Genomic DNA, 129,476 nt, shown 5'->3' on the forward strand with positions numbered 1-129,476 from the left:
GATACAACTTCTGTGAAAACTCTGATCAGAGATATCTGCACTCTCATAATAAAAGCTTGATTCTTTTCCCACAGGGCAGACCAGTGTCAGTTCTAAAAAAAAATTTCCTGTCATACATAAATATCACTTGTCACGCCGAGGAGGACTTGGTGGCTGTTTTTTTTGTGGCTGGTGATCGTGTTGTGCCCCATCAGCTGTGCAGCATTTTAATGCCAGAGTGACTGAGTGCCAGGGCCAGATCGTCAGGCTTCATTGCCAGTCAGTACTTCTTCTACTGCCTTCATACATGTGTAAACCTATTACTAATTTCTTTCTGTTGTGTCCCAACCGACCAGCTGCTGCTTCGCTCTACACCGGACCTCTCTCTTTTAGACATCACTGCACTCACTAGTGCTTTCAGGTTCCATCACCAGGCTACACAACCCTTCATCCACAGTCTCCCTCTGTGAAGAATCACATCTCACTCTTCCTGGCCTCTGTCTCCCAAGCTTGCTCCTTCTTTCTCTGGGACTCTGATTACCTAGGTTATGCCTCCCTGCATGCATCAATAAATTACATTCTTTACGGATCTTTTGCCTGGCTCGTTTAGCTCTAGTTCTGCTGGCCTCATGCGGTACTGTAACAACACAAAGTTTTATGCCTTATTTCACATCTCACAAGTGGCCCCTCCAAAATTAATTGCTTTGAAATAGACATTGAGGTTGCAGAGAAAAACTCATTTGAATGTACCTATACCCATTTTCCAGAAAATAGGAGCATGTAGCACATTACAGATCAACATGCAAGAGGAGATATTGTGATACAGTGAAGACAGCAGTGATGTGTCATTCGGAAACGAGTCGGCTCTAAGAGCGAACAGGAAGAACCAAAATTTCAGCCGCCTTCAGCGTTGATGAAAGTCTATACACACAAACACAAGACTACTTTTATGGGCACAGCATTCGGCCAATCACGTACAAGGATTGACGTAAGGGGGCCAGACGCTCCTAGGACAGCGAGTGTAGTGGTACAGGTACACAGACAGGAAGCCAGATTTAAAGGCAAACTATAAATTAAAAAAATATAAAATTACCGAAAACCAAAAAAAGGATGCATTTCAATGACATTGGAGATGGCAAACCTGAGTGCAGACTTTGTAAAATGAAAATATCTGTCAACCTCTACTAAACACTATTATCTAAAGTGTTCTAATGTTAGGACCTAAATATTTGAATGAAACGTTTTTTATGAAAACAAGGAATAAACAAATGCTTAGAAACACATAAACCTATTTTAGCTAAATTTGGCTAAAATACGATGCGCAGAGTGATAATAAATAAGGAGCCTATTCGGCGCCACAAGAGCTGAATCTGTGAAAAGAGCGGGACTCACTAGAAGAAAGTTCAATGGTCACTAGGTTCTTCCTGTGGCAAAGTAGTTTTGAATTCCTTTCTGGGTTAAAGAAAGAAAGTTTACCACACCAGGTTCTAAACTTAAACTGATCATGCAAAATCCACTTTTTAGAAATTTCTTTCTGTTGTGTTCCAATCGACCAGCTGCTGCTCCGCTCTACACCGGACCTCTCTCTTTCAGACATCATCATCATCACTCAGGTAGCTGCAGGTGTTGTAAAAGTGGCCGCAGTTCTCAAAAACTATATACTAAAGACAACAGGATTTGCTTCAGCGAACAAATTATAATCACAAAATGCCACAAGCAATTCAAATCATGTGAAAATCTAACAAATACACACCACATTAGCGTGGCTTATGTCCTGCATCTTCCCTGCCATTGTTGTTTAACAGCGCGACAGTCTCTTGGTAGCGGTCACATGACAAATGAACGAATAAACAAACAATCCGTAAGGATCAGTAGGAACGAATCAGAAACAAACTGGAGAGCTTGAAGCTCACCAAAGAGCCTGAGCGGCCTGGCTGTCACGTGACAAAAGATTGAATCCCTGAGGAAGGACGCTCAGTTAAGTGAGTCGTGAACAAATCATTTATGTTTTCTGTCCTGCTGACTAAGCTTCAGCAGGTGCTGCCATGTAGCGAGAGAAGGTACTGCATGGAAATGAACGAATCGTTCACTGAGAGACTCGTTTCTCCCAAGTCATATAAAAGATTCGTTTTTAAAAGTTCATTTTGAATGAATCGTTCCCGAACGACACATCACCACACTAGCCTGTGTAGACTAGATAGATACCTGTTAGACTTGAGATACAGTGACATACTATATTACTGTCAGGTTTATCAAGAATGATAAAAAAAACTACATTTCTATTAGTTATATTGCAGTAATTGGCTCCTAAAATCGACCTAATTGACTGATAATATTAGATATATCAATCATTACTAAAAACAGTAAAAATATGTAAGGTCAATATATTATTTAAACCAATGCTATGTTTGTTCCCAGGTACATCCTGCAGTGATTACTCTGAATATTAAAACATTTTTTAATAAAATATGTATATGTATACTGTATTTATGAGTAGCAGCACAAGCAAGACAGAGTAAAGCAGCCTCCTCTCCATCTTCAGGTTCAGATTTGGGATCAAATAAATGTGCGTACTCCACTCACGAAAAAACTTAATGCTATTATTGCTCTTTTGAGGTCCATGTTATGTCGTCGTCTTCTTCTTCTGTGGAGAGTTACGGAGGCTTACATACTTAATGTTGCACTATAGCCACCTATCGTATTCTTGTGATGGGTTAAAAAAAGGCATTCACTTTCACATAAAGGTGTGACGAGCAGCTCTACTTGTGACCTGCCCCTAAGAACAGCTTGTTCACTGAGTGTGACTAAAAACCACACATTGACAGGGGCTGTGTGGATGATCTACAAGGTTTTATGGAATGAAAACTTACAGACAACTTATTGAGACATTGAAGTTCAATATTTTTTAAGTAAGTAAGCAAGTATGAAAGAGTGATGAAAGATCACAAAAGTTGGTAAACAATTGGTTTGGCCAATACATCTTGTCAAAGAAATGGAGAAACGAACGCAGAGGAGAATGAAACAGATCTGAGCTTAGGTCCCAGGAAGAGGCTATGAGCAGAAGGAGTCGAGGGAAGTACAAGTTTCAAGGAGAAGGAAGAATAAGGGTCCAGAGGGGCCCAGAAGGAAGTAAAGTAACCTTCAGACTGGAAACTCCAGGCTTGGAGGAAGAGTGGAAACAGATCAAATCAGTTTGTTGATTCTTATTGATGATTTTATAAAAAATAATGTTGATGTTATGTTATTAATTTTACATTTCGGCCCTATTGATGGAGTTGTTTGCCAAGGTAAAAGTAAGGTTAAAGAGTTCAATGAGAGTATTGGATGATATGGCACAAAATGTGTATTTTGGCTGGTTGGGCAGAAGACGTCGTGGCTGGGGTAAACTGTCAGTCTGGATAAAATTGAGGAACAAGGGAGGAACGAAAGAACCATCAATAAGGTCACCTGTCTGTGGGCAGCTGAGCATCTTCACCTGGATGGGATGAAGCATCATGGGGAGAATCACATTCTGAACAGGAGCAAACTGGATGGAAGAAAATTAACAACCAGCTCTCCCGCTAATCAGCCCTCAGGCCCAAACACGCAGCAATAGATTTTAAAAATTAACCACTGTGTTGATCGACATCTGTAATCTTTGATTGGTTTATCACTCGCTGTTTGCTTTTGCTGAATAAAGCACCAACTTTGGAGTTAAAGTAACAGCGTCCTCTCTCATATTATATTGTGGAAAAGGTTTCTTCAAATGAACTGATAGCCACTCCTCGATGATGTAAAAAGTAACAGGTTGTGTGTGACTAAGCCAGGCTGCATAAGGGAAACTCTTGTCATTTTGGTTCAGACCCACAAATCAACACATCCTGTGTGGTAAAAGTATGCTTACCACTGAAAACATTTCCAGCAACCACAATAACTGTGACATATAAGAGGAAGCTGCTATAACTCATTGTGACTCCTTGGTATCTGTAATCATTTGGTCTGTACAGGTGCTTTTTGTCATGATCTGTGTTTTTGTTCTAGTTGTTTCTTGTTGTCACGCCATGTCTTGTTGTCACGCCACATCCTGTTTTATTTTGTTAACTTCCTGTTTACCCAGTCGTCACCCTCCGGTTCCCAGTATCCACACCTGTTACCAATCAGTAATCAGTACCAGTATATAGCCTCACCACTCACAGACCCCAGTTGCCAGATTGTTGTATTCGTATTTCTTCAGTGTATTCGTGTTTCTTGAGAGTTCTGAGTTTCCTTGTTTCCTGAGTTTCCTGAGAGTCTTAGTTTCCCTGAGTTTCCTCGTTCCCGTGTTCCGTGTTCCGTGACCCTCGTGTTTGTTCCTGTATTACCTTGACCGTTTATCCTGCCCGAACCTGGACTAACTAACTGACCGTGAGTTTTGCCTGATCCTTGCCTGTATTTTTGCCGTGACCCTTTTGTGTATGACCTGGACCGTCTGACCCTGCCGTGAGAAATAAACCTCTGTCTGATCATAATCCTGCCTCCGTGCTGTGCATGTGGGTCCGCCGCCTGCCCGAGTCCCTGACAGAACAATCTGGCCAAACTTGGACCCAGCCAGCACTCAGCCTCCGGTCAGGTCAGTGACTGCTTTTTCTTGTTTTTTTTTACGGCGAATATTACTCTCCCGAGGAAGTATGGAGTTCACCTGCGCCGAGCTACCCAGCGACCTACGTGTTTATTTTAAAATCCTCGCGGAGGATTACCGACGGGCTAGTAACCCGGAGGACCAGCGCAGCGCCGTGGAGGTGGCGATATTGACGCTGGAGGACGATGACACCGCGTTAGAACACCCCAGTGTTCATCGCCTCTATGAGCGATTGTGCGCGAAGTCTGACGAGTTAAGCGACGCGCTCTGCACCACGCCAGCGCCGGTCGCACCGCCGATGGTTTCGGTTTCCTCCTCCCCGCCCCGTCGGACCATCGTGCCTGCACCAACCTGCCCAGCTCCATGGTTGTTCCCCTGGGAGGATTTCCTGCTCTCACGCGGTCCCCAGTCTCCAGTCCAGCCGCGCGCTGTTCAGTCTCCAGCCCAGCCGCGCGCTGTTCAGTCTCCAGTCCAGCCGCGCGCTGTTCAGTCTCCAGTCCAGCCGCGCGCTGTTCAGTCTCCAGTCCAGCCGCGCGCTGCCCAGTCCCCAGCTCAGTCGTGTTTTGCCCAGTCTCCAGCTCAGTCGTGTTTTGCCCAGTCTCCAGCTCAGTCGTGTTTAGCCCAGTCTCCATCTCAGTCGTGTTTAGCCCAGTCTCCAGCTCAGTCGTGTTTTGCCCAGTCTCCAGCTCAGTCGTGTTTTGCCCAGTCTCCAGCTCAGTCGTGTTTTGCCCAGTCCCCAGCTCAGCCGTGTGTTGCCCAGTCCCCAGCTCAGCCGTGTGTTGCCCAGTCCCCAGCTCAGCCGTGTGTTGCCCAGTCCCCAGTTCAGCCGTGTGTTGCCCAGTCTCCAGTCCAGCCGAGCCCTGTTCAGTCTCCAGTTCAGTCGAGCCCTGTTCAGTCTCCAGTTCAGTCGAGCCCTGTTCAGTCCCCAGTTCAGTCGAGCCCTGTTCGGTCCCCAGTTCAGTCGAGCCCTGTTCGGTCCCCAGTTCAGTCGAGCCCTGTTCGGTCCCCAGTTCAGTCGAGCCCTGTTCGGTCCCCAGTTCAGTCGAGCCCTGTTCGGTCCCCAGTTCAGTCGAGCCCTGTTCGGTCCCCAGTTCAGTCGAGCCCTGTTCGGTCCCCAGTTCAGTCGAGCCCTGTTCGGTCCCCAGTTCAGTCGAGCCCTGTTCAGGTTCCCGTTCAGTCGAGCCCTGTTCAGGTTCCCGTTCAGTCGAGCCCTGTTCAGGTTCCCGTTCAGTCGAGCCCTGTTCAGGTTCCCGTTCAGTCGAGCCCTGTTCAGGTTTCAGCCCAGTCGAGCCCTGTTCAGGTTTCAGCCCAGTCGAGCCCTGTTCAGGTTTCAGCCCAGTCGAGCCCAGCCCAGGTCTCAGCCCAGTCGAGCCCAGCCCAGGTCTCAGTCCAGTCGAGCCCAGCCCAGGTCTCAGTCCAGTCGAGCCCAGTCCAGGTCTCAGTCCAGTCGAGCCCAGTCCAGGTCTCAGTCCAGTCGAGCCCAGTCCAGGTCTCAGTCCAGTCGAGCCCCGCTCCAGTCGAGCCCAGTCCAGGTTTCAGTCCAGCCCAGTCGAGCCCAGTTCAGGCCCCAGCCCAGTCGAGCCCAGTTCAGGCCCCAGCCCAGTCGAGCCCAGTTCAGGCCCCAGCCCAGTCGAGCCCAGTTCAGGCCTCAGTCCAGTCGAGCCCAGTTCAGGCCCCAGTCCAGTCGGGCTCAGCCCAGTCGGGCTCAGCCCAGTCGAGCTCAGCCCAGTCGAGCTCAGCCCAGTCGAGCTCAGCCCAGTCGAGCTCAGCCCAGTCGAGCTCAGCCCAGTCGAGCCCAGCCCAGTCGAGCCCAGCCCAGTCGAGCCCAGTTCAGGCTCCCGTTCAGTCCGGTCACGCTCAGGTCCAGTCGAGTCACGTCCCAGTCCAGTCCAGTCACGCTCAGTCCTTGTCCCAGTCAGAGGGCACCGTCCGTCTGACATCTGTTAGTTCCACCCAATCAGGCCCGACGTCTACTCCGTTGAGCTTGGCAGCTGTAAGCGGTCATGCCGGCTCCGGAGGAGACGCTGTCCCAGTTCCTGTCGACCCATTAGGGGTCGTTCTTGTTCCCGTCGGCGCTAGTAAGGACGCCGTCCCAGTTCCCGTCGGCCATGTTGCGGCCGTTCCAGTCCCTGTCGGCCATGTTGCGGCCGTTCCAGTCCCTGTCGGCCATGTTGCGGCCGTTCCAGTCCCTGTCGGCCCGTTAGGGGTCGTTCTTGTTCCTGTCGGCCATGTTGAGGCCGTTCCTGTCCCTGTTCCTGTTCCTGTCGACCAAGTAGAGGTCGTTCCTGTTCCTGTCGACCAAGTAGAGGTCGTTCCTGTTCCTGTCGGCCAAGTAGAGGTCGTTCCCGTCCCTGTCGGCCATGTTGAGGTCGTTCCAGTTCCTGTCCCTGTCGGCCATGTTGAGGTCGTTCCAGTTCCTGTCCCTGTCGGCCAAGTTGAGGTCGTTCCCGTTCCTGTCCCTGTCGGCCAAGTTGAGGTCGTTCCAGTTCCTGTCCCTGTCGGCCAAGTTGAGGTCGTTCCTGTCCCTGTCGGCCAAGTTGAGGTTGTTCCAGTTCCTGTCCCTGTCGGCCAAGTTGAGGTCGTTCCAGTTCCTGTCCCTGTCGGCCAAGTTGAGGTCGTTCCAGTTCCTGTCCCTGTCGGCCAAGTTGAGGTCGTTCCAGTTCCTGTCCCTGTCGGCCAAGTTGAGGTCGTTCCAGTTCCTGTCCCTGTCGGCCAAGTTGAGGTCGTTCCAGTTCCTGTCCCTGTCGGCCAAGTTGAGGTCGTTCCAGTTCCTGTCCCTGTCGGCCAAGTTGAGGTCGTTCCAGTTCCTGTCCCTGTCGGCCAAGTTGAGGTCGTTCCAGTTCCTGTCCCTGTCGGCCAAGTTGAGGTCGTTCCAGTTCCTGTCCCTGTCGGCCAAGTTGAGGGCGTTCCCGTCGGCCAAGTTGAGGGCGTTCCTGTCTCTGGTTCCGTTCCCGTCGGCCAAGTTGAGGGCGTTCCTGTCTCTGGTTCCGTTCCCGTCGGCCAAGTAGAGGTCGCCCCAGGCCCCGTTCCTGTCGGCCCTGTAGCGGTCGTTCCAGTCCCCGTTCCTGTCGGCCCGAGAGAGGTCGTTCCAGTCCCTGTCACCCTCGGAGCCGCAGCGCCCGCCGGCCTCCAGGAGGAGGTCGCGCCTGCTGCAGTTCCTGCGCACCTCCAGGAGGAGGTCGCGCCTGCTGCAGTTCCTGCGCACCCCCAGGAGGAGGTCGCGCCAGCCGCAGTTCTTGCGCACCTCCAGGAGGAGGTCGCGCCAGCCGCAGTTCTTGCGCACCTCCAGGAGGAGGCCGCGCCAGCCGCAGCTCCTGCGCACCTCCAGGAGGAGGTCGCGCCAGCCGCAGCTCCTGCGCACCTCCAGGAGGAGGTCGCGCCAGCCGCAGCCCCTGCGCACCTCCAGGAAGAGGTCGCGCCAGCCGCAGCTCCTGCGCACCTCCAGGAGGAGGTCGCGCCAGCCGCAGTTCCTGCGCACCTCCAGGAGGAGGTCGCGCCAGCCGCAGTTCCTGCGCACCTCCAGGAGGAGGTCGCGCCAGCCGCAGTTCTTGCGCACCTCCAGGAGGGGGTCGCGCCAGCCGCAGTTCCTGCGCACCCCCAGGAGGGGGTCGCGCCCGCCGCAGTCCCGGCGGACCTCCAGGAGGGGGTCGCGCCCGCCGCAGTCCCGGCGGACCTCCAGGAGGGGGTCGCGCCAGCCGCAGTCCCGGCGGACCCCCAGGAGGGGGTCGCGCTCGCCGCAGTCCCGGCGGACCTCCAGGAGGGGGCTGCGCCCGCCGCAGTCCCGGCCGCATCTGTATCGGTTCCTGGCGGTCCGGCTCCCGCTGCACCGGCATCGGTTCCTGGCGGCCCGGCTCCGGCCGCACCTGCATCGGTTCCTGGCGGCCCGGCTCCGGCCGCACCTACTCCTGTCTCTCGTCGCGGTGGTCCAAGGAGGACGCCGCTGGTTCCTGTTTCTCGTCACGGTGGTCCAAGGAGGACGCCGCTGGTTCCTGTCTCTCGTCGCGGTGGTCCAAGGAGGACGCCGCTGGTTCCTGTCTCTCGTCGCGGTGGTCCAAGGAGGACGCCGCTGGTTCCTGTCTCTCGTCGCGGTGGTCCAAGGAGGACGCCGCTGGTTCCTGTCTCTCGTCGCGGTGGTCAAGGAGGACGCCGCTGGTTCATGTTTTCTCGTCGCGGTGGTCCCAAGGAGGATGCCGCTGGTTCCTGCCTCGTCCTTGGCTCGGCTGTCAAGGACTGGTGCCTCGCCCTCGGCGCATCCTGTTGCTTGGATGGCGCTGCCTCCTGCGGCGCCGTCCGCCTCGACTCCTCAGCCTCCTGGATCAGCGTCCGCCAGGAGGACACCGCCGTTGGGGGGGATCCCCGTGGACGCTGGCCCAGCCCAAGGGCACTGGGTGTGCCCCTCTGCCTCAGCGGCGGCTAGGCAGGATCTCGCCGCGTCTCCACCCGCCTTAAGAGGGAGCGGCGAGACGTCGTTGTTGTTTTTCCTGGTCGTGGACTTTTGTCGGGTCATGTGGACTCTTGTTTTGGCCCTCCTCCGGTCCTCCCTCCACCCACCCTGCTCGTTTGCCTTGAGGGGTTGGGATTCGGTCCCTCCTCCTGGGACCACCCTCCGCCCGCCCTGGTTTGGGGGGGGGGGCTTCCGTGGGCGCCGTGGAAGGCGCCATGGGGGGGGGGTACTGTCATGATCTGTGTTTTTGTTCTAGTTGTTTCTTGTTGTCACGCCATGTCTTGTTGTCACGCCACATCCTGTTTTATTTTGTTAACTTCCTGTTTACCCAGTCGTCACCCTCCGGTTCCCAGTATCCACACCTGTTACCAATCAGTAATCAGTACCAGTATATAGCCTCACCACTCACAGACCCCAGTTGCCAGATTGTTGTATTCGTATTTCTTCAGTGTATTCGTGTTTCTTGAGAGTTCTGAGTTTCCGTGTTTCCTGAGTTTCCTGAGAGTCTTAGTTTCCCTGAGTTTCCTCGTTCCCGTGTTCCGTGTTCCGTGACCCTCGTGTTTGTTCCTGTATTACCTTGACCGTTTATCCTGCCCGAACCTGGACTAACTAACTGACCGTGAGATTTGCCTGATCCTTGCCTGTATTTTTGCCGTGACCCTTTTGTGTATGACCTGGACCGTCTGACCCTGCCGTGAGAAATAAACCTCTGTCTGATCATAATCCTGCCTCCGTGCTGTGCATGTGGGTCCGCCGCCTGCCCGAGTCCCTGACACTTTTGAGTGTGAAGCAGGTACACATGAGGATTAAAGCAATGAATTAGCTGGATGAATTTCTTCACCTCGGCCTAAGTTAGGAAATCTGTATTACCAAACCACAAACAACTAACAAAATAACCACTTTGATGTGCAAGGCCGCCCTGATCTCTTGTACTGAAGATTACAGGGTAACAGACAATCTACAGTACCATAGCCCCTGGTTGGGAATAAAAACTAGATGAGCGCAACCTACATTAGGAGTGTACAAAAGTCATCCCAAAGCTATGCAATTTCTGGAAAACCTGTATTTTTGCATGCAAAGCTTCTTCTCTTTGTCCAGAATGTGACACAATGAAAATTTTCATGTTCAGACAAGTGACCTTTGTCACTTGTCTGAACATGAAAATGTTCATGTTCTAATACTAAACTTTGTATACAGTTTAGTGTTTATTGCAATATTTCGTTGACAAAATAAAGTTTAAGTAGTAATAGATAGAACATTAAAATTCACAGGAAAACATTCAAATGTTAACTACAGTATGATACAGTTTTTTTGTAAAATCAAATCTTTTAGTTTTCTAAATCTTAGGAATAAGTTTATGAATACAAATGATTCAGAATGCTAAATAATCATGCAGTAGAATTATTATAATATTATAACAGCATCATCATCACATTATAGATTTTAGTATTCAGGCTTTTCCTATGAGGTGTCTCTTTGTATTTTTTTCTGGTTTAAACAATATGATGTAACATTTAGGTGCAAAAATGCACATTAATAAAGCAAAAGCTGAAGCCAAAATTGCAAATGTTTCAGCAGCTACAGTGAACTTCCCTGGAGAGCTGATGTAGGCTGGGAAGAAGGTGATCCACACAGTGCAGAAAATCAGCATACTGAATGTGATGAACTTAGCCTCATTAAAGTTATCAGGCAACTTTCTAGCTAGAAACGCCAGAACTAAACATGTTATTGCCAGCAGTCCTATGTAGCCCAGCACTGCGTAGAAAGCTGCCTCAGAGCCTGGGTTACATTCTAAAACAATATTCTTATTGTTGTATCTGAAAACCATGTCTGGGAAAGGTGGGTTCAGCCTAAGCCACAATACACAGATGATTATCTGGATCACAGTGCAGGAGCAAACGATGATCCTTTGCTGTGAGGGACCAAACTTAGTTGCAGCTTTGTTGCCTGGAAATGTGGCTTTGAAAGCTGTGACAACAACAATAGTTTTTCCCAAGACACTGGAAATACAAAGGGCAAAGGTCACACCAAACGCTGTGTGGCGTAGCATGCATGTCCAGACTGTGGGTCTGCCAATGAAAGTGAGAGGACTGAGAAAACACAGCAAGAGAGAGAACAACAGGAAACAGCTCAGCTCCGAGTTGCTGGCCTTAATCAAAGGAGTTTCTCTGTAGCGGATATATACCATTAGCGTGGCCAGTGACAGAGAGGCTCCTAGCAAAGATACCACTGTGACTGCTATTCCTATGGGTTCCTGGTATGTCAGGAACTCAATGGCTTTAGGAATACACTCATCTTTCCTCTCATTGGACCAGTATTCCTGTGGACAGGGTGAGCACTCTGCTGCACCTGATGAGGAGAAACACAAAGATTGATCTTTGCTTTACATTTTATTTATGTCTGTCATATAGGGCCATTATATGTTGTGTTTAGTAATCAACGCCATACAAGGTTTTCATGCAGGTTTGTGTTACCTGTTGAATTTGTTATAGTTCCATCATCACATGGGATACAGTCAAAACAACAGGTAGGTTTTCCTTTAATTTGAGATTTTCTGGTTCCTACTGGACAAATATTAGAGCACAAGGATGTTGGAACCTGAAAATAAAATCAATAAAGGGTCTTTTAGTTACTGTGAAAGCAAAACAAGATTTTCACTTGTGTTTAGTTTCCTATTACATGATTACCATTTTTCCAGTCATCCATACAATCTTATCCTCCAGGATGCTGAGCTCAAAAGCACTATTAGCAACAGAGGCATAATGACCCACTGTAACATGCTGCACCTTCCCATTAATCAGCTGCCAGTTGATCAGGTCATAATAGGCTGGTGGGTTTCCATTCAGATCAAAGAAGGCATTATCTCCAGACTTATTTAAAAAATTTACTTTTTGTAACTGTTCAGTGACCTGACAAACAAAAAAAATCTCATATTAGACATTCCAAATTGTCCATATTATTAACTGTTATTAAAACAGACGTAACATTTTGGGATAGTGTCAATTTTACTATTTCTAACCTGTTTGGTCTGAATTCCTGATATATTCAGACAAGGTTTCACTGCTTTTTCTCCAACTGATTGGCAGAATAGCAACTGATGTAGAGCATGTGCAATGGCATAAACCGCTTTATACACATTATAGGGGTCTCTGAGCTCTGTTACATCAAAGAATGTATGCTGGGAATCTATTGTCTCCATACCTGTACATATTTTACCCATTTCCTTAATTTCAATTTTCTCCCCGGGTGAAACAGGTCTACAACCAACCATATACTCCCAGAAATCTCTCACAAAAGCTGCATTTGGATCCTTGTAAGGACTAATGCTTGTGAGAATAGGTTTCAGGTTCAAGATAGAAGCCTTCTCACCCACAAACCCGAGGGCTCCAGCAAAAGACTGGTACATTTCCACAGAGGAAGGTCGAGCTGCTGTTATCCAGGCATGTGTAGCAAGCCACTGAATCCCTGTTATGTTTTGTTTTACTATCAGCGTCATCAAAGGGTAAAAGTCGCCCTCAGTAGCAAAACCCAGAATGACTTTGACAGTTGACAGCTTGATCATTTCCACAACGTGCAGAAGTTTATCAATAGTATATGTACGTAGAATTGTTCCAACAAAGGCAATGCAAACCCCAAACATTTTAAGTTCTTCCATAAATGCCTGTACACCACTTTTGCCATATTCATTGTCTGACTGTATGACACCAATCCACTGTGGGATATTTGACTTTGTCACTTAGGCAGGCACATGCTGAGAAGTAACTTATCTGAAAGACAAAATCAATACAAAAACTGTAAGAAGATATAAAATATTATTTTAATTAAATATTCTTTAAATATTCTTTTATATTTTTCGGACTCTTACAATTGGAATCTGAAATGGTCCAAGAGCTCCAGCCACTGCTATAGACTGAGATGATCCTGACTCTGCTATGAGGGCAGAAATAGCTGCAGGACAAGAGGAAGTTAAATTGGGGTCTTCTAAACCACTGGCTAGTGCTAGAGCAGCGAGCGAAGCACTTGTTGGAGAAGCACAAGAGCTAAGGATCCTGTAGCCAAGAGATACATTTGGCAGGAGAACAGGATCTTTGTTAATTTCTTCAATAGCAAACATCATCACATAGGTCCAACGGAAAGACCGAAGGTCAAATCTGAAAGGTTGTTGTTATTGAATTAGATTTATTTTTGCTTACAGAATGTACATAGTTTGTATGTTTGAAAAGTAGGCATAAACATACTCTGCATACTAAAACCTACCCTTCACATTTCATGTCAGGTGGTTTCCTCTCAAATGTTGAAGTTGTGAATATCTCTTTGAGGAAAACTGGAAAAATTCCCCCAATCATTATGTCTCCCTGTTTAAAAAAACCTGGCATGTTAAAACTGCCAAATTGCTTACAGCCACAGACTGTGTTCAGGCAGAAAACAGGCAAACAAAGGAGAAAAACGTGACAGTAAGAAAAGTCTCTCTGCATCTTTAAAGTGATGAGGGCACAGTTGACAGTACATGCTGTCCTTTTTATTCACCTATTTCCCACAGGGCAGAGCAATGAAAGATTAATTGCACTGGTGAATCAGGATTCTTACAGGCAGTCTACACTTATACATTACACCACTTGTGCATCTGAAAAAGAAATACAAAAGGTCAACAACAGACACACTGAACATCAGTAAAAAAAAAGAAATAAATGTGCAGTCATCTTTAAAAATTAAAAACTGGTTCAATTTGAAGAAACTTAAGAGTAGAAAAATTAGGAATTAAATAAAAAAGTTAATTGTAGTGGGAAAAATTGTGCCTTTTGCTCATTCTTATCCAGCACATGTGCTGGATATAACTAACTAACTTGTGCCCTGTCATACATCACGTTTATACATCTGATTTTCTGTTTAACTGACTAATAGTTTATGATATGTGTCTGTCTTTTATGCCCCGGTCTCTGGCTACCTAACTATCTGATTCCTCACCAGACTCAAGGCTGTAAAACCGAATGCATCTTGTCTTCAAAGCTTGGTGTTCCTTCTTTTTGATTACAAGATACCGATGATGCAGAAGTGTGAATGTAAACATTCTTACTCATGGCAAGATAAGGTGCAGGGAGACATTCCACCGGAGCCAGAGAAAGGGGTTAAAAGGCAGAGACAACTTGAGGATTTTTGGCTCTTTGCATCACACCTTCGTGGTGTGTGCACTGATCTCCCCAGCTGGTTATTGGTTTGTTGATGTGCACGATCAACATCCATGTTTTTGATTTGCTTTCCCCATTATTTTTACTTTCCCTTATTTTTACAATAAATCACTCAAAAGACATCTCTCTCACCTGCCACTTTATGGGAAATTTCCACCATATTAATACAACATATTAAATGAAAATAAATAACATTAAAAAATACCGTTAAACAGTAATTGGAAAGACTTGTAGTAAAATTAAAACAAAAAAATGTTTACATGTTGCTGTTTGTGCAATGGATAAATAATGCAAATAATAATAAAATATGCAAAACACATAGACCAATCAGTCAAAGGTCTAGAAAAAGGGCAGGGTTTTAAGTTTTGATTTAACAATGGTTAGCATTTAAGATGATCTGGAAGTTGGTTTCATTCATCACCATAGTAGCTTAAATGATTTATTTGATCTTGACCTGAGGTCCTACAGTACCAGAACACTGCTACTCTATACAAGGATGTAACAGCTATACTGGGCTTCTAGGTTTTGAGAAGATCAAAAATGTATGTAGGCCCTAAATCGTTAATGGCTTTAAAACCAGCGGTAGCATTTTTAAATCTTTTTTATAAGTGACTAGCAGTCATCCTGAAATTTTAAGAACAGAAGCAATATGATCAGTATTCTGGTTGTTGTTGTACAGTAACTCTGACAGCACAATTCTTAAAAAGCTGAATGTGCCCAACACTCTTTTTGAAGGACCAGAAAAGAGATACAGTAGTCAAGATTCAAAAACTGTTGCTTTAGTCTCATCTTTATTCATCTGGATTAATTGTGATTCCAACCAGAAATTAATTTGCTGTAGAAACTCACACAGAGTCTTAGGGACTATAGGCACTTGATGCCCAAGATATATAAATTAGTTAGTGTCATGTTTAGTTTTTCCTTAACATTTCCAGTCATGTGATTTACCAGTTGTTTTTAATTTGTTATTAGTTTAGGTATTTAAGCACCAGTAATCACCCCACTCCTTGCCAGATTGTTTGTTCGTGTTCCATAGTTCAGCCTTCCAGCATTCACTCCAGTAAGTCTTTTTTTGACTCGTGCCTGTCTGTTGTTCTGTGTGATTTATTAAAAAAATGAAGGAAAATAATGTCTGTGTAGCCCAATCAAATTGCATGCACCATCTCATCCCCGCCCCCATGTGTGTGGAGTTGTTTACTGTACATTCTCAGACCTGCATCGCTGGCATCTGACTATCAGAGAGGAAGGAGCGCTAAGTGCAACAAATTCAGTAATAAAATCCTCTATGTTTCTAAAAAGAATAGGTTTGTTTTTATAGGTTTGTCTGGACAGTCTATAGGAAACAAAACCAGACTATAGACTATAGAAAAACAACACTAAGCCTTACAGGAAGCTACTGCTTCCCTGTGGCTTACACTCGGACATGATGCAGGTTTGATCAGAAGAAGTGAACCAGTGGTCATCACACCTAAATCTGACCACAGGCCATGTAAACAACAACACCCTCTGAAAAGAAGCCATAGATGGCGTTACTGCAGACACCACTAAGCTGCTGAAACATTGGATACTATAGGCCACAAACGAGCCTGTCTAAATTACAGTTTGTTCAAACTAAGGTTATTTTTCTGGGTCACTGTAATTACAGCTGATGGCAATTCATTTCACCCAAAAGAGTTGAAGCAATTTGAAACTTGCCTAAACCGTGCACGTGTAAACAGCTGACCCAGCTTCACCCAGCTGCTGCTGATCTTCCACGGTGTCTATGAGCAGTGGCTGCAGCAGAGAAAGCCGTGCTGGCTTCACGTGACATTGCTGGCTACTCTGACATCATCTAGTTGGTTCCTCATACTGTGTCTTTGATCCTTTAGGAATAGAAAACATCACATCTTTCTACAGCCTGATGGCTTAGATGCAACACTATCTTTCTTAACATGCTGAACATTATTATAAAGAGGTGCAATGTGTTTAACCCAGTAACTCTTCTTACAGGCCCTGACGATGGCGAGCCTCTCAAGTGTGTTGACTGCTCCGCCTCTAGAGACCCTGCTTCAGTTGTCAGGTTGGGTATGCAGTCTCCACTCCTCATGGCGTCTTGAAGTCTGGCGCTTTGCTAAAACACAACTCTGCTCAGGCTGCAGAGTTGATCACGGTTGGCTGAAGCTAGTAAACTAGCAGAAGGACAGTCTGTTACCATCTACACGGACTCCACAGATGCTTTTGGTGTCTTACTTCTGTTTTATGTATTTAACATTTCACCTAGATTGTTCAATGGTTGTCTCTGCCTGATATACTTTGGACTACCAAACCCAAGGCCAGGGAGTTGTGTCACTCTGTCTGTTGAGACTTAGTGCTCCTTCCTTTCTGATAGTCAGACGCCAGCAATGCAGTTGTGAGGATTTTAGGCTCGTTGCATCACACCTTCGTGGTGTATGCACTGATCTCACCAGCTGGTTTTTGGTTTGTTGATGTTCACGATCAACATCCATGTTTTGATTTGCTTTCCCCATTATTTTTATGTTCCTTTTTTATAATAAATCACACAAAAGACAACTCTTTCATCTGCCACTTTATGGGACATGTCCACCACAGACTGCAAAGTGTATTTAGATGACAAAGTAGCATATTCTGTTACTTGGACAGATCGTTTGAAGTCGCTTGGTGAAATATTTGATCGTTTGTGTTCTGCTTCCCTCACTTTTAACTTAGTCAAATGGGAGTTTGGAAAAGCCGTAGTTACTTATTTAGGTAAAGAAGTGGGTCAAGGTCAAGTTTTCCCTGTTATGGCCAAGGTCCAAGCAATAATGGATTTTCCATCACCCCAAACCAGACAGAACTCCACTGATTTCTGGGGATGACTGGATAATAGTGGGTTCTGTAAGAACTTCTCTGATGTCATGGCACTGTTAACAAGATTGGCAAGTTCAAAAAACTTTTACCAGTGGTCAGAGATGGCACAATCCTCCTTTGAGGCTGCTGAGCTTTTCTCTGCAGCACCCCGGTACTCACTGCTCCAAACTTCGCTCATCCGTTCAAACTGGAGGTGGACGCAGTGCTGCTCCAGGAGGATGACGTGGGCATAGACCATCCAATTTGCTACTTCTCAAAAAAGTTCAAAAAGCATCAGCTGCATTACAGCACAATAGAGAAAGAGGAGCTTGCTTTGTTACAAGCGTTACAACACCTTGAGGTACAGTATATTTAGGCTTGAATCCAACGATCATCTGTTCCGACCATTACCCCCTAATTTTCTTGACACAGATGCAAAACAGTAATAACCACCTTATGCGCTGGTCCTTGCTACTGCAGGATTTTAACATTGAAATTCGTTTTAAGAAGGGTCTGGAAAATGTTATGGCGGAAGCTCTTTCGTGGTGTTGAGTGAAAATCAAAGTTTTCATGTGGTGACTGTATATGTACAGATTACTTTGCTCATACGATTGTTATTGTTGTTTATGGGAACTGTATTTTTTTCCCTCTTGTCATCACTGTGGTGACCATGGGAACATTGTTAAGGAAGTAAAAGGGGTTTACTGCACTCATGTATATCAAGAATTAGTCAACAGCTCATGTGGGGTTGTAACAGGGTATAGGTACAGGTCTTGTGTCCTTAGTCCTTGAGTGGATACTTTGTACATAATAAAATGTGCCATACGTTTTAGATTCACTCCGTGTCGACATGAGAGTAAACTTTGAGATGGTTTATCACCCTGATGATCTTCAGTTGTTTTCGTTACAAGAAGATTTCCACTACAGGGTGTGTTGGGTGTGAAAATACCACAACAGCATTGATACACACAGAGAGCCAACCAAAGACTTTACTTGGCCAAGGGGAGCTCGCCTGAGATCTTAGCGTTGTAAGGGCTTCACTCAGAGACCAACCAACTCCAACGAACTTCCCCAAAGCACAACATTTTATTAAAGGTTGTACACGCCTTCATCATCACATCATCACATCATTGCTGAACATGCGGAAACACACACATTAGGCATACCAGTACTCCTCCAACCCCTCTTGTGGTTTTGAACACCTACGCCTGAGTAGGGGCACAGAGCAAAAGGCAAATGTGACAAAATTGTTCTTCGTATATGACAATACTTGAAAACCTGTGGTTAGAAGTCTGTGCACCTGTCAATGGGGTTATAAGGCACAGCAAATGCAAACCATAAATGGAAAATGTGAAAAAGGTTAAATGATACATAAAAAGATAAATGAATATAATTGAAATAAATAATAGATGAAAATATATTTTCTCTAACAGGGTGTGTGTAGGGGGCTGACGCCGCTTGCTGGAGGTGGAGGCTTCGAAATTGGTTGGGAGAATGCCAGCCCTCGACTTAAGCAGCGGATGACATGGCTGCCGCCCCTCTCTCGCCTCGCCTGTGAACCCCATCACTCGTTAGTGCACTCTGTGAATTCTGAAAATTGTGAACTAATGCTGTTGTGTGATGTGAACATCGGTTGGTAGCACTCAAGTAGGACGGAGAAGCCCTTTTTGTTGAGGTTACGTTTATATTTTTCTTCTGTTTACTGTATGTTAGGGGCTTAGGGAAGTCGCCCTGTCCTTTGTTTTTCCGAATTTATTTTCAAGCAGGTTAGTAGGGCATGGAAGGATTTGTTTTGTTTGTTATTTTGGGCACTACTCTCTTTCGAAGCAAATAAATGCAACCAACATGTTCTGATTTTGACAGGAGGGAAAGACAGCAACTCTATAGTGTAACACGTTTTCTTCATATTTTTCCCATGATTCGTCTCTTTGTATTTTGCTCTGGCTTAATCAATATAATATAACATTTAGGTGTAAAAATGCAAATTAATAAACCAAATGCTGAAGCCAAAATTGCAAATGTTTCAGCAGCTACAGTGAACTTTCCTAGAGAGCTGATGTAGGCTGGGATGAAGGTGATCCACACAGCGCAGAAAATCAGCATACTGAATGTAATGAACTTAGCCTCATTGAAGTTATCAGGCAACTTTCTAGCTAGAAATGCCAGAACTAAACATGTTATTGCCAGCAGTCCTATGTAGCCCAGCACCGCATAGAAAGCTGCCTCAGAGCCTGGGTTACATTCTAAAACAATCTTCTTATTGTTGTATCTGAAAACCATGTCTGGGAAAGGTGGGTTCAGCCTAAGCCACAATACACAGATGATTATCTGGATCACAGTGCAGGAGCAAACGATGATCCTTTGCTGTGAGGGACCAAACTTAGTTGCAGCTTTGTTGCCTGGAAATGTGGCTTTGAAAGCTGTGACTACAACAATAGTTTTTCCCAAGACACTGGAAATACAAAGGGCAAAGGTCACACCAAATGCTGTGTGGCGTAGCATGCATGTCCAGACTGTGGGTCTGCCAATGAAAGTGAGAGGACAGAGAAAACACAGCAAGAGAGAGAACAACAGGAAACAGCTTAGCTCAGAGTTGCTGGCCTTAATTACAGGAGTTTCTCTGTAGCGAATATAAACCATCAACGTGGCCAGTGACAGAGAGGCTCCTAGCAGAGATACCACTGTGACTGCTATTCCTATGGGCTCCTGGTATGTCAGGAACTCAATGGCTTTAGGAATACACTCATCTTTCCTGTCATTTGACCAGTATTCCTGTGGACAGGGTGAGCACTCTGCTGCACCTGATGAGGAGAAACATTTATGTTGGGAAATTAGAAAAGAAATTAAAACCTGAAACAAGGAAACATAAAAAGACAAAATATCAAACTGTACAGCACAGATAAATGTTTCAGACTACGTCTATGGAATATAAGTCATGCTGTGTTTATGTCTTTGTTTGTGTTTGGTGTAATAACGCATTTAGGTTCATGATTAAGGTCTGTGTTACCTGTTAAATTAGTTATGGTCCCATCATCACATGGGATACAGTCAAAACAACAGGTGGGTCTTCCTTTAATTTGAGCTTTTCTGGTTCCTGTCATACAAACACTGGAGCACAAGGAAGTTGGAACCTGAAAATAAAGTAAAATAAATAAAATAATGTTTTACTTTTGTACTGTCCTTCATTAAAACATAGTTTCGGTATTAGAGAAGGCATATTAATACATCAATCTAACACAAATCCACTAACTACTATGATCAATAAAATACTACAAATATAGAGAAGAACACGTTAATTTCTGTTTGAAATTGAGAAGTTCTGATCTTAAAGTAACATTTATGATATAGAGTTGCTTTATTAGATTGCTAAGGTGTACCTTACTGTATATATATACACCTTAAATGTTTTAGAGTGGTGTGAAAAAAGACAGCTTGAATAATTTGTTTATTGCATATAACAAAAGGTTGTGATAATTACTATTTTTCCTGTCCTCCAAATAATATCTTCTTCCTGGATGAGAAGCTCATAAGCACTGTTGGCAACAGAGGCAAAACGACCCACAGTAACATGCTGCACCTGCCCATTGGTCAGCTGCCAGTTAATCAGGTCATAATAGGCTGGTGGGTTACCATTCTCATCAAAGAAGACATTATCTCCAAACTGATTCATAAAATGTACTCTTCGTAACTGCTCAGTAACCTGAGAAGGAATACAAGTCATGCTAAAAAGTCAGAATTGTTCATACTAATAAATTAACTTCATTAAAGACATAGGTGTTTCAGAGATGGGTGTAATAGAAATATATTATAATAATGTATGTATTTCTCACCTGTTCAGTCTGAATTTCTGATGTGTTCAAACAAGGTTTCACTGGTTTTTCTCCAACTGGTTGGCAGAATAGCAGCTGGTGTAGAGCATGTGCAATGGCATAAACTGCTTTATACACATTATAGGGTTCTATGAGCCCTGTCACATTGAAAAATGTACCATCGAAATTTATTGTCTCGTTGCCTGTACATATTTTATATGTCACATTTAACTCAATGTTCTCCCTATGTAAAACAGGTCTACAACCAACCATAATCTCCCAGAAATCCCCCACAAAAGCACTTGGATCCTTATATGGACTAATGTTTGTGAGAAATGGTTTAAGTCTTGGAATAGCCATCTTCCGACCTACAAACCCTAGAGCTCCACCAAATGCCTGGTACATTTCTGGTGTAGAAGGTCGAGCTGCTGTTATCCAGGCATCACTAGAAAGCCATTGAATCCCTGTTATGTTCTGTTTCACTATCTCTAGCATCAAAGAATAGAAGTCACCCTCAGGAACATAAGCCAGAATGACTTTGACAGTTGACTGTTTGATAATTTCCACAACATTCAAAGTTTTCTCCAAAGAATATGTACGGAGAAACTTAGCAACAAATGCAATACAGACCCCGAACTTTTTAACTTCTTCAGTGAACCCATGTATCCCATTTCGGCCGTAGTCATTGTCTGACTGTATGATTCCGATCCACTGCCAGTCAAAATGCCTCATTAGTGCTGCCAACGCTTTTGCCTGGAAAGAGTCACTGGAGACTGTTCGAAAAAATGTAGGATATTTGACTCTGTCACTGAGACAGGCACATGCAGAGAAGTAACTCACCTAAAGGGCAAATGGACAACAAAACAGCAAAGGAGATGACAACAATCAACTATCAGTACAACACGTAAATGTTCATGTAACAGTTAAGCCATAAAGTATCTTAATCACTTCTTTGTTTTTTTTCTGTCTTACTATTGGCAGTTGAAAAGGTCCAAGGGTTCCGGCCACAGCTATAGACTCAGATGATCCTGACTCTGCTATGAGGGCAGAAATAGCTGGAGGGCAAGGTGAAATTGACCTAACGTCATTTAATCCACTAGCCAGAGCTAGAGCAGCCTGTAAAGCACTTCTAGAAGTTGAACAAGAGCTAAGGATCCTATATCCAAGTGATATGTTTGGCAAGAGAGCAGGATCGTTGTTTACTTCTTCAATTGAAAATATCATCGCTTGCATCCAACGAAATGTCCATTGGTCAAATCTTTTAAAAAAATGTAGCAGTGATTAAAATTTTAAGTAGAAATTGATTTTTTTCTGTTCATGATCATATAGTAGCATATTTGTAGAAGAATAGCAGATACACTTACCCTTCACATACTTCACTGTCAGGTGGCTTTGTCTCATATGTGGAAATGTTGATAACTTCATTGAAGAAAACAGGAAAAATTCCTCCCACCATGATGTCTCCCTCTTTAAATAAACTAGGCATCTTAGCATTGCCAAAGTATTCACATGCAAAAGTTGTGTTTAGGCAAAGAACAGACAAACAGAGGAGAATGACGAAGATCCCTGAACGTCTCCTCTCCATCTTCTGAAAGAGATGAGAATGCAAATCTTATAACAAGTCTGTCTATTGTATGTAGATATGCTCATAAAAGCATGATTTATTTCCCACTGGGCAGAATGATGTCAGACTGTTAAGACTGGCACAACAGGGAATGATCACTGCTCAACAACACACACACATACACTTTATAGTTTAATTGATTCTTCAACTTTGTCATTGTACTGGTCCAAAGTATTAAAAGCACGATAAAAATATAAAATATATGTCACTGTTTTATTATTGCTATAATTTATCTATCAAAACATACATCAACATCAACATCAACACATACGTCACGGGGCGGTTTGATAGTAACTAGTGGACCCACATGCACAGCCTCAGGAGACATAAGGTCAGGGAAAAGAAGGCCTTAATGTACAGATTTGTCAGGTACAGGCACAGGACAAAACAAGTAGGCAAAATGGGCTGAGGTACAAAAGCAGTAGGCAGGCGGTTGGTCACAGATGAATAGTAGGTCAAAACACATTTAGATGCAGGCTACGGTAGCGGTAGGGAAGATCCAAATCCATGTGGTCAGACAGGCAGAACAGCAACGAATAAGCAGGAACACAAACGCTGGAACGGAACAAAGTCAACGATCTGGCGGAGAACAAAAGTAAGTGCTGGAGATTAAATACTGAACTAAAAGACCGGATTGAAAACAGCTGTGTGGTCACGTGACAAATACGTAAAGCAGGAAAAGGCATAACTGAACAGAAACCAGAATACTAGAAAGTAAAACAGGAAATGCAGGCAAAAAACCACAGACTGTGACAGTACCCCCCCTCCCAGGGCGAATCCATAGGCACCCAATAGCCCCCCCACAAAAACGCCATCAGACCCCTAACCGGGTGGGAGCAGGGAGGACAGGAGGGGGGGCACCACAAACAATCCTCAAAAGACCCTGAAACCTGACAAAACCCCACACAAAAATTCAAAACAGAGTCCAAGAGGAGAGTCCATAACAGGGGAAACACAGAAGTCCAGGAAAGGGGAGGTGGGGCAGCAGGACAAGCTGAAACCGAGGACACCGGCATGGAGGCAGGTGTGGCGCAGAGCACGCGTTCTAGTACCTCAAGCCTGACGTCATAGAGACGGCGGACACCGGGACACTCTAGCACGCTGTCTTCGTCCTCCAGTGTGAGCACTGCGACCTCCACGGCACTCAGCTGGGCTCAGCACAGGTAAACTCCATGGCGTAAAAAAACCTCCTTTAAACTAAAACAAAAAATAGAACTTGAGACGTACCTGCGAGCCGGCTGGGTCCAAGTCTGGCTAGATCGTACTGTCACGGCGCGGTGTGCGCAAAGATGGCGGACACAACATGCCCAGCTTCAGGAGACTCTCCGGTTCAGATTGAGGGAGTTTAACGTTCTCATTAGTCATATACAGGCAGAGTTCAAAACCGGGTAAGCAAACGGGCAAAAGAACAAAAACGGCAGGCAGGCAGGCGTTTAGTCAAAACAGGTCCTCATAACATATACTATACAAACACAGGCTTCGGTACCGACAGGGAGAATCCAAGAGACGAATTGTTAGATCAAACAGCGTGGTAACCGGTAATTAGGTAATAGAGTGCTGGAACGGAACAAGTCAAAAACAACGATCTGGCAGGGAACAAAGGTAAGTGCTGGTGGTTAAATACTGAACTAAAGACTGGATTGAAAACAGCTGTGTGGTCACGTGACTAAAACGTAAAGCAGGAAAAGGCATGACTAAACAGAAACCAGAAATACTACAAACATAAAACAAGAAATGCAGGCAAAAAAACCCAGCCTGTGACACCGATAATAGAACCTGGGACAAAGCATTACATAATAGGCACACTAACCACTGTACATTTCAACATTGCCATTTACTCCTTTATTGTCGCATATGCAAGTTGCATAGGGGAGTGTCCAATGCCTTCCCCGATGATCACATATAAATATATAAACGCTTATTTCCCAACTTGGCTGCACTAGTACTACTAAAGACACATCCTAATTAACTTTTATGAATTGTCGAAAGCGAACGAATACGGCTACATTTAGCAAGCATTCAGTTTGTATGACACAAATGAAATGCTGCACATAGGAGCACGCATCACAGCGCGTAAAGCTCAATCTGTCTAAGCATGCAGCTTCTTATTTTCATTTGTAAACTGCCATAACTTGTAAATACTACTATACTAAATACCATGATCGTTTGCCACAGATGGCCAGCGGTTCATAGTCTCGGCGATCCTTGCACTACAGTAAATGACAATGATAATTAAAATTGAAAGACTGCTCCCTCTGAGGATTGATCCTGGGATAAAATGCTTTCAAGTCATAAGTGTTAACCACTACACTACCCAAGACTTGATCAGTTGTGAAGCTATATAAAAAAGTCAACTAGGGCGTTTTATGACCAAAAGTGGAAGTCAATTGCCATCTACAGCCCAAAAGGACGCAACACACACTCTCACACAGTGCAAACCAGGTGGTAACCAAATCACAGTAGGGGCGGACACTTTTAATTGCTACCACTGTAAGATGGCGACTCCCAACTTCTCTGCTAGCTCAGAGTCCATGAGACTAGCATTCACCCCTGAGTCAATCAGAACAGCCTGCTGAATAGAATTAGTACCGGACAAGAACTGACTCATCGGCTCGAGGGAGGTCCCAGGTCAGTGTCCGGCTCAGGGGAAAAATCCACCAGGATCACGGCGAAGGGAGACACCGGTGCTGGGATCTTGATCAGTGGGCTTCGGTCCATCTGTTCCCGAGAAAGATTTGTCAGTTCCTGCTCACTCAGTTCCGCCACGGGCTCCTGACTTCCTGAAGAGCCGCATTTGTCTTCTCCTGGCTTAGAATTCGCTGCTCCTGTGCCTGGAGGGTGGAATGCAGGGACTTGACGCTGGCTGGGTCCATTCTTGGCCAGAATGTTCTGTCAGGGCAGTAATGTGACGGACCTACAGTACATGCACAGCTCAAGACGGCAGGTACTGTAAGTAAAAGGGAGATTTTAATAACTAGACAGATCCGTAATACAGGCAATGGTCAAGGCACAGTACAGGCAAGGTATAAGCAGGAGGACATTAAAAAACAGGCACAAGATTGAGAAGTCACCCAGGCAATCACGCAGTAACAGGGAGTAGCAGGGCTTTAAGTTTTAAGCAGGAGGTGTCAGAAAGGTTATCACAGAAAATGTACCACAGGGATAACTGACTTGTTGCGACCAAACGTTCATAGCGACGCCGCTTTTTGATCCTTCGATGTCGGCTCTTTCTATCATTGTGAAGCAGAATTGACCAAGCGTTGAATTGTTCACCCACTGATAGGGAACGTGAGCTAGGATTAGACTGTCGTGAGACAGGTTAGTTTTACCCTACTGATGATGTGTTGTAGCAATACCAGATCTCTTTATAGCAGAACCACACTTCTCATCTAGTTAAACACCGATAACAATTCAATGGTTTAAAACGGAATCTCCTGGCCCAAGCTTGTAATTGCTTGGTGCAGCAGGACAAATCATGTGAGAACATCAGCTAGATATGAGGAAACAGCGCTTATTCTCAGCCAAAGCGGTAAAAATTACTGGATTCATGGTGGTCTTTATGGTGGGCGGAAATATAACCCTAACAAAATAAGATGTTACAATTGGCATGAAAACTGGTATTTTCGATGTATAATAATAAGTGTGCATCCACCATATGTGCAGCTTTATTAGCAGCATCCTCGCAACATTGCCTAACATGTGGAATGCTTGATCTCCAAGGGGTTGAAGCAGGTTAAAGGCTTGATTGCCATTATGCAGGGCGGACTTGGAACAACCAGTCATAATAAATTCATGTTTCAGGTAGGACTCCTTGTATTGTCTGTTAAATGCAGATTTATTTTTATTTGTAGTCATTGGCTCTTTTTCTGCCTTACTGGCTCTTTTACGCTGCGCAAAGAAACGTTAGTCGTGGGGGGTTTAATTTAGCGGTAATGTGCTACCAACCGGAGCAGCCTGTTTAAAAGGTAGGGGGTGTAAGTCAGACACATGACCGGACAAGCGTCTGAACATGTGTCAAGACCAAGTCGTAGGCGGATTTAGCTAAGAGATTCTAATAACACTGGACAGCAATTTTTCACAAAAGTCATGTTACTGACATAAAATTAGCAATTTGTTATCAGTTTCTATTTGTTCAATACAAATATAACAGTCAAATTGCAATATTAGTTCTAGTTTTTGTCCAGCAATAGTTAGTGAGCATTGTAGTGGACCATTTTCCCTGGTATCTTTGTTCCATTGTTGCTATATCTTGATGAAAACGTGTGTGGTGTTCATCACACAAAAGTCCAGATAGGAATGAAGAAAGTGGATCTTTAGAGACATATTGCATCCAAGTTTCTGATACTGCACAATCATGTCTTCTCCTAGTTCCTTGTAATTTTCTGCTCTGGCATTACCCAGAAAGTGTATAGATACAAGGGGAAAAGCATTCAACGCTTGTTTCACACTCTCTCGAATCTGTGGTCCCACAAAAACTCCCTCTTTAAACTTTGCTTCGCTGAATCCAGGAAATTTTTCCTGCAGGTATTGGAAAGCTGGCGAAGTCTAGTCTAATGCTTTTACAAAGTTCTTCATCAAACCTAGTTTGATGTGAGGTGGTGATAGCAGGATTTTACTGTATGAGCCTTGACCAGAGCTGGGCGCTGGATATTCTTCTGTGCAACTCTAACATTTTGTCCGGGAGTCAATACCTTTTGCAGGTATTGCAATTCTCTTGCTGGGCTATCCCACAAACATAAGAAACACATGTATTTTGCATATCCCTACTACCTTCAAATCACCACAAAGGTGCCAGCTGTACTTGATGTAATCAATGGAATTCAGTAGCTGCTTTAGGTTATCATATGTCTCTTTCATGTGCACAGCATGGGCTACTGGAATAAATGGAAGACAATTTCCATTGTGCAAAAGTACAACCTTAAGACTCAGTTTCGAAGAGTCTATAAATAGTCTCTATTCTTGTGGGTCATGAGTAATTTTTAAGGCATTCATGAGGCCATCAGTATCGGAACAGAATACCACATTACTCTCCTGTCTGAAGAAAGTTGGTGGTGCTTTCGATATGAAGTAATTGTGACATCTTCTTCCAGAAAATTCCATTCTTGGAGTCTTGATCCTAGCAATTCTGCCTTGTTCTTGGATAAGTCCAAATCACGAACCAGGTCACTTAGTTTTTCCTGTGTTATTCTGTGCGGGGTTGATGATGCAACACAGTAAAAATCTGGATCACTGCTTGCTGACTACCTAGGAGAAGAACAGGCTAACCCTTGTCCTCATCAGATGAATCAAGAGAATATTCTCCCGGCGGGAATAGGAAGTCCCTCACCATATGGAACTGGTCTCAATGCAGATGGAATGTTTGGGTAGACTATGCTCGACTTCTTTTGCTTTGTTATTCATAAGATGAGATTGAAGCAACAGTTTTTGAAAACCAAAGTTTTTATTAAGTTATTATTTGGCTCAATTCTCGAGCTATAAAGGTTAAAGTTCAAGTTATAAATCTTGGTGTCAAAATTGACCTGATCTTAATAAACTACAACACAGCCATAATGAAATCAGCATTCTATCATCTCAAGCAAATACCAAGACTTGCAGTAGAGAACTCATGTCCAGACAAGACGTAGACACACTCATTCATCCTTTCTTTATGTTCACTATGGACAAACACAATTACTTTAATTATAGCAGAGGAAAAGAGGGGACCAAACAGTAATACTGGCTTTAACTCGCTTTATTTGCTTAAAACAGAACGTTGACTAAGCTCAAAGGTCCCACAAATTCGGGGACCCTGGGACTTGTAGTTTTTTTTAATGATGTATAAATATCTTTGACATACATCAAACACAGCCCCAGTAATAAACAAAAATACCTATACGCGATAGCGCCACCTAGGTCAGCCGGGGGGGCACTGGCTACGCATTTCTGGCTCTGCCGCTACGAAACTTTATGCAACATGAATACCTACGGCTCAAATGAAAGCTAAGATTCTAACGAAACTAGCCATGTGCGACATGCCATGGTACACAATGCAGATATGTGCCAGAGATCGTCAGTAAGTATCTGAAGGCTTCGAATTTAGTTTCATTTTCGCCTCACATTTTGCAGTATAAAGTCCAAAATAATGGCGAACCAATCCCAGTTTCCGTTTAAACTACTTCCTGGGTCACTAACCAATCAAGCTAAACATTGATGTCCTTCCGTAGAGCCAGGCTAAAGCTTATTACCGTCAGGTAATTTGCTCCAGTAAATTTTGTCGGCGTTTGGCTCGGTCTCATTGGCTGCCAGCTCTGTCAATCACGCGTTGGCTGGTACAGCGTGATTGGTTAGACTCTAACGCGTCTAAAGAGACCTCATTGGCTGGAATCCGAGCCTCTTCTGGTGTGTGACGTTCCTAGGCAACGGCGCTCAACCAACTCCTCCAACCTGGTCTCTATGTCTACCTTATATTAGGTAAGGTATTTAAGTTTTTTTGTAGATTAAATGCAGTAATTTAATTGCAAAAACAATTAGATATGTACTGATAAAACACATTTTCTTCAAACTAATCATTTTTATAGGTATAAAAATGGAAAATATTATGGGTTTTACCTCTTAGAAAATTACATGACTTGTCTACTAAAGACCTTTGTCATTTGTTTCTGCTTAGTGTTATAATATTTTTTTCTTTGTTGAGATTATGTTAATACATTGTCATGACATTCCCTTTGGTTAACACAGGACATCTGCCTTTTTTAGTTAACACAGCACTCATACTTTTAGTTAACACAGGACTGCAAATCAAGACTTTGACTTTACTTGACTTAAAAATCTAAGTTGATGTCATCAGTAATTTTTTAGAAAACTGAAAACCATTTGTGGTCTTAGTTTTATATATTTTATACAATATCCCGTGTTACTGTAGTCCAGACGTTATCACAGGTTGAAAACAGTACAATTGGTTTGTGGCAGCCCAGCCACACAGCACCAGTCCGTTTGAAAGGAGCGAGTTGTCTTCTATCCCATAGTTTGAAGCAAACCTCTAAGCTCCGGGGTTGGTTTTCCATCAGTTATGAGCTTTTGTTTGGCCTAAAGTCCAGTTTTGAAAATGTTGAGACACCTTATATAATTCTCTTCCATCTTGAGAGTTGGAAAATAAGCTAACTGAGTTCGTTTGCTAACTCACTGGAGCAGCGCCAACGTCACTAGTGTAAAGAGGTGCCTGACAAAAAAAAAAAAGTAGCAGCCAAGCACCTGTCTGCTTTCTGCTTTCGTATAGGCTATTTCCTGTCTTGCCTCATTTCAAGTTTTCTTTGCCCGTTTTTGCGCGATCAAGGAAGTAATTATGTTAAACACACATCAATAAATGCATTAATGAGCTTGTAGAAAGTGACGGTAAAGAACAAATCTGCATTTTGTTGGTGCCAAGCTCTGAAACAGGAAGCAATCGCTCCACGTGTTAACCCATGGTTGGGTTGGGAGCTGGAGCCCTGGGCTGAGGCTCGGCTCATTGATGCCTCTTCTCGCGTTTCTGCCCTTATTAGGGTCATAAATGGGCATATTCAGTAATTTTACTTGTGGAATTGTTAAGAAATGTTGAAAAATGTAGAGGAAATACATTTATAGCACAGATCAGTGGACAGATATTGATTCCTATTTTATGTTATTATGTATTCATATTATGGTATTTTGTCAGGCGAGGTTAGGCCCTGCCTCCCCTGCCTACCCTGACCGCATGTCACGGGTTTCAGGCAACATTAGCTTAAACTGTTTTGCACAAAGTCTTAAGTATTTTAAATGCTCTGCCTTCCCGACTGGTCCTCATGTAATACACTGCTGATGTCAGCTTACTTGAGTGACTGCGTGACAGTAGTATTACATTGCATCAGAAAATGAAGCAATCAGCTCTGGATGATGTAAGCATGGTGGCATTATGCAATGCAATGCAATATTACGTCATTCTAGGCTCACACTGTATTTAGAATGTTGTTGCCATCCTACTGGATAAATTTAGATGTTGAAACTGTACAATATGAAATACTTTCAAAACGAGAGCCAATTATTTTTTTTTATGGTTATATTCGTGTTCAGCACACCAAAACACTACACAGTCAGTAATAATTTATAATAATTTCCTTGATGATCAGTGTAATTTTCCAAAATACCATCATTTAGAATCACACATTAAAATAAAATGGAAATAATGTAAGGTTTCGTTCACGGGCCGGTACCAATTGACCCAGAGACCGGTACTGGTTAGTGGCCCGGGGTTGGGGATCACTGAGTTAGACTACTTCAATAAAATAATTATTAATGCTAGTCAGTCATTTCAGTCATAATCAGTTTCGTTGGCGACTTTCTAATGAATCAAAAATCATAATTTTGTTCGGGGCTCTAACTTAAAAAGAAGTTACAAAAATTAAAAATAAAAGATAGAGAAAATTGATGCATCTTAAGGATAAGAAAGAGGAAGTTAAGTAGGTCAGAGAGAGATGGAATTACACTAGAAAAGAGTTTGTCACTTCAGGGGCATCACTGAACTAGAGAGGAGGGGTGTGTGTGCAGGACCTTGAGAAAGAAGTTCGCCCTTCTCTTTATTCAAAGTGATCCTAAAATTTGGACTGAACTATATTATAATACTATTATATATTCCCTCTTTTCATCAAGCTCAAAGTTCCACCACACCATGACACAATAACATTTTACAATAAATATATCATTCAAATCAATGTGAAGGATAATTTAAAGTCACAACCAATTGAAGCATATTGTCTACTGAATACAACAGTGTCAGTTTCACAAAACCTGAAGGTTCTGGTGTGGCCAGTTCAGAACTTCGGGTCTGAATGAGAGTTTTTTCCTTTTTATTAGTAAGCATGCATTCCACGTTTCACGACTGTTATCTGTGGTGCTTGGTGTAGCCTGAGGAGGGGGTTTTGAAAGAATTATGGAGACAGTCTTGGAGTCTGATTACTGATAACAAAGAGGGGGGTTCTATTAAGATTTGAACGAGTGTCAAAGTAAATATATCCATGGCTTTTTGATGTTGCACTTAGAGTTATGGAACCATATGTTTGGTGTTGTTTTAAGCAACAGGCCTGTTGTAGGATAAAAGCATCCCTGTTCATCCTCATTTGGGGAGTGTCTCACAAGAAAACAATGTTTTAGTAGAAGAGTTAACATCACCTTCTGTCCAGTATGTTGACTGTGATTTGTGGACCTCTGGATGCTACATTACTAATTACTACTACATTACTACTAATAAAAAAATAAACTAGTACTTTAGAACTTTCCCATAATGTGTCTTTTGGTGTTTTTCTTTGGTTTGATAAAAATAATGTGGCATTTAGGTACAAAGATGCAAATTAATAAGCCAAATGCTGAAGTCAAAATTGCAAATGTTTCAGCAGCTACAGTGAACTTTCCTGGAGAGCTGATGTAGGCTGGGATGAAGGTGATCCACACTGCGCAGAATATCAGCATACTAAATGTTATGAACTTAGCCTCATTAAAGTTATTAGGCAACTTTCTAGCTAGAAATGCCAGAACTAAACATGTTATTGCCAGCAGTCCTATGTAGCCCAGCACTGCGTAGAAAGCTGCCTCAGAGCCTGGGTTACATTCTAAAACAATATTCTTATTGTTGTATCTGAAAACCATGTCTGGGAAAGGTGGGTTCAGCCTAAGCCACAATACACAGATGATTATCTGGATCACAGTGCAGGAGCAAACGATGATCCTTTGCTGTGAGGGACCAAACTTAGTTGCAGCTTTGTTGCCTGGAAATGTGGCTTTGAAAGCTGTGACAACAACAATAGTTTTTCCCAAGACACTGGAAATACAAAGGGCAAAGGTCACACCAAATGCTGTGTGGCGTAGCATGCATGTCCAGACTGTGGGTCTGCCAATGAAAGTGAGAGGACTTAGAAAACACAGCAAGAGAGAGAACAACAGGAAACAGCTCAGCTCAGAGTTGCTGGCCTTAATCACAGGGGTTTCTCTGTAGCGGATATAAACCATCAACGTGGCCAGTGACAGAGAGGCTCCTAGCAGTGATACCACTGTGACTGCTATTCCTATGGGTTCCCGGTATGTCAGGAACTCAATGGTTTTAGGAATACACTCATCCTTCCTGTCATTTGACCAGTATTCCCTTGGACAGGGGGAGCACTCTGCTGCACCTGATGCGGAGAAACACAAAGATTAAGTTTTACTTCATGTTTATCAATGTCTGTTAAATCTATCCACTATATGTTTAGTTTAGTACTGAACGTCAAACAAGGTTTTAATGCAGCTTTATGTTACCTGTTGAATTAGTTATAGTTCCATCATCACATGGGACACAGTCAAAACAACAGGAGGGGTTTCCTTTAATTTGAGCTTTTCTGGTTCCTATTGGACAAACATTAGAGCACGAGGATGTTGGAACCTGAAAATAAAATTAATAAAAATATTTCATTTAAGAGTATAACAAGTTTTACTCGAGATGGCAACTTTTATTTACTTTTTATTTTTATTTATTTATACATTTATTTATTTATTTAACTCTTTAATATAATAAAAAGTTGTATAGTTACCACGTTTCCTGTCCTCCACGCTATGTCCTCCTCGTCAACCTCTAACTTATAAACACCATTAACAAAAGAAGAATAATGACCCACTGTAACATGCTGCACCTTTCCGTTAATCAGCTGCCAGTTAATTAGGTCATAATAAGGTGGAGGGTTTCCATTTTTATCAAAGAAGATGCTATCTCCAAACTGATTTGTGAAATTCAACATTTGCAACTGTTCAGTGACCTGACAAAAGAATATAGGTCATGTTAGATATTCCTAATTGCTTATACTAAGTAACTACTTAAAATAAACAGGTGTTTCATATACTGTAAAGGAGATAGATTATACTAATCTATTTTCTCACCTGTTTAGTCTGAAGCTCTGATAAATTCAAACAAGGCTTCACAGTTTTTATTCCAACTGGTTGGCAGAATAGCAGCTGATGTAGAGCATGTGCAATTGCATAAACTGCTTTATGCACATTATAAGGGTCTCTGAGCTCTGTTACATCAAAGAACATATCCTGAAAATTTATTGTCTCATTACCTTTGCATAATTTACCTATTGACTCAATATCAATTTGCTCCCCAGGTAAAACAGGTCTACATCCAACCATAATCTCCCAGAAATCTCTCACAAAAGCTGCATTTGGATCCTTGTAAGGACTTATGCTTGTAAGAATGGGTTTCAGGTTCAACATAGCAGCCTTTTGACCCACAAACCCAAGGGTTCCAGCAAAAGACTGGTACATTTCCACAGATGAAGGTCGAGCTGCTGTTACCCAGGAATGTGTAGCAAGCCACTGAATCCCTGTTATGTTTTGTTTCACTATCTCTCTCATCAAAGGGAAGAAGTCACCTTCAGCAGCAAAACCCAAAATGACTTTGACAGTAGACTGTTTGATCATTTCTACAACGTGCAGAAGTTTATCAATGGTATATGTACGTAGAATTGTTCCAACAAAGGCAATGCAGACCCCAAATGTTTTAACTTCTTCAGTAAATGCTTGTAACCCATTTCGGCCAAAGTCATTGTCTGATTGTATGGCTCCAATCCATTGCCAACCAAAATGATTGACCAATGCTGCCAAAGCTTTTGCCTGGAAATAATCACTGGGCATTGTCCGAAAAAAGGTAGGATATTTTATTCTGTCACTGAGGCAGGCACATCCTGAGATATAACTTATCTGAAAGACAAAATCAATACAAGACGTGCAAGAAACCAATCAGTTAAGATATAAATAGTTTTTTCTCAGATATTTTTCTGAATCTTACAATTGGCAGCTGAAAAGGCCCAAGAGTTGCAGCCACAGCTATAGACTGGGATGATCCTGCCTCTGCTATGAGAGCAGAGATAGCTGGAGAACATGGGGAAGTTGAGGTGATCTCCTTTAGTTCACTTGCCAGAGTTAGAGCAGCAAGCAAAGCACTTGTAGGAGATGCACATGAGCTAAGAATCCTGTAGCCAAGAGATATATTTGGCAGGAGAACAGGGTCTCTGTTAATTTCTTCAATAGCAAGCATCATCACATGGGTCCAACGGAAAGATCGAAGGTCAAATCTGAAAGGTTGTTGTTATTGAAATACATTTAAATATAAATAGCCACTTATGTACATGTAAACTTGTATGTTTGAAACGTAGATCCTAACATTTTGTACATGTTAAAACTTACCCTTCACATTTCATGTCAGGTGGCTTCTTTTCAAATGTTGAAGTTGTGAATATCTCCTTGAGGAAAACTGGAAAAATTCCCCCAATCATTATGTCTCCCTGTTTAAAACAGCCTGGCATGTTAAATCTGCCAAATTGCTCACAGCCACAGACTGTGTTCAAGCAGAAAACAGGCAAACACTGGAGAAAAACATAACAGTAAGAAAAATCCCTCTGCATGTTTAAAGTGATGGGAACACAGATTGAGGGCAAAATGCTGTTCCTATAAATGATTCACTCATTTCCCAAAGGGCAGAGCGATGAAAGATTAATTCTACTAGTGCACCTAGAGCAGGGGTTGGCAACCCAAAACACCCAAAGAGCCATTTTGAATTTTTTCATGCAAAAAAACAAACACCAGGAGCCGCACGGGAGGACATTACGCTGAACTTCTGAACATACCCCCACTCCCAGGGATGATTGCGCTTTCAGTGGTGTGATGGTTGGGGCCAGTGAGTATAATGTTATTTTGCCGCAGTGACAGCGGGATCGAATCCTATTAATATTTTGCTAATTTCACAATATTGGGAACATTCAACAGTTACAGTAGGTTTAAACCTGGAAAAGACTCAAACAACAGGATGCAGGGGTGTAACATTTTATATTTTATTAAGATCGTAGCAATTAACAGCAGACTTCTTCGGTCCTCATTCTCTTTCAGCTACTTCCGTAACTAGAATACAAGCAATGATCAACTCGCTGTTCCTGCTTCAAACAACTGCCCTAACTAAGAGCATCCAGTGCACATTCATAAGTCGGTCATCAGTCAATCTGGAAACGCGTTCATCTTTAACCCTGGGAGTGGTGAGGACACATTAGGCATGTAAACTGGGGTGGAGCGCGACAGCAGCAGCTACTGCGATGTGATTTTGAGCAAATAAATTTTTATTTTAAATAAATTTCAGTTTATTTTTCCAAGGCACGTGGAGCCGCAGTATAAGGATGAAAGAGCTGTATGTGTTTCCAGAGCCGCGGGTTGCCAATCCCTGACCTAGAGGGATCATGTACAGCTGAAAGAGCAGTGGGCCAAAAATCTAACCATGTGTCTTGGCTATTTGCACAGATTTATGGCCAGGAATGAAAAACGCATATTGCAAGTCCTCGTTTTCTGGTGTGATTCAAACAAATTTATGACCATCTCTGATCATCTGAAACTTTTTTTAAATCTGTGAACAAAACTTCTCTGAGATCAAGCAACATCAGAGTGATATCTTCAGATCCTCAGTGTTATCATTGTCATTCAACCTGTTCATAGGAGCACTTTCTGTGAAGATCTCATAAGAATCACAAATTGACTAGTTTGCTATTTGCACTCGCTTGTTTGGCTTACGGCATACTGTTTGTCAATGTGCTTCTTTACTAGACACATAGAGTATTTTGTAAAAATATTAAATTCTTAGTGTTCAGCATTATGTCAAGAGAGAGCCTTTTCTTTGCAGGGAAAAAATGCAAATCAGAGGCTAAACCTGCAACCCTTTTGCATTCACAATGGTGATGTCATGACCATCTACCTAATACTTTATGTGTGAGACAGATGGGACCATGAGGTTGAGCACATACAGTTGAAACCAGAAGTTTACATACACTACATAAAACACACGTTTTTTTCCTCACTGTCAGACATGAAATAAAAGTAAACTTTCCCTGTTTTAGGTCAATTACAATTATTTCTATTTGCTAAATGTCAGAATAATGAGACAAGTTTTTTTTTTAATTAATTTTATCAAAGTCAAAAGTTTACATACATACATTTCATTAGTATGGTGGTACTACTGCCTTTAAACTGCAGTACTTAAGTCAAACGTCTTGGATATCCTTCCACAAGCCCACAAGAGTTGGTAGGAATTTTGGCCCATTCCTCCTGACAGAACTGGTGTAACTGAGTCAAGTTTGTAGGTCGCCAAAACATTGACTTTGTTATCGTTAAGACACTTTGTAACCAGTTTGGCAGTATGCTTCGGGTCATTATCCATTTGGAAGATCCATTTGCGCCCAAGCTTCAACTTTCTGGCCGATGTCTTCAGATGTTGCTTCAATATTTCCACATATTGTTCTTTCCTCATGATGCCATCTTTTTTGTAAAGTGCACCAGTCCTCCAGCAGCAAAACAACCCCACAACATGTTGCTACCACCCCCATGTTTCACAGTTCAAATGGTGTTCTGAGGCCTGCAGGCTTCCACCCTTTTCCTCCATACATAATGATGGTCATTTTGGCCGAACAGTTTGATTTTAGTTTCGTCAGACCACAACACATCTCCAAAAATTTAAGTCTTTACCCTTGTGTGCATTCGCAAACTGTAATCTGGTTTTCTGTTTCTTTTGGAGTAATAGCTTCTTCCTGGCAGAGTAGCCCTTCAGCCTATGTCTGTACAGTACTCGTTTCACTGTTGATAATGACACATTCTTACCATCTTCAGCCAGCATCTTCACAACATATTTTGCCTTCGTCTATGGGTTGTTCTGGACATATCGGACCAAAGTACGTTCATGTCTGTAACTCAGAACCCATCTCCTTCCTGAGCGATACGATGGCTGGACGTTCCAATGATGTTTATACTTGCGTACAATTGTCTGAACAGATTAACGTAGCACCTTCAGGCATCTGGAAATTGCACCGAAGGATGAACCAGACTTGTGCAAATCCACAATTATCTTTCTAATATCTTGACTGATTTCATTTGACTTTCCCAAACAAGCAATTGTTTGACTTGAAAACTTTTGACTTTAATAAAAGTAATAAAGAATTGTCTAAAAAAAAACTAGTCTCATTATTCTGACATTTAGCAAATAGAAATAACTTTGTTGTAGTTGACCTAAAACAGGGAAAGTTTATTTTTATCTCACGTCTGACAGTGAGGAAAAAAAGCAGTGTTTTTATGTATCGTATGTAAACTTCTGTTTTCAACTGTAGTTATGTATGAGTATGGGGTGCCAAATGTAAAAGTAGAACCTATAACTAGTTTTCTCACATTTAACTAAATGACACAACATGTTTTCTCACATTTAGTTAAATGTGCAAAAGTCTAAATGTAAATGTTAAATATAAATGTAAATGTTAAATATAAATGTAAATGTTAAATGTTAAATCTAAATGTTAAATGTTAAATATAAATGTTAAATGTTAAATGTAAATGTTAAATGTTAAATGTTAAATCTAAATGTTAAATGTTAAATGTAAATGTTAAATGTAAATGTTAAATGTTAAATGTTAAATCTAAATGTTAAATGTTAAATGTAAATGTTAAATGTTAAATGTAAATGTTAAATGTAAATGTTAAATGTTGGCCGAGCGTAAAACTGAATATTCATGAATGGGCAAGACTCCATCCCTACCCTCAAACAGCGCTGGTCTCAGATCAGAGACGCGAACTCAAACACGTCAAACAGTACGCATAGCTCCGCCCACATCTGACTCTGGATCGGTGCACGAAAATACTGGAGAGAAGCCTGAAGTCGAAGCCATCATGGCCGCCAGCTCCGACTCCCTCCCGTTGGGGGAGATTGAACGGGCTGTAACGGCAGGTGTGCGGGCTGAGGCTCCGCTTCAAACTGCCGTTCTGTCGTAAACACCATTAATGAGTAGTCAAGTAGGTTTAAAAAGAATATTTCTGTGGCGCCGGTGGAGAATTAGTTGGCTAACTATACTAGCTAGCCGAAGTTACGTCCAGGCTAAAAACAAAAGTTTCCAGATCAGATGTGGGCGGGGTTTGCGCGCACTGTTTGAGGTGATTGAGTTTGCGTCTCTGATCTGAGACCAGCGCTGTTTGAGGGTAGGGATGGAGTCTACTTGCCCATTCATGAATATTCAGTTTTACGCTCGGCCAACATTTAACATTTACATTTAACATTTAACATTTACATTTAACATTTAACATTTAACATTTACATTTAACATTTACATTTAACATTTAGCATTTAACATTTACATTTAACATTTAACATTTACATTTAACATTTACATTTAACATTTACATTTAACATTTACATTTAACATTTAACATTTGCATTTAACATTTAACATTTACATTTAACATTTACATTTAACATTTAACATTTACATTTAGACTTTTGCACATTTAACTAAATGTGAGAAAACATGTTGTGTCATTTAGTTAAATGTGAGAAAACTAGTTATAGGTGCTCCTTTTACATTTGGCACCCCATATATGAGGTGTGTTTTTGTTTCTGGAGGTAAAGGTGGTGGAAACGAGACTTGTGCTCACATACAGAAGTTAGAAACTCAGGAAAACAAATGAGATGACAGAACAATAAATGACAAACATCTGAAAGCTGATTTTATCACAGCATGAAATCAATATAATCTTTGCTACTTTTTACTCTCTCTGCTTAGCTGCCGGTGCCTTCCATTTGTTTCTGGTATGAGGAATGAAGAAAATTGTAAACTCTCTTTCTGCTTTCTGATCAGGCTGTTGTGCTCCACTCTGGAATGCCTATGTTTATTCCGTGGTTATTAACTCTTCACTGAACTTCTATGATCAGCAGGTGAAAACAAAAGAAAAGGAAAATTTAGACCTGGGTTTCTTACCATAAAAAATGCAATACATTTTAGCAACCATTCAGCCCTTTGAATATTTAGGTAAGGGGGACAATGAATTTCTAGGAAACGAGGCATCACTGAAGTTCTTCTGCATCTCATCCAAAACTGGGTCAGTGTTCTAGAGTGAAATATTTTCGCACCTCAGTGTAAGTTTAGATGAGGTTTCCCTGAACCTTCTCTCAAGTTTATAATAGTTTGTTCTCAGCATATAGAGGATTAACTTATTCTTATTAATATTAGTAAGCTATATTAGTAAGATCTCCTCTACTCAGTCGTAATTTTCTAATTAGTTTTACCTTTAATTAATTGTAATTATAAGAACCTACAATTAATAACATGTTTATGTTCTGATTTTTCCCATGACTTGTCTCTTGGTATTTTTCTCTGGTTTGATCAATATAATGTAACATTTAGGTGCAAATATGCAAATTAATAAGCCAAGTGCTGAAGCCAAAATTGCAAATGTTTCAGCAGCTACAGTGAACTTCCCTGGAGAGCTGATGTAGACTGGAATGAAGGTGATCCAGACAGCGCAGAATATAAGCATACTAAATGTGATGAACTTAGCCTCATTAAAGTTATCAGGCAACTTTCTAGCTAGAAATGCCAGAACTAAACATGTTATTGCCAGGAGTCCTATGTAGCCCAGCACCGCATAGAAAGCTGCCTCGGAGCCTGGGTTACATTCTAAAACAATCTTCTTATTGCTGTATCTAAAAACCATGTCTGGGAAAGGTGGGTTCAGTCTAAGCCACAATACACAGATGATTATCTGGATCACAGTGCAGGAGCAAACGATGATCCTTTGCTGTGAGGGACCAAACTTTGTTGCTGCGTTGTTGCCTGGAAATGTGGCTTTGAAAGCTGTGACAACAACAATAGTTTTTCCCAAGACACTGGAAATACAAAGGGCAAAGGTCACGCCAAACGCTGTGTGGCGTAGCATGCATGTCCAGACCGTAGGTCTGCCAATGAAAGTGAGAGGACTGAGAAAACACAGCAAGAGAGAGAACAACAGGAAACAGCTCAGCTCAGAGTTGCTGGCCTTAATCACAGGAGTTTCTCTGTAGCGGATATAAACCATCAATGTGGCCAGTGACAAACCAGATCCTACTAGAGAAACCACTGTGACTGCTATTCCTATGGGCTCCTGGTATGTCAGGAACTCAGTGGTTTTAGGAATACACGTATCCTTTCTGTCATTAGACCAGTATTCCTGTGGACAGGGGGAGCACTCTGCTGCACCTGATGCGGAGAAACACAAAGATTGAGTTTTACTTCATGTTTATCAATGTCTGTTAAATCTGTCCACTATATGTTTAGTTTAGTACTGAACGTCAAACAAGGTTTTAATGCAGCTTTATGTTACCTGTTGAATTAGTTATTGTTCCATCATCACATGGGACACAGTCAAAACAACAGGTGGGTCTTCCTTTAATTTGAGCTTTTCTAGTTCCTGTTGGACAAACACTGGAGCACAAGGATGTTGGAACCTGAAAATAAAATCAAAAGTACAATGTTTTACTTTTGTAATGCCCTTTATTAAAACACAAGGACTATTTAAACATTAACCCAAATCCACCAACTACTATGATCAATCAAATAGTACAAATATAGAGCAATTGTCACCTTAATTTCTGTTTGAAACTGATCTTAAAGTTACATTTATGATATAGAGTTGCTTTATAATATTGTTCTGGTGTACCTTACTGTATATGTACCCTAAATGTAATAAAAAAAGATCTTGAATGATAAAGTTGTGATAATTACTATTTTTCCTGTCCTCCAAACAATATCTTCTTTGTGGATGAGAAGCTCATAAGCACTGTTGGCAACAGAGGCAAAACGACCCACAGTAACATGCTGCACCTGCCCATTGGTCAGCTGCCAGTTAATCAGGTCATAATAGGCTGGTGGGTTACCATTCTCATCAAAGAAGACATTATCTCCAAACTGATTCATAAAATGTACTCTTCGTAACTGTTCCGTAACCTGAGAAGGAATACAAATCATGCTACTGTAAACAGTCATAATTGTTCAAATTAATAAAGTGTTAGGATCTTTCATGTAAATGAGATTTATTATACTAGTGTGTATTTATTTCTCACCTGATTAATCTGAATTTCTGATATAGTCAAACAAGGTTTTACTGGTTTTTCTCCAACTGGTTGGCAGAATAGCAGCTGGTGTAGAGCATGTGCAATGGCATAAACTGCTTTATACACATTATAGGGTTCTCTGAGCTCAGTCACATTGAAAAATGTACCCTCAAAATTTACTGACTCGTTACCTGTACATATTTTATATGTCACATTTAACTCAATGTTCTCCCCAGGTAAAACAGGTCTACAACCAACCATAATCTCCCAGAAATCCCTCACAAAAGCACTTGGATCCTTATATGGACTAATGTTTGTGAGAAATGGTTTTAGTGTTGGAATAGCCATCTTCCGACCTACAAACCCTAGAGCTCCACCAAATGCCTGGTACATTTCTGGTGTAGAAGGTCGAGCTGCTGTTATCCAGGCATCACTCGAAAGCCACTGAATCCCTGTTATGTTCTGCTTCACTATCTCCGTCATCAAATAATAGAAGTCACCCTCAGGAACATAAGCCAGAATGACTTTGACAGTTGACTGTTTGATAATTTCCACAACATTCAAAGTTTTCTCCAAAGAATATGTACGGAGAAACTTAGCAACAAATGCAATACAGACCCCGAACTTTTTAACTTCTTCAGTGAACCCATGTATCCCATTCTGGCCGTAGTCATTGTCTGACTGTATGATTCCGATCCACTGCCAGTCAAAATGCCTCATTAGTGCTGCCAAAGCTTTTGCCTGGAAAGAGTCACTGGAGACTGTTCGAAAAAAGGTAGGATATTTGACTCTGTCACTGAGACAGGCACATGCAGAGAAGTAACTCACCTAAAGGGCAAATGGACAACAAAACAACACAGGAGATGACAACAATCAACTATCAGTACAATACATAAATGTTCATATAACAGTTAAGCCATAAAGTATCTTAATCACTTCTTTTTTTTTCTGTCTTACTATGGGCAGTTGAAAAGGTCCAAGAGTTCCAGCCACAGCTATAGACTGAGATGATCCTGACTCTGCTATCAGGGCAGAAACAGCTGGAGGACAATGTGAAATGGAGCTGAGGTCTTCTAATCCACTAGCCAGGGCTAGAGCAGCCTGTAAAGCACTTCTAGAAGTTGAACAAGAGCTAAGGATCCTATATCCAAGTGATATGTTTGGCAAGAGAGCAGGATTGTTGTTTACTTCTTCAATTGAAAATATCATCACTTGCATCCATCGAAATGATCGTAGGTCAAATCTTAACAAAAAAGGTTGCAGTGATTGAAATTATAAGCAAAATGGATTTTCTGCTGTTCAGGACCATATAGTAGTATATTTGTAGAAGAATAGCAGATACACAGAAGACACTTACCCTTCACATACTACACTGTCAGGTGGCTTTGTCTCATATGTGGAAATGTTGATAACTTCTTTAAAATAAACAGGAAAAATTCCTCCCAACATGATGTCTCCCTCTTTAAATAAACTAGGCATCTTAGTATTGCCAAAGTAGTCACAGGTGAAAGCTGTCTTCAGGCAGAGAACAGATAAACAAAAGAGAATAACGAAGATCCCTGAACGTCTTCCCTGCATTGTCTTAAAGACACAAGAATGAAAACCTTATAACAAGTCTGTATGTCACTAGGCACGTACTACAGTAGGTATGCAGATATGCTCTCTTCATTAAAAGCACATAAAAGCACTGGTGCGCGTGCGCACACACACACACACACACACACACACACACACACACACACACACACACACACACACACTTCGGTGTTTTGAGAGGTTGATAACAAAGGTTCTTTTCTCTTGCTCAAATTCATCACACTCTTAGTTATTAACGCTCACTTACATGTTCATTTTCAGTTATTCATTTCCATCTACATACATATGTTCAGATAGATGCTGAGGATGATACTAGAGCAAGCAAGCAAATAAAACTATTTTAAAATCAATTTGTGAATAAACCAGAAGTGATGTCAAGGTCGGAGTAATCTAGTCTAGTTGATTTGTCCCAGGTCAACCTGAAATTTTGGGCCATCACTAGGTCCAAACAACATGAGCTCAGTTTTTTTTCACCATGGTACTTTTTGCTGTGCAGAGTCAAGCCTGATGTATCTAACATTTCTTGTTCAGTCATTTTTTTATTGTTTCATTTGCATGATTTGCAGGAACTGATGCATTCTAAAAACGTGCTTTATCAGCAGCTCCGCAGTCTCCTTAGCCGAGGGTAGCTTAACCAGATAAACTACGTGAACTATCTTAGAAAATTGGTCCACAATTGTTAAAATGACAGTCATGCCCCTGGATTCGGGCAGGCCGGTCACAAAGTCAGGTGCCACATGAGACCAGGGGCATGAAGGTACATGCATGCCCGCACGTACCTGTTTACATCAACTTGGACTGACAGCCACCAGTATCACTGCATAACCATGGCGAGCGTCTGTGACACGCCTGGGTGGTACGCCAGCCACGAGGCATGCCCCCACTTCAGCACCTGCCGTCTCAGGCACCCGGGCACGTACAGGCACTGGTCCGGCACCCCTGCCAGCACCAGCTGCGTGTGGCGGAACGTCCTCACCCGTATCTCCAAGTCCCACCGTACTTCTCCCACCACCAGCCGTGGGAGGGTGGTGTTTTCCCCCTGATCTTCATTCATCCTCGAACTGCCAAGACAGAGCATCGGGCTTGACGTTCTGTACCCCTGGTCTGTAAGATAACGAAAAATTAAAACGGGTAAAAAACAGTGCCCTACGCTACTTGCGGGCATTCAGCCTGCATTCAGTCTTTACGTATTCTAGATTTCGGTGATCTGTCCACACGATAAAAGGCTGTTGACCCCCCTCCAGCCAATGTAGCACTCTTACAGCGCCAGCTTGGTGGCTAGCAGCTACCGGTTTGCCACGTCATAATTCTGCTCCGCTGCTGAGAACCGCTTGGAGAAGAAGACGCACGGGTGCACCTTCCAGTCATCAGCCTGCTGCTGGGACAGGACAGCACCCGCTCCTGAACTCGGCGCATCCACCTCCAAAACAAACGGTTGGTTGTAGACCTGTTTTACCTGGGGAGAACATTGAGTTAAATGTGACATATGAAATATGTACAGGTAACGAGACAGTAAATTTTGAGGCAGTCACAGGATGGGGACCGACATGAACAGCTTCCCAAGCCGGTTGAATGCAGACCTGTAGTCGATACATGGTCTCAATCCGCCGTCCTTAGACACTTAGACTCAGATTATTACAGTTTTACAGTCACGTGATCGCAGAAATGCACAGTGATAAGATCGTGTTGAGGCCTGTGGTGGCTTGCATGCTTAATGTTGTACTATTGCCACCTATCGTAACCTAACTTAATGGGTCTTAAAAAGTTCTTTAAAAAAGGTTATGAATTTCTGCAAACGTGTGCGATTCGCAACTTGGCTTGCAACTCTAGAACTGCCCTTGTGGTTCTGTGGTGTTGGGGTGGAGGTGGAATGAAGAATAAATCAGAGCACTGGGAACGCAGAAACGGAGAAAACTGACTGGACAACACTAGCCGCTGTGAACGTGATGTTACCAGGGTAGCAACTGGTCAAGATTGACAACTTGACAATCTGGCAACTTGCCTGTAGTCACTGCACGTATAAATGTAATTCCACCTGATGATCTGATCAGAAGACCGTGTGCAATTTGAGTATATGACAGGTTCCGGACCAATCCTAGAAACAGAACACACTACACACCCACACATATAAACACACAGACCCACTGGGAAGCAGTCCATGAGATAAACACAACTTTTACGTTTACGTTGCTTAAAACAACACTTCCATATTCACCCCATAGTCTATTTTGTCTATGTCAATGTAAGCAAAAATGTAATTATCCTCGTTAACGCAAGACTTCATGACGATAATGTGTGTTAACACAGTTTTTTTTTATTATAAATATTTCCAAAGTCTGTTTGTCACTGGCTGTGAATACTCATTCAGACAAACAATGGGTCACAGGAGGAGCAGGCTGTTTATCAGTACTGGTCTGACATATGCTTCTCAACCAATCAGAGCCTTTGGGTGCGAGCCTAAGGCAGCTGCAGCAGTCCCTGCACTGGAGCGGAATAGAACTGGCGGATAAATTGAAAAAGGTAAAGGCGTCTTACAGAATCAGAATCAGAAAAGCTTTATTGCCAGGTCCTGTAGAGAGAACTTTACAGAGCTAGGAATTTGTCTTGGCAGGTGGTGCATCACAACATACATACAAACATGACATAACAAACATGACCTGCACATGAAGGATAGATTAAAGTAATTTGTAGCCACGGCAAAGCTGATCCTGATTAAGTTAAATCATCATAGTACTTCGAGTCTGAAGTATCACCTAAATGCAATGCATACCATACAGTAGATGCCAACAAATCACCCACCTAAACAAACAGTGAAAGGAGTCTTCGGCATACTAAATTGAATGTAACAGGAAGGAGAAGTATAAACAAAAGTAACAAATGCCATAGCTAAGTTGTTAGCTACAAACTGCAGGCCGATTAGAGTTGGAAGATGTTGTCTGAGGAACGTTAGAATCTGAAATAAGAATCTGAAATTAGAATCGTAACAAATGACGGCACTTGTGAGCCTCCCTCATGACGCACCATCGCAGAAAAATTACGAGTTGCATATATATAATTCATTCATTTTTGAATGCTTCTCATTTTTATGCGTTAATCGCAGTTAATTGCAGAAAACTCAAGCAGATAACACGATTAAGGATTTTAACTGCTGCCCAGCACTAGTAATTATCAGTTAGGGTACTGCTAATATAAGTGTGTATATGTGTGTGTGTGTGTGTGTGTGTGTGTGTGTGTGTGTGTGTGTGTGTGTGTATGTGTGTGTGTGTGATGAGACCACCCGCGTGGGGTGAGAAGGGAGTTTATATATATATATATATATATATATATATATATATATATATATATATATATATATATATATATATATATATATATATATATATCCCCGGTTCGAATCCCCGTTAGGGCGAATAGGCATCCAGTGTGGGTCCTTGGGCAAGACCCTTCAAACTACCGCCTACCTCATATCATGAGAGACAATGAACCACATGAGATACCGGCTCAGACGTCGCCCGGTCTAACAAGGTCTGCGTCAGGTGTTGGGGAACCAGAGCACCTTGGCGAGAAGTGGGCTACTGGAACAAGAAAGAAATGGCTGAGATGCGAGAACAAGGCTCTGTTGGAATGCTACTACTCAAGTAACCCTAGTCAGAGGGGTTACATGCAAAGAATGTGCGGTGAATGGGAACGGAGAAACCCACATTCAAGGCTGACGGCGAAGCAACTAGTAGCTCAGTGTTCCAACATCCACAAACGGCAACTGCTATCACAACTTGAGATTGACGAGATACAACACAAATGCTACGGCAAGGGGGAGCCAGGACGCCAGGTCAGAGGGGAGGTTTCACCATCTCCCCAACCAGAAATTGGGTATGAAGCCCCAATAAGCACAGATACGCTGAGCGAGGCAGCAACTGACCTGAAAGATAAGATCATGGCGAGATTGAACAGGCAACCCCGAACCCCACTACAACGGCTAAGTGAAGTACCATCAGAAAGTCTCATGGAAGATGTGAATGCAGCATTGAGAGCGATCCCTACCACAACAATCACAGAAACCAATGAGCTGGTATACGCTTCAGCATCAGTGATCCTAGAGGTGCTTGGCTATAAGAGCAACCATGGGAGCCATGAGAAACAATACCCACCATGGAAACGACGGTTGGAGGCAAAAATCAAGGCAGCTCGGAGGGAAGTGAGCCAAATGACAGAGGCCCAGAGAGGTGCAATGAAAAGACCAAGGCCTAAGAGGTACAGCCAGATGACCATACCTGAAGCACTCGAAACTGCCAAGCAAAGGCTACAAGCCTTGGCCAGCCGCCTAAAGAGATACACCAGAGACAACGAAGCCAGACGAATAAACCGGCTGTTCGCAACACAACCTGCGAAAGTGTACTCTCAATGGCAGGGTAATAACAACAGAGCAGACCCACCAAGGCTGGAAACTGAACAGTACTGGAAAGGGATATGGGAGAGGGAGGCATCACACAACAGCAATGCACAGTGGCTGGTGGATCTGAGGGAAGACCACAGCAACCTCCCTGAACAGAATCCAGTGACTATCACAGTGGCAGACATCCAACAAAGAGTCTCAGGTATGAAAAACTGGACAGCACCTGGCCCTGACATGATCCACGCCTACTGGCTAAAGAAGCTCACTGCAATCCATGAGCGCCTGGCAGCACAAATGAACCAGCTGCTAAGGGATGGGACTCACCCTGAATGGCTGACCGAAGGGCGAACGATCCTGATAATGAAGGATCCCTCAAAGGGTACAGTCCCATCCAACTACCGGCCAATAACCTGTCTCTCCACAACATGGAAGCTCATGTCAGGCATCATCGCAGCTAAGATAAGTGGGCACATGAGTCAATACATGAGCGAAGCACAGAAGGGCATTGGTAAGGATACCAGAGGAGCCAAACACCAACTCCTGGTAGACAGAACAGTCGCCCAAGACTGCCGAATGCGACACACCAACCTGTGCACAGCCTGGATCGACTACAAGAAAGCCTATGACTCAATGCCACACACATGGATCACTGAATGCTTGGAGCTGTACAACATCAACAGAACTCTAAGGGCCTTCATTGCAAACTCGATGAGGTTGTGGAGAACCACCCTTGAAGCCAATGGGAAGCCACTTGCCCAAGTATCCATCAAATGTGGCATATACCAAGGAGATGCACTGTCCCCACTGCTGTTCTGCATAGGTCTGAACCCCCTCAGCCAAATAATAAACAAGACTGGCTATGGATACCGACTCCGGAACGGGGCCACCATAAGTCACCTCCTCTACATGGATGACATCAAGCTGTACGCCAAGAGTGAGCGAGACATCGACTCGCTGATCCACACCACCAGGATCTACAGCTCAGACATCGGGATGTCATTCGGACTCGAGAAATGTGGGAGGATGGTGACAAAGAGAGGCAAGGTAATCCACACAGAAGGGGTCTCACTCCCAGAAGGAACAATAGCAGACATTGAGGACAATTACAAGTACCTTGGAATACCACAGGCAAACGGCAACCTTGAACAGGCAACAAGGAATGCGGCAACAGCCAAATACCTCCAACGAGTAAGGCAAGTCCTAAGAAGCCAGCTCAATGGCAAGAACAAATCCCGGGCAATAAACAGCTACGCCCTGCCAGTGATCAGATACCCTGCGGGAATAATAAGGTGGCCAAAGGAAGAGATACAGACCACAGATGTTAAGACACGAAAGCTCCTCACCATGCATGGAGGGTTCCACCCCAAATCCAGCACCCTGAGACTGTACGCTAGCCGCAAGGAAGGAGGCCGAGGACTAGTGAGCGTGAGAGCCACTATCCAGGATGAAACATCCAAGATCCATAAGTACATCAAGGATAAGGCCCCGACAGATGACGTGCTGAGTGAATGTCTCAGGCAGTGGAGAACAGAGGATGAGATGCTGGAAGAGGGACCATCATGGGAGGACAAGCCCTTGCACGGAATGTACCACCGGAACATAACTGAAGTGGCTGATCTCAACAAATCCTACCAATGGCTTGAAAGGGCTGGGCTGAAGGACAGCACAGAGGCACTCATCCTGGCTGCACAGGAGCAGGCCCTGAGCACCAGAGCCATAGAAGCCCAGATCTACCACACCAGACAAGACCCAAGGTGTAGACTGTGCAAAGAGGCCCCAGAGACGGTCCAGCACATAACTGCAGGGTGTAAGATGCTGGCAGGCAAAGCATACATGGAACGCCATAACCAAGTGGCTGGCATAGTATACAGGAACATCTGCGCAGAGTATGGACTGCAAACCCCAAGGTCAAAGTGGGAAACACCTCCCAAGGTGGTAGAGAACGAGCGAGCCAAGATCCTGTGGGACTTCCAGATCCAGACTGACAGAATGGTAATGGCGAACCAACCAGACATTGTGGTGGTGGATAAAGAGCAGAGGAAAGCCGTAGTGGTGGATGTGGCAATACCAAGCGATGGCAACATCAGGAAAAAGGAACATGAGAAACTAGAGAAATACCAAGGGCTCAGAGAAGAACTGGAGAAGGCTTGGAAGGTGAAGGCCACAGTGGTGCCTGTGGTGATCGGAGCACTAGGGGCTGTGACCCCCAAACTGGAGGAGTGGCTACGACAGATCCCTGGAAAAACATCCGAAATCTCAGTCCAGAAAAGTGCAGTCCTAGGAACAGCAAGGATACTGCGCAGAACCCTCAAGCTCCCTGGCCTCTGGTAGAGGACCCGAGCTTGGAAAGTGGATGAGACCACCCGCGGAGGGTGAGAATAGAGTGTATATAAATAATTACTGTACACTACAAAAGTAATTAATTAAGTAATGTCATAATTTTTTTACCAAAACCTTTCCCATAATGTGTCTCTTAGTATTTTTCTCTGGTTTAATGAAAATAATGTGGCATTTTGGTAAAAATATGCAGATTAATAAGCCAAATGCTGAAGCCAAAATTGCAAATGTTTCAGCAGCTACAGTGAACTTTCCTGGAGAGCTGATGTAGGCTGGGATGAAGGTGATCCACACAGCGCAGAAAATCAGCATACTGAACGTAATGAACTTAGCCTCATTAAAGTTATTAGGCAACTTTCTAGCTAGAAATGCCAGAACTAAACATGTTATTGCCAGCAGTCCTATGTAGCCCAGCACTGCGTAGAAAGCTGCCTCAGAGCCTGGGTTACATTCCAAAACAATCTTCTTATTGCTGTATCTTAAAACCATGTCTGGGAAAGGTGGGTTCAGCCTAAGCCACAATACACAGATGATTATCTGGATCACAGTGCAGGAGCAAACGATGATCCTTTGCTGTGAGGGACCAAACTTAGTTGCAGCTTTGTTGCCTGGAAATGTGGCTTTGAAAGCTGTGACAACAACAATAGTTTTTCCCAAGACACTGGAAATACAAAGGGCAAAGGTCACACCAAATGCTGTGTGACGTAGCATGCATGTCCAGACCGTAGGTCTGCCAATGAAAGTGAGAGGACAGAGAAAACACAGCAAGAGAGAGAACAACAGGAAACAGCTCAGCTCAGAGTTGCTGGCCTTAATCACAGGGGTTTCTCTGTAGCGGATATAAACCATCAACGTGGCCAGTGACAGAGAGGCTCCTAGCAGAGATACCACTGTGACTGCTATTCCTATGGGCTCCTGGTATGTCAGGAACTCAATGGTTTTAGGAATACACTCATCCTTCCTCTTATTAGACCAGTATTCCTGTGGACAGGGTGAGCACTCTGCTGCACCTGATGAAGAGAGACACACATTGCCATTAAGAATCTAGAAGAATTAAAATGAATTTATATTTAAATATCTATTCGTCTTGTCTGTCTCAATATAATGTAATGATTTAAAATAAATTGCAACAATGTATGTTGTGAATTTTCTTTGTCTTTTGTATACAGGGTTGTGATACCTCTTGATTTTGCTACAGTTCCATCAGCACATGGGATGCATTCAAAGCAGCAGTTGGGTTTTCCCTTAATTTGAGATATTCTGGTACCTACTGGACAAATGTCAGAACAAATGGACTTTGGAACCTGAAAAATAAAAATAAAACCAAATGAGCAATTTTCTAAAACAAAGCTTTACTAAAACAATTTCAAGGTATGGAAAGAAAATATGATTACAGTTTTTCCTGTCCTCCACAAAATGTCTTCATCTTGGATCCTAAGCTCATAACCACCATCAGCAACAGGGGCATAATGACCCACTGTAACACGTTGAACCCTTGTGTTAATCAGCTGCCAGTTAATCAGGTCATAATACGCTGGTGGGTCACCATTCTCATCAAAGAAGACATTATCTCCAAACTGATTTTTGAAATTCACCTTTTGTAACTGTTCAGTAACCTAAGAGAAGATAATATTCCATGTTATATATTCCTTAATGTTGATACAAACTAAATATTTTCTATAATATATTTCTTTTTGTACAACTTTGGAATTCTCACCTGTTTAGGCTGAAGTTCTGATATATTTAAACAAAGCTTTACTGCTTTTTCTGCAGCTGGTTTGCAGAATAGCAGCTGATGTAGAGCATGAGCAATCACATAAACTGCTTTATACACATTATATGGGTCTCTGAGTTCTGTTACATTAAAGAACGTATGCTGGGAATCTGTTGTCTCATTGCCTGAGCATATTTTGTACGTCACATTCAACTCAATGTTCTCCCCAGGTAAAACAGGTCTACAACCAACCATAATCTCCCAGAAATCTCTTACAAAAGCTTTACTTGGATCCTTATAGGGACTAATGCTTGTGAGAAATGGTTTTAAATTTGGAATAGCTGTCTTCTTACCCAAAAATGCCAGGGCTCCATCTAAAGCATGGTAAATTTTGAGTGTGGAGGGTTCAGGTGGTGTAACCCAGTCATCAGTAGAAAGCCACTGAATTCCTGTTATGTTGTGTTTCACTAGCTCTTTCATCAAAGGATAAAAGTCACCTTCAGTTGCAAATGCCAGAATGACTTTGACAGTTGACTGTTTGATCATTTCCACAACATTTAGAATTTTATCCAGAGAGTATGTACGTAGGATTGTTCCAACAAATGCAATACAGACCCCAAACTTTTTAACTTCTTCAGTAAAAGCCAGGATCCCGTTCCGACCATAGTCATTATCTGACTGTATGGCTCCAATCCACTGCCAGCCAAAATGACTGACCAATGCTGCTAAAGCTTTAGCTTCAAAGTAGTCACTTGGGAGAGTTCGAAAAAAAGTTGGATATTTGACTTTGTCACTAAGACAGGCACAGGATGAGAAGTAGCTTACCTATAAAAAATGACACAACATTTTTTTAAATACAACTGAAAAGCATGACAATTCACAAAAGGTTTACACATCACTTACATAATCTCTAATAATCTCTAATAAACATACTCTTTATAATTTATTCTATCTGTCTTTCTCTTACTACTGGCAGTTTAAATGGTCCAAGAGCTCCAGCCACAGCTATAGACTGAGATGATCCTGACTCTGCTATGAGGGCAGAAATAGCTGGTGGACAAGGGTAGGTTGAGTTGATTTCTTCTAATCCACTAGCCAAAGCTAGAGCAGCATGTAAAGCACTTGTAGGAGATGAACAAGAGCTAAGGATCCTGTAGCCAAGCGATATGTTTGGTAAGAGAGTAGGATCCTTGTTAATTTCATCAATAGCAAAAATCATCACATTGGTCCAAAGGAAAGACCGAAGGTCGAGTCTAAAAGAGGGTGATTGAAATAAGTTGTATATTTCATGTTGTTCATATCCATATAACAAGAAGCTCATAATTAAGTACAGTAAAGGAATGAGATGCACAGAGGTAAATCTTACCCTTCACATCCTACCCCAGGTGGCTTCTTCTCAAACGTGGAAGTGGTCACTATCTCTCTGATAAAAAGAGGGAAAATTCCTCCGATCATTATGTCTCCCTGTTTAAAAAAACTTGGCATATCAAAGTTGCCACACCATTTGGAGTGACAGACTGTACTTGAGTAGAGAAGAGACAACCACAGAAGGATAACAAAGCTCCCAGAATTCTTCATGTGCATTTGTAAATGAGATAAAGCTCTCACAATAGCTTTACTCTTTGTAGAGGTAGAGTAGACTGGATGTTATCTTCATAAAAGGTAAATTTATTTCCCACAGGCAGGCAAAAGTAGGACTAGTTAGACTGACACAACAGATGAAGATAATTGCAATGTGCTATTAATACACACGCGTGATCTCACTTATCTGCAAGTCTCTCTGTGGAAATTAAAATGTGTTGCACCTAATGGCACACTGCAGATCATGCACTTATAACCTGAATTAGTTATCATTACTTAAAATTTGCGTGAAAACACCATTGCCTCAACATGTTGAGTTTTTTCAACGTGTTATTATTTTGTGTCTGGTAAGCAAAATCAGTAGGCATCTTACCAGCTGAATTTACTTCATACTTTTCTTGTGTCTGTTCACCTGTTATCTGTTATTACTACTTTCAATTATTTCTTAATATAGTTTTGTGTAGTTTTGTTTCTGTAATGTAATATGAAGTCAGCCAACAAAAAAATCATTTTAATAATTCAAAATATTAATGTATTTATTGTTCATATAATGTAAGCAAACACTTTAAACTGCTGTTCCTATTAGACGTTATTGTAACATGTTAGTAAACAGGCAATTAATAATACAGTCGTAACAATTAAAAGTCTCAGCTTCTACTTCATGTCACAGGCAGCACAATGAAAGACCCAAAAGCACAGCACACACAGGTCTCAGTTTGTGGAGTTTAAGTGCTACTGCTGTACCATGCTACGTTATGGTGTAGCTGGATTCGAGGTGGGTACGTTCCAGTAATGCTGCCGTTGTGATTCTGTGTGATTGTTTATCAGACCACAATAAACATGTTTGCCTTATATGAGCATGTTTAATTTATCACATTTAAACAGATTAATGTAATGCAGTTGGTCGAGAGGCCTAGATTTCAATGCAGGATCGCAATGCTTCCTACTGACCCGTCAACAAGGAGACAGATGCCCATTGTTTTTCTTCACTAGGATCATACGAACACCAGAACCGTTATTTTACCCATGAGCCTTAATGGCTCTGGGCGAGCTAAAGCTCCTGGGCTGCTATAGTGCCCCCACCCAGGAGGTTGTGTGTCCCCACAATTCTTACAACAATCAATTCTAAACTGTGATTACTGATTAACACAGTAAAGAACCAAATGCAGTCACTATGTCACAACATAGTTCTTAAGTTGTGGTGGCAGTCTTTGGGCCCAGGTCGGCTTTCCTTGTGCTAGGCTCATGATTACTGTAAGTTCACCATTGTCCCTGTGTCCCCGAGGATGAGGGAGGACCTGTCTCCTTCACTTCATGCAGCAGGGCCCAGCAGGTAAGGAGTCTGTTTGTATGTAGCACCACCCTCCAACCATAAGTCACTGAAATGTGGCTGGCGCGTTGCATAGTCCAAAAGGGTATAATTGTAAATTTGTCCCTGTTCTATGGTAAAAGCAGTCTTAGTTCGGTCCTTTCTCACCAGTTCGACCTGCCAGTAGCCGCGCCGCAAGTCCATGAAGCTGCAGTAATCCACTGTGACCCAGCGACATAGTCCAAAGCATCATCAGGGGAGTCTTTTCCTGTGTCTACCAATGCACTGCAGGGATAGCCACCGATGCTGCACTCCACAAAAAAATCCTTGTGAACAGGGTTATCCTGGCTGGGTTGTCTGTTGATGGCTTTTGCGTCCTCCACTCCACCAACCACCAACACCAATGCGTGATCGAGTGATACCCGCTCCAAGCGGGGAACTAACTGCTCTCACAGAGCTTAAGACTATGCTCACTACAAAGCAAGGAACTACTGGCACTATGGCCCACGTGCACATGCACACAGCTGCAACCTTGTCACGCTACTAAATCGCTGGGTTTGCTTAAAGTTAACCATTTATGACTGTACTGTATATCCTGTAAAAAAAATGAGGAGAAACATGTTATCTTATTCGATTCATGTGAACTGATGCCTAATGAAGGATGATCAGGTTTAGAACTTTTGTCATTTGAGAAAAAATTATGAGCTTTTTTTGTCTAGTTTATGTCTAGTCTCAAATCTGCCAGCTCCACACACAATTCTCCTGCCTTATACAAGAACCATCTAATTCTGACTCACCACATCCATCTACTTCTGACTCGCTTACTGCAGTTTATTAATGACAGTGGCAAAAATTTTAAACATATATTCAAATCTTTACATCAAACTTGTGCTACATACTGTAGGTTTATATTTGAATTATTGTTTGGTCACAGATGTGAAAAACTAAATCTTAAATTAGAAGAAACGACTAGTTATACATTATGTAAGTACAGTACTAAGATTATCATTAATTATCATTTAAGAAAAATGTATTATATTTCTATCTGTTCAGATTTTTCCAATGACATGTCTCTTTGTGTTTTTTACTGGTTGAATCAATATAATGTAACATTTAGGTGCAAAAATGCAAATTAACAAACCAAACGCTGAAGCCAAAATTGCAAATGTTTCAGCAGCTACAGTGAACTTTCCTGGAGAGCTGATGTAGACTGGAATGAAGGTGATCCAGACAGCGCAGAATATAAGCATACTAAATGTGATGCACTTTGCCTCATTAAAGTTATTAGGCAACTTTCTAGCTAGAAACGCCAAAATTAAACATGTTATTGCCAGGAGTCCTATGTAGCCCAGCACTGCGTAGAAAGCTGCCTCAGACCCTGGGTTACATTCTAAAACAATCTTTGTATTGCTGTATCTGAAAACCATGTCGGGGAAAGGTGGGTTCAGTCTAAGCCACAATACACAGATGATTATCTGGATCACAGTGCAGAAGCAAACGATGATCCTTTGCTGTGAGGGACCAAACCTGGTTGCAGCATTGTTGCCTGGAAATGTGGCTTTGAAAGCTGTGACAACAACAATAGTTTTTCCCAAGACACTGGAAATACAAAGGGCAAAGGTCACACCAAACGCTGTGTGACGTAGCATGCATGTCCAGACCGTAGGTCTGCCAATGAAAGTGAGAGGACAGAGAAAACACAGCAAGAGAGAGAACAACAAATAACAGCTCAGCTCAGAGTTGCTGGCCTTAATCACAGGAGTTTCTCTGTAGCGGATATAGACCATCAACGTGGCCAGTGACAGAGAGGCTCCTAGCAGAGATACCACTGTGACTGCTATTCCTATGGGCTCCTGGTATGTCAGGAACTCAATGGTTTTAGGAATACACTCATCCTTCCTCTTATTAGACCAGTATTCCTGTGGACAGGGGGAGCACTCTGCTGCACCTGATGAAGAGAAACACAAAATTGTCGTTAAGAATCTGGAAGAATTTAAATGAAACACAAAGATTGAGTTTTACTTCTTGTTTATGAATGTCTGTTAAATCTGTCCACTATATGTTGTGTTTAGTCCTCTCATTGGACCAGTATTCCTTTGGACAAGGTTAGCACTCTGCTGCACCTGATAAGGAAAAATTATACAATTCTAAACTTCTAAATCTAGAAGTTACATGTGCAGAAAATGCAAATGCATTGTTAAGACAACACAGGAATAACTATGGTTGAAGAAACTTCAAAATTGTAAAGCAGCTTTAGCAAGAGCGCTTCTGGTTTATGTTGCACCAAATATGTGCAAGACCTAAGCGTGATATTAAATAGTAATACATACTATGTTACCTGTTAAATTGGCAGTAGTTCCATCAGCACATGGCATACAGTCAAAACAACAGGTGGGCTTTCCCTTTATTTGAGCTTTCCTGGTTCCTACTGGACAAACGTCGGAGCAAAATGATGTTGGAACCTGAAAGAAAAAAAAAACAACAGCTGCAATCACAGTCACCAGAAAAAAAGTTTACCAGGTGAAAAGAGACTTTGGTGGTACCACTTTGCCTCTGCTCCATAAAATCTCTTCCTCTTGGATAGTCAGCTCATAAGCACCATTCACATCAGAGGAAAAATTTCCCAGTGTAACATGGTGCACTTCCCCATTGATTAGCTGCCAGTTAATCAGGTCATAATAAGCTGGTGGGTTACCACTCTCATCAAAAAAGACATTATCTCCAAACTGATTCCTGAAATTGACCCGCTGCAAGTGATCAGTGACCTGAGAAAGAATTACTTTTTAAAAAAAAAACACTTTCTATACAGGCACAGTTATAGAAAACATGTATTCTGATTCAATGTGGGTTTCATTTGCAGTGACTCACCTGTTTAGACTGAATTTCTGATATGTTCAAGCATGGACTAACTGTCTTTTGTCCAGCTGACTGGCAAAATACCAGCTGGTGTAGAGCATGTGCAACAGAATAAATAGCTTTATACACATTATAGCCCACTCTTAGGTCTGTTACATTAAAAAACATGTGCTGTGAGTTTATTATTGTGTCATTGTCTGCACATATTTTATTTGTGTTTCCAGTTTCTATGTGCTTCCCGGGTAAAACAGGTGTACAGCCCACCACAGTCTCCCAAAAATCCTTTAGAAATGCTGAACTTGGATTCTTATATGGATTAATGCTCATAAGAAATGATTGTAGATTTGGAATAGTCATTCTCTTGGCCACAAATCCAAGAGTTCCCCCAAATGTTTGGAACATTTCTGGTGTGGAAGGTCGAGGTGCTGTTATCCATGCCTCACTTGCAATCCACTGAATCCCTGATATGTTTTGCTTCACTATCTCCTTCATCAGAGGGTAAAAGTCACCCTCAGGAACAAACGCCAGAATGACTTTAACAGTTGAATGTTTGATCATTTCCGTGACATCCAGAATTTTTTTCATCGTGTACGTACGTAATATTGTACCAATGAATGCAATGCAAACCCCAAACTTTTTAACTTCTTCACTGAATGCTTGGACTCCACCCCGACCATAGTCATTGTCTGACTGTATGACTCCAATCCACTGCCAGCCAAATTTTTTAACCAGTGCAGCCAAAGCTTTCGCCTGGAAAAAGTCACTTGGGATTGTACGAAAATAGGTCGGATATTTGATTCTGTCACTGAGGCAGGCACAGGATGAAAAATAACTTATCTATTGAAAAGAAAAGCAGTCTCACAAAATACTCTACAGGAATTAACCAAAAACACTATTGTGACTAGAACATTCATTAATACTCTAAAACATGACTTTTCAAATTCAATTTCTTACTACTGGCAGTTGAAATGGTCCAAGAGCTCCAGCCACAGCTATAGACTGGGATGACTCTGCCTCTGCTATGAGGGCAGAAATAGCTGGAGGACAAGGGGAAGTTGAGTTGAGGTCCTCTAGTCCACTGGCCAGAGTCAGAGAAGCACGTAAAGCACTAATAGGAGTTGCACAAGAGCTAAGGATCCTGTAACCAAGGGATACGTTTGGAAGGAGAACAGGGTCTTTGTTGATTTCCTCAATAAAGAATATCATTTCCTGGCTCCATCTAAAAGCTCTCCAGTCAAATCTAAAATGAAGAACAGTGAATGATTCAAGCACTTTAAAGGTCACTCACTATAAGACATCAAAACAAAAGTAATATCAGTAAAACCCAGATGATCATGTATATTTTAAACATACAGTAACATTCTGCGATTGTGTAAAAGGAGAGGATCGTGAAGGAAAAGTCAGAGGTATTAGATCTTACCCTGCACATTCCATGTCAGGTGGCTTCTTCTCAAATGCAAAGGTGCTGTTTACTTCTCTGTTGTAAATCGGGAATATCCCTCCAATCATTATGTCTCCATGCTTTAACACACTTGAAATATTAAATGAGCTAAGCAATTCACAGCCGCAAACTGTGTTCAAGCATAGAACTGACAGACATAAGAGACTATTGTAATGTTCCGAAGGTTTGCTCCTCATTTTCTAAAAGAGACAAGGACACAGCTCTTATACAGCTCTGCCAGTGGAGGTAGATGTGTCCTTTCCCTAAAAGGATTATTTATTTCCCACAGGGCGACACAATGTTAGTCTGGTAAGTTTACTCAACTGGGAAAAGTGACAGCTGCAGTGTATCCAAAGGGTATGTGTAATATATTAGTGCAAATTAAATAATTTAAGCCCTTGAGATGTTGCACAACAGTAAAAGAATCAGCACATATACACATATATACATGAATGACGATAACAAATGCATCATTATGTACAAATATGCTCCTATTGAAATGTTGGGGTTCTGGGGAAATAATAAGCTGTTGTTAACACCCAATGTCTTGCTTTATACTTTATAATGATTCAACTATAAATGACCTAGAACAACAGAGAAAGCTAGTTGGGCCATTACACCAGTGTTACTGGGCAGTGGCGGTTTTAGGCATGGTTGTATGGGGCAGCTGCCTGGGATGCCATCTTCTGGGGGGTGCCACTCCAAGCCTTCAGAAAAAAACATGCATGTATATGCGTCCAGGGGGAGAAGGGTGCAAAATCATGATCTTGCCTAGACCACCAAAATCATAGTCGTGATTGCGCACCAGAGGGGCGGGGGTGCCCATAGTCCCAGTCACGCACAGAGGGCATAAAGGGCGCAAAATCATGATCTCGCCCAGGGCACCAAATTGGCCAGGACCACCGCTGTTACTAGGGTTTTTTCACATGCCATATGCTTCGATTGTGACTGTGGTGCCACTGTCGATAGGAGACAGTGTGTATATGCCCCATATATTTGGCCTGTGCTAAAATCGGTATAGAAAATATAAAAAGCTTTGTGATTGGTTGCTTTGAAACTGTACAGTGCAGTTACATATACAGTTGCATATTCATCCTACACACTTACATTACATAACATTACAGTAAAGAAAACTTTTCTTTAAACATAGAATTCCATGTAAGCTTGCTTTTTACACATACTATGACTAAGAAAGTATACTTCTTAAATTTTTACACATGACATATTTTTTGGTATTTTTCTCTGGTTTGATCAATATAATGTAACATTTAGGTGTAAAAATGCAAATTAATAAGCCAAATGCTGAAGCCAAAATTGCAAATGTTTCAGCAGCTACAGTGAACTTTCCTGGAGAGCTGATGTAGGCTGGGATGAAGGCGATCCACACAGCACAGAAAATCAGCATACTGAACGTGATGAACTTAGCCTCATTAAAGTTATCAGGCAACTTTCTAGCAAGAAATGCCAGAACTGAACATGTTATTGCCAGGAGTCCTATGTAGCCCAGCACTGCGTAGAAAGCTGCCTCAGAGCCTAGGTTACATTCTAAAATAATCTTCTTATTGCTGTATCTAAAAACCATGTCTGGGAAAGGTGGGTTCAGTCTAAGCCACAATACGCAGGTGATTATCTGGATCACAGTGCAGGAGCAAACGATGATCCTTTGCTGTGAGGGACCAAACTTAGTCGCAGCTTTGTTGCCTGGACATGTGGCTTTAAAAGCTGCGACGACAACAAATGTTTTTCCCAAGACACTGGAAATACAAAGGGCAAAGGTCACACCAAACGCTGTGTGGCGTAGCATGCATGTCCAGACTGTTGGTCTGCCAATAAAAGTGAGAGGACAGAGAAAACACAGCAAGAGAGAGAACAAGAGGAAACAGCTCAGCTCAGAGTTGCTGGCCTTAATCACAGGAGTTTCTCTGTAGCGGATATAAACCATCAATGTGGCCACTGACAGAGAAGCTCCAAGCAGAGATACCACTGTGACTGCTATTCCTATGGGCTCCTGGTATGTCAGGAACTCAATGGTTTTAGGAATACACTTATCCTTCCTCTCATTGGACCAGTATTCCTGTGGACAGGGTGAGCACTCTGCTGCACCTGATGAGGATAAACAGAAAGAGGGAGTGTTGCTTTATAGATATTCAGAATGACACAAAGAGAAAAATAAGTAAAAGAATAAAAATATACATATACACATATAAATATATCTTCTCAATCTTCTTGTGCTCCTTCTTCCTGATGTTCTACAGTTCTCTTGTTTGTCCACAACTACTACAGTATGTCAGGTTTGTTTGTTGTAATGCTATAGAATATACTATATGTTGTGTTCAGTACTGAACGTCAAACTCGGTTTTAATGCAGGTTTGTGTTACCTGTTGAATTAGTTATGGTTCCTTCAACACACGCGACACAGTCAAAACAACAGGTTGGTTTTCCTTTAATTTGAGCTTTTCTGGTTCCTACTGGACAAAAATTTGAACAAAAGGATGTTGGAACCTGAAAAAAAATGTAAGTTTAAAAATAATTCAGTGCGATCAAAGCTTTTATTATATAAATTAAACTTAGTCTATAACTTTGAAGACCAGGTCTTCATAATCACATACCATTTTCCCATTCCACCAGGCAATCTCATCCACCTGGATGCTAAGCTTATAAACACCATTAGCAACAGAGGCATAATGACCTACTGTGACATGCTGCACCTTCCCGTTATTGAGCTGCCAGTTAATCAGGTCATAATAAGCTGGGGGGTTACCATTTTCATCAAAGAAGACGTCATCTCCAAACTGATTTGTGAAATGTACCTTTTGTAGCTGCTCAGCAACCTAAGAAAGTTAAGCATTTCATCTGTCAATATTTTCAAAATAGTTCAAAATATCTTCAAAGACATATACTGCACTGTAGATTTTACTTCTACTATTTCTTACGTGTTTAGTCTGGATTTCTGATATATTCAAACAAGGTTTCACTGGTTTTTCTCCAACTGGTTGGCAGAATAGCAGCTGGTGTAGAGCATGTGCAATGGCATAAACTGCTTTATACACATTATAGGTTTCTCTGAGTTCTGTTACATCAAAGAACATATGTTGGAAATTCATTGTTTCATTGCCTGAACATATTTTACTTGTCGTGTCAGGATCAATTTTCTCTCCAGGTAAAACAGGAATACAACCAACCATAAACTCCCAGAACTCCCTCACGAAAGGTGCATTTGGATCCCTATAAGGACTAATGCTTGTGAGAAAAGGTTTTAGGTTTGAAATAGTCATCTTCTGCACAACAAATCCAAGAGTTCCACCAAATGTTTGGAACATTTCTGGTGTTGAAGGTCGAGGTGCTGTTATCCAGGCCTCACTTGCAATCCACTGAATTCCTGTTATGTTGTGTTTCACTATCTCTGTCATCAAAGGATAAAAGTCACCTTCAGGAACAAAAGCCAGAATGACTTTTACAGTTGACTGTTTGATCATTTCCACGACATCCAGACTTTTTTCCAGTGAGTATGTACGGAGAATTCTGCCTACAAATGCTATACAGACACCAAACCTTTTAACTTCTTCAGTAAATGCTTGTACTCCACTTTGGCCATAGTCATTATCTGACTGTATGACCCCAATCCACTGCCAGTCAAAATGTTTAATTAGGGCTGCCAAAGCTTTTGCCTGGAAGTAGTCGCTCGGTATGGTCCGAAAAAAGGTAGGATATTTAACTCTGTTACTGAGGCAGGCACATGTTGAGAAGTAACTAACCTAGAAATAGAGCCAAAGCAAATTAGAAAAGCACATTTATAAAACATTACAAAGTCATGCTACTACTCAGTTTTTGTTTCTCTTACTACTGGCAAGTGAAATGGCCCAAGAGCTCCAGCCACAGCTATAGACTGAGATGATCCTGACTCTGCTATGAGGGCAGAAACAGCTGGAGGACAGGGGGTGGTTGAGTTAATCTCCTCTAGTCTACTGGCCAGCGTGAGAGCAGCACGTAAAGTGTTTGTAGGTGATGCACATGAGTTAAAGATCCGGTATCCAAGAGATGTGTTTGGCAGGAGAACAGGGTCTCTGTTGATTCCTTCCACTGAAAATATCATCATCTGGGTCCATTGAAAAACTCGCAGGTCAAATCTGCAACATTTTTTAAAGACATTATAAGAGCCCGAGAGTATTTAACAATAAATGTAAAAGGCTGATAACGTAGCACTTACCCTTCACATTTCACTGTAGGTGGCTCCCTGTCAAACGTGGACAGCCGTAACACCTCTCTGATAAAAACTGGGAAAATCCCGCCAATCATCACGTCTCCTTCTTTGACCAAATTTGGCATGTTAAATCGGCGCAACTGCTCACAGCTCCAAACCATGTTTAGGTACAGAACAGGCAAACATAGCAGAGAAGTGTGGCTATGCATTCTTTAAAGCAGGTGAGTACACAGCTCTTCACACAGCTCCTATAGCAACCATATCAAATGTAGTTTGTTGTAGGTTGTTGCTCTCCATAAAAGCTTGATTTATTTCCCACAGGGGACAAGATTAGTAGAGTGAGAGGTGCTGCTATATGATGGACACACTTCCCAGTATATACTCAACATGCTCATACACACACAATGTCCCCTCAGAGGCTTTAATGTGTAGTACTGTGTGTAATGCATTGTACTTGTACTTGTACTTGTACTCCTTACAACCAGTATAAAGAAGTTGAAACATGAGAATTTAATGAAAATGTACCCTAAAAAAGAGAAGATAAATTTTAATATGTATACTGAAGGATGGTTTAAAACATACTGTACATATTTATGGAAAATTTAATACAACAGGCAGAAATGGGATCAAGCTCAGGAGGCAATGGTATGAAAATGAAAATGGCAAATGGTCCTGCACTTGTACAGTGCTTTGCATCCTAGTGGCTTTTACACTGCACTCACATTCACCAATTCAGACACGAAGGGCAACTTGGAGTTCAGTGTCTTGCCTAGGATACTTTGGCACATGACTCAGGGATTCCAGGAATCAAATCACCAAATTTATGGTTGGTAGCCAACAGCTCTTCCTCAGCCACTATTGCCCTAAAAGCTGCTTTGCAGGTTCACATTTACTGAAGTTTGGCATATTTGTTGTTACAAAATGGTGAGGAAAGAAAGTAAGGCCACTGTATCAGTGGCCTTATTGTGTGAAGACCCAGCTGTGGACCACTTGATCCTCCTCATACACTATAAGACTAAGAGAGAAATTATGAGGTTTTATATTTGCTCCAGCCAAACTGCAGGAAACCTGCTGCACAAAATCTAAAATCTCTATTGAGCTTTGTCTATTGAGCATTAAAATCTGTAGTTAAGACAATGTACATGTGTAGAAAGATTCAGGCCTCACTGTTAGCAACATGACAATCAGTTTGTATCAGATTAATTTGTGTATATATAATTTTTTTTAAATATTTTTTTATTATATTTAAAATAAAATATGATATTTTATATATTTTACATTTCAACATTTTCATTATCAGATGTTTTTCAATTACAAATATTTATATAATTTAAGGAAACACACAGGAGACAAACCCTTTTAACAAACTGTATTTGAGCCATATTAAAAAGTGTCAAATGCGTAAAGTAGGATAGCACAAGAAAGCTGATTCATGCTAAGTCTAAGTGTCTTCCAATTTATTAAAATGATACAAAGAAAAGGAACATTGAAAATAGAAAATATAAAAAGCTTTGTGATTGGTTGCTTTGAAACTGTACAGTGCAGTTACATATACAGTTGCATATTCATCCTACACACTTACATTACATAACATTACATTAAAGAAAACTTTTCTTTAAACATAGAATTCCATGTAAGCTTGCTTTTTACACATACTATGACTAAGAAAGTATACTTCTTAAATTTTTACACATGACATATTTTTTGGTATTTTTCTCTGGTTTGATCAATATAATGTAACATTTAGGTGTAAAAATGCAAATTAATAAGCCAAATGCTGAAGCCAAAATTGCAAATGTTTCAGCAGCTACAGTGAACTTTCCTGGAGAGCTGATGTAGGCTGGGATGAAGGCGATCCACACAGCACAGAAAATCAGCATACTGAACGTGATGAACTTAGCCTCATTAAAGTTATCAGGCAACTTTCTAGCAAGAAATGCCAGAACTGAACATGCTATTGCCAGGAGTCCTATGTAGCCCAGCACTGCGTAGAAAGCTGCCTCAGAGCCTAGGTTACATTCTAAAACAATCTTCTTATTGCTGTATCTAAAAACCATGTCTGGGAAAGGTGGGTTCAGTCTAAGCCACAATACGCAGGTGATTATCTGTATCACAGTGCAGGAGCAAACGATGATCCTTTGCTGTGAGGGACCAAACTTAGTTGCAGCTTTGTTGCCGGGACATGTGGCTTTGAAAGCTGTGACAACAACAATAGTTTTTCCCAAGACACTGGAAATACAAAGGACAAAGGTCACACCAAACGCTGTGTGGCGTAGCATGCATGTCCAGACTGTTGGTCTGCCAATGAAAGTGAGAGGACAGAGAAAACACAGCAAGAGAGAGAACAAGAGGAAACAGCTCAGCTCAGAGTTGCTGGCCTTAATCACAGGAGTTTCTCTGTAGCGGATATAAACCATCAACGTGGCCAGTGACAGAGAGGCTCCTAGCAGAGATACCACTGTGACTGCTATTCCTATGGGCTCCTGGTATGTCAGGAACTCAATGGTTTTAGGAATACACTTATCCTTCCTCTCATTGGACCAGTATTCCTGTGGACAGGGTGAGCACTCTGCTGCACCTGATGAGGATAAACAGAAAGAGGGAGTGTTGCTTTATAGATATTCAGAATGACACAAAGAGAAAAATAAGTAAAAGAATAAAAATATACATATACACATATAAATATATCTTCTCAATCTTCTTGTGCTCCTTCTTCCTGGTGTTCTACAGTTCTCTTGTTTGTCCACAACTACTACAGTATGTCGGGTTTGTTTGTTGTAATGCTATAGAATATACTATACTGTATGTTGTGTTCAGTACTGAACGTCAAACTCGGTTTTAATGCAGGTTTGTGTTACCTGTTGAATTAGTTTTGGTTCCTTCAACACACGCGACACAGTCAAAACAACAGGTTGGTTTTCCTTTAATTTGAGCTTTTCTGGTTCCTACTGGACAAAAATTTGAACAAAAGGATGTTGGAACCTGAAAAAAAATGTAAGTTTAAAAATAATTCAGTGCGATCAAAGCTTTTATTATATAAATTAAACTGCAGGAAACCTGCTGCACAAAATCTAAAATCTCTATTGAGCTTTGTCTATTGAGCATTAAAATATGTAGTTAAGACAATGTACATGTGTAGAAAGATTCAGGCCTCACTGTTAGCAACATGACAATCAGTTTGTATCAGATTAATTTGTGTATATATAATTTTTTTTAAATAATTTTTTATTATATTTAAAATAAAATATGATATTTTATATATTTTACATTTCAACATTTTCATTATCAGATGTTTTTCAATTACAAATATTTATATAATTTAAGGAAACACACAGGAGACAAACACTTTTAACAAACTGTATTTGAGCCATATTAAAAAGTGTCAAATGCGTAAAGTAGGATAGCACAAGAAAGCTGATTCATGCTAAGTCTAAGTGTCTTCCAATTTATTAAAATGATACAAAGAAAAGGAACATTGAGTAAAAGCACCAACATTGTGTTTTTAATATGATGATGAATATTTAAACCCTGTTGATTCTAATAATGAGAACATACTTTATCGGTAGCCTTGTATTCTGGAGACAAGTTACCAGGTGCACATGTAAGAAAAGACTCAAAAAATTCAACTTGGTAACAATGGATTGCAACAAACAAGGAAAGAAAACAACCATACAGTACAAAGTGACCAGTAGCTCTATTTGCCTCAAGGCAACCCAACATTTTAATAAGGATCCCATACTGCTTTCACCCAGGATGTCTTCATGACAGTCTTTGCTATTCTTGTTTGGGAACGATGGTCTGAATGTCAACCAAAAAAGCAACACAGTCACAGGCAGGGCTCTAAATTTCTGCTGTGTGAGACAGAACCTGCAGGCAAGTAGCATGTGCACAGCTCTCCTCAGAGCGCATGAAAAGCAGATGACGACAACTATATGGGTCCACTCAGGGGACAGATGGACAGTCAGTGACGGAGAGCTTTGAAATGCCATTGCAAACAGAATCACTATGGTGACATTCCTGCCACGAGCACTGACTCTGTCTGGTAACATTTTAAGTCTCGTCATATAAATTCCAAGAAGCAACACAGCTACCAGGAAAAGTCTTCTAACCCATCTGCTGTTGAGTGTGACCCACAGGGGCCCTGCGCTGCCTGCGTGTGCAATATATTTGATTCTATCTGAGGAAAAAGGGATTGACATTAGACATGAATTAAACAATTGCAGTGATCAATTAATCAAAACATCACATGGTTGATATTTAAAAATATAACTGCCTACCTTGTGGTAAAAATATGTATTTTTGGCAATAAGTCACAACGAAATTTGACAGCATCTAAGAACAGGATATAAAAATTATTTATTATGCAAACAGCAAATGCATGACAGAAATTGATATATTATATTTCATAGCAAATAATATAAGTGGACATGCAAACCTGTGGGCAGCAGATCCTGACATGACCCTTCCTTAAACCATCTGAGGACATCAGGCCTACTTGGATCTCAGACAGTATGCAGACTTTTAGGACTGCAGCTTCAAACTGTCTGCGGAAACATATTGGCACGACTGTGACCTTAAAGGAGCAGCAGCCAGTTGTTTCCCAGCTTTTCACTTTAACACGGGTTATGCTGCAGAAGCAGTGACATTCAGAAACAATGCTGCGATTTAAAGGCTTGCTGTGACTGTCAGTCTGTCTGAAAGAAACCTGAACACACATTAAAAACACAGATCATTCATACAGTACATTTCATGTTGGAAATGTCGTAAACATTAGGCTTTCGCTGTGTCGTGGTAATATTCACCTTTACCCTGTGAAGGACACAACCAGCCTTTGACACAGAACACGCCAACGACTGCTGAATGTTACATTTGCACACATGCTCACTTTGCTTCAGTCTGTCCTTCTGTATTTGCAACAGGTTCATACAACTGTGAAAGAGCAAGCAAATCAAAGTCACAGCTAGAAAGACCAAAAAGTCCTTAGTGATTTTGCCCTGAGTGGAATCCCTTTCCACAGCAACACTGGTGTTGGAGAAAGTGCTGAATATGATCACATTATCTAGCAAGTCATCTCACATCTACAGCCCTTAACTGTCACACTGAGCCTTAAAGCTTTTTTACCACTATAAATGGAAGCCACTAGATCCAACAATGCAGTGACAACAGCATAATAATGAAATTTGTGTCTTTAACTATAGTAAAAAAATGAAGTTCTAACTGAGTCACAAGAGCTTCTTTAGAGATTATCTAATTGCCTTTTGAGGGGTTTCTCAATATGGTGTTTAGGTTGGTTGGTTTCCTGCATCATTCAATTACACATTAATTGGGATTCAGTCAGTAGGAAAACACACTGAGGCATCCACCTCCTCAATAAAAACAAGCAATATACAACTGGAAAAAACACAGTAAAATGCTATAATTTACTCACCTCACACATGTTTGTGTCACATTTGTTTTACCTTGAATAACAGCATTTATGTATGATGCTCTTGAGCTGGAAACCTTTGTCTCTTCATCAGTGCCATACTGACTGTGATCAGCACAGTGGTCCAGGCTGAGCCATGTACCAGAGGACACCATCCAGGAGAACAGTGCCAGGAAGACCACTGTGACTGCTTTCATCTCAGAGTCTCACCTTTGGCACAGCCACGTTTCCAGAAATGATGCGCTTTTATAGTTTCCTCTTTGCTACCAAGACATAGGAGGCAACTTGGTGAACCATTCTCAGAGGTGCACTACTGCTGGCTTGGGAGGTACATTTCAGTGATGTCACGTGTATTACAACAATAACACGGCATGCTCAGTGTAAGGCCTTCATGTGTATACAGCTCTTTCTATAAAAAGTCTGAACACAAAATAAATAAATGATATTGATGATAGAAATGTGTTTTTTCTTTGTATCCCCCATTCTTATTTTTCTAACAATATACTGTAATATTTTATTCATGAATTACTTATAAAATAATAAAAATATAAAAATATTGAATGAACAATAAAAAGTTCGAGCCAAATGAGAAATGATCTCTATAAGGAGGAGGAGATTGGTAAGAAATAATGTACTGATCTTTGTCACAATTTATGTCAGTTCCGGTTTTATGTTGAAAGGACTTCCTGTTTCGCCTCAGCTGTTTTCTGTCATACCGGTTCACCACGCACACCTGTCAGTAATCAGTAATCACACCCAGTATTTAAGCACCACCTCAGCCAACAGTCAGACGACAGATTGTTGAATCCTTGCACCACTATCCAGCGTTCTAGTCTTGTTATTTTGTGTTGTTGATCTTGCCTGTTCTTGACCGCCGATTCCTGCCTCACCCTCCTCTGTACCTTCGTCTGGATTGTGGCGTTTGCCTGACCGTCGGACCAGTGAGTTTGTCTAGCCCTTATCTGTACCGCTGCCGAGTCTATCCGTGTACCGAACCACTGCCTGCCTCCTGGACCCGATCTTGCCTGTTTCTCATTGTACCTCATGCTGAGACATCCTGTGTATGACCCGGACTGCTTGACGACGTTGTACAATAAAAACCCTGCTTAATTCACCAAGCCCGAGAGTGTGCTGTGCATTTGGGTCCTCAGCCGTGTGTTCGTGACATTCTTCAAGATTATGATACTATGATCAAGATGATGTGTGAAGTAGTCTTTATTTTATGCTGATGACTGTCACATTTACGTACCACTCAATTAAAAAGATGGTTTCTCTGTCAGGACATTGCTGAAATGCTTGACAAACATTAAGGCCTGGATGGCTCTAAACTTTTCATATTTTAATGATTCAAAGACTGAGGTGTTGATGCTGGGACCAAACGTATCTAGTGGCGCTGTTGCTGTAGACTTAGGACCACTGGCTGGATTTATTAAATCTGGTAAAAATGGTAGTAAAGTAAAGTAACAGAGTTAATCAAACCTGTAGTGTTGCTGATTTCTCCTTCACAAGGCAAACACTCATAACAACAAACTAGCTTTCTTTTTTGCTGGGCTTTGTGTTTTTTTTAGTAGACAGCTCTCTGTCACAATTCTAAGTTGTTACTGCAGCCATTTTCTGTTTTATTTTCTCTCCATTTCCAGTTTTGCCCTGTCCCGTTTAGTTCTTGTTTGATGTTCTAGTCATGTGATTTCACCAGCTATGTGCAATTAGTCATTTACGTTGCTACTTATACTCCAGTATTCACCTCCATGCTTTGCCAGATTGTTGCGCATACTCACCCCTTTCCATTGCTGTGTTCTTGTTCCTGCGACCGACCTAGATTGTGTACCAGTTTTTGACCACCAGCCTTGTGCTTGTTGTACTGTAGCCTTGACAGTTGTTTTTTTTTTTTTTTTTACCAGAGCTTGGTCTGACCGCCATCAGCCTGTGTTTATCTGTGCCTTGACCTTTGTCTGTACCACTTGGATTCTGTGATTAAAAAAACTTTTACAGTACTTAACTCTTGGTCTTGGAGCCGTGCATGCCTGACCGGCGGCTTAGCGTTAAATGCAGCATCAATATGTGGCTGAGATGAGGATGAAATACAGTGTACTTTAATTGAATCATTGGCAATACATTCAAAAACATAAAAATAATAAATTTACCAATACATTTGGAATTGAGCTCTTATTCTCGGGGCTTATGGAATATTATGCAGAACAGCATTGTGACTGACACAGAGATGTAAGCACAAAGAGGACATCACACTGACACGTACTGTGTGACGGCTGCCTCCCCACACTATCTTTATGCCATTCATTGTAAACTAACATATGTTGGTGTAGATTCTCAGTCATCCAGGTGGAATAGTCGAAAGTTGAGTCATGTCAACTGGATTCCGTCTTTTTAGTAGAAGCATTTCACCAACAATCCAGGAGACTTCTTCAACCTAACGGAAGTTGGCTAAAGGCCACACATTTACAGTATCTTTCAGTAAGAATTTCCTAAGGACGTTATGAGAACAAAAGTGCATCCTCTATAGTTAAAGAGTTGTTGGGTTTGTCCTTTCCTTTGGACTTGTGAAGTGGTCTTCACTTGTGGAGTGGTCTGTTTTTTGGGATAGATGAAAGGGCAGCATGATAAATGGGAGACATACTGTAATGCTCCCTTACCTCTTTCTCAAACCACTTGTCTTTTCTGTTTAGAATATGAACTTCATTATCTTCAAAAATTCAGATGAAGATACATTGCTGAAACTGGGCCTGATGTGTTGTTCCAGCTGTGTTGGGTCATCCTTCAGTGTAGAGGCTGTTTGGCTTCATCGATGTGCAGCTCTGAGCACTCTTCACTGCACTGGACTGCATAAACTATGTTGCATGTCTTGTGTTTAGATGTCTGATCCTTTGGGTGAACAAGTTTCTGTCTGAGTGTATTAGTGGGTTTCAAATAAATCAGTATACAGTAGTTCCCAAAAATCTTTTTCAGCTTTTCTGGAACACCGCTGATATACCTCCACTGCCCTAGGTCTCACGCTGTTCTGTAGTCCTTTATCTGGACTGTACTGATGCTTTCTTGAAGGCCCATCTAGGGTAGCAACAGGTCTTAAGGGCTGTCTTTAGATGCCTGTCTTCCTTTCTCTTCACTTCAATAGGAGTGGGGATGTTCTCTGCGATGTGATTCATGGTCCGGATGACTCCGATTTTGTGTTGTAGTGGGTAATGAGAGTCAAGCAACAGATTTTGATCTGTGTGGGTGGGTGGGTGATAACTGGCTAAAGGTTAAAGGACTTCTTCAATTACCTACGGCTGTTGTTTTTGTTTTGTTCTTTGGTGAACCTGATGATGTTGTCTATTGTATTGATGTGGTTGGTGAAAGCTTGCCCCGCTTTTATTTTGAGTGTAAAATATCTGAAGCAGTGTGCTGGGGCCATTCCTGGAAAGGAGTTGATGGCCTCTTTCTCCACTTCTTCCAAGCACAGGTTAGCAACAGTGGTTGACACTGGAGAGCCCATAGCACAACCATGCCACTGTCTGTAAAAGTCACCTCTGTAGCTGAAATATGTGGTGTTAAGCCACAATTTCAGCAGTGAACATATTTGGTCTGAGTTGAGTTTGCTTCTGGTGCGGAGAGAGCTGTCCTCCCCCAGTCTCCTCCTAATGGCTGTTAGGGCATCACTGATGGAGATGCTGGTGAAGAGTGATGTTACATCAAACGATACCATGATTTCATCCATATCCATTCACATTTCCCTGACCTGACTTTGGTTGTAAAGTCCTTAGCATTTTGCATGTGATGGTCTGTGTGTCCTACCAACGTTGCCAGGATAGTGAAGACTTTTTTAATGTTACAGTATATGTGACAGAGTTTATGCTGCCGAGTATGAGAGTGGCTCCTTCCTTGTGAATCTTAAGAAGTGAATAAATGCTGGGAGTGGCCTCCCCAGGATACAGACGATGGTATGTTACCCTGTAGATGGCCCATGTAAACAGTGCAAAAGCTGAAGACACCACCTAAAGTTAAGTCTCCAGCCTTGGTCATTTCAGACGGCTGCATCCTCTCCAGCAGCCAAAACACGGGCTTAACCATCCTGATCAGAAGAACCAGGTCAATCAGCTTCAGCAGCAGCATTGCTCTACTCTACTGGTCGCCCCCACAACTCTTTTTATGACCTGCTCTGAACACAAGCACATTGAAATAATTAACTGAGAACATCGACACCATCTCATATTTGACACTGAGCAGCTTTACTTTAGATTGTAACACAGTTATTAGGGAGATCTGTTGACATGATGCCACTTATTTTTCATCAATCCATCTATCCATCCATTTTCAACCGCTTTATCCGGAGCCGGGTCACGGGGGCAGCAGTCTTAGCAAAGAACTCTAGACTTCACTCTCTCTGGACGCTTCCTCTAGCTCTTCCGGTGGGAACCCAAGGGTTCCCAGGCCAGTCGAGAGACATAGTCCCTCCAGCGTGTCCTGGGTCATGAAACTCTCTAGCCCCCCCCACCCCACGTTAAGGCGGCGGTTTAAGGGTCAAGAATCACCAACTAAGAGTTTCAAAACATGCTAATGAATAAATATATATTTGACATGCTGTACATCAGGAAGCTAAACAGAAATGTACAGAATGGGAATCATGCAGAACATCATGCAGGCCTGCAGACACATAACATGAATGAACAGAACACACTGTGCTTTGATGCATCTGTGAGGCTCTGACTTGTACTATGATGTGTTTTTTTTTAATCCTAAATAATGACAGAGGTCTAGCTCAAATATTTAAACAAGAGCAACAACGGCATGTATTATATAAACTAGTTATGTAAAAAGAATCTTTAGGATTAAGTAACAACTGAAATTATTATTACAATTATAGTAATAAAAATATCATGATCCTAATATTTAGTGTTTTTTTCTATTTTATTATATTAGGTCAACATTTTTTAGTACACATTTAAAATTTCTGATGCAACAGGTGGCAGAGACACAGTAGAGGTTTAGAGAAAACCAACAACAGGAAAAGAAGGCCAGATCAAAACAACCCCTAATTAATTTATTGTAACACATGTTGTGACAAACATATTAATTAGTTTATCCCATATTGTTTTTCCACTTTATGGAATATGCCACCTGATGTTCCTGTTGTTGTGTGAAAGGAAATAGCAACATGTCGCAATGTTTAATCTCTCCTGTACTCATCTGTTTTAGGGCCTTTCGGCAGATTTCCCACCAGAGCCAAGCCACAGGGTAATTAAATCAACAGCCAACATCTGTGACTTATTTACCTTATTGTGTTTTTCCTTCTGTTGTTTATATATTCATTATGCCCCTTTTATTGCGTCATTGTATGTTTTGAACTTGGGCATGACAGCAAATATTTTTTAATAAGCATCGAGGGAATTCTGTATCACTGTTGTGCATGTAGAAACCACACAGGAGGTTTCTCAACAAAACTTCTTCATAAACAATTTGTTTTTTCTAAGTTACATATGATCATTTAGTGATTTGATGTAAGATGATGCTGATGCTTTACTTCTACTACATTTTACAGTATGTGAATTTAAACCATATTTACATGATCTACCTTTAGGGCATAATTAATCCAGTTTTCTTTTAAACTTTTAAATTAAGATCACCCTTTACTTGCACATATGAAATATTCACAATTGTGATGAAGCACATGACTGCACTCATTTTTTAACTTTTATTCTGTAAACCACAGGTACATGTCCTGTTCTGCATGAGCGTGTGTTCTCTTCCTCTACCGCTAAACAAACAATTAGGACCTTACAGCCAGATCTTTTTTTCTTTGGTTTTAACTTGGATTAAAGAAAACGTGCAGTGATGTATTTGTACAACAAGTACAAAAGCTTGAGCCATTCTGGATTAAATAAACTGTACATTTATTATACACCACTGAAATGCATAATCCATGTAACATCTTTTCATCTGAATAACATAGCATATTTGACTGTGCTTTTATTATGTGTTGTGAAGAACAACCAAAGCATTTTAAAGGGAATAAATATTTATTAACTCTACCAGTATGAGACCAGATTAGACATAGACACAAGGATAACACAACAATATTAAAATCTTACATTAAAATCATCTTACAGATGATTTTCCCATAATGTGTTTCTTACTGTTGTACTGAGGCCTAATCAAAATAATAAAACATTTTGGTAAAAAAAGGCAAATAAGTAGCCCATAGCTGGATGCCTGAATAGCAAATATCTCCACAGCCACAGTGAACTTCCCAGGAGAGCTGACATAAGCTGGAATAAAAGTGATCCACACTGCACAAAATATGAACATGCTAAAGGTGATAAACTTGGCCTCATTAAAGTTATCAGGTAGTTTCCGAGCCAGAAAAGCAAGAAAAAAACAGAACAGAGCTAGAAAACCTATATAGCCAAGTACAGCCCAGAATCCTACAGCTGATCCCAGAGCACACTCAAAAATAATCTTCTCTTTATAATGGTTCATATTTTTATATGGAAAAGGTGGGTTGATTGTCAGCCATAGGACACATATTACAACCTGTATAAGAGTGAAGAGCAAAATACCGAGTCTCTGCTGTGTTGGTCCAAACCATTTCATCGCATTACTGCCTGGAAGTGAAGCTCTGAAGGCCATTAACACCACCAAAGTTTTCCCAAGAACACAGGACATACAGAGGACAAAGGTAATGCCGAATGCTGTGTGTCTCAGCATGCAGGACCACTCAGAGGGTCGTCCCATGAATGTCAGAGAACACAGGAAGCACAGAGTCAAGGAGAAGAGCAGCAGGAAGCTCAGCTCAGAGTTGTTGGCTCGTACTAGTGGCGTTTCTCTGTGTTGGTGAAAGATTGCTGTTATTGTTACAGTTAGAGAAACTCCTAAAAATGAAAATAAGACTAACAGCATTGCAAGGATTTCATCAAATGCTAAGAACTCCATTAGTTTTGGGATGCAGGCGTCTCTTCGACTGTTGGACTAGTACTCTGATGGACATTTCATGCAGTGGACTGAATCTGAGGAGGAAAAGAGTAAATGAGATGAGATAGTTTAAGATAGACATAGTTTTTGTTGTTTTTCTCTTTCTGGGCCTAAATAAAATCTAAGTATTGTAGATTTAGTCTGTGTCTTTACTGGTTAAATTGCTGATCTCCCCTGCTGGACATGGCATACAGTCATAACAGCAGATGGGCCTTCCTCTCTGAAGGACCTTACTAGTTCCAGGCAGACAGCTCTTGCTGCACACTGACTCAGGCACCTTGTTCACAAAAAAGGACAATTTAACACAGCTAACATTTGAGTATTTAAATCACAAAAAGGTTTTCAGTAAATTATCCTCTGCTTTACCTTGTTTAGCTCATTACCCCAAACAATAGGGATGTTATTCATGATGAACTGATTAGTGTCAGGAAGAGAAGCATCATAAATCCCCACTGTTACACCTTCCATGCCTCCTTTACGTGTTGTTTGTAAATTAACAAGATCATATCTTGCTGGTGAATCTCCATTGCTGTCAAAATATACTCTCTCTCCTTCCTTATGAGTAAAATTCACTGTGTTGAGATATTGCAGAACCTAATAGCAATATAATATACTGAGAATAAACAAGAGAGTCCAGTCATTATGATTGTATGGTGCGTAACCTGTGCTTTCCCACCTGCCAGGGTTCAATGTTTTTAGTGTCAGGACAGTTGCCATTATAGGAAGGGTCATCCCCCTCTTTGCAGGTGAGCAGGTTGTTAAGTGCATGGGCCACTGCGTATACAGCCTTGTACACATTGCTGATGAATCTCAGCTCAGACACATCTGTAAAGTAGGACTGATCACCCTGCAGGCTCTCAGAGCCACTGCACAACTTCCACTGTGTGTCAGCTGTTTTATTCAGTGAGCAGTCAAACGTGTGTTCCCAGAAATCTCTCACAAACTGGCTGTTAGGAAACTGTGACGGGTGGAGCTGCCTCAAGTGATCCTCCAGCCCTGGGATCACAGTGTTAGTCACAACAAAGCCCAGGGAGCCCACTAGAATGCTGTGCCCCTCACTCTCAGCCAGCGAAGGATCCGTGATCCAGGCATCACTGCCAACCCACTGCAGATCGCTAACATTTTGTCTGAACAACTCTGTTGCCAGCAACGTAATTTCTCTGTGAGACATAAAAGCCATAATCACTTTGGAACTCGATTGCCTAATGATTCTTACTATTCTCTGAAGGCTGTCAGGCGGATCTGTTGATACAAATAATTCTGAATACTCAATGCACACTCCAAGCTCTCGTGCTGCTTGAATAAATGCTGTTATGCCACTGAGACCATATTCATTATCTGAGGCTATAGCGCCGATCCAGGTCCATCCAAAGTACATAACCAGCTTTGCAAGGGCTCTGCTCTGATAGTAGTCACTGGGAATAGTTCTGAAGAAAGTTGGGTACTCATTTCTGTTGCTTAGACAGGCACAGGTGGCAAAATGGCTGATCTGCAATGAAATATAAATACAACTAATGATGGCAAATCAGTATTTACTATATTTATTTAGTCTTGATTTTGTGAAAAAGCATCTTAATAAATGGGAGAAATAAAAACAGACACATACCTCTTAACAACGTATTAAATTAACCTTCATAGAAATTTGCTTTGACTCACCACAGGTATATGAAACCTTGCAAGAACCTGCTCTATTGCAATAGTTGGTCCTGATCCTGAATGTCCCAAGACAGCTTGCACTGACTCAATTTCTGAGCAGCTGCTGCCGCTGATTTCTCCCTTCAGCCCACTCAGCAGTGCCAGTGCAGCTCTCAGTATGTCCATGGTTCCACAGTTGTCATAAATCTTGTAGCCAAGTTTGACACCAGGCAGCATGTCAGGATTTCTGTTAATCTCATTTATAGCAAAGATCATTGTCTGAGCAAATTTAAATTCTCTCAAATTTAGGCTGGAGGTATAGAAGACAGACCTGGTAATATCTTTAAATGTTGCATAATTGCAGCAGCACACAGAGACACATACTAAATTAAAATCCATAAAGCTGATATTACATACTTGTAGCATTTTCGTACTTCTGGTATTTTCTGAAACATGTTCATTACATATTCCTGCCCTGTGCGGAATGAAAATATGCCTCCAATAACTAGATCGCCGTCCTTGGCTAGTTCAGGTGGTTGAGCAAAGGCTCGCAGGCGACACAGAGAATCTCCATTTCCCATTGGTATAACCAAGAGAAACCAGATCAATAAAGACATTTTGCTGCTTCGTGCCAGCTCAGTTTGTTCTAGACATCATGACTTTATATCTTTTCAGCCGCAGGTGAGCAGTCATCATGTTTTAACCCAAGTCCCAGGACACCAGAGGAAACCAAACATCACACATGTTTACATTTGGAAGATTTAGATTTTATTACAAGAAACAATCTTCGTCTTTAATGTCATTATTTGGGTTTTACATTTAAATATTTTTTATATTTGAGTGCGCTCTAGCATGAGTGTGTATTACATTGTAAACTATTACAGCATTACATGTTATATGTTATGTGACACAGAGGAACATATAATAGAAAAATCATTTATTAGATTTATAATTATGAGATTATTAGATTTGACTTTTTAACCACACATTTTAACATCTTAACACCTGAGTTATAAACATCCATTAAGTGTGTGGGATATATTATGTAATATGATTGTTGTATGTTTGTCAAATATTTGACCTTAAAGTGCATCATTCTTAGACAACAGACGCTATTACCTGTGAGAATTTTCTGTTTTCAGTTACAGTGGTGCTTTTGCTTTGTTCACAGTTCATGCCTATGGTCGGTGACATATTACAAGTAATGACTTCGGCTTCTCTCTGTTTGTGCTGTTTAAAGGGAGCGCGAAATACACAAAAAGCACATTGTGTTTAAGGCCAAAATGGCCACCTTATGTGTACGTCCCAAAATGCTCAAAGTCTTTTACAAACGCCACATCCAGGCAAATGGAAGCAACGTCGTGGCTTGCCAAGTTTAAAAGAGCTTCTGTCACGCTCTTCTCTCGCTTACTGCCGTACCACCCTGAGCACGCGCCGATCTCGTCTAATCTCGGAAGCTAAGCAGGGTCGGGCCTGGTTAGTACTTAGATGGGAGACCGCCTGGGAATCCCAGATGCTGTAAGCTTTTACATTTATCCTCAACCCTGCCAGAGGGCGCTGTTTGCTCAGGTCCACTTTGTACTGCACAGTGTTATACGACAAATGTTTTCTCTTCCTTATTCTATGCAGTTATGATATGATTTATGACGTATGGTCTAAAATTAATGTCTTATGTTTTGTCTTTCTTCCGTTTTATGTACTTGACATTTCACCTAGATTGTTCAGTTATTTCTAAACCGTTTGAGTGCATCGATTTTAGACAACAGACGCTATTACCTGTGAGAATTTTCTGTTTTCAGTTACAGTGGTGCTTTTGCTTTGTTCACAGTTCATGCCTATGGTCGGTGACATATTACAAGTAATGAGTTTGGCTTCTCTCTGTTTGTGCTGTTTAAAGGGAGCGCAAAATACACTAAAAGGACATTGTGTTTAAAGGAGTCATATCATGCTTTTCATTCTAAAAAATATTAGACTTTAATGTCTCAGTAAGGTCTCTGTAAATTTTCATCCCATAAAACCCTTCAGATCGTCCACACTGCCCCTGTCAATGTGTGGTTTTCACTCTCCATCAGCAAACGCTGTGTTTTCTGGGCGTTTCGCAAGCGAAGCTGCTCACCACACCTCTGTGCGGAAGCGCATACCTTTTTTGTTGTTGTTTTTTTTTTAAATTGGCTCCATTGATACGAGCCACCGCACGGTTAGGATACAATAGGTGGCAGTAGTGCGACATTGAGAATGCAATCCACCGCAATCCTCCACAGAAGAAGAAGACCCACTACAGAACTGCACGACATTAGTCAGCTGGTTCGTAGCGTAGTAGAACCATACGTCTACGATCCCGAATCTGACCCTGAAGCTGAAGAGGAGGCTGTTGAAGTCAACACATTTCGGCTGATGCAAGATGTGTCTCATTGGTAATGTCGCATTTACTTCAATTTAATTGATTTATGTAATTTGCAAAGTGACTAGCGGTTGCTAATGCTAAATGGCGTGTGCAGCTTGAATATTCACAACACGACTTACCTGGTAAACTCTCGTTAATAGATAACACTACTTTAGCTTACATTATACAAATAAATAAGTTTGAGAGCATAGCTGAAATAATATAAATACATTTTACATTTACACATTTCACTGTTTTTGTCTTACTTGTGCTGCTGCTCTGACAATTTTATTTAAAAAATGTGCATTAATATTTAGAGCAATCACTGCATGACCTACCTGGGAACAAAAAGCATTGGTTCAAATTATATATTGACCTAACGTATTTTTACTGCTTTTAATTATGTTTTTTGTCATTCTTGATAAATCTGACAGTAATATGTCTCTGTATCTAAAGTTGTTACAGGTATCTAATCTACAGAGGCTAGTGAGCTGGTGCTGAGGATTCCTGGGGTGAAGAATCTGAGTTGCCATCTCTTCATGCTTGGGTTGTAGATGAAGGCAGTTTCCTGATGGATAAAACACTAAAACACTCATAGTATGATTGATGTAGACCACCTGTAGAATAACTCCTTTACCGTTTGAGTAAAAATGTGTTTTTTGTGAGTGCAACACTCATTAAGAATTTTTTTAACTTTATTTATATATAATTTATATGCGTTTTATTTATGGCCGCTTCAACTTTATAGCTTACCATATTAGAAAGAGAAAAACATGTAATTTCAATACTATGATTTCCTAAATGAGTGTTTTCCCTTCAGAAACAGAGTTCAGTGAAATACATAATAGTTAAAGCCAACTTTATTGTAAACCAAAAAAATACACCACTACTCCAAAGCTAGAACAAACTGTTACCTTCACACTCCAATGTGCAATGTATAGGTTACTGAGTTAATTAAGAAGTCTGGGGGTTTGAGGACGAAGGAGAAGCTTTTGCAGGGCCTTGCAGACGAAATGCATGAAAGTAGGGTAAACAGGGAGATGTGGTGATGCTTGTTCTGATCACTATTTGGAAGACTGAGCGGAAGCAGTCCTCTACCAGATGGAAGCTGTGGCTGTCCTCACCATCACCTCATCGAAACAAAAAGGTACTGCAATCAGAATTGTAGATTAGTGAAATGTTAATTATTATGTAGGTCAAAACCTTCTCTAATGTAAGAACACACAATACCAGACAAAAAATTAAACCAAACAAGAGGACAGGCCTGTCTGTGCTAAAACAACAGATAAACAGTTGTTACAATTCAAATATAAAATCTAAACAGTATATACCAATAAAAATCTTCTATTACCTATCTTACTGTTGGTACATACAAACTTACATACCTTCACTCCTGAGCTGGGCAGCAGATGTCTGTGTACCAACAGTCTGCAGTGATTTCTCTGTTTGACAGCCTCCTTGCATGTGGGCAACTGGGATTTGCCCTCCTACAGTATAGAAAAGACTGTTACATTTACTATAAATTGTATTGGTCCTACAAATATAATGGCTATGGTACAAGCTATCGGTAACTGACCAGATAAGCAGCAGGTATTGTAGAGATGTGACTAATTAGCAACTAAGCTTGAAACACAACACAGTAATCATTCCAACTAATCATGTTAGAATTTGATAGAACAATGACATAACCCCAAATCACAAGTTGATTTAGGCTCTGACACAGGACGGGGTAATAAACATAACCGCGTTCATCTGCAGGTTCTTTTTGTAGCGATTGACCAGCTGTAGCTCTAAAGTGCAAAGGCCTAAAGACATGCTAACGGCTAACGCAACACACAAACAGGAGCGGCAGCACGTCAACAGGACAAAAGCTCGATCCACCGCTTCCTGCCTGTCGCCGATCGAAGGCCCATTGCTATTTGCTGTTCCCCACACAGGTGTGTGATTGCACCAACTCAGAGTAGCACATTTGAAAGGGACAAAGGCTCAGTTGAATCACTGTAGCCGTTAGCGACGCTAGCGATTAGCTTGTCTCACACGTGGGTTACTGCATTTTAAACAGACCCAACTAACATATTTAGATATCACAAGTATCAAGCACAAACTTACTACAGCGAGCTAGATCCACCGCTTCCTGTCTGTCGCCGCTGGAAGGGCGATAACGATCAGCTGTTCCCCACAGGTGTATGTGATTACAGAAAAAGGACAGACGCTAGACCCACCGCTCCCTGCCCGTAGCCGCTGAATGCTGATAGCCATTAGCTTTTCTCCACACAGGTGTGTGGCTGCAGGATAGCATAGCTAGCTAGTAACTTGCCCCACACATAGGTTACTACATTTAAACGGACAAATCCAGCATTGTACGCACCCTCGTTTGAAATGCACATACGTATAAATGCTGAGGCAGTGTTTCTGGCACCGGTCCGTTAAAAATAAAAGTGACCCACAAATCCTCACTTGTTGATGCGTTAGTAAAGTGAATAGACTTTGGTGTTGTTAGAACACCTAAGAACCGAACTATTTCTATGGGAGGACTTGGGCGCTGCCGTGCTCTCTGTTCACGGTGAGTGAGAGGGGGGAAATGGCGGAAGTCCAGTTTTGGTTCGGGATCATTGTGGGGGTGGTGGTTCAGGATTTGCAAGGAGAACTTTCAACCAGTGTGACGACAACTGTGACACGGCCTCAGAGTAGGTCGTGGCTGTTTTCATTGGATGAGAAAATTTACGTTTTCAAAATGTGAAAAAAGCAGGAAATGCATTTCTACCGTGCTCAGTGTGTGTATATGTGACCCATAGAGTCATAGGGACGCTCCAAAATGTCTAAAAAGTGGATTTTGCATGATATGGGCCCTTTAACGCCAAAATGGTCACCTTCTGTGTACGTCCCAAAATGCTCAAAGTCCTTTACAAACGCCATATCAAGGCAAATGGATGCAACGGCGTGGCTTGCCAAGTTTAAAAGAGCTTCTGTCACGCTCTTCTCTCGCTTACTGCCGTACCACCCTGAGCACGCGCCGATCTCGTCTAATCTCGGAAGCTAAGCAGGGTCGGGCCTGGTTAGTACTTAGATGGGAGACCGCCTGGGAATCCCGGATGCTGTAAGCTTTTACATTTATCCTCAACCCTGCCAGAGGGCGCTGTTTGCTCAGGTCCACTTTGTACTGCACAGTGTTATACGACAAATGTTTTCTCTTCCTTATTCTATGCAGTTATTATATGATTTATGACGTATGGTCTGAAATTAATGTCTTATGTTTTGTCTTACTTCTGTTTTATGTATTTGACATTTCACCTAGATTGTTCAATTATTTGTTATTCCTATAATTGAATCATTCTTGGACAGCAGACGCTATTACCTGTGAGATTTTTTTGTTTTCAGTTACAGTGGTGCTTTTGCTTTGTTCACAGTTCATGCCTATGGTCGGTGATACTTTACAAGTAATGATTTCGGCTTCTCTCTGTTTGTGCTGTTTAAAGGGAGCACGAAATACACAAAAAGCACATTGTGTTTAAGGCCAAAATGGCCACCTTCTGTGTACGTCCCAAAATGCTCAAAGTCCTTTACAAACGCCACATCCAGGCAAATGGATGCAACGGCGTGGCTTGCCAAGTTTAAAAGAGCTCCTTTCACGCTCTGCTCTCGCTTACGGCCATACCACCCTCAGCACGCCGGATCTAGTACTTTACAAACGCCACATCCAGGCAAAGGAATGCAACGACGTGGCTTCCAAGTTTAAAAGAGCTTCTGAGAGCCATACCACCCTAAACACGCCCAATCTCGTCTAATCTTGGAAGCTAAGCAGGGTCGGGCCTGGTTAGTACTTAGATGGGAGACTGCCTGGGAATCCCAGGTGCTGTAAGATTTTACATGTCTCCTCAATCCTGCCAGAGGGTGCGGTTGCTCAGGTCCACATTGTACTGCACAGTGTTATGGGAAAAATGTTTTCTCTTCCTTATTCTATGCAGTTATGATATGATTTATGACCTATGGTCTAAAATTAATGTCTTATGTTTTGTCTTTATTCTGTTTTATGTACCTGTCACGCTCTTCTCTCGCTTACGGCCATACCACCCTCTGGTTAGTATTTAGATGGGAGACCGCCTGGGAATCCCAGGTGCTGTAAGATTTTACATGTCTCCTCAACCCTGCCAGAGGGTGCTGTTTGCTCAGGTCCACATTGTACTGCACAGTGTTATGGGGAAAATGTTTTCTCTTCCTTATTCTATGCAGTTATGATATGATTTATGACGTATGTTCTGAAATAATGTCTTATGTTTTGTCTTTCTTCTGTTTTATGTATTTGACATTTCACCTAGATTGTTCAATTATTTCTTTCTATTTCTATTTTTCATGCTCCACATTACTAAAGAATTGGACCTTGATGTCTCAGTAAGCTGTCTGTAACTTTTCATACCAAAAAGCGCTGTAGATCGCCCACGCGGCCCGTCTGAAAATGTGTGTTTTAAAGCTCTCGTCCACAACGCTCTATTTTCGTAGTGTGTCGAAAGCTAAACTGATCGCCACACCCGTTTGAGGAAGCGCATATCCTTGGGAATCAAACGTCATGGTCACTGGATGCATTGTAACAGTGACACTGGCTGACTCGTCCTCGTAGTGGAGTTCAACCATACGTTTGATCCAAAATCTGACTCTGAAGTCGAATGGGAGGCTGTTGAAGTGGTTACACTTCGACTGGCGCAAGGTACGTCTAACTGGCAGATTCACGTTTAATTTAATTTGATTTATATAATACGCAACTTGATTAGCTGCTAACGCTAATACTAATGGTTGCAAATTAGCAGCCTGAATTAATACAAAAGAATATTCATAACACAACTACAGCCTATTCGGGAGCATAGCTTGATAAACTAATATAAACTCATTTTTACATGGTATTTTTTATTTCTCGTTCTGCTGCTGTGTGAAAATATTTTTTCTATAATGGAATCTTCAGCTGCAGCTTATATTTTGCCATATTTGTCTGTAATTTAGTGCCAATGTAGGAACAGTGAATTCCTACAGAGGCATGGTGTGACAGCAACTAATGCTTTCAAGATATTGCATGTGTTTATAACTTTTATTAATAAATTAAAATTTCGATAAATCTTACCTCAAGATGCCTGACTGGAGCCAGTATGATTGAATGTGTATTCATTACAGAACACATTTAATATACAGTATATCAGACAATTACAGATGCATGGAATAAATCAGTATCTCAGAAATTTATAAAAAACTTTAGAACATTTTACTATTTACAGATTAAGAAACAATATTTCCTGAATCTACTTTTATGCATAGTAGGAAATGGAAAACATGACTGGAAGCTATTTGTGTCATATTCCATGTTCCTGCTGCATTGCTTTATCCATACACCTCACACCTTTTTCAGCTAAAATTCTAAACGATATGTTACACTTCTGCTGCTGTCATACTTGCAATGGACACTAGCGTGTACATAAAACTAATAGATGTAATCAGCTACCGACACTTATCTATACATGTGGGGGGTAATATACTGTATGAGGTCATCTTCTATTATTTTTTTTAAAGTAACAATATTCTATTTCTTTACTTCATACTGTAAGATAGAAACTCTGCCTCCTTCTTTCCAGATGTGTCTCTTCTGTTATTTGACCAAAAATCAGGTGGACATTAGAATGGAATCTAAAACAACCTGAATGAAATATGTGGCACTTTACAGTATGACTAAATTTAAAACAGCAGTGTTAAGTTAAATTGGCATGATTTCATATAAGTTTAAATTTTGGAAAGTTCTAAATTTTTTCTGATAGATTCACTCGTGATTAATTATCACTACACCTGTGATGTTGTTTATTTATCCCTCTCAACATTTTATACAGTACGTGTTCCTGGGGAACATTTCTCACTGCAAACTGACACAGGAATCTGGAACATAAAAATGAGAGGCTTTGAAAAACTGCCGATATAAGTACAATTTTGAGAAACATTTTGATTTATTTAATGCAATCAACAGTTTACCTGTGTTGAGTTCTGTGTCCAGAATAAAGTCAGCAGTTTGCCGGTAAAGATGCATCATAGAAACCAACTATGACAAAGTCCACAACAACACCATTTTCTATTGGCTGCCAGTTTATAATTTCATACTTCTCCTTCGCCTCCATCCTCATTGAAGTAAACTTCTTCTCCTTTCTTTTGTCTTGAAATGTATCCTTTTAAGGTGCTGTAAAAATTTAAAACACCAATTATACCTATTTTTATTTAAACACTCTTGATGTATGTTGGCTAAACAGCATTATACCATTGTAACAGCATTTTTTTCAGTATTTTGTGATCTAATGTAAACTCTATTTACTGTAAACTTTATTTTAGGGTTTACAGATTTACTCACCACGAATAGATGCAACCTTATGGTTCCATTACACATTTTATTACAACCGAGTGTTGCATGTGCATGGGCCACAGCATACACTACATACTGTATAGACATATAGACATTGTTTAATACGGGCATAAGTGACATATCAGTCTAACTGTGTTGTAAACCACTCACATCTTCATTTCCAGTACATTGTTTCTGACTCTCTGCTGAGGAATTTGTCTGTTTAAAAGTACAACTGAATAATGTCTCCCAAAACCTTGTGAACATTTCATTACCTAAGGAATTGCTAGCTTGTGGCTTAATGTTTAATATAAACTCTTCCATTACTCTAGCATGTGCTTTGGGCATGGACAGACCATCCAAAATATGATGTTTATCCATTTCTGAAATTTATGAATCCAGCTCTCACTGCCAACCCATTGATAACCACTCGTGTTGTGGTAAAACAACACATGAAGGAATGTTAACAAGATTAGAAGAGTAGATTTGTTGTAAAGTATAAAATAAAATTGTGGATGAGGTTAATGAAAAGGTGGCAATGTTAACATATGGTTTGAAATATGAATGACCTGAATGACCCCAGGAGCTATGTTGTTGGGGGCTAAATGACCCTGGTAGGGTCTCCCAAGGCAAACAGTTCCTGGGTAATGGACCAGACTAAGAGTGGTTCACAAACCCCCTATGAACAGAATAAAATCAAGGACTGAGACGTTGCCGGGTATGGTCGGGGCCCCACCCTAGAGGGGTTGGGGCTTGCATGTGAGCACCTGGTGACCGGGCCTATTCTTTACAAGCTCCTCGGTGGCAGGGCAGCGGGGGTGGATGAGATCCAGTCTACATGTGTTTTGTGGACTTGGAGAAGGCATTAGACCGCATCCCTCGTAGCATCCTGTGGGGCTGCTCTGGGAGTATGGAGTCCAAGGTTCTTGTTCTTGGGCTGTTCGGTCTCTGTACAACCGGAGAATGAGCTTGGTTCGCATTGTAAGTAAGACAGACCTGTTCACAGTGCATATTGGACTTCGGAAAGGCTGCCTTTTCTCACCGGTTCTTCCAAGTCTGGGGCCATGGTTCTCAACCGGAAAAAAGTGGTTTGCTCCTTTCAGGTTGGAGGAAAGCTCCTGCCCCAGGTGGATGAGTTCAAGTAACTTGGGGTCTTTTTCATGAGTGAGGGAAGGAAGGAGCATGAGATTCACAGACGGATGGGTGCGGCGGCTGCAGTAATGCGGTCGTTGTACAGATTTGTCGTGGTAAAGAGAGAGATGAGCCGAAAGGCAAAGCTCTCAATTTACCGGTCAATCTACGTTCCTACCTTCACCTATGGTGATGAGCTTTGGGTCATGACCGAAAAGGCAAGATCACGGTGGCGATCTCCCAAAGTTCCTCATACTTAGCCACATACACATACATTTAGGGCCAGGGGTGGGCTCTTTCAGTGAGCCAGTGGGCGAGGCCACAAGTGGCCTCAGCCCCAGGCCCCAGTGGAGAGATCACCACCCAGTTTTAACTGCAAAAAGACATTTAGGGTGACGGGGGGCACTGTCCAGGGGACACACCGTCAGCCAGCGGTCGTGCTCCTGGAGGTGTCACCCACCTTCAGTGCACTTTAGTTCCACACACTTGCGTCCAAGCTGGGTTGCAGGGTTCTGGGGAGTTGGGCGGGGCTCGGGAGGAGCTGCGGTCCCTGCCTGGGGCCTCATGGACGGCAGGCCGGAGACCTACCCTCCCCACGAATGTGATCAAGCGAATGGTGTGGGTGCGAGAACGTATCTGAGAGTACATTGGTTCAAGTATGATTGACTAGTTTGTTGTGAGCGAGTTTATGGTGTATGTGTGTTGATGTGATGATGTGTGTTGTAAGTATGCGTCTGTGTTTGTGTGAGTTTGTATGCGTGTGGTGCGGTTGGAGTGTGGGGGGTCCGGTTTTCCGCCCGGGGTACGTTGATTGTCTGCCTGGGTGGTCTCTTTTCTGCTGACCCCCACCAATTGCTGGCCTTGTGCTGCAGGCCCGGTGTGGTGCCAGGGGATGAGGTCGGGCCGATGGGGTAGGCCCCGCTCTGCTCGTGTAGGGGTGGTGGACTGGGGGTGGGCCCCACTCTGGGCGTGGGGGCATCTCTTGGCGGGCTCCCTACGGACCGTGGGTCCTCGGGCTCCACTCTTTCAGGCCGACCCTCCCGCCGGGGGGAGTGTTTGCCCCTGGTTCTCATGGGGCGGACAGCGTTGACCCACGGTGGCCCACTCTGACCTTGGGTGCTGTCTCTGTGGCTGCTGCAGCTCTGCCTGGGGGGCTCTGCCTGGGGGGCTCTGTGTGGGCGGCTTGGGTCGCAACACCTGCCCTCCTGGAACCGAAGGTTTGTGGGCTCCTTGGCTGTTAGGATTCTTCCCTCTGCTTGTTGGATGGGCGTAGTGGCCGAGCCCCTCACATCACCCTGACTTCCACAAGTGGCATTGTTCATGCACCAAAGTCTGCCTCACCCTTTAGGTGAATAATGTTAAGCTACAGCCTTACTAACCTTGTAGTGGGACACTCAAAACCTAAACAGGCTTTCCAAATCTAACTGTAAGTATTACTGATATTTATCACTACCAGTATCAATAATGTATGAATACGGAAATTGTGGTGTTGTATGTAATGACTTTTATTAAGTAGTATGGGATATGTATAACAATGCATATGTGTATGTATATGATATGTATATGTTTGTATGAGTATGTGCACATACCTTAACACTATTATTGGTATTAGTATTAATCTCCAAGGTAAACCACAGTACAACAGTTGCTTAGTTATGAATGTGTTAGCCTAAGGTACATCCCTGCTTATTTATTTTGCACCGATTGTTTACCAAACAGATTTGCTTGGTTTCAGGAGCTGGTTGCACCGCTACCCCCCCCACCCACGCCCACACCCTAAAGCAAAAACTTAACCTGTCCACCAACACAGCAACATCACACATATTTGGGATTAGCTAAATAAACCATTAAATAAACCATAAATCAAGAAGAGTATATATATTTTATATACCGCTCTTGTTAAGGCAAAGCTGCCCATCACAATATGGCATTTAGCGTAAGATATGCTGCTTCTTAAACTGCTGGACAGAACAAAAAAAAACGGTGATGCAATTCCATTTACAGCAGCCGTAGATCTGTTGAACTCCATGACATGACATTAGAACTCAGCAGACCCATTCATTATTGCTATAAAGCATTTATTCCTATGTTTACTCCGGGTCAGCTCGAAACTGCAGGAGTGAGGAGGTAGTTTAAATCAGTGGTGCCACTGCTTACATCACAACTTGCTGTGGTGGATATAGTTTTTCATGCTCATATAATAGATTTCACCCTAGCCTTTCTGCCTTTTACTTAATTGTGTTGCGAGTCAGCTTTGTCTCACTTTGTATTAATGCCTTCTTGGCTGATTCTTTGCATTTTCATTTCCTGTAGTGTCCTGTTATTAGTTTGATTAGCATCACCTGTTTAGTGAGTATTTAAGTTTCTAGTTTGAGTTCAGTCTTTGTCGGTTTGTTATTGGTGTTACATGGATGTCGATGTTAGCAGTCACTTCTGTCTTGTGGTTCAGTCCTGTCCTGTCCCCGGTCAAGGTTTGTCTAGTCTCTATTTTGTCCTTGTGTTTGTTGCATGTTTCTTTGTGGAGTGATTACTTAGTTCTCCTGCATGGCAGTGATTTTCACTTGGCTATCACTGTTCCTGTGGTTTATGTTTGTGTTTTGTTGTCCCATTAAAGTTATACTAGTGTTACATTGTACGTGTGTGTGGGTAGGTTTGCGTCCTCCCTTCAGTCCAGTTTGTAGGCCATTGTAGCCTGTTTTCCCGCTCATAGTGAGCGTGTTTTAGAGTCCAGTTTGAGTCCAGTTTGTCCTGTGCATTTGTTTTAAATGAATGGGGGAGCTTTGCCCCATGGTTACATATTCATACCTGTATTTAAATACCTACTGCACACCTAGACTGCAGCAGCAAACTGACTGTTGAAAGCTTTAGAGATTCTTGCCTGATTCTTTGCCGCAGCGGAAAAACCTCGATTGGATTCTTCTCAGTCAAACAATCCTGTAACATGGACTACACGCACGGACAGTCTCCGGCAGACTCACACCTCCATCTGAGAAGAACAGTTCAACTAACATGAAGTCTGGTGAGTAAGAATATGCAGTGTTTTTCCACTGTCCACTAGTGTAGCCTATTTGTTAGCTTACTAAGATTAGCATTAATGTACTACAACTACTTTCGGTTTGGAAATATTGTAAGACGTAGAAAACATTTAACTGAATATGACCTGCCAGTCACACGTTATTAAACGTGTCTTTGCTTCATAGGATGTATGTTAGAGGAAAATGTTTTAACTACATATAGCCATGTAAGCTTATTGACCAACAACATCACCAGAAGCTTCTACTACTACAGTTCCTTCCTGATTTGTTCATATGGATTGTTCATCATTCACAGCTGAGGCTCTGTGGCGAGCACTAAGTACTACAGTTGTTTTGGGACTTGTTCTTATGGATCATTCACTCGTTCACGTGTCACGTGACAGCCAAGCCGCGCAGGCTCTGTAGAGCAGCACACTCCAGTTCGTTCCTGATTCATTCCAACAGGTCTTTACGGATCACTCGTTCGTTTACCATGTGACCGCTACCAAGCGCTGTTAAACAACAATGGCGTGTGATTATAATTTATCCGCTGAGGCAAATCATGTTGTCTTCAGTATATAGTGTTTGAGAATCGCGACCATTATTACAACACCCACAGCACCACCTGCTGTAAATGAACGACTAACTCAAAGTGGTATGTTCACTTTACTGATCGAGACCTAAAGATCGGAGTCAGTTGAAAGAACGGAACTTCCCATCTCTAATGCTGTCATAATACTGCATGACAAATTTGTTGCGCCTGCTTTTTCCCGATCACTGAGGGCGCACCAGGCTGACAGCGCAGGACCACCGACGAGTGCGGTGAAAATATCCACTGCTGTCGTGTCTGTCATTGGCGCCAACTCCACAAACTCTTCGGTGACGGTCAATGTGTCATCAACTCCGCGGTTGTGCTACATTTGTAATCTCTGTGCTTTCATCAGTTGCTAATGAAAACGCAACAAATGACTTTACTTTTTGCTTCAACTAGCTGTCTGAATTCACTGAAACATTAGAAATCTGGTCTGCAACTGTGTTTCTTGTCAGGCTTATATCTACAAAAGCCTGGTGCATTTCAGGACACACAATCTCCGCTGCCTTTATCATGCATGGTTTTACCAATTCACCCTCACTAAATGGTTTTGAAGCCACTGCAATTTCATTAGCAATGAGGTTGCTAGCTTTCACTGCACCATTACTGATGTCTCAGCTGAGAGTAAACACAGACCCGCCAACAGTTCATTCACTTTTTAGCTTATCTTATCTCTCAGCTGTAAGTTCTCATACAGTATTTGTCGACATAAAGACTCACATAGTGGCGACAATGGTTATATTCTTTCAGTACTGCAACATATGAACTTTCCCATTCACTTCCGTGAATAACGACAATGACGATTTTTCTTGGAACACTCTGCGTCCACTTTTCTTTGAGACGTATTGGGGCAAAGGGGGTGTTCAGGCACATAATTTTAAAAGTAGAAGCCGTAAGCAGTATTGCGGACCAATTGCTTGCTGCTAATTGCTCTGTCCCGTTATAAACAGTTGTGCCTTGCAATTGTGTTAAACAAGCAAGTTTAACACAATTGCTACTGCGCCATCCAGTGGACGTAATTGGAACAGCAGTTTCTTTTTTTGAAAAATTACAGCTTATGTTTACAGTTGTACATTTGACAGCCCTGGTCTAGAGGTTTGGAACAGAGTACGCAAATTACGGCTTAGTAAAAAACATGAGATGGAAGAAAAATGAGAACATGGAGTGTATGTTATTGTTAAGCATGCTGGTGATCTCTCCTACACTCTAACGCCACTCTAACTCTAACTGACACTGGGGATGGTCCCTCCGCTATGGCTCAGGAAGATCAAGGCCAGGAAAGCAGCTGGACCAGACGGCATCAGCTCCAGACTCCTAAAGTCCTGTGCAGGCGAACTGTGTGCAGTTATGGAGCATGTCTTCAACCTGAGCCTCAAGCTGAGGGTGGTACCACAGCACTGGAAGAACTCCTTCGTGGTACCAGTGCCCAAGACACCGCACGCCAAAGACCCCAGCAGCTTCAGACCAGTGGCTCTGACATCACACCTGATGAAGACACTGGAGAGACTGGTCCTGGGTCACCTCCGCTCTGCGGTGGGAACCTACCTGGACCCGTTGCAGTTCGCCTACCGACACGGCATAGGAGTAGACGAGGCCGTCATCTTCCTCCTACATCGAGCTCTTTCCCACCTAGAGAAGCCCGGCAGCACTGTGAGGATAATGTTCTTTGACTTCTCCAGTGCCTTCAACACCATCCAGCCGGTGCTTCTGAAACACAAAGTGGAGGAGGCTGGTGTTGACCTTTATCTGACGGAGTGGATTATGGACTATCTCACAAACAGACCTCAGTTTGTGAGAGCCAGGGACTGTGTGTCTGCCACTCTGACCTGCAGTGTGGGGGCCCCACAGGGGACTGTACTGGCCCCCTTCCTCTTCGCCCTCTACATGTCAGACTTCAGACACAACACGGACAGCTGTGTTCTGCAGAAGTTCTCTGATTACTCTGCGATCGTCGGACTGATCATCGATGATGATGATGCAGAGTACAGAGGACTCACTCAGAACTTTGTGGACTGGTGCCAGCGGAATCACCTCCTGATCAATGCAGGGAAAACGAAGGAGATGGTGCTGGATTTCCGCAGACAGCAGCCTGCTGTCATACCACCGATGCACATCCAGGGAAGGGACATTGAGAGAGTGGACTCTTACGAGTACCTGGGTGTGCATCTGAACAATAAACTGGACTGGACTCATAACACGGATGCACTGTACATCAGGAAAACAGGAAAAGACTGGACAGGATCATCAAGAAGTCCAGCTCTGTCCTGGGCTGCACTCTGGACACGGTGCAGGAGGTGGGTGAGAGAAGGGTCCTGGCTAAACTGACATCCATCATGGACCAGGTCTCTCACCCACTGGAGGACTCACTGTCTGCTCTGGAGAGCAGCTTCAGTAGCAGACTGATCCACCCTCGCTGTGTGAAGGAGAGATATCGTAGATCCTTCCTACCTGCTGCTGTCAGACTGTATAATCAGAACTGTTGACCACGTCCCACTACAGTCACTCACCCACTGCATCAGTGGTTTATATAGCAACCTGCTCTGCACAATATTTGTGTAAATCTGTGAACAATCATGTATATTGTTACCGGTACAAATCTTATACCCATTACTGTGCAATAACCCTGCAATGACCTCATACTCACTCTAACTGTACTGTACTGCTTTGTACTGTGCCAACACATACTGTTCTGTACCTGTATTCTCGCTCATCTTTACTGCTGTTGTGAGACGTAATTTCCCCACTGAGGGACTATTAAAGGTTTTCTTATTATTCCTATTATTCTTATTATGGGGTTGCCGAATGTAAAAGGAGCACCTATAACTAGTTTTCTCACATTTAACTAAATGGCACAACATGTTTTCTCACATTTAGTTAAGTGTGCAAAAGTCTAAATGTAAATGTTAAATGATCGCCCAGCGTAAGACTGCATATTCATGAATGTGCAAGTAGACTCCACCCCTACCCTCAAACATTGCTGGTCTCAGATCAGACACCTCAAACAGTGCGCGCAAACCCCGCCCACATCTGACCTGGAAACTTTTGTTTTTAGCGAGGACGTAACTTCAGCTAGCTAATAAACTTAGCTAATTAATTCTCCACTGGCGCCACAAAAATATTCTATTGAAACCTACTTAACTCCCCATTAATGGTGTTTACGACAGAATAGCAGTTTGAACCGGAGCCTCAGCCCACACACCTGCCATTACAGCCCGTTCAATCTCGGCTAACGGAGAGTCCAGAGTCAGATGTAGGCTATGCGTACTGTTTGAGGTGTTTGAGTCCGCGTCACTGATCTAGGATAATAGGGGGTGGAGTCTACTAAAATATTCAGTTCGATCATTTAAAATTTAACATTTAACATTTTACATTTTGCCATTTGGACTCTGCAATTCTCCAGCAACATTTCAGAGGCTAATGGAGCAGTGCCTTAGTGGTGACCTTGTGGAGTTCCAGGTTGTTTTACCTAGATCAGTGATTCTCAACTGATGGGTCAGGACCCACAAGTGGGTCGAAAAAGGTGTTTTCAGTGTGTTGCCGGCCTTTGCCAGATTTTTTTTAAGGTGTGTTGCCTCACTCCTCAGCTGTAGGTGGCAATTATGGCCTGTAAAGGTAATTGGCACCCGCCGTTCGATCGCGTAGAACAAATTGCTATTACGCTTCAAACAATTCACCTTCTTAACTACCTAACGTGTCCTCACTGCTGCTTGTTTTGGGGTGCACTCCTTGCCATTGTACAAGCGAAACAGGTCCTCACTGCAGTATTCCTGTTCCTTGCCACGCTGCTCCATTTGTTTTCTCTTCTTATGTACTTTGTGCATTCTTCTTGAAGTGCTTTTCCCTGCACTCCCTACCTCTAATAGTACATGGCGCAAATGTGACTCCCTAAAAACTGCTGCTTAGTGGTGCTCTGAATTTTACCATTATGTAGTGTCACAGATTCAGTGAGTATTCTCAGTTACTAACGTGAAAACGCCATCTGAGTATGTTAAAAATTATTACTGTACATTTAGAAAAATGTTGCTGAACCCTTCTTATTACGTCAGCCTTACAATTACATGCATTTTTAAAGTTTCCTCGATTTGAGTTGTTGCTTGTCATTAAAGGGTGATGGTGGTCTAGATTAAATCATAACCTACTCACCTGATTTTTTCGACCATCTGTACTTCGACCGGACTACTCACTGCCATTCATTGTTTACACTAATGCCAGTAATCAGGGGCTTGGGCCAAAGACAAACCTTAAGGGGCGGGTTTTAAGCTATGATAGCCGTAGCTTACACCCAGCAGAGAAAAATGATACAAACTACAGCTCCTTCAAACTAGAACTTCTGGCACTGTAACCAAGGATTATTTTATGGGTGCCAAGGTAATTGTATACACAGATAATAACCCTGTTGCATATCTGCAGACAGCTAGTCTGGGCGCAGTGGAACAATGCTGAGTGGAGTACCGACCAGATAAAAGCAATGACAATGTCCCTGTGATTCCATGTTCTATCTAGGCAGGCTGTTATTTTGGACAGGTGGAGTGATGCGAGTCCAGAGGTGAGCACAGCAGCTGGACATCAGTGCCAGAAGAAGCAGAGCAAGACCCAGAGCAGCAAACTGTGATTCCAGGTTGTGCTCCAAGTTGCAGAGAAGTTTGGAAACCCATGCTGGTGTAGAGAGGACGATGATGTGGATCAGGTGCAGTTTCTGCTGGCTAGAGAAGGAGGTACATCAGTGGCAGCAGGAATGTGTCTCTTGTGGCCTGCAGAGGGAGAGGATTGAACCGAGGGCCTCCTTACATCCCACTACAGCGTCCTACCCATTTGAAGTGGTAGGATTAGACTTTTTGTCGTTAGGACGACCTACGGGTATGTGTCAGATTATCTTAGTGGCAATTGACTTATAAGGTTTGCATGAGCAATTCCCCCGAGTGACAATACAGCAGAAACCCCTGTAAAGGCCCTATGGTCGCAGGTAGTACAGCCCTGGCTGGCCAACCCGGTTTTACTCGGATCAAGGCTTGAATCTTGAGTCTTTTCTTATGAAGCAGTTATGTGACAACTAAGGTATCTTTAAGAGTCTCATGACACCCTATCACCCTTCCTCTGCTACGTATCCTAAAGGAAGCCCAACAAAGTCACTGGCCAGACCACTTGCTTGCATTAGTCCACACATTCAATAACATACGCACGGCACCCTCTTTTCTGATTTTTGGGTGGGCAAGAACAGATGTTGCATAGAAAATTTGGTGTTGTGTATCTGCCCACCTCCTGATCAGATTACATACATCTGTGAAACAATTATTGCCCTAATGGGGAGCAGTAAGTTTAAAGCCCGGACAGCAACAGGGAACAGAGAAAGCACACCAACAGACGGAGCGCATGGCAGCAGAGAGAACACAGAGACAGATGTTGACAGTAAAGGGGAGGAACAGAGGCCTGAGAGGCAGTGAGACAAACAAATGTGAAGAGAGAAGCGATGCCATGTAACATTGCAAAGAACCCAGAGCACAATGCTTGAAATTGTCCACAAGGCAGGCAGTGTTCTCTGCCTGCAAACTTGTGAGTAGTGCAGGCGGAATTGGTGCTCTGGCGTCCGAAGTCTGGGCTGGGAACCGGCGATGTCCAGGATATTACGGACCCTGACTCTTAGTATTTAAATTGTAACCTTTTAACTTCAGTCGTGGTTTGGCTGCTAGGTTTTAACTTTACTGTGGCACATTAAATTGTGAGTCAAAAATCATGTAAGCCTCTGTGTTATTTCCTTAGGTTATGTGCACATCTCTCTTTTTCTTCTACTAGTAATCAAGTCAATTCCACTCACCTGTTCCTTCAACTCTTCTATACCTATATACAGTACAGTACTCATTGTGATGGCAGCATGGCCTGCCACGCAGCTCATGTAAACCTCTTGTATGATTAAATGTTTATAGGATATTTTCAGTAATCAGACTTTGTTAATTTAAAACATTTCTTTACATACTTGACAGATCATTACTTCTATTTGTAGCATGCAAATGTTTTTTTTGTACTGTTACACTTATAATTAATTGTTTCTATTAAATCTTTAGTTATCGTTTTAGGGCTTATGGTGGTGGGTCTCTGGGCCCGTTAAAAGGGTGTGCCCAAAAAAAATCCATCATATTTTACAGGAAGTGGTTTATTGGCATTAAACTACTACCCATGTCACCTAAGGGAAGAGTTAGGTTTTGATTCTGTTTGTTTTGTTCAGTTTGTATTTAGGATTTAGGCAAGCAAGAAGGGTGTGGGTTCGATTTCCAGGGTGGCTTGGGTCCCTCTCTGAGTTTACATGTTCTCCCTGTGTTCGTGTGGGTTCTCTCCAGGTTCTCCGGCTTCCTTCTACAGTGCAAAGACATGTGATTAGGTTGATTGGCTACTTTCAATTGCCTGTAGGTGTGAGTGTGTGTGTGTGTATGTGTGTGTGATTGTTTGTCTCTGTGTGGTCCTGCAATAAGCTGGCGACCTGTTCAGGGTATACCCTGCCTCCCGCCCTTAGCCTGCTGGGATAGACTCCAGCCCCCCCCATTATTATTTTTGAAAAAATCCACTTGTGTTCCTCCTGCCTTGCTGCTCGGTCCCTCACACTCTTACTTGTTTATTTGGCCCCTTGCTAGGGCTTAGAATTTTTGGTTAGCCATGACAGGCATAAGCCATTTAAGTCAGTAGCCATTTGAGACATGCATTGAGCTTAACGTCTTGAATCTTGCTCTTCTCTCGCTCTCTATCCCCTTTCAATAATACCATACCTGTCTGTCCTGCCACTCTGTCAGCTCCCCATGGTCGTGACAGAATCTATAGAACCTAGACTATACTAAAAGTATCTTCTTGACATCTAGTCTTCTAACACAGTGAGGCTGTCTTCGATAGCATACCAGTTCAACATTATTTAGGCACTGAACACTCTCTGAGTGGGATGGTGATGCCTCTTAAATATTTTGTCAAAAGCAGAACAGAAGACACATATCAAATGTTTAATTTCAAAAGACAGAATGCAGTGACACTACACTGATAATCAATATATGCATATGTATATGCGTTATTTATACACTTTTAGGTACTCATTGGTGCCACCTTTCCTATTACATTATTTTTTGTGTTTTTCTCTGGTTTCAGTAGGATAATGTAACATTTTGGAAAAAATATACATATCAACAACCCATAACTAGAAGCCAGAATAGCAAATATCTCCACAGCAACACTGAACTTTCCAGGAGAGCTGACATAAGCTGGAATAAAAGTGAGCCACACTGCACAGAATATCAACATACTAAAGGTGATGAACTTGGCCTCATTAAAGTTATCAGGCAGTTTTCGAGTCAGAAAAGCAAGAACAAAACAGAAGAGAGACAGAAAACCTATGTAGCCAAGTACAGCCCAGAACCCTACAGCTGAGCCCAGAGCACATTCTAAGATGATTCTGTCTTTGACTACCTTCAAGTTCTTAAATGGAAAAGGAGGAGAAGTCATTAACCACAGGACACATATTACAACCTGTATGAGAGTGAAGATCAGAACACTGAGTCTCTGCTGTGTTGGTCCAAACCACTTCATCACATTACTGCCTGGAAGTGAAGTTCTGAAGGCCATTAGCACCACCACAGTTTTCCCCAGAACACAAGACATACAGAGGACAAAGGTGATGCCGAATGCTGTGTGTCTCAGCATGCAGGACCACTCAGAGGGTCGACCCATGAAGGTCAGAGAACACAGGAAGCACAGAGTCAAGGAGAAGAGCAGCAGGAAGCTCAGCTCAGAGTTGTTGGCCCTGACAATAGGAGTTTTCCTGTATGTGAAGAAAATGAAGGCCACAATAGCAGTCATGCATGTTCCACATAAAGATGCTGCAGTGAGCAGTGCTCCCATCATTTCTTCATAGGATAGAAACTCTGCCTCCTTCTTTACACATTCATCAAAAAGGACAGACGCTAGACCCACCGCTCCCTGCCCGTAGCCGCTGAATGCTGATAGCCATTAGCTTTTCTCCACACAGGTGTGTGGCTGCAGGATAGCATAGCTAGCTAGTAACTTGCCCCACACATAGGTTACTACATTTAAACGGACAAATCCAGCATTGTACGCACCCTCGTTTGAAATGCACATACGTATAAATGCTGAGGCAGTGTTTCTGGCACCGGTCCGTTAAAAATAAAAGTGACCCACAAATCCTCACTTGTTGATGCGTTAGTAAAGTGAATAGACTTTGGTGTTGTTAGAACACCTAAGAACCGAACTATTTCTATGGGAGGACTTGGGCGCTGCCGTGCTCTCTGTTCACGGTGAGTGAGAGGGGGGAAATGGCGGAAGTCCAGTTTTGGTTCGGGATCATTGTGGGGGTGGTGGTTCAGGATTTGCAAGGAGAACTTTCAACCAGTGTGACGACAACTGTGACACGGCCTCAGAGTAGGTCGTGGCTGTTTTCATTGGATGAGAAAATTTACGTTTTCAAAATGTGAAAAAAGCAGGAAATGCATTTCTACCGTGCTCAGTGTGTGTATATGTGACCCATAGAGTCATAGGGACGCTCCAAAATGTCTAAAAAGTGGATTTTGCATGATATGGGCCCTTTAACGCCAAAATGGTCACCTTCTGTGTACGTCCCAAAATGCTCAAAGTCCTTTACAAACGCCATATCAAGGCAAATGGATGCAACGGCGTGGCTTGCCAAGTTTAAAAGAGCTTCTGTCACGCTCTTCTCTCGCTTACTGCCGTACCACCCTGAGCACGCGCCGATCTCGTCTAATCTCGGAAGCTAAGCAGGGTCGGGCCTGGTTAGTACTTAGATGGGAGACCGCCTGGGAATCCCGGATGCTGTAAGCTTTTACATTTATCCTCAACCCTGCCAGAGGGCGCTGTTTGCTCAGGTCCACTTTGTACTGCACAGTGTTATACGACAAATGTTTTCTCTTCCTTATTCTATGCAGTTATTATATGATTTATGACGTATGGTCTGAAATTAATGTCTTATGTTTTGTCTTACTTCTGTTTTATGTATTTGACATTTCACCTAGATTGTTCAATTATTTGTTATTCCTATAATTGAATCATTCTTGGACAGCAGACGCTATTACCTGTGAGATTTTTTTGTTTTCAGTTACAGTGGTGCTTTTGCTTTGTTCACAGTTCATGCCTATGGTCGGTGATACTTTACAAGTAATGATTTCGGCTTCTCTCTGTTTGTGCTGTTTAAAGGGAGCACGAAATACACAAAAAGCACATTGTGTTTAAGGCCAAAATGGCCACCTTCTGTGTACGTCCCAAAATGCTCAAAGTCCTTTACAAACGCCACATCCAGGCAAATGGATGCAACGGCGTGGCTTGCCAAGTTTAAAAGAGCTCCTTTCACGCTCTGCTCTCGCTTACGGCCATACCACCCTCAGCACGCCGGATCTAGTACTTTACAAACGCCACATCCAGGCAAAGGAATGCAACGACGTGGCTTCCAAGTTTAAAAGAGCTTCTGAGAGCCATACCACCCTAAACACGCCCAATCTCGTCTAATCTTGGAAGCTAAGCAGGGTCGGGCCTGGTTAGTACTTAGATGGGAGACTGCCTGGGAATCCCAGGTGCTGTAAGATTTTACATGTCTCCTCAATCCTGCCAGAGGGTGCGGTTGCTCAGGTCCACATTGTACTGCACAGTGTTATGGGAAAAATGTTTTCTCTTCCTTATTCTATGCAGTTATGATATGATTTATGACCTATGGTCTAAAATTAATGTCTTATGTTTTGTCTTTATTCTGTTTTATGTACCTGTCACGCTCTTCTCTCGCTTACGGCCATACCACCCTCTGGTTAGTATTTAGATGGGAGACCGCCTGGGAATCCCAGGTGCTGTAAGATTTTACATGTCTCCTCAACCCTGCCAGAGGGTGCTGTTTGCTCAGGTCCACATTGTACTGCACAGTGTTATGGGGAAAATGTTTTCTCTTCCTTATTCTATGCAGTTATGATATGATTTATGACGTATGTTCTGAAATAATGTCTTATGTTTTGTCTTTCTTCTGTTTTATGTATTTGACATTTCACCTAGATTGTTCAATTATTTCTTTCTATTTCTATTTTTCATGCTCCACATTACTAAAGAATTGGACCTTGATGTCTCAGTAAGCTGTCTGTAACTTTTCATACCAAAAAGCGCTGTAGATCGCCCACGCGGCCCGTCTGAAAATGTGTGTTTTAAAGCTCTCGTCCACAACGCTCTATTTTCGTAGTGTGTCGAAAGCTAAACTGATCGCCACACCCGTTTGAGGAAGCGCATATCCTTGGGAATCAAACGTCATGGTCACTGGATGCATTGTAACAGTGACACTGGCTGACTCGTCCTCGTAGTGGAGTTCAACCATACGTTTGATCCAAAATCTGACTCTGAAGTCGAATGGGAGGCTGTTGAAGTGGTTACACTTCGACTGGCGCAAGGTACGTCTAACTGGCAGATTCACGTTTAATTTAATTTGATTTATATAATACGCAACTTGATTAGCTGCTAACGCTAATACTAATGGTTGCAAATTAGCAGCCTGAATTAATACAAAAGAATATTCATAACACAACTACAGCCTATTCGGGAGCATAGCTTGATAAACTAATATAAACTCATTTTTACATGGTATTTTTTATTTCTCGTTCTGCTGCTGTGTGAAAATATTTTTTCTATAATGGAATCTTCAGCTGCAGCTTATATTTTGCCATATTTGTCTGTAATTTAGTGCCAATGTAGGAACAGTGAATTCCTACAGAGGCATGGTGTGACAGCAACTAATGCTTTCAAGATATTGCATGTGTTTATAACTTTTATTAATAAATTAAAATTTCGATAAATCTTACCTCAAGATGCCTGACTGGAGCCAGTATGATTGAATGTGTATTCATTACAGAACACATTTAATATACAGTATATCAGACAATTACAGATGCATGGAATAAATCAGTATCTCAGAAATTTATAAAAAACTTTAGAACATTTTACTATTTACAGATTAAGAAACAATATTTCCTGAATCTACTTTTATGCATAGTAGGAAATGGAAAACATGACTGGAAGCTATTTGTGTCATATTCCATGTTCCTGCTGCATTGCTTTATCCATACACCTCACACCTTTTTCAGCTAAAATTCTAAACGATATGTTACACTTCTGCTGCTGTCATACTTGCAATGGACACTAGCGTGTACATAAAACTAATAGATGTAATCAGCTACCGACACTTATCTATACATGTGGGGGGTAATATACTGTATGAGGTCATCTTCTATTATTTTTTTTAAAGTAACAATATTCTATTTCTTTACTTCATACTGTAAGATAGAAACTCTGCCTCCTTCTTTCCAGATGTGTCTCTTCTGTTATTTGACCAAAAATCAGGTGGACATTAGAATGGAATCTAAAACAACCTGAATGAAATATGTGGCACTTTACAGTATGACTAAATTTAAAACAGCAGTGTTAAGTTAAATTGGCATGATTTCATATAAGTTTAAATTTTGGAAAGTTCTAAATTTTTTCTGATAGATTCACTCGTGATTAATTATCACTACACCTGTGATGTTGTAGTGATGGCCTCAGCCCCAGGCCCCAGTGGAGAGATCACCACCCAGTTTTAACTGCAAAAAGACATTTAGGGTGACGGGGGGCACTGTCCAGGGGACACACCGTCAGCCAGCGGTCGTGCTCCTGGAGGTGTCACCCACCTTCAGTGCACTTTAGTTCCACACACTTGCGTCCAAGCTGGGTTGCAGGGTTCTGGGGAGTTGGGCGGGGCTCGGGAGGAGCTGCGGTCCCTGCCTGGGGCCTCATGGACGGCAGGCCGGAGACCTACCCTCCCCACGAATGTGATCAAGCGAATGGTGTGGGTGCGAGAACGTATCTGAGAGTACATTGGTTCAAGTATGATTGACTAGTTTGTTGTGAGCGAGTTTATGGTGTATGTGTGTTGATGTGATGATGTGTGTTGTAAGTATGCGTCTGTGTTTGTGTGAGTTTGTATGCGTGTGGTGCGGTTGGAGTGTGGGGGGTCCGGTTTTCCGCCCGGGGTACGTTGATTGTCTGCCTGGGTGGTCTCTTTTCTGCTGACCCCCACCAATTGCTGGCCTTGTGCTGCAGGCCCGGTGTGGTGCCAGGGGATGAGGTCGGGCCGATGGGGTAGGCCCCGCTCTGCTCGTGTAGGGGTGGTGGACTGGGGGTGGGCCCCACTCTGGGCGTGGGGGCATCTCTTGGCGGGCTCCCTACGGACCGTGGGTCCTCGGGCTCCACTCTTTCAGGCCGACCCTCCCGCCGGGGGGAGTGTTTGCCCCTGGTTCTCATGGGGCGGACAGCGTTGACCCACGGTGGCCCACTCTGACCTTGGGTGCTGTCTCTGTGGCTGCTGCAGCTCTGCCTGGGGGGCTCTGCCTGGGGGGCTCTGTGTGGGCGGCTTGGGTCGCAACACCTGCCCTCCTGGAACCGAAGGTTTGTGGGCTCCTTGGCTGTTAGGATTCTTCCCTCTGCTTGTTGGATGGGCGTAGTGGCCGAGCCCCTCACATCACCCTGACTTCCACAAGTGGCATTGTTCATGCACCAAAGTCTGCCTCACCCTTTAGGTGAATAATGTTAAGCTACAGCCTTACTAACCTTGTAGTGGGACACTCAAAACCTAAACAGGCTTTCCAAATCTAACTGTAAGTATTACTGATATTTATCACTACCAGTATCAATAATGTATGAATACGGAAATTGTGGTGTTGTATGTAATGACTTTTATTAAGTAGTATGGGATATGTATAACAATGCATATGTGTATGTATATGATATGTATATGTTTGTATGAGTATGTGCACATACCTTAACACTATTATTGGTATTAGTATTAATCTCCAAGGTAAACCACAGTACAACAGTTGCTTAGTTATGAATGTGTTAGCCTAAGGTACATCCCTGCTTATTTATTTTGCACCGATTGTTTACCAAACAGATTTGCTTGGTTTCAGGAGCTGGTTGCACCGCTACCCCCCCCACCCACGCCCACACCCTAAAGCAAAAACTTAACCTGTCCACCAACACAGCAACATCACACATATTTGGGATTAGCTAAATAAACCATTAAATAAACCATAAATCAAGAAGAGTATATATATTTTATATACCGCTCTTGTTAAGGCAAAGCTGCCCATCACAATATGGCATTTAGCGTAAGATATGCTGCTTCTTAAACTGCTGGACAGAACAAAAAAAAACGGTGATGCAATTCCATTTACAGCAGCCGTAGATCTGTTGAACTCCATGACATGACATTAGAACTCAGCAGACCCATTCATTATTGCTATAAAGCATTTATTCCTATGTTTACTCCGGGTCAGCTCGAAACTGCAGGAGTGAGGAGGTAGTTTAAATCAGTGGTGCCACTGCTTACATCACAACTTGCTGTGGTGGATATAGTTTTTCATGCTCATATAATAGATTTCACCCTAGCCTTTCTGCCTTTTACTTAATTGTGTTGCGAGTCAGCTTTGTCTCACTTTGTATTAATGCCTTCTTGGCTGATTCTTTGCATTTTCATTTCCTGTAGTGTCCTGTTATTAGTTTGATTAGCATCACCTGTTTAGTGAGTATTTAAGTTTCTAGTTTGAGTTCAGTCTTTGTCGGTTTGTTATTGGTGTTACATGGATGTCGATGTTAGCAGTCACTTCTGTCTTGTGGTTCAGTCCTGTCCTGTCCCCGGTCAAGGTTTGTCTAGTCTCTATTTTGTCCTTGTGTTTGTTGCATGTTTCTTTGTGGAGTGATTACTTAGTTCTCCTGCATGGCAGTGATTTTCACTTGGCTATCACTGTTCCTGTGGTTTATGTTTGTGTTTTGTTGTCCCATTAAAGTTATACTAGTGTTACATTGTACGTGTGTGTGGGTAGGTTTGCGTCCTCCCTTCAGTCCAGTTTGTAGGCCATTGTAGCCTGTTTTCCCGCTCATAGTGAGCGTGTTTTAGAGTCCAGTTTGAGTCCAGTTTGTCCTGTGCATTTGTTTTAAATGAATGGGGGAGCTTTGCCCCATGGTTACATATTCATACCTGTATTTAAATACCTACTGCACACCTAGACTGCAGCAGCAAACTGACTGTTGAAAGCTTTAGAGATTCTTGCCTGATTCTTTGCCGCAGCGGAAAAACCTCGATTGGATTCTTCTCAGTCAAACAATCCTGTAACATGGACTACACGCACGGACAGTCTCCGGCAGACTCACACCTCCATCTGAGAAGAACAGTTCAACTAACATGAAGTCTGGTGAGTAAGAATATGCAGTGTTTTTCCACTGTCCACTAGTGTAGCCTATTTGTTAGCTTACTAAGATTAGCATTAATGTACTACAACTACTTTCGGTTTGGAAATATTGTAAGACGTAGAAAACATTTAACTGAATATGACCTGCCAGTCACACGTTATTAAACGTGTCTTTGCTTCATAGGATGTATGTTAGAGGAAAATGTTTTAACTACATATAGCCATGTAAGCTTATTGACCAACAACATCACCAGAAGCTTCTACTACTACAGTTCCTTCCTGATTTGTTCATATGGATTGTTCATCATTCACAGCTGAGGCTCTGTGGCGAGCACTAAGTACTACAGTTGTTTTGGGACTTGTTCTTATGGATCATTCACTCGTTCACGTGTCACGTGACAGCCAAGCCGCGCAGGCTCTGTAGAGCAGCACACTCCAGTTCGTTCCTGATTCATTCCAACAGGTCTTTACGGATCACTCGTTCGTTTACCATGTGACCGCTACCAAGCGCTGTTAAACAACAATGGCGTGTGATTATAATTTATCCGCTGAGGCAAATCATGTTGTCTTCAGTATATAGTGTTTGAGAATCGCGACCATTATTACAACACCCACAGCACCACCTGCTGTAAATGAACGACTAACTCAAAGTGGTATGTTCACTTTACTGATCGAGACCTAAAGATCGGAGTCAGTTGAAAGAACGGAACTTCCCATCTCTAATGCTGTCATAATACTGCATGACAAATTTGTTGCGCCTGCTTTTTCCCGATCACTGAGGGCGCACCAGGCTGACAGCGCAGGACCACCGACGAGTGCGGTGAAAATATCCACTGCTGTCGTGTCTGTCATTGGCGCCAACTCCACAAACTCTTCGGTGACGGTCAATGTGTCATCAACTCCGCGGTTGTGCTACATTTGTAATCTCTGTGCTTTCATCAGTTGCTAATGAAAACGCAACAAATGACTTTACTTTTTGCTTCAACTAGCTGTCTGAATTCACTGAAACATTAGAAATCTGGTCTGCAACTGTGTTTCTTGTCAGGCTTATATCTACAAAAGCCTGGTGCATTTCAGGACACACAATCTCCGCTGCCTTTATCATGCATGGTTTTACCAATTCACCCTCACTAAATGGTTTTGAAGCCACTGCAATTTCATTAGCAATGAGGTTGCTAGCTTTCACTGCACCATTACTGATGTCTCAGCTGAGAGTAAACACAGACCCGCCAACAGTTCATTCACTTTTTAGCTTATCTTATCTCTCAGCTGTAAGTTCTCATACAGTATTTGTCGACATAAAGACTCACATAGTGGCGACAATGGTTATATTCTTTCAGTACTGCAACATATGAACTTTCCCATTCACTTCCGTGAATAACGACAATGACGATTTTTCTTGGAACACTCTGCGTCCACTTTTCTTTGAGACGTATTGGGGCAAAGGGGGTGTTCAGGCACATAATTTTAAAAGTAGAAGCCGTAAGCAGTATTGCGGACCAATTGCTTGCTGCTAATTGCTCTGTCCCGTTATAAACAGTTGTGCCTTGCAATTGTGTTAAACAAGCAAGTTTAACACAATTGCTACTGCGCCATCCAGTGGACGTAATTGGAACAGCAGTTTCTTTTTTTGAAAAATTACAGCTTATGTTTACAGTTGTACATTTGACAGCCCTGGTCTAGAGGTTTGGAACAGAGTACGCAAATTACGGCTTAGTAAAAAACATGAGATGGAAGAAAAATGAGAACATGGAGTGTATGTTATTGTTAAGCATGCTGGTGATCTCTCCTACACTCTAACGCCACTCTAACTCTAACTGACACTGGGGATGGTCCCTCCGCTATGGCTCAGGAAGATCAAGGCCAGGAAAGCAGCTGGACCAGACGGCATCAGCTCCAGACTCCTAAAGTCCTGTGCAGGCGAACTGTGTGCAGTTATGGAGCATGTCTTCAACCTGAGCCTCAAGCTGAGGGTGGTACCACAGCACTGGAAGAACTCCTTCGTGGTACCAGTGCCCAAGACACCGCACGCCAAAGACCCCAGCAGCTTCAGACCAGTGGCTCTGACATCACACCTGATGAAGACACTGGAGAGACTGGTCCTGGGTCACCTCCGCTCTGCGGTGGGAACCTACCTGGACCCGTTGCAGTTCGCCTACCGACACGGCATAGGAGTAGACGAGGCCGTCATCTTCCTCCTACATCGAGCTCTTTCCCACCTAGAGAAGCCCGGCAGCACTGTGAGGATAATGTTCTTTGACTTCTCCAGTGCCTTCAACACCATCCAGCCGGTGCTTCTGAAACACAAAGTGGAGGAGGCTGGTGTTGACCTTTATCTGACGGAGTGGATTATGGACTATCTCACAAACAGACCTCAGTTTGTGAGAGCCAGGGACTGTGTGTCTGCCACTCTGACCTGCAGTGTGGGGGCCCCACAGGGGACTGTACTGGCCCCCTTCCTCTTCGCCCTCTACATGTCAGACTTCAGACACAACACGGACAGCTGTGTTCTGCAGAAGTTCTCTGATTACTCTGCGATCGTCGGACTGATCATCGATGATGATGATGCAGAGTACAGAGGACTCACTCAGAACTTTGTGGACTGGTGCCAGCGGAATCACCTCCTGATCAATGCAGGGAAAACGAAGGAGATGGTGCTGGATTTCCGCAGACAGCAGCCTGCTGTCATACCACCGATGCACATCCAGGGAAGGGACATTGAGAGAGTGGACTCTTACGAGTACCTGGGTGTGCATCTGAACAATAAACTGGACTGGACTCATAACACGGATGCACTGTACATCAGGAAAACAGGAAAAGACTGGACAGGATCATCAAGAAGTCCAGCTCTGTCCTGGGCTGCACTCTGGACACGGTGCAGGAGGTGGGTGAGAGAAGGGTCCTGGCTAAACTGACATCCATCATGGACCAGGTCTCTCACCCACTGGAGGACTCACTGTCTGCTCTGGAGAGCAGCTTCAGTAGCAGACTGATCCACCCTCGCTGTGTGAAGGAGAGATATCGTAGATCCTTCCTACCTGCTGCTGTCAGACTGTATAATCAGAACTGTTGACCACGTCCCACTACAGTCACTCACCCACTGCATCAGTGGTTTATATAGCAACCTGCTCTGCACAATATTTGTGTAAATCTGTGAACAATCATGTATATTGTTACCGGTACAAATCTTATACCCATTACTGTGCAATAACCCTGCAATGACCTCATACTCACTCTAACTGTACTGTACTGCTTTGTACTGTGCCAACACATACTGTTCTGTACCTGTATTCTCGCTCATCTTTACTGCTGTTGTGAGACGTAATTTCCCCACTGAGGGACTATTAAAGGTTTTCTTATTATTCCTATTATTCTTATTATGGGGTTGCCGAATGTAAAAGGAGCACCTATAACTAGTTTTCTCACATTTAACTAAATGGCACAACATGTTTTCTCACATTTAGTTAAGTGTGCAAAAGTCTAAATGTAAATGTTAAATGATCGCCCAGCGTAAGACTGCATATTCATGAATGTGCAAGTAGACTCCACCCCTACCCTCAAACATTGCTGGTCTCAGATCAGACACCTCAAACAGTGCGCGCAAACCCCGCCCACATCTGACCTGGAAACTTTTGTTTTTAGCGAGGACGTAACTTCAGCTAGCTAATAAACTTAGCTAATTAATTCTCCACTGGCGCCACAAAAATATTCTATTGAAACCTACTTAACTCCCCATTAATGGTGTTTACGACAGAATAGCAGTTTGAACCGGAGCCTCAGCCCACACACCTGCCATTACAGCCCGTTCAATCTCGGCTAACGGAGAGTCCAGAGTCAGATGTAGGCTATGCGTACTGTTTGAGGTGTTTGAGTCCGCGTCACTGATCTAGGATAATAGGGGGTGGAGTCTACTAAAATATTCAGTTCGATCATTTAAAATTTAACATTTAACATTTTACATTTTGCCATTTGGACTCTGCAATTCTCCAGCAACATTTCAGAGGCTAATGGAGCAGTGCCTTAGTGGTGACCTTGTGGAGTTCCAGGTTGTTTTACCTAGATCAGTGATTCTCAACTGATGGGTCAGGACCCACAAGTGGGTCGAAAAAGGTGTTTTCAGTGTGTTGCCGGCCTTTGCCAGATTTTTTTTAAGGTGTGTTGCCTCACTCCTCAGCTGTAGGTGGCAATTATGGCCTGTAAAGGTAATTGGCACCCGCCGTTCGATCGCGTAGAACAAATTGCTATTACGCTTCAAACAATTCACCTTCTTAACTACCTAACGTGTCCTCACTGCTGCTTGTTTTGGGGTGCACTCCTTGCCATTGTACAAGCGAAACAGGTCCTCACTGCAGTATTCCTGTTCCTTGCCACGCTGCTCCATTTGTTTTCTCTTCTTATGTACTTTGTGCATTCTTCTTGAAGTGCTTTTCCCTGCACTCCCTACCTCTAATAGTACATGGCGCAAATGTGACTCCCTAAAAACTGCTGCTTAGTGGTGCTCTGAATTTTACCATTATGTAGTGTCACAGATTCAGTGAGTATTCTCAGTTACTAACGTGAAAACGCCATCTGAGTATGTTAAAAATTATTACTGTACATTTAGAAAAATGTTGCTGAACCCTTCTTATTACGTCAGCCTTACAATTACATGCATTTTTAAAGTTTCCTCGATTTGAGTTGTTGCTTGTCATTAAAGGGTGATGGTGGTCTAGATTAAATCATAACCTACTCACCTGATTTTTTCGACCATCTGTACTTCGACCGGACTACTCACTGCCATTCATTGTTTACACTAATGCCAGTAATCAGGGGCTTGGGCCAAAGACAAACCTTAAGGGGCGGGTTTTAAGCTATGATAGCCGTAGCTTACACCCAGCAGAGAAAAATGATACAAACTACAGCTCCTTCAAACTAGAACTTCTGGCACTGTAACCAAGGATTATTTTATGGGTGCCAAGGTAATTGTATACACAGATAATAACCCTGTTGCATATCTGCAGACAGCTAGTCTGGGCGCAGTGGAACAATGCTGAGTGGAGTACCGACCAGATAAAAGCAATGACAATGTCCCTGTGATTCCATGTTCTATCTAGGCAGGCTGTTATTTTGGACAGGTGGAGTGATGCGAGTCCAGAGGTGAGCACAGCAGCTGGACATCAGTGCCAGAAGAAGCAGAGCAAGACCCAGAGCAGCAAACTGTGATTCCAGGTTGTGCTCCAAGTTGCAGAGAAGTTTGGAAACCCATGCTGGTGTAGAGAGGACGATGATGTGGATCAGGTGCAGTTTCTGCTGGCTAGAGAAGGAGGTACATCAGTGGCAGCAGGAATGTGTCTCTTGTGGCCTGCAGAGGGAGAGGATTGAACCGAGGGCCTCCTTACATCCCACTACAGCGTCCTACCCATTTGAAGTGGTAGGATTAGACTTTTTGTCGTTAGGACGACCTACGGGTATGTGTCAGATTATCTTAGTGGCAATTGACTTATAAGGTTTGCATGAGCAATTCCCCCGAGTGACAATACAGCAGAAACCCCTGTAAAGGCCCTATGGTCGCAGGTAGTACAGCCCTGGCTGGCCAACCCGGTTTTACTCGGATCAAGGCTTGAATCTTGAGTCTTTTCTTATGAAGCAGTTATGTGACAACTAAGGTATCTTTAAGAGTCTCATGACACCCTATCACCCTTCCTCTGCTACGTATCCTAAAGGAAGCCCAACAAAGTCACTGGCCAGACCACTTGCTTGCATTAGTCCACACATTCAATAACATACGCACGGCACCCTCTTTTCTGATTTTTGGGTGGGCAAGAACAGATGTTGCATAGAAAATTTGGTGTTGTGTATCTGCCCACCTCCTGATCAGATTACATACATCTGTGAAACAATTATTGCCCTAATGGGGAGCAGTAAGTTTAAAGCCCGGACAGCAACAGGGAACAGAGAAAGCACACCAACAGACGGAGCGCATGGCAGCAGAGAGAACACAGAGACAGATGTTGACAGTAAAGGGGAGGAACAGAGGCCTGAGAGGCAGTGAGACAAACAAATGTGAAGAGAGAAGCGATGCCATGTAACATTGCAAAGAACCCAGAGCACAATGCTTGAAATTGTCCACAAGGCAGGCAGTGTTCTCTGCCTGCAAACTTGTGAGTAGTGCAGGCGGAATTGGTGCTCTGGCGTCCGAAGTCTGGGCTGGGAACCGGCGATGTCCAGGATATTACGGACCCTGACTCTTAGTATTTAAATTGTAACCTTTTAACTTCAGTCGTGGTTTGGCTGCTAGGTTTTAACTTTACTGTGGCACATTAAATTGTGAGTCAAAAATCATGTAAGCCTCTGTGTTATTTCCTTAGGTTATGTGCACATCTCTCTTTTTCTTCTACTAGTAATCAAGTCAATTCCACTCACCTGTTCCTTCAACTCTTCTATACCTATATACAGTACAGTACTCATTGTGATGGCAGCATGGCCTGCCACGCAGCTCATGTAAACCTCTTGTATGATTAAATGTTTATAGGATATTTTCAGTAATCAGACTTTGTTAATTTAAAACATTTCTTTACATACTTGACAGATCATTACTTCTATTTGTAGCATGCAAATGTTTTTTTTGTACTGTTACACTTATAATTAATTGTTTCTATTAAATCTTTAGTTATCGTTTTAGGGCTTATGGTGGTGGGTCTCTGGGCCCGTTAAAAGGGTGTGCCCAAAAAAAATCCATCATATTTTACAGGAAGTGGTTTATTGGCATTAAACTACTACCCATGTCACCTAAGGGAAGAGTTAGGTTTTGATTCTGTTTGTTTTGTTCAGTTTGTATTTAGGATTTAGGCAAGCAAGAAGGGTGTGGGTTCGATTTCCAGGGTGGCTTGGGTCCCTCTCTGAGTTTACATGTTCTCCCTGTGTTCGTGTGGGTTCTCTCCAGGTTCTCCGGCTTCCTTCTACAGTGCAAAGACATGTGATTAGGTTGATTGGCTACTTTCAATTGCCTGTAGGTGTGAGTGTGTGTGTGTGTATGTGTGTGTGATTGTTTGTCTCTGTGTGGTCCTGCAATAAGCTGGCGACCTGTTCAGGGTATACCCTGCCTCCCGCCCTTAGCCTGCTGGGATAGACTCCAGCCCCCCCCATTATTATTTTTGAAAAAATCCACTTGTGTTCCTCCTGCCTTGCTGCTCGGTCCCTCACACTCTTACTTGTTTATTTGGCCCCTTGCTAGGGCTTAGAATTTTTGGTTAGCCATGACAGGCATAAGCCATTTAAGTCAGTAGCCATTTGAGACATGCATTGAGCTTAACGTCTTGAATCTTGCTCTTCTCTCGCTCTCTATCCCCTTTCAATAATACCATACCTGTCTGTCCTGCCACTCTGTCAGCTCCCCATGGTCGTGACAGAATCTATAGAACCTAGACTATACTAAAAGTATCTTCTTGACATCTAGTCTTCTAACACAGTGAGGCTGTCTTCGATAGCATACCAGTTCAACATTATTTAGGCACTGAACACTCTCTGAGTGGGATGGTGATGCCTCTTAAATATTTTGTCAAAAGCAGAACAGAAGACACATATCAAATGTTTAATTTCAAAAGACAGAATGCAGTGACACTACACTGATAATCAATATATGCATATGTATATGCGTTATTTATACACTTTTAGGTACTCATTGGTGCCACCTTTCCTATTACATTATTTTTTGTGTTTTTCTCTGGTTTCAGTAGGATAATGTAACATTTTGGAAAAAATATACATATCAACAACCCATAACTAGAAGCCAGAATAGCAAATATCTCCACAGCAACACTGAACTTTCCAGGAGAGCTGACATAAGCTGGAATAAAAGTGAGCCACACTGCACAGAATATCAACATACTAAAGGTGATGAACTTGGCCTCATTAAAGTTATCAGGCAGTTTTCGAGTCAGAAAAGCAAGAACAAAACAGAAGAGAGACAGAAAACCTATGTAGCCAAGTACAGCCCAGAACCCTACAGCTGAGCCCAGAGCACATTCTAAGATGATTCTGTCTTTGACTACCTTCAAGTTCTTAAATGGAAAAGGAGGAGAAGTCATTAACCACAGGACACATATTACAACCTGTATGAGAGTGAAGATCAGAACACTGAGTCTCTGCTGTGTTGGTCCAAACCACTTCATCACATTACTGCCTGGAAGTGAAGTTCTGAAGGCCATTAGCACCACCACAGTTTTCCCCAGAACACAAGACATACAGAGGACAAAGGTGATGCCGAATGCTGTGTGTCTCAGCATGCAGGACCACTCAGAGGGTCGACCCATGAAGGTCAGAGAACACAGGAAGCACAGAGTCAAGGAGAAGAGCAGCAGGAAGCTCAGCTCAGAGTTGTTGGCCCTGACAATAGGAGTTTTCCTGTATGTGAAGAAAATGAAGGCCACAATAGCAGTCATGCATGTTCCACATAAAGATGCTGCAGTGAGCAGTGCTCCCATCATTTCTTCATAGGATAGAAACTCTGCCTCCTTCTTTACACATTCATCTCTTCTGTCATTTGACCAGAATTCAGGTGGACATTGAACACAAGTGACAGAGTCTGAAAAGGAAAATTACATCTTTACTCAGTTATGACATTAATTGCTTGTTTAAGTGAGACAATGAGTGTGCAAAGCACCATAAATCTGTTCTGGGCATAATACAATCTTCAGATTATCAAAACAGCTTGGATGGAAATCTATTTTCTAAATGTGTAAGTGAAGCACAAAATCATGTTTTCAATAAACCTGTGGTGTTGCTTATTTCTCCCTCTGCACATCTTATACAGTCATAGCAGCAGACAGGCTTTCTTTTCTGGAGAACCTTACAAGTTCCTGGGGAACATTTGTCACTGCATATTGACACAGGAATCTGAAGAAACAACATGGATGAGAGAAATTTGTTGAAAAACTGCTGATGTCAATATGCCTTTATATATTCAACACAGTCAAATGACAGTTTACCTGTGTTGAGTTCTGGGTCCAGATTAAAGTCTTATTTTGCAGACTCAGCTGTTTGTCTGCAGGTAAAGATGCATCATAGAGACCAACTGTGACAAAGTCAACAACACCATTTTCTGTTGGCTGCCAGTTTATAATTTCATACTTTGCAGGTGGATCTCCATCCTCATTGAAGTAAACTTCATGTCCTTCCTTTGTTATTAAATTAATCTTTCTGATGTGCTGTAAAACCTAACACAGTTTGAATTCATTAAAATGGTATTCATTTGGATGATTGATAACTTTTTTAATTTCATATTATGTTCCACAGTGTATTAAAATGTTTTCTCACCCTGAATGGGTCTAGATGCACATTGTAGATACATGTATCATTACAATGAAGTATTTCATGAAGTGCATGGGCCACAGCATACACTCCTTTATAGACATTGTTGAATATGGGCATAAGTGACATATCAGTAAAGCCGTGTTTCACTCCAGTTAAATCTTCATGTCCAGTACACTGTTTCAAATTTACTGCTGATGAATTTGACTCTTTAAAAGTACAACTGAATAACGTTTCCCAGAATTCTGTGAAAATGTCATTGCTTGAATAATGAATTGGCTTAATGTCTAATATAAACTCTTTCATTCCTCTAACGTGTGCTTTGGGTATGGACAGACCTATGGCACCATCCAAAATATGATGTTTATCCACTTCTGCAGTTTTTGAATCAACCATCCAGCTTTCACTGCCAACCCACTGATACCCAGTCATGTTCTGAAAGGACAGCTCACGTGTTAGCAACTCCATATCCATGTGGGAGACAAACGCAACAATAACCTTAGAGGTGGAATCCTTAAGAAGGTTTATTATCATTTGTATCTTACTTGGTGGATCTGTCCTGAAAAAAGTTAAAGAATACTCCACACAGATTCCCAGTTGCTGTGCTGTTTTTGTGAATGTATTCATGCCATCATTGCCGTAATCATTGTTGCTCCTAATAGCTCCAACCCAAGTCCAACCAAAGTGTTTGACCAGCTGGGCCAGAGCTCTGCTCTGATAGTAGTCGCTGGGTATTGTTCTGAGGAAGGATGGGTACTTGGATTTATCACTGAGACAAGCACAGGTGGCAAAAGGGCTGATCTATGATACAAAAAGACATCACCTTACTAGATAACAATACAATGTATGCAACTATTAATGTCAGTTTACAAATTAGATCCTAAATTTACTAACTTTACAAACCTGTGGGATATGAAAGGGTCCTATTACAGTAGCTATAACCAAGCTAGGAGAGGATGACGTCTCTCCAATTATTGCCTGCACTTGTGCAGGTTTAGTACATGGATCCTTTGAGGATGCAGACACAGCTTTATTACCATTAGACAAGGCCAATGCAGCCTTCACACTTTTAGTGATGGAGCCACAAGTATTATACATTTCATAACCCAGAGAGATTCCAGGTAGTAGCTCTGTGCTGTTATTGATCTCATCAATAGTAAAACACATGGCCTTGGCAAACTGGAAACCTCTGAAATTCAAACTAGATGCAGACAATAGAAAAAGATAAAATATTACAACTATTTGATTTCATTAATAAATCTAATGTGACATTTTATACTAAGAAAATTAAATAGTATTGTAATTTAAATTATTTTAATTAATTAACTATGTATTATTTTTTTATTTCCTATAAAAATTCATAGAACATAAATAAACATAACACACTGTACAGTACTTTACCTGGTACATTCCAATGGCAGTGGTTTGTGTGTGTAGGTTTCTTCTCTGTCTTTCCAGCTGCTGTGAAAAGAAAAGATTCCTCCAATTATTATGTCGCCCTCCCTAGATAGCTGGGGTTTTTCAGCATCTCCTCTCTGTCTGCAAACCAGCTCCTCTGCCTGAGAGAATGATATCACCAACAATAGCTGTACTGCCCAGCCTCTTTCTGGCCACCTTTCTGTTGATGTCATACTGTCTAAGAGCAATAAAATGCCAGTTAAAATCTTATGTATCATATGCCAAGCATATGTGTGGTAATATTAATGCAGAAAAAAAACACCCCCCTGAAAACCACCCCTCTGTGATAATGGAGGTTGTACTCAAATGACAGTTGCAATGGAAAAATGCAATGGAATGGCTAGTAGTAGCGGAGCATGTCTGATAAGGAAGAAATCTGGCCCCACAGCTCCTGTTGCTCAGGTCGTGGGTTCAGTCCACTTAGAGAGGAGTTGCGTCAAGATCATTCAGTGTAAGAACCTGCCAAATCAACCATTGCCTATAGGGCAAATAGGTATGTCATTATGGGACCACATTACATCCTGCAACACTTTGACCACCTGGGGGCATACACTACAGTACTGTATATCAGGATAAGGGTTATATAAATCCAATCTGGTAGTAGTAGCACTTGCCCTGAAACATGCCAGGTATCATGTTACAATGAAGGGACTCTCAGATTCCTCTATATTTTCTATGCAGAAGAAATCTCATTTATTCCTCTACTTCAGTCCACCAGGGCAGCTGAAGTTTTTACACTGGACACAATTAGGGGCCGGGATGTAGGAGCTATTTGTTTTCTTTAATAATTGTTGCATATAAATATACAGTATGTTTGGTTTATTGCTATAATTTAGGTTAGCTTTTACTGTTGATTTGCTTATTAGATAAATCCATCCATCTTCTACCGCTTAATCCCGTATGTGGGGTCGCTGGAGCCTATCCCAGCTGGCTATGGGCAAGAGGCAGGGTACACCACCTGTAAATCTCACAGGATTCCACCTCTGCTTATCATTCCAAAAGGACAGGCTGTCACATTTATCACTGCCTCTCCCGAAACTGGGACCACCAGCCATAAAATGTGGAATGTGCTCGTTAAGAGAACAAGAGAACTAATTTGTTCTGGTTCAGATGCACCAGAACTTTCAACTGTCATGAAACTGATGCCATTGTATTCTGTGTACAAAATGCTATTATTTGATATTAGATTGGTTTCTGTGTGATCAATGCCTAATCTACAGATTTGCCAGGAAATTTCTCAAGAACAACAAAGGGACTTCAACTTATCACCATGCTTTGCTTTGTGTGAATGTATAAAACTGAAATAAAGATACTCACCTTCATTTGTTTTAATCTGTGCACCATACATACAGTATATGTTATGTAGCAATCCACGTCTGGACTGAGGTAACCTGACCTACATGTAAACTTAACTCCCTCATTGAAGAGCCTCTACGTCCTTTCCAGTCCCCAGAGATAAGGGACCCTGAATCTTTCTCCACAACAGGAGACTGGCTTCTATCACAACAGGCACCAATTGGCGCCAACATCTCAAATGTCTATATCAAAGAACCATGAGTCCACTTTTTTGATCTACCTGTAAATCTCACAGGATTCCACCTCTGCTTATCATTCCAAAAGGACAGGCTGTCACATTTATCACTGAGAAGCTGCCTCTCCCAGAACTGGGACCACCAGCCATAAAATTTGGAACGTGCTCATCAAGAGAACAAGAGACTTCATTTGGACACAAGTTCTGGTTCAGATGCACCAGAACTTTTAACTTCCATGAAACAGATGCCATTGTATTCTGTGTACTGTGTGATGTTTAATGGCTGATCTACAGATTTTCCAGGAAATTCCTAAGGTTACAAAGGGACTCCAATGTATCACCATGCTTTCCTTTGTGTGAAGGCACCAAATTGAAATAGAGATTCTCACCTTCTTTACTTCTTTTAACCTGTGCAACATACACATAGACTATGTACACCGGCAACAATTAGGTATCCTCATTATTGCATTACATTTGTAAAGTGTTACAATTGTTCAATTAGTAATGTCCAGATTAGGTCATTTATAATTTGATTTTGCTTGCATTTATTATTTGTGTATGTTTTAGCGTTTACTGGGTGTTACATAAGACAAGACCAGTCATCATGAATAACATTTCATTTGTTACAGCGTTGTAAGGGACCACGTATAAGACCTTAATATTCTATGGATTTAATATTGCTGTTTAACCATTCTGACTTCTCTGCTTATTTGAGTGTCAAAGTGATCATTACATGTTTATTGTGTTATGGTGTGATGGAACTTTGAGCTTGATGAAAAGAGGAAAGCTTAGTTATCCCAGATTTAGGAGCAATCTAAATCCAATAGTTTGATACTTGATCTGAAGAGGTGGAACTCCTCACCACTGATTTACTTCACTTCATCACTGATATTTAAACCAGTGACACCCTAGTGGAATCGGATTTCCCTCTACCTTCAAACTTCTTTCACCTTCTCTTTTGCGTCGCATTACTTTTCTTTAATTTTCCTTTGTTTTTAAATTTTGTAAACCTAAGTTAAACTTAGGTTTAAAAAAAAAACACAACAAATTTTGTAACGTTAGAAAGTCATCAAGAAACTCCGCAAAACTAAAACTATTACAAACAGACCTTAATCGACTCGCTATTTTTGATCGAACAAATTAAATTAGATTCCAGCCTGTTTCCTTTTTGGGCTAGTTTAAGTAGCGCTGACGCTTTGAAACACCTGGGAAAGTTCAGCCTGGCTGACTGTTACTTTGCTGACCCCGAGCTGTCATCATCACCGCTGGCGACGATTCCTGGCCCAGAGGCCGTGGCACCTGGATCAGAGAGGGCACGCCTTGCTCAACCAAGCCGGTAACGGGAGACACTGCACAGCGGCCTACGGCTCCAGACTACAGTAAGGCAAGACAAACATCTCTAATCCTCTGAGAAGTCTGGTGTTTCTCAAAGCGCTAAAATTTAACATTCCAAATTGATTAGTTATCCTTAGATTCGTACAAGTTAGAAACCAATACTCTTTATGCTTGATCAAAGCCATCAAAAACTCAGGTCTTGACCATTCTTTGTGTTCACTCATTGATTCATTCACTGTGCATCATCTCATTCTGATTGTTCTCTCATTTTCTGTTCTGTTTATTTGAGTATTTCCATATATTCATGTTATTCATATATCCAGTAGTGTTAGATTAATAAAACGTTCTGGTTTTGTGTGCATTGTTCTTCAGATTTAAGCAGGTCACTGAACCGCGACAGGAATTCACGACAGATTTGGTTTCATCACAAGAAAGTTGTTATTGTTGTTCATAACTGATAACTCATTGAATTGGCATCTGGCGTTGACTAGATTGATACAAGCGTGGTTTCAGCTTTAAAACAAACCTGGTGCCCCAACTTTGAGGTATATTAATGTTTCTGCATTAATATCAAACTATTAATAATTTTAATCCGCTATAGTTATGTGTCATGATCTAGGTTTTTGTTTCTTGTTATTTTCTTTGTTAGTTTCTTATTCTGACTCTCTGTTTTCACTTAGCTGTCATGTTTTGGTTCCAGTTTCCTGTTTTATTTTGTAGTACGTCCGGTTTATGTTGTCTCGAATTAATCATCACTCACCTGGGTACTTAACCACCACCAGTCACCTCAGTAATTTGCCAGATCGTTGTATGCAAGTCGTCACGTTCCAGCAGTTCTCAGTTCAGCTTACCTTGTTCTCAATCCAGTTCCTTACCCCTGACCGCCGATTCCAGCCTAACCCCGAATGGTATTGTAGCCTCGTTTACTCTGTTGCTGAACCCTGCCTGTTACTGGACCTGATTACGCCTGCTCTTCTAATACGGAAATCTGAGCCTCATTGTGTTGACCCTTGCCTGTTACTGGATCTGATTACGCCTGCTCCGTCTGTACCTTAATCCTGTGCCTTATTGTGTATGACCTGGACTGTCTTTGACGAGTATTGTATTAAACCTTGGTTTTACCATCTACCTGTTGTCTTCGCGCTGTGCATGTGGGTCCGATCTCTGCCTAAGCCTGACAAAACAATCTGGCCACACTCAAACCCGGCCAGCACCTAGCCTGTAGTAAGGTCAGTGATCTCTCCCCCCCTTTTCCTTTTGTGTGTATTCGGTTGCTAACCACTAACCACTCCCTGGGAGAATGGAGTTTTCATGCCCGAGTTTACCGGAGGATACTCGTGGGGACCTCGAAAGGTTAGCTAAAAAGTATGTAGAAGCGCCCAGTCTTGATGCCCGTCTCCACCAAACTGGCCATAGATAAACAAAACAAACAACAAACAACAAAAAAATTTTGGTGGCGTGCGTAACCCGGAGTGCAGGCGTTCTTTGACAGACTCCGGCTAATGCGGAGGGACTTGGCACGCGCCCTGCGCGCATCGTTGGTCCGCGTCTCCAACGCTGCTTCTGGCACCGTTTCGGCGGTTCAAGCTCCTGTTCCTGTCGCCGCACCAGCGATTCAAACACCCGTTCCTGACGTCGCTCCGGCGGTTCAAGTTCCCGTTCCTGTCGCCGCTTCGGCGGTTTAAGTTCCTGTTCCTGTCACCGCTCCGGCAGTCCAAGCTCTCGTTCCTGTCGCCGTTTCGGTGGTTAAAGCTCTCATTCCTGTCGCCGTTTCGTCGGCTCCAGCCCAAGCTTCAGACGCCGCCGTCTCTATTCACCACTCTGACCCAGTTCCGGAAACCCAGCCCGCCCAGCTCCCAGCCCCTCAACCGACAGTCAGTCGCAGGCGCTCCGGACGACGTCGGCGGGGGCACGGGTCCAAGGTCCAGGGGCCAGAGACCTCAGTTGCTGTGTCCGAACGGCTCTCTTTCCCGGCAGAGGAACTCTCTGGTTACCCGGCGGACTGTCTCACGTCAATAGCAGGCATCCCGGACAGCGTCGTCCAGCGCATCCCCCTCCACTGTACTCCTCCAGTTTTATTCCTTTTTGCTCACCTCATGAACACCGCTGATTCGACAGCTGACCAGGGTTACAAGGGAAGACCTGTTCGTGGAAGCAGCCGCTCTCATCCTGAGGGAACCTGCACTGCGAGAGGCCCTGGAACTCCCAGGGTTGCAGCCAGCAGCCACATCAGTTCCTGCGCCATCCAGGTTCCAGTTCAGCCACGTTCCGCTCGGGTTCCAGATCAGCCATGTCACGCTCGGGTTCCAGATTAGCCATGTCACGCTCGGGTTCCAGTCCAGTCAAGTCACGCTCAGGTTACAGTCCAGTCAAGTCACGCTCAGGCTCCAGTCCAGTCAGGCCACACCCAGGCTCCAGCCCAGTCATGTCGCGCTCAGGCTCCAGCCCAGTCATGTCGCGCTCAGGCTCCAGCCCAGTCATGTCACGCTCAGGCTCCAGCCCAGTCATGTCGCGCTCAGGCTCCTGTCCATTCATGTCATGTGCAGGCATCAGGCCAGCCTTGTCATGCTCAAGCTCCAGTCTTTTCCCAGCCAGGTGGCACAACACGTTGGTCAAGCTCAATTCTTGCCCGGTCAGGCCCGGCTTCTACTCCGTTGAGCTCGGCAACCGCATGCAGCTCCTGTCGGCCTCCAGGAGGAGGTCGTCCCAGCTGCAGCTCCTGTCGGCCTCCAGGAGGAGCTCGTCCCAGTCACAGCTCCTGTCGGCCTCCAGGAGGAGGTCGTCTCAGCTTTGGTTCCTGTCAGCCTCCAGGAGGAGGTCGTCCCAGCTGCAGTTCCTGTTGGCCTCGGAGAGGTCGTTCCAGTTCCTGTCGGCCCCCAGGCGTAGGTCATTCCAGCTCCTGTTGGACCCTAGTTCCCGTTGGCTCCAGTAAGGACGCCATTCCTGTTCCCGTTGGCCTCCAGGCGGTTGTTGTTCCAGCTCCTGTCGGCATCCAGGCGGAGGTCATCCCAGTCGCAGCTCCTGTCGGCCTCCAGGAGGAGGTCGTCCCAGTCGCGGCTGCTGTCGGCCCCCAGGCGGAGGTCGTTCCAGCTCCTGTCGGCCCCCAGGCGGAGTTCGTTCCAGCTCCTGTCGGCCTCCAGGCGGAGGTCAATCCAGCTCCTGTCGGACTCCAGGCGGAGGTCAGTCCAGCTCCCGTTGGCCTCCAGGCCGAGGTCATTCCAGCGGCTGTCGGCCTCGGAGAGGTCATTCCAGCGCCTGTCGGCCTCGGAGAGGTCATTCCAGCGCCTGTCGGCCTCGGAGAAGTCGTTCCAATGCCTGTCAGCCTCGGAGAGGTCATTCCAGCTCCCGTCCTCCTCCAGGAGGAGGCTGACAGGGACTGATGGCTCCTGGTGGTCCGGCACCGGCCACGTCTCCATTGGCTCCTGGTGGTCTGGCACCGGCCACTTCTGCATCGACTCCTGGTGGTCCGGCGTCGGTCAAGTTCGCCTCGGCTCCTGGTGGTGCAGCGTCGGTCGTTGTTGTCAATTGCCGAAGCTGCTGATGTCTTTACACAGTTCCCAGGCAAGCCGAGAGACATAATCCCTCCTCTCCCCGTGTTGGGTTCTCTTAGGTTGACATTAGGTTGATTGGCTTCTCCCCGTGTGTGAATGGTTGTTTGTCTCTGTGTTGCCCTGCAATGGGCTGGCGACCTGTCTAGGGTGTACTTTGCCTCTCGCCCATAGCCAGCGATATGGGATTAAGCAGACCAGGACCGATGATTATTTTCGAGGGGATTATGGATAGACAGTTTTTCTGACAGTCCACAAACGCACAGTGAGGCCATTTATATAATATATAGCCTTAATTATAAGATATTTTGGAACACATTTGGTGAACTCAAGAGAGATAAAGAGTGATATTGAAAAAAATTCTGCACCTCAGCTAACATTAAATGTCTGTTCGGACACTGAAAAAAGAAACTAAAACCAAAACTAAAAAAAAGCAGGACTCAGTAGGATGTAGGCTACTCTTTAATAAGATGTGAGGAGAGCAGACCTGAACAGCTGTTTGGCTACTGAAGTAGCAATAAGTTTCATCTCATCATATAAACTGCGCCATACGTAGTTTGGCCCCATTAAATAGTAAGTCCGTCTAACAAACGTGTGAGAATTGTTAATGTTGTTCTGTTTCTTGTTAATGCCGTTGTGTTTCCTCTTAATGTCATTGTATTTCTTCTTAATGCCATTGTGTTTCTTCTTAGTGTCATTGGGTTTCCAACTAATGTCGTTGTGTTTTTTGTTATTGTTTGTGATTTGCACTTCAGTGCCACCGTACATTTAAAATAAATAAATCTATTATATAAAGAGGAAAACCTGAATGCAAATCATTGACTGTTTCATACAAGAGTAGTGTTATGATATTCTGTAAAAACTGAGATGAACACAATGTTTCTGCTCCCATGATTTTTGATGTCAAGACATTTGTGATGACTCTCTTCCCATCATATTCGGTTTTGTGTTCTTCTCGGGTTTTAATAAAATAATGTAACATTTTGGAATAAAAATACATATCAACAGTCCAAAGCTAGAGGACAGAATAGCAAATATCTCCACAGCAACACTGAACTTTCCAGGAGAGCTGACATAAGATGGAATAAAAGTAAGCCACACTGCACAGAATATCAACATGCTGAAGGTGATGAACTTGGCCTCATTAAAGTTATCAGGCAGTTTCCGAGCCAGAAAAGCAAGAACAAAACAGAACAGAGCCAGAAAACCTATATAGCCAAGGACGGCACAGAATCCTACAGCTGAGCCCAAAGCACATTCTAAGATGATTCTATCTTTGACTACCTTTGAATTCTTAAATGGAAAAGGAGGAGAAATTTTTAACCACAGGACACATATTACAACCTGTATGAGAGTGAAGACCAAAACACTGAGTCTCTGCTGTGTTGGTCCAAACCATTTCATCACATTACTGCCTGGAAGTGAAGCTCTGAAGGCCATTAACACCACCACAGTTTTGCCCAGAACACAGGACATACAGAGGACAAAGGTGATGCCGAATGCCGTGTGTCTCAGCATGCAGGACCACTCAGAGGGTCGACCCATGAAGGTCAGAGAACACAGGAAGCACAGAGTCAAGGAGAAGAGCAGCAGGAAGCTCAGTTCAGAGTTGTTGGCCCTGACAATAGGAGTTTTCCTGTATGTGAAGAAAATGAAGGCTACAACAGCAGTCATGCATGTTCCACATAAAGATGCTGCGGTGAGCAGTGCTCCCATCATTTCTTCATAGGATAGAAACTCTGCCTCCTTCTTTACACACATATCTCTATTGTCATTTGACCAGGATTCAGGTGGACATTGAACACAGGTGACTGAGTCTGAAAAGGAGAAATACATTTTCTCAGTTATGACATTACTTGCTTGTTTAAGTGAGCCACTGAGTGTGCAAAGCACCATAAATCTATTCTGGGCACAATACAATCTTTAGTTTATCAAGATAGCCTGCAGGGAAATCTATTGTTAAGATACATAAGTGAAGCACAAAGTCATGTTCTCAATAAACCTGTGGTGTTGCTTATTTCTCCATCTGCACATCTTATACAGTCATAGCAGCAGACAGGCTTTCCTTTCTGGAGAACCTTATGAGTTCCTGGGGAACATTTCTCACTGCAAACTGACACAGGAAGCTGCAGGAACAACATGAACATGAAAGAAATGTATTGAAAAACTGCTGATGTCGGTACACAAATATATTCAAACATGTCAAAGGACAGTTTACTTGTGTCGAGTTCTGTCTCCAGATTAAAGTCTTATTTTGCAGACTCAGCTGTTTGTCTGCAGGTAAAGATGCATCATAGAGACCAACTGTGACAAAGTCCACAACACCATTTTCTTTTGGCTGCCAGTTTATAATTTCATACTTTGCTGGTGGGTCTCCATCTTCATTGAAGTAAACTTCATCTCCTTCCTTTGTCATGAAATTAATCTTTCTTATCTGCTGTAAAATCTAACACAATATAAATTCATTAAGTTTTAAATAAGACTTTACTCAATTCCAAATTATATTCCACACTGTTTTGCAACTTTTGAAATATTGCCTCACCCTCAATGGATCCAGCTGCACATTATACACATTACACGTGTCATTGCAGTCAAAAATCTTATGTAGTGCATGGGCCACAGTATACACTCCTTTATACACATTGTTGAATATGGGCATAAGTGACATATCAGTGTAACTGTGTTGCAAGCCACTCAGATTCTCATGACCAGTGCATTGTTTCTCATTCTCTGCTGATGAAGCTGACTGTTTGAACTTACAGCTAAGTAATGTCTCCCAGAACTCTGTGAATATTTCATTACCTGAAGAATTAAGTGGCTTAATGTCTAATATAAATTCTCTCATTCCTTTAACATGTGCTTTGGGGATAGACAGACCTATGGCACCATCCAGAATATGATGTTTATCCATTTCTGCAGTTTTGGAATCAACCATCCAGCTTTCGCTGCCAACCCACTGATACCCAGTCATGTTCTGGCTGGACAGCACATGTGATAGAACATCCATATCCAAGTCAGAGACAAAAGCAACAATGACTTTGGAGGTAGAAGCCTTGAGAATGTTTATTATCATGTGTATTTTATTTGGTGGGTCTGTCCTGAAGAAAGCTACAGAATACTCCAGACAGATGCCCAGCCGCTGAGCTGCTTCTGTGAATGTAGACATGCCCTTATTGCCATAATCATTATTGCTTCTAATAGCTCCAACCCAGGTCCAACCAAAGTGTTTGACCAGCTGGGCCAGAGCTCTGCTCTGATAGTAGTCACTGGGTATTGTTCTGAGGAAGGATGGGTACTTGGATTTATCACTAAGGCAGGCACAGGTGGCATAGGGACTGATCTGAGGATAAAACATAAAATTACTTCCCAAGAAAAACATCACTAGGATGACAAGTATGATTATAATTTGACTAACTTTACAAACCTGTGAAATGTGAAATGGTCCAACTACAGCAGCTATGGCCAAGCAAAGAGTGGACGACGTCTCTCCTATTATTGCCTGCACCTGTGCAGGTTTATTACATAGAGCCTCTGAAGCAGACACAGCTTCATTGCCATTTGTCAAGGCCAGAGCAGCTTTCACACTTCTAGCAATGGAGCCACAGGTGTCATACATTTTATAACCCAGAGAGATCCCAGGTAGTAGCTCTGTGCTGTTATTGATCTCCTCTATGGCAAAAACCATAGCCTGAGCAAACTGGAAACCTCTGAAATTCAAACTAGATACAGTTTAAATATTTTCTAAATAGAAATAAAGTTAAAGTCAAGTTCTTTCCTTTTTTAAATTTCTTCTTAGATGTGTGTCAGTCTATTAAATAATAATACAATATATTCAAATTAAAATATTTTACCTGATACATTCTACTGGCAGTGGTTTGTCTGTGTAGGTTTCCACTCTGTCTTTCCAGCTGCTGTAAAAAGGCCAGATTCCTCCAATAATTATGTCACCATCTTTAGATAGCTGGGGTTTTTCAGCATCTCCTCTCTGTCTGCACACCAGCTCCTCTGCATGAGAAAGTGATTTCAACAACAATAACTGTATAAGTGCCCAGCCTCCTTTTGGCCACCTTTGTTTTGATGTCATACTATTTGATAGAAATAAACTGCCAGTTGGAATCATATGTATATGTCAATCAGAAACTTGTGTTGATATTTATACAGAAAATTATAAATCAAACACTATGCTCCTCCTTAACCACCACTCGACAGTGTTGACAGATGGGAAATGCAAAACTATCTAATATATAAAATGATTTGAATGTATTTTCACCCAAACTACTGTATGAACTAAAGCAATTGGGCATTTTAAAACAAAGCTATTCAATGTGCATGAATAAGTAGGAATCTAAGCTAAAGACTTCACATTTTGTGTGTGTTTGTTTCCATTGGTGTGGTCTTTTAACAATGTACTGTCTTAAACAAAAACAACAGCAGCAGAAGAAGTCCTTAGCCTTATTCCCAGCAACAGATTGAAACCTGAAACTAAGGATTTAACTCCCAAACAGGTTGATAAAGTTGCAGACCCTAGCAGCGTTCTGTGGTTTGCTTACCTGTCTCTGTAGTCACTCTTTTCTTTTCGTTTCTTTTGATTCTGAACTCAAGTTTTCTTATTTTCCTTACCGCTACTAATTGGCAGAGAAAAGCTAACCACGTAGTTGTAGTGGAGGCCTGACAAGGAAGAGACAGATTGAAATAAAATATTAAATAGTAGAACAAGAAATCCAACATCACTGGACTAAATAACTACAGGCCTGTGCCTCTAATACTTTTGGTTATTAAGAAGGTGTTGAAATTCCTGGAGTTGGCTCATCTGAAAAAGGCCTCAGGACACCTGCTGGACCCCCTGCAGTTTCCCTATGGCAAATATGTCTGTGGATAATGCGGTGAACATGGGACTGTATCACATACAGTACTGCAACACCTGCATCTGAGGAATAATTGAATAATAAAAAAAGCAGATTGAAATACATGAGGATAAAGGATCATGTTCCTGTTTTATTTTGTAAGGACTTCCTTTTCTGGTCACATCACAGTAGTTTCAGTGTTACTTCCGGTTCTCATTACTCACACCTGCCTGTCATCAGTAATCACTCACCTGTATTTAAGCTCCAGTACTCACCCAAGCCAATTGCCAGATTGTTGCGCGCACTCACCACTATCCTGCGTTGCTTACTTTGTTTGACTCCTGATCCTGATCTCGTTTCAAATCGCCGTTCTTGAATCCGCCTGACCCTCGTCTGTCCTGTAACCGTGTATGCCTGTTAATTATCCTGCTTGTTTTTGAACCCGAGTCTGCCTTGCCCTGAATTGTACCGTAGCCGAGCCTGCCTGTTATTGAACCTTGCTTATTTTTGGCCTGAGACTGCCTTGCCCTGAACTGTACTGCAACCGAGCTTACCTGTTACTGAATCCTGTCTGTTTTTGGATCTGAGATTGCCTGAACCCACTCCATACCGACGTATGTCATACTGTGTATGACCCTGCCTGAACTGACCTTGTTTGCGCCAAAATAAAACCCTTTATATCACATCCTACGTCTGCTTGGAGCTGTGCATGTGGGTCCGTCATCTCCGTGTTTCTGACAGAACAATCTGGCCAGAAATGGACCCAGCCGGCATCGAGAACCTCCGCGCTGCACTCCTAGCTCAGGGACAGCGACTCAGCGAGCAGGGAGAAAAGACTAATGAATCAATCCAGAGACTGACTGAATGTGTGCTCCGCCAGGAGAACGTGGTAGCAGGACTGGTGGAGGCAGTCAACCGTCTCTCTGAGAACCTCCGGTGAGGAGGCACCGATCCAGGTTCCGGCGCCCGCAGCAGTGAGTGTTCCCGCCGCGGTTCCCTCGCCCCCCATTGTCGTCTAGTGTTCACTCCGTTCAGCAGTCGGTGCTCATTGACTCCAGGCGATGCTCCAGGCCCAAGTACGATACAAAAAGGCAGCAAATCGCAGACGGTCTCCTGGGTCCACATATGAGATCGGAGACCAAGTGTGGGTGTCAACCAGGGACCTGCGTCTTCAGGGTCCGTCAAGTAAGTTGGCTACAAGATTCATTGGGCCATATACCATAGCCTGTATCATTAACCCAGATCCATGAGAATTCACCCCAAGTTTCGCAGCAGCCGGCTCAAACCCTTCCGTTCTTGCCCCCTGGTTCCACCGACTCGGCCTCCTCGACTGCAGGCGTTGGGGGTTCCAGTACTTGGTGGACTGGGAGGGCTACGGGATGGATGAGAGGTCCTGGGAACCTCCTGGGTATGGTCAACACCTAGATTGCATTGCGCTTTCCAAGAATGCCCCGGCTGTCTTTTCTGGTTTGTCCTTGGCATCTTGAAGTGAGTGTGGATGGTGAGTGAAGTGAGGATTATGGGCCATACCTGGGCCATGCATGGGAACTGATTCTGGCATATGTAATTTGAGCCGGTGCCGGTTGAGTTCAGTTTGACTTGGTGACAATCATGTTTTTTGTCCTAAGTGGAATAGACCCTGTTTCATGCTGTGACCCTTTTGGAGATGACTTTTGATTTTTTATATAGATCCGTAATTCTGCTTTGTGGACATAGTGATGATAATAAAACTTATTCTTACTGTAATAATTACAGTAGTTTATTTAACATTTAACATAACAAGAATGTCAGAGCTTCAGTTTCACTTCCTGTTTTAGTTTAGTAGTTTCCGGTTTGTCACATCACTCTGCTTACGCTAACTTTACTTCCGTTTTTTATTCACGCACCTGTACCCAATTCATCATTACTCCCCAGGATCTCCCCAGATTTAAGCACCACCTGTCACAGTTGACATTCGCTAGATCGTTGATTCTCTGTTCTCACGTTCCAGCATTCTCTAAACTTGGCTTGTTCTGTTATTGACCCCGTTCCGTACCTCTGACCATCGTTCTCGCCTGATCCTGACCGGCATTGTAAGTCTTCAGTCCGTTGCTGAACCCTGCTTGTTTTTGGACCTGTCTAAGCCTGCCGATTTGAGTTCTGAGATCTGCCTTTTTAGCCTTTTCCTATACTGACCCTCGCCTGTTACCGGACCTGAGTAAGCTTATCCCTTGTGTGCTGTGAGACTGTATCTATCTGTGTATGACCCGGACCGTTTGTGACCTGGATTGTGGAATTAAAGATCATTCTAATCACACCCTTTGCCTACCGTCTCATCGCTGTGCATGTGGGTCCGATCTTTGCCAAAACCTGACAAAGAACATGCAAAGAAATAAACTGGAGCTCATAACTGGATAACTGGGATTCTAATCCTCTCTGGCTTGGGGATTTCAACCTGCATAGTAAATTATGGGGAGATAGAGAAGATTCAAATGGCTGGAGGTTGGATGCTAAAGTAATGGAAGACGTAATGGATTAAATGGTGCTCGTATTTTTAAAAGATGGATCAAGAGTTAATTTGGTAAACGGAACAGAATCAGCAATAGATGTAACCTGAAGAATGTAGTTGGGAAGTGTTAAGGGGAAGCACCATGGGTAGTGACCATTATCCAATAGAATTCTTAATGGGGTCAGAGAAGGAAGTAGAGCAGGAAAAGAGGGAAGGGAAATGGAATTTTAGAAAGGCAGATTCGGAAAAAAATTTAATATGTGAGGAAAAAAATTGAGCTGATGAAGGGAAAGCAGGGAGTTAAACAAGGAGATAAGTTGAATATTAATAGAAGCTGCACAAGCATCACTTCATCACAAAGGAAAAGGTTCTAGGGGAGGATTACTGCCATGGTGGACACAAGAATGCACAGCAGCTATTAAGGACAGAAA

At 42.5% G+C, this 129,476-nt stretch overlaps 11 protein-coding genes, 1 long non-coding RNA gene and 7 pseudogenes across 12 annotated transcripts; 5 read left to right on the forward strand and 14 right to left on the reverse strand.

Annotated features, from left to right (window-relative positions):
- Positions 1–10,470: 10,470 nt before the first annotated feature.
- On the reverse strand, positions 10,471–13,977 carry LOC114868145 (vomeronasal type-2 receptor 1-like; annotated as a pseudogene).
- Positions 13,978–18,052: 4,075 nt separating this feature from the next.
- Positions 18,053–24,344, reverse strand: LOC114868222 (extracellular calcium-sensing receptor-like). The gene is made up of 8 exons (XM_055514274.1): positions 23,693–24,344; positions 23,518–23,613; positions 22,206–22,429; positions 21,814–22,099; positions 21,112–21,681; positions 20,610–20,732; positions 20,040–20,163; positions 18,053–19,827 (listed from the first exon to the last, which is right to left on the reverse strand). The coding sequence occupies exons 3-8, from the start codon at positions 22,424–22,426 to the stop codon at positions 18,935–18,937; spliced, it is 2,217 nt and encodes a 738-aa protein (XP_055370249.1). The 5' UTR covers positions 22,427–22,429; positions 23,518–23,613; positions 23,693–24,344; the 3' UTR covers positions 18,053–18,934.
- A 7,325-nt stretch (positions 24,345–31,669) lies between these two features.
- Positions 31,670–34,117, reverse strand: LOC114868196 (extracellular calcium-sensing receptor-like). The gene is made up of 4 exons (XM_055514133.1): positions 33,362–34,117; positions 33,022–33,240; positions 32,777–32,870; positions 31,670–32,622 (listed from the first exon to the last, which is right to left on the reverse strand). The coding sequence occupies exons 1-4, from the start codon at positions 34,115–34,117 to the stop codon at positions 31,724–31,726; spliced, it is 1,968 nt and encodes a 655-aa protein (XP_055370108.1). The 3' UTR covers positions 31,670–31,723.
- Positions 34,118–38,877: 4,760 nt separating this feature from the next.
- On the reverse strand, positions 38,878–44,016 carry LOC114868530 (extracellular calcium-sensing receptor-like). The gene is made up of 7 exons (XM_055514134.1): positions 43,789–44,016; positions 42,724–42,881; positions 42,324–42,480; positions 41,625–42,194; positions 41,137–41,259; positions 40,637–40,760; positions 38,878–40,506 (listed from the first exon to the last, which is right to left on the reverse strand). Exons 1-7 carry the CDS (start codon positions 44,014–44,016, stop codon positions 39,608–39,610), a joined length of 2,259 nt encoding a protein of 752 aa, XP_055370109.1. The 3' UTR covers positions 38,878–39,607.
- Positions 44,017–44,247: 231 nt separating this feature from the next.
- LOC114868198 (extracellular calcium-sensing receptor-like) lies at positions 44,248–52,861 on the reverse strand. Its single transcript, XM_055514135.1, has 7 exons — positions 52,773–52,861; positions 52,374–52,659; positions 51,410–52,231; positions 51,087–51,308; positions 50,873–50,996; positions 49,804–50,702; positions 44,248–44,418 (listed from the first exon to the last, which is right to left on the reverse strand). Exons 1-7 carry the CDS (start codon positions 52,859–52,861, stop codon positions 44,248–44,250), a joined length of 2,613 nt encoding a protein of 870 aa, XP_055370110.1.
- A 777-nt stretch (positions 52,862–53,638) lies between these two features.
- LOC114868531 (vomeronasal type-2 receptor 1-like) lies at positions 53,639–58,708 on the reverse strand. Its single transcript, XM_029172207.2, has 6 exons — positions 58,573–58,708; positions 58,110–58,392; positions 57,417–57,989; positions 56,939–57,061; positions 56,635–56,758; positions 53,639–56,238 (listed from the first exon to the last, which is right to left on the reverse strand). Exons 1-6 carry the CDS (start codon positions 58,659–58,661, stop codon positions 55,346–55,348), a joined length of 2,085 nt encoding a protein of 694 aa, XP_029028040.1. The 5' UTR covers positions 58,662–58,708; the 3' UTR covers positions 53,639–55,345.
- A 1,071-nt stretch (positions 58,709–59,779) lies between these two features.
- Positions 59,780–62,955, reverse strand: LOC114868199 (extracellular calcium-sensing receptor-like). Its single transcript, XM_029171641.1, has 6 exons — positions 62,801–62,955; positions 62,435–62,720; positions 61,527–62,348; positions 61,203–61,424; positions 60,972–61,095; positions 59,780–60,696 (listed from the first exon to the last, which is right to left on the reverse strand). The coding sequence occupies exons 1-6, from the start codon at positions 62,953–62,955 to the stop codon at positions 59,780–59,782; spliced, it is 2,526 nt and encodes an 841-aa protein (XP_029027474.1).
- Positions 62,956–65,045: 2,090 nt separating this feature from the next.
- On the reverse strand, positions 65,046–72,326 carry LOC114868200 (uncharacterized; annotated as a pseudogene).
- A 1,927-nt stretch (positions 72,327–74,253) lies between these two features.
- Positions 74,254–75,202, reverse strand: LOC121202696 (extracellular calcium-sensing receptor-like). The gene has a single exon (XM_041073584.1). The coding sequence runs from the start codon at positions 75,141–75,143 to the stop codon at positions 74,310–74,312; it is 834 nt and encodes a 277-aa protein (XP_040929518.1). The 5' UTR covers positions 75,144–75,202; the 3' UTR covers positions 74,254–74,309.
- On the reverse strand, positions 75,203–77,093 carry LOC114868533 (extracellular calcium-sensing receptor-like). Its single transcript, XM_041073583.1, has 4 exons — positions 76,839–77,093; positions 75,859–76,671; positions 75,549–75,776; positions 75,203–75,459 (listed from the first exon to the last, which is right to left on the reverse strand). Exons 1-4 carry the CDS (start codon positions 77,091–77,093, stop codon positions 75,319–75,321), a joined length of 1,437 nt encoding a protein of 478 aa, XP_040929517.1. The 3' UTR covers positions 75,203–75,318.
- Positions 77,094–78,222: 1,129 nt separating this feature from the next.
- LOC114868746 (5S ribosomal RNA) lies at positions 78,223–78,342 on the forward strand (annotated as a pseudogene).
- Positions 78,343–80,042: 1,700 nt separating this feature from the next.
- Positions 80,043–81,483, reverse strand: LOC129604992 (uncharacterized). The gene is made up of 3 exons (XR_008696418.1): positions 81,310–81,483; positions 80,586–80,687; positions 80,043–80,350 (listed from the first exon to the last, which is right to left on the reverse strand). It is a non-coding gene; the product is annotated as an uncharacterized LOC129604992 (long non-coding RNA).
- Positions 81,484–82,184: 701 nt separating this feature from the next.
- Positions 82,185–82,304, forward strand: LOC114868744 (5S ribosomal RNA; annotated as a pseudogene).
- A 639-nt stretch (positions 82,305–82,943) lies between these two features.
- On the forward strand, positions 82,944–83,062 carry LOC114868766 (5S ribosomal RNA; annotated as a pseudogene).
- Positions 83,063–97,287: 14,225 nt separating this feature from the next.
- On the reverse strand, positions 97,288–98,194 carry LOC114868383 (extracellular calcium-sensing receptor-like). The gene has a single exon (XM_029171911.3). It carries the CDS (start codon positions 98,174–98,176, stop codon positions 97,361–97,363), a length of 816 nt encoding a protein of 271 aa, XP_029027744.1. The 5' UTR covers positions 98,177–98,194; the 3' UTR covers positions 97,288–97,360.
- An 813-nt stretch (positions 98,195–99,007) lies between these two features.
- Positions 99,008–99,127, forward strand: LOC114868745 (5S ribosomal RNA; annotated as a pseudogene).
- Positions 99,128–99,766: 639 nt separating this feature from the next.
- On the forward strand, positions 99,767–99,885 carry LOC114868767 (5S ribosomal RNA; annotated as a pseudogene).
- Positions 99,886–112,129: 12,244 nt separating this feature from the next.
- LOC114868439 (extracellular calcium-sensing receptor-like) lies at positions 112,130–115,377 on the reverse strand. The gene is made up of 5 exons (XM_029172032.3): positions 114,745–115,377; positions 113,848–114,642; positions 113,520–113,747; positions 113,304–113,427; positions 112,130–113,116 (listed from the first exon to the last, which is right to left on the reverse strand). The coding sequence occupies exons 1-5, from the start codon at positions 115,006–115,008 to the stop codon at positions 112,203–112,205; spliced, it is 2,325 nt and encodes a 774-aa protein (XP_029027865.1). The 5' UTR covers positions 115,009–115,377; the 3' UTR covers positions 112,130–112,202.
- A 6,800-nt stretch (positions 115,378–122,177) lies between these two features.
- On the reverse strand, positions 122,178–127,791 carry LOC114868201 (extracellular calcium-sensing receptor-like). The gene is made up of 6 exons (XM_055513870.1): positions 126,264–127,791; positions 125,565–125,718; positions 124,226–125,432; positions 123,932–124,138; positions 123,716–123,839; positions 122,178–123,530 (listed from the first exon to the last, which is right to left on the reverse strand). Exons 1-6 carry the CDS (start codon positions 126,439–126,441, stop codon positions 122,617–122,619), a joined length of 2,784 nt encoding a protein of 927 aa, XP_055369845.1. The 5' UTR covers positions 126,442–127,791; the 3' UTR covers positions 122,178–122,616.
- Positions 127,792–129,476: the final 1,685 nt, after the last annotated feature.

Source organism: Betta splendens, chromosome 13, assembly GCF_900634795.4.
Source record: "Betta splendens chromosome 13, fBetSpl5.4, whole genome shotgun sequence".
Classification (NCBI taxonomy): Eukaryota; Metazoa; Chordata; class Actinopteri; order Anabantiformes; family Osphronemidae; genus Betta; species Betta splendens.

Coding starts and splice junctions, on each gene's coding strand:
- LOC114868199 (XM_029171641.1), bottom strand. CDS start 62,955: ATGGTTTGGAGCTGTGAGCAGTTGCGCCGATTTAACATGCCAAATTTG. Junction 62,349..62,434: donor GGCCATTTCACTTGCCAGTA/GTAAGAGAAACA, acceptor CTCTATTTCTAG/GTTAGTTACTTCTCAACATG. Junction 61,096..61,202: donor CCTGGTGGAATGGGAAAATG/GTATGTGATTAT, acceptor ATTTTTTTTCAG/GTTCCAACATCCTTTTGTTC.
- LOC114868531 (XM_029172207.2), bottom strand. CDS start 58,661: ATGATTGGAGGGATATTCCCGATTTACAACAGAGAAGTAAACAGCACC. Junction 58,393..58,572: donor CCTGACATGGAATGTGCAGG/GTAAGATCTAAT, acceptor TCTTCATTTTAG/ATTTGACTGGAGAGCTTTTA. Junction 57,990..58,109: donor TTGGACCATTTCAACTGCCA/GTAGTAAGAAAT, acceptor TCTTTTCAATAG/ATAAGTTATTTTTCATCCTG.
- LOC114868196 (XM_055514133.1), bottom strand. CDS start 34,117: ATGCCCAGTGATTATTTCCAGGCAAAAGCTTTGGCAGCATTGGTCAAT. Junction 33,241..33,361: donor CAGAGCTTCAGACTAAACAG/GTGAGAAAATAG, acceptor TTCTTTTGTCAG/GTCACTGAACAGTTGCAAAT. Junction 32,623..32,776: donor TTGTTTTGACTGTGTCCCAT/GTGATGATGGAA, acceptor TCTCCGCATCAG/GTGCAGCAGAGTGCTCCCCC.
- LOC114868383 (XM_029171911.3), bottom strand. CDS start 98,176: ATGATGGGAGCACTGCTCACTGCAGCATCTTTATGTGGAACATGCATG.
- LOC114868198 (XM_055514135.1), bottom strand. CDS start 52,861: ATGATCGGAGGAATTTTCCCTCTTTTTATCAGAGAGATAGTGACCACT. Junction 51,309..51,409: donor CAGAACTTCAGCCTAAACAG/GTGAGAATTCCA, acceptor ATCTTCTCTTAG/GTTACTGAACAGTTACAAAA. Junction 44,419..49,803: donor ACATTATGGGAAAGGTTTTG/GTAAAAAAATTA, acceptor TGTTCTCCCCAG/GTAAAACAGGTCTACAACCA.
- LOC114868201 (XM_055513870.1), bottom strand. CDS start 126,441: ATGTTGGATTTCTTGTTCTACTATTTAATATTTTATTTCAATCTGTCT. Junction 123,840..123,931: donor GGAGACAGAACTCGACACAA/GTAAACTGTCCT, acceptor TTGTTCCTGCAG/CTTCCTGTGTCAGTTTGCAG. Junction 123,531..123,715: donor AGAAATAAGCAACACCACAG/GTTTATTGAGAA, acceptor TCTCCTTTTCAG/ACTCAGTCACCTGTGTTCAA.
- LOC121202696 (XM_041073584.1), bottom strand. CDS start 75,143: ATGGAGTTCTTAGCATTTGATGAAATCCTTGCAATGCTGTTAGTCTTA.
- LOC114868439 (XM_029172032.3), bottom strand. CDS start 115,008: ATGTGTTTTACTATTGATGAGATCAATAACAGCACAGAGCTACTACCT. Junction 114,643..114,744: donor GACCCTTTCATATCCCACAG/GTTTGTAAAGTT, acceptor TTTGTATCATAG/ATCAGCCCTTTTGCCACCTG. Junction 113,748..113,847: donor TGCATCTAGACCCATTCAGG/GTGAGAAAACAT, acceptor AAACTGTGTTAG/GTTTTACAGCACATCAGAAA.
- LOC114868222 (XM_055514274.1), bottom strand. CDS start 22,426: ATGGAGAGGAGACGTTCAGGGATCTTCGTCATTCTCCTCTGTTTGTCT. Junction 20,733..21,111: donor GGGATTTCTGGGAGATTATG/GTTGGTTGTAGA, acceptor ATTCCTTCTCAG/GTTACTGAGCAGTTACGAAG. Junction 19,828..20,039: donor GACCATAACTAATTTAACAG/GTAACACAGACC, acceptor CATCAGGTGCAG/CAGAGTGCTCACCCTGTCCA.
- LOC114868533 (XM_041073583.1), bottom strand. CDS start 77,093: ATGATCTTTGCTATAAATGAGATTAACAGAAATCCTGACATGCTGCCT. Junction 76,672..76,838: donor CAAGGTTTCATATACCTGTG/GTGAGTCAAAGC, acceptor ATTTCATTGCAG/ATCAGCCATTTTGCCACCTG. Junction 75,460..75,548: donor GGGGTAATGAGCTAAACAAG/GTAAAGCAGAGG, acceptor TTTGTGAACAAG/GTGCCTGAGTCAGTGTGCAG.
- LOC114868530 (XM_055514134.1), bottom strand. CDS start 44,016: ATGAATGAAGATCAGGGGGAAAACACCACCCTCCCACGGCTGGTGGTG. Junction 40,761..41,136: donor GGCAGCTGACCAATGGGCAG/GTGCAGCATGTT, acceptor TTTTATTTTCAG/GTTCCAACATCCTTGTGCTC. Junction 40,507..40,636: donor AACAATAACTAATTCAACAG/GTAACATAAAGC, acceptor CATCAGGTGCAG/CAGAGTGCTCCCCCTGTCCA.